The following is a 102,470-nucleotide window of genomic DNA, read 5'->3' on the forward strand; positions in this document are numbered from 1 at the left end:
CTTTTCTTTTCTATTGTCCCTTGATCTGTCCCCCAGAACGTAAGCTTCCTGAAGGCAGACGAAGTATGTGTCGCTGTGTGTGTCCTTAGAGCCTGGGGCAGCCGCTGGCAATGAATCTGCACTTTGTAATTTACTTGTTATATAAACGAATGAGCACAGTGACCCCTGAAAATGACCTGAAGGCTGAGGAGTTACCGGGAAAAGGGGACCACGCTGTGATTCGCAGCTTCCCTTTCGGGAAAACAGGAGGCATCTTAGCCAGCACCTCCTGGGCACTTAGCCGACACTAGGCCCTGCGGTAAGCACTTTCCTTGGGCCACGTTGCCCGCACATTGTGAGGGAATGAAGTCCGAGTAGGACTCACCAAGGGGAGAAACTTTCAGCCGCCTAAGGAGTTAAGGTGACGCTATCTTTATGTCTCTCGGGAAGTTTCTGTGATAGAAAGATCAGTGTCCAAGGCAGCACAGTCCGTGGGGGGGGGGGGGGGGGGATGTGACAGGCCAGGGTGGCCTGCCCTCTTGAAAGGAAAGGCCGTGTCCTGGGGGCCGATTTGCATCACAGGAACCTGGGGGACGGGTCACTTAGCAGTCTTAGGGAAGAAGGGTGGACTCATGGGAGGGAGCATGGGAGGGATTCGAGCGGGGAGGAAGGAGAGAACATTCTAGGTGAGCAAGCAAGACTGCCACCGAGCGCAGGGGGGAAGCGCCCCGAGGGCAGGTGGACTGGCCAGATTCCCTGGCGCAGAGAGGGTGAGGGGAGGGTGGAAGGTAAACCCAGGGAGGTGGGTCGCACCCGGATTAGAGGGGTTTTGGTGGATCTTTCAAGGAAGAGGGGGAGATGAAAAGTTTCATGGCTTGTTTTCTACAACAAGTCGCGTGTTCCCTTTGTAAGAGAAAAGAAAACAGAAGTGTCACAAAGAAGAGAAAAAAATCATCTGTGAGCGTTACCGTTATTCATATTTTGGCAAACACCCTTTCAGAGGTTTTTCTTTGTGTGGGAATGGGACCCTTCTAGACACGAGAACATACTACCTCTTCTGTTCTGCGATGTGTCTTTTTCACGCCACACAGCCTGTCACATGCAGGACCAGCGGTTACTAGCCTGTCCCTAGCCACGCCCAGCACAGAATAGTCACGGCCGTGACTCGTGGGACTTGCCCAGCCCCCGGGAGCAGGCGCCGTTCCCGTTCCCATTTTACAGATGAGGACTGTGAGGCGCAGAGAGGTGGAAGCGGGTTGCCCAAGGTCCCACGTCCCCAAAGTGGCGAAGTCCCCATCGGGACCCTGGCAGGGTGCCTTCGAGTCTAGAACGCTGCAGTGCTCAGTGCGGTGGCCCCGGCCACGTAAGGCGATTTTCATGTAACGACGGTGAAAGAAAATGTAAAAATCACTTCCTCAGTCCTGCCAGCCACCTTCCAGGTGCCCCACAGCCACGTGGGGCTCGTCGCTACTGTACGAGGCGGGGCAGAAATAGACGGCTGCCGTCACCGCACAGAGTTCCTCTGGGCCGTGCTGTCCGAGAGCCTTTGCTCTCAGCCGGTCACCGGATGCTCGGCCAGCAGCGTTGGCTTGAGTGTGGTTCCGTAGAATTCCGCGATACGAACGCACCGCAACTTAGTTCCTGCTTCTAACCACGGAGGATATTTGTAAATCTGCTGCGTTAGGAACAGTCAAGGAGCTGAATCTTTATAAACCCCTGTAATTATTCCTGCCAGTGATATCGCTGGACTCCAAGGATTTCTGAGCAGGGAAGGGGCTGTGACAGAGCCGTGTGTTGAAGCAGTGACGTTGGCAGCCACCGGGGAGGGCAGCGTGGACACGGGGGACCCCGGGGTCGGGACCCGGGCGGGCCTGGCGACAGCCACCCACGACAAGCCTGCCGTCCGTTAATCCTCACACGACCCGAGGAGCAGACGGCACGATCCCCTTTTCCCGGAGGTGGAGAATGTGAAGAGCGGACGGAACAGAGCAGCGGGGGGAAGGGGCACGTGATCGTTCGTCCCAAGTGCCTGGGGAATTAGGGGTCCTCCGGCCCCAGCCCCACGCCAGAGGTCACGTGTGGACAGCCCGTCAGCCAAGAATTGTTTTTACATGTTTAAGTGGTGGGGCTACAAAAATCAAAAAAACACTATTTCAGGGCGCCTGGGCGGCTCAGTTGGTTAAGTGTCTGACTCTTGCTTTCAGGTCAGGCCAGGTCATGATCTCAAGGCTGGGGAGTTCGAGCCGCGAGCCGGGCTCCGCACTGAGTGTGGGGCCTGCTTGGGATGCTCTCTCCTTCTCTCTGTCTCTGCCCCTCCCTCCTACTCTCTCTCTCTCTCTGTCTCTCTCAATAATTAAAGAAAACCGTTAAGAAAAAATAGTATTACTTCGTGACGTGTGAAATTCTGTGAAGTTAATTCAGATTTCCGTGGCGCCCATAAATCAAGTCTTTTGGGGACACGGCGACATCCGTTTGTTTACGTGTTGTCCCTGCTGCTTTCAGGCTACACAGCAGAGCCTAGTGGTTGCAACAGGAGACCGCACCCCAGCAGAGCCCAAAATAGTTCCTCTCCGGCCCTTTTCGGAGGAAAGTTTGCCGAGCCCTCGCCTAGGAGGGCAGCGCCGTGGGACAGGAGCTGGGAAGGGAGGGACTCCGGACAAGAGGCTCTTTTCGTGAACGTTAGTGTCCAGAGAGTATCAGAGGCCCAGAAGGCTGGCCAGTATTTCGGGGAGGGATGGGAGCTGACGGAGTAGCTCTCTGTGTTTTTCCACAGAGGAGAAGTTGGCTGAACTTTTTTCATTCCTTAAAAGCGGAAAACCAAAACAACATGTTCTTTTCGCTTTGCGGCATCATCTCTTCTGATAATTTATGCTCCTGTCTGTCTGGGACACTGGGGGGCGGGGGGAGAGGGTGAAGGGGGGGAAGAGGGTGGGGAGGGTGAGGGCGGGGGGAGCTGGGCCGTTGGGATGTTTGGTCTCGAGCACGCAAGTGGCAGTTCACGCGCACACACGGCTTTGCCTTTGGGGTGGTGGCCCCAGCGTGGACGTCTGTGGCCCCCATTGGCCCGGCCCCCCCCCCCCCCGCCCCGCCCCCGAAAGCACAGAGGCCAAGGTAAGTGTCCCGGGGCTAACGGAAAGGAAAGTGCGCGCTGTCCTGCGTCTAATTTCGAATCAAGGTGAGGTGACGAGCGTGTGACATGCAGAGCACCCGGGAGGCGAGGTGTTTACCGAGTTGCAGAACCGTGAGTCACGGCCAGTTCCTCCCTGACCGCTGCGGCCGAGCCTGGCCGACTGACACGGCAGCTCACTTACTCCCACTTACTCCTTCTTGTTTGTTCTGTTGAGGAGCCGCCGTCGTGCTAATGGCTGCCTCGCTTCCAGTTAATGAGAGTGTATTAAGAGAAGAAAACTCTGGGTAACGAATCAAGCTGATCTTTTTTTTTTCTTTCTTTTTTATATATCTTGTATCTTATTGATCAAGCAAGTGCCAGCCTCACTGGGCACCCATGCTCAGCCGTGGCGAGCGGCCCGTTGAGACCGTGAAGCCGGGGTCCTGGCCGGACCCCACCTATCTCCTCTGGGTTTGCGCATTTGGGTCGCAGTCTGTTCTTTGAGTCGACTTGTTGCAAGTCAGGAGGAAGTAGTGACCCATCTGTGTACCCCGTGTGATGTAATTTCTTGTATCGATCTGGCATTTTTGTTTTTTTTAACATTTTAGTTTTGAGAGAGAGCACCAGCGGGGGCAGGGCAGAGAGCGAGGGAGACACAGAATCCGAAGCAGGCTCCAGGCTCTGAGCCATCAGCACAGAACCCGATGCGGGGCTCGAGCCCATAAACCGTGAGATCATGACCTGAGCCAAAGTCAGACGCTTATCTGACAGAACCGCCCAGGCGCCCCTCTGTCTGACATTTTTGAAAAGTTTGTTTTCATTGAAGAATCTGACCACGTGAGTTTTTTTTTCTTTTGAAGTTTACTGTGGAAGACTTTTTTTTTTTGTTTATTTATTTTTGAGACAGAGCGACAGAGCATGAACGGGGGAGGGTCAGAGAGAGGGAGACAGAATCTGAAACAGGCTCCAAGCTCCGAGCTGTCGGCACAGAGCCCGACACGGGGCTCGAACTCACGGACCGCGAGATCATGACCTGAGCCGAAGTCGGCCGCTTAACCGACTGAGCCACCCAGGCGCCCCAGTGTGGAAGACTTTTTAAAAAAAATTCGAATTACAGTACAGCTGACATACAGTGATCTGTTAGTTGCAGGGGCACAGTGCGGCGAGGCAACGCTTGCACCCACGACTCAGGGCTTCCTGCGTAAGAATTTCTGCCAATACGAAGTGAGAGAAGGTTTGGACACCTGATTCCAACACAGCCTTTTCATGAATTTGCTGACGCAGGACGGGCCCTTTCTGGTTGTCTGCGTCGGTCACGGCTCCATCATAGCACATTTACGGAATCGGGACAAGGCAAGAGCAAATGCTAACGCACTCAGTCTGCCCTGTCTGACCGTGGCCGTGGCCGTGCGGGTGAATCTCCTCGTGCTTCCTCCCACGTGGCAACACTTGAGCCTTGTGGTCATCACCGCAGAGTTATAACTTTTAAGTTTTTGTGACGTTTATTCATTTTTGAGAGACAGAGCATGAGCGGGGGAGGGGCAGAGAGGGAGACGCAAAATCCAAAGCAGGCTCCAGATTCCGAGCTGTCAGCACAGAGCCCGACACGGGGCTTGAACTCACGGACCGCGAGATCATGGCCTGTAGTCAAAGTTGGACGCTTACCTGACTCAGCCACCCAGGCGCCCTTACTTAGAACTTTCAAAGATTTTTTTTTTTATACTTTTTGTCAGTTTGCATTTCAAAACCATTTTTCCTAGTCTTCATTTTTCCTGACTGTGCGATAGCGTGAGTCTCTTCGGCATAACTCACCTCTGTCGTTCCGAGCCACCCGGGAGCGTGCGTTGGTGGGGGAGGGAGGTTCCCCGGTCCAGATTCCCAGCGTGGGGACGACCAGCTCGGGGGCAGAGACGGTGTCTGCCTCTCTTGCACAAGGGCCGTGCTTTCCAAGCCGGCCGGGCCCTGGGGCCGACGGTCGGCTTCCCTTCCCGGGTACAGAGCCCTGGAGGTTCTCTTGCGCTTGAGGAGAAAGGCCTGCACTCTGGTCCCGCAGGTGGAACGAAGCCCGGGAGCTCACTTTGCCCCCCGACCCGTAGTGGCCGCCGCCCTGTTCCCTTGGCCTTTCCGCCTGGTGGCACCCCGCAGAGCGTGCGTCTCCCGCCCAGGGGCAGTCGGGCCTCGCCACCCCTCTAGGTACCCACTCATCACTAATTTCCGTCCCTCTTTTATCTTGTTTTAATCGAACAGGAAAGAGCCAGACTTCTCAGAGGTCAGTCTGTTCAGCAAGTGGGACCCCAGGGCCTTCTGTATGTTCAGCAAAGAGAGCTTGCAGCGGCCTCCCCGCAGGATGGTAGGTTAGGAAGCCGTGAATCGGGCATCACCCCCTGGGGCTACTGGATGTTTCATTTTCTCTCTTTTCCAACCAGGCTCCATCTCCATCCTGGGTTCTGACGATGCCACCACCTGTCACATTGTGGTCCTGAGGCACACAGGTACGGCGAGCGAGAGGAAGGGCAGCGTCGCGTCTCTGCACGTGACATTCCTGGTGTCCCGCCCGCAGCCGGGCCCTGCCCCGCCCACCCCCCCAGTCTGCATGGCGTCTCCCTGGTACCCGGGTCAGAAGGGTGGGCGGGGCAGCACAGATCCTTCTGGGTCTCCTTCCAGGGCATTGACAGAGGCGGCGTCTGAAGGGACGGGAGTAGATCTGGCTCGAGCACGGAGCCCTGACCCGGAGTAATGGGAGTCATTCCCCCCCTTTGCCTCAGGTAACGGGGCCACCTGCCTGACCCACTGTGACGGAAGTGACACCAAAGCAGAGGTCCCCCTGATCATGAGCTCCATCAAATCCTTCTCCGACCACGCTCCGTGTGGAAGGTGAGCGCCCCGTTCCCGTGTCCCGTGGTGTTGGGCCCCGCGCTCTGTCACATAGAGGGGATGGCCGTGGCCGCCGCATGGAAGGTCACCGCCACAGCGACCGGCTCGTTCGTTTGGGGCCGAGCCGGCACAGTGTCGGCCCCTCGCCGGTGGCCGTGGAGCGAGCAGACCAGGTGGCGGGTGCAGGCTGGCCTGTGGATGAAGCTTTGACTTGGAACCTCCGCTTGTGTTTCCGCTCCCGTACCGTGGGATGCTCGCTCACGCGTCAGCGAATCCCAGATGCCTTCCCTTCATTCGTTCGTTCCGGCAGCTGCTTGTCGGGTGTTTTCTCCCAGGGGGAGCTTGTTACAGGTGTCGGGGCCATAGCCGTGGCCAGTGGACAGACACCTGCCCCCGAAGTGCCCTGAAGCAAGGAGTCCGGCAGGAAGCAAAACAGGGTGTTCAAGGGTGGGAAGGACCGTGGAGCCCGAGGCAGGGAGGAACCCACCGTGGTGGGGGGAGGGGGGTGCGGGGGAGGGTGCATTTTCCCACGGTGGCCTGTCAGGTGGCCGCCCCCTCCCAACAGCTGTCACCCTGTGCCCCCTCCTGCCCCTCGCTGGGGAGAAAGTCTGGGGTGGCCATAGAACGGACTAGCCCGGTCATCTACACGTTCTCAGAATCCTAGAGATTTAACAAAAATAATAACAAAGCCCTTCTTCCTGGTGTCACTAGTGTCACATAGGCTGGGCCAGCAGTGTCATTTTGCGCTGGGCCCCCTGGTGCGGTGCTGAGACGTGGCAGGAGGGATCTTTGGTCTGTCCATGGAACGCACGTGGTCGTTCCCGAAGGTCTGCACCAAGACCGGGAAGGCAAACCCGTGGCCCCGTGTCGAGCGAAGCCGTGGTGACCGCGGCTCGTCTGGCCCATTCGTGTTTGTGTGGGGCCACGTGATGCTTGTCCTCATGCGAGTTCTGGCCGGTTCGGGTTCCTCCCTCAGTAGAAGGAAGGGTCCCGGGTTGTCCCAGGCTGTGGACGAGGGGGCTCGCAGACAAGGCGGGGGGCGGAATACAGGCTCAAGCACAGGAGTTTTGAGAGCTGTGCTGTGCTAGTGTGTGCGGTGACAGTCCCCAGAAGGGCCACCCCGGGGGAGTAGCCGGGTTCCCCAAACCTGGAAAAGCTGGTGTGGGGGGGGGTAAGCATGGCCTGTAGAAACCGACCTGGTTCCCTTCTTGAAATTGGGAGGCGACAGTCCCTGGCTCCGGGTTTGCTGGACAAGAGTGAGGTGAGCGGTCCGCCGGCCCCCCTTCCCGGCCCCGCACCCCGGTTCCCCTTAGGCTGAGATGCCGAAGAGGTTTCTCGAAGTACCCCACGCCGGGTGGTAAACAGTGCGCCACAGCCCTATTCTAACCGAGGGGAGCGTCTTAAGCTCCGCATCGGGGCCGCTCGTGTGCAGGAGCAGCTCCCGTCCGCCATCAGCGCCCCTGGCCGCGTCCCCAGCGGCTCGGGCGGCCCTGGCAGCCTCCCCCGTTTCTCCCCGTGCCGCCCAGACGCGTCCTCCCCGCCGCGAGGCACGGAAGAGGCCCCGGGAGGAAGCGCCGCTGCGGAGCGCGGCTTCGTGGAGGCGGAGAACCGAGGTCCCGAGCAAAGCCAGGGCGCCCCGCGGCCGATTGCTGGCCTCTGACCACCGTCCCGTCTCTTTGCCAGGCTGGAAGTGCACCTCGTGGGAGGCTTCAGTGATGACAGGCAGTTGTCACAAAAACTTACTCATCAGCTTCTTAGTAAGTTCACGGTTTCCCCAACTTTGATAAAAACTTGCACCCGCTTTTGTTTGGATCAGAACGCTACTTAGTGCACAGCCTCTCGGGGCAGCTGCTGGGAGCAGCCTGACTGGCTCGGCTTGGACTCGGACGGAGGGACGGAGCTATGTTTCACGGGCCGATGGGAGGGGGACGAGATTTTCCTGGAAACGGTAGTCGACACGGTCCAAGACGGTAAACACTAGCGGTGAATAAGATGGTGACCAGCCCTCTGGGCAGTGATGTCCGTTTTAACCTGCAGGAAGGTAAAACGCCGACGATGCCACCTTTTCCTGTTAAATTAGCGAGGATTCAAAAAAAGACCTCGTTCTGTGTTAACCGCGACACGGCGAGGCGGGCCTACGCACACGGCACTGGAACATATGTTGCTGTAACCTGTCGGCAAAGCAATTTGGCCCCGTGGCCTAAGTCTTAACAAGGTTCCTCTCCTTTGCCCTGGTAATTCCCCTTCTGGGAATCTGTTCTAAGAAAATAATCTGCAGTGTGCACGGAGATTCATGCCCAAATGCGGGCGAACATTCTTTACGTTAGCAAACAGTCTAATGTCCGTCAGCAAAGAAATTGTTACGTAGCCATTAAAAAGTGCTTGGGAAGAGGTGAATCGCACGGGAAAGCACACGTGGCCACACAGTCAGGCCATAAGGTTGTCTACGAGGCACGGACGAGGCACGGGCTCGGCGGTACACGGACGGTAGGAAAGAAACACAGACTGTTAACTGCTGGGGTTGTGGGCATCAGAAGCCCGTGTCCTTGTACTGTGAAAGACCCATGTACTTACACTTGCCTGTGTTTTCCACTTTTTTTTTTTTTTTTTTTTACATTTGACAGTGATGAAGTTTTTAGAATGGCTGGTAGAAAGAAAAAAAAGTTATTTAAGTAAGGGGTAAACATTTTCGGAGTCCGCTGTCCCCACAAACTCCTGAGAAGGAAGAGACGAAGGGACAGCTTTGGTCGCAGTTTCCTTTGGGCTCTAGGCTAGGGACGTGCCCGTCACCCAGGTTCCCTGGCGTCAGTTCACAGGAATCTGGCTTCTGAGCGCGGGCCGGGTTGTGGCAGAAACGGGAGCGGGACGGAGAGGGCCCAGCCCCATCTTGACTTGCTCAGCGGGTTTCTGACGTCCACTTTGAAACTTCTCATTGTAGGTGAATTTGACAGACAAGAAGATGACATTCACTTAGTGACGTTGTGTGTGACAGGTAAGTTCTGCCGTCCTTCCCCCAACAGCCGGCGCCCTCACCCTTAAAGCAAGACCTCGCGCACGAGCCCCTCAACCACAGGAGAGCCCCCTCCGCCCTCTGCAGCCAGTGGCCCGCCTGCCCCCCAGGCCCAAATCCCGCTCGGCCTCCGATGACATCCCGACCCCCCACCCCCTTCAGCGCGGCCCCTCTTCCCTTCCTCGGGATTTTCAGACGCTTCCTCTGCTCCTGGGAAGGAGTCACCCGCCACCACGCGTGGCAGGTGGCAGGTGGCTGAGCGTGTAGGGAGCCAGGAGGCGCTGACTCGGGATGCAGCACTCGTTTTGGTGGAAACCTGACGGCTCCTGTGGGACCTGGCAGGGAAACAGGAACACGGTCCCTTGCGTGTCCTTTTTCTTCCTGTTGCAGTGTGGGCTCCCTGTTGGCCTCAGTTATAGAAAACGAAAGCAACTGTTCAGTTTTTCTTAAAAATCACTTCTTAAAAAGAATTTTTCTTTGTTTCGTTAGAACTAAATGACCGGGAAGAAAACGAAAAGCACTTTCCAATCATCTATGGCATCGGTAAGTAGTGTGTTTCTTGGGAGGCCCGGAGGCCCGGAGGCCGGGCCGTGCTCCCAGGGCCAGCTTGACCCTGGCTCCCTGTGCCCCACCAGGGGCCCTCGGCAAGCAGCTTGCCTTCTCGGACCACTGCCCACAAAACAGAGATGTCCGCTCCCTACGGCCACCAGGGGCGGACGAGGTGGCGGCCGGGAAGCGGGGCCGTCTGCTCGCCCTTCTCCAGCCAGTCTCCGGGGCGGGGGCTGGGCAGGGGGTCCCCTCACACAGCGGGGAGCCTGGTGGGGTCCGGCGGGGAATAAGGGTCCTGCTAAGGAGAGAGCAGGCCGAGGAAAGGCCGGAGCGCTCTCCCGCCGCAGCCCCGGATCCCTGGATCCCTGGATCCCTGGAGGGGGAGAGCCGGTGAAACTTCCACCCGACGTGCGATGGCCGAGCGGGGCGCACAGGGGGTCACTGTACTACTGCCTGTAGCCTGGCAGAGGTGCGCGGCGGGAACGTGCCACCACCACCGCCAGACCCGGACAGCACCCCAGGCCCCGCTTCTGTCCCCGGCGCGGCCACGGCGCTGGCCGGGGAGGGTTGCCCCGCGCCGGCCCGAAGAGCTGGTGCTTCCCGGGGGAGGTGGTCGCCCCTTGGTCGGGCCCGGGGCGCCAGCGGACACAGGCTTGGCCGTAAGGTGGCGCTTTCCGTCTGCACAAAGGGGAAGCCGCAGCCGCTCAGTGACGGCGGTCCAGCCACACCCCTCTTCCCCTTCTTGGGGCGACCGGCCACGTTCGGTCACCTGTGGCCGTAGACGTGGTGCGGCTGTGCCAACTTTCCACTTGTGCCTTCAGTCCACGCGGAGGACCTCTTTGTCCCCACAGCGGTCAACATTAAAACTGCAGAGATTTACAGAGCCTCCTTCCCAGACCGAGGCCCGGAGGAGGAGCTGCGTGCCGCCCGAGCTCTGACAGGAGGCCCAGTGAGTGAGACCCTCTGTGCTAAGGGGAAAAAAGGGGCGTCCCGCTCCAGAGCCTCACATTTTATAGGCGTCAGGAGCGAAACGTTTGTGTTTGTTGCAAGCTAGACCCCACTTCTCCGCTTTGAAGGCAGAGAAGGCGCGTTCAGGTTCCTCACTGACGGAACGTTGACATTTTCGTTGGAGAGTGTTTGCGTTCACGGTGATGTTTTGCCAAACCTTTAACCTTTGTCAGATGCCTCTGCGGTTTCTCGAGCAGGGTAATAGCCTTGATTCAGCTAATATGCAGAACTTGTTTTAGTCTCAGGAACCAAAAGCCAGGGTTGCCGGTTAAGCTGAAAACTACCATTGACAAATTGGGGAATTCAGGGAACTGATTGGCAAATAAGCACTTTCCTTGCTCCTGATGGGGCAGCCGGCACTGCGGGCTTTTAAGTTGCAAGGTGATTAGTTGCTGGGGCATAAGTAATGAGGAGGTGTTTTATGTGGCATTGAGGACCGTGGACTTGAGCCACACACACCTAGGTCTCTGTCCCAGCTCTCATGCTTACCAGCAGTGTCGCTGTGGGCAAAGTGCCTGTCCTTTCTGAGCATCAGGTTTCCGACCAAAGTGAGAAAAATGCCGTCTTCCCAGAGGACTTTTGTCAGGACTAAACAAAAGCGCGTACGTTACTCCCAAAGTGCAATAGCAGACACACTGGAAGGACTCCGTAAGTAGTGGCTTTGGTTATTAGACCATTTGAAGCAGCTCATCCCTCCACGTAAATGTGGGACTGCGCTGGAGCTTGCACTGTTGGTGGGGTTCGAGAAGCAGAGAACGTTCCTCGAATTGTCCTCGAAATGTTCTTTTTCAGATGATTAGTATTTACGACGCAAAGACAGAACAACTCCGTATAGGACCGTACTCCTGGATGCCATTTCCACATGTGGATTTCTGGCTGCAGCAAGATGATAAGCAAATACTAGAGGTGAGAACTTACAGGCTGGGGCGGTCTTAAATCTCCGCACCCTGGTTTCTTCATCTAGAAGAAGAAGACGGGTTTAGGCGAGAGCACAGCAGCCTTTCCTTCGGTGGGTGGGATTTACTTTTAGGATGCCTTCGGCAGACCCCATTTAACCTCTAGATCAGCCGAGAATAAGTAAGGTCCTGGCCGGGCATTTGCATGGGTCGAAGGAGGACACAGCCGACTGCTTTTTCCTCGTTAACGCCGTACACCTCCCGTCTTCCGTAACTTTACGACTTCTGTGTACTTGGTGACCTGAGACCATCCGGACTGTTTAAGAGCCCGGAGACACTTCGACAGCTTTGTCAAGAGGGTAACAGAGCCAGCTTATTCGTCTCTCAGACCCAGAATCTTGTTTTTCCAGAACCTCTCCACTTCACCTCTGGCTGAGCCACCCCACTTTGTCGAACATATTAGATCTACCTTGATGTTCTTAAAAAAACACCCATCTCCAACCAACGCACTGTTTCCCGGAAACAAGGCTCTCCTCTACAAAAAAAATGAAGATGGCTTATGGGAAAAGATCCCTTCTCCAGGAAGCTAAACACGGGCATCACCAAAGAGCAACTTTTGGCCTGAGAGGCACCACCATGGGGACCGTGGGGCCTGGAAAGAATACGAACCAGAATCCGCATCCGCTGAATCTTACGTCTCCTTCCTTACTGTCCTTCAGATGACTTTAAAAATAAAATCTTATTTTCGCGAAGGCATCTGTCGAGGTGTGCTTTCTGCTTTGCCGAAGGGGACGCCCGGCCTTGCCTTTCGGCACCGAGGGCCCAGGAGGAGCCGCCTGCCGCGTGATCCTGCAGGCCGCTGTTTCAGACTCGGGGTAAGTAGTTCTCTTCCTGCTAAATTAGGGGATCAAGGGAACATTATACATAAGCTTGTTTGAAAAATGGTATGTCAAATGCAGCAGAACTCTGTGAGAACATACCCATCCCACAGAGGGGTTTTCTGGCCCCCAAGTATTTCAGCAGCATGAATATTCCAGCTGCTACTCCACTTCCAGGTGAAGGAGATGAAAAGCCCAGAAGGAAAACCAGAATCTCATCAGACTGTTCTGCAACAGAAAATAATCTGAGACTCAACTTAACGTGAGAGTTACACGAAGCCACTGCAAAGTCTGTTCTAGGTGTGAGGTCATTAAAATGGCCACGCCGCGATGTCTGCAGGTCAGACTTTCCGAGGCCTTTATTTCTCTTAAGTTGCTATCCTTGGGGGAATCGCTCTGCCTAATGACCATTCAGGAACTGAACCCACAGGGTAACAATTTCAAGAACCTTTATTGAAACCAACATTCAAACAGTATCTTAAGGGTGAAATTCTGTTTCAGCAAAACCAATTTAGCAATTCCAAATATATATAAAAACATTGAAAAATTAATCTTGTTAAAGGTGATAATGTCCCCTTTCCCCATTTTATCTGCTATACTTCATTGCACCAAATAAACAGGGAAGACTTTTAATCATCTGCACCGAAAAAAAAGTTGCATTTTGACAAGTGCCAAAAGTCAGAAATCACATCAAATCGGTGTCTAATTATAGGCTTAATGTGGTGTACCTAAGGCTTCCGACACGACAGTCCCCAGCCCAGTGTGAACCCCCACCGTCTTGAGGCGTCCCAAAGCTTGACTTTGCTGGACTAAAGGCTCAGGGACCTTCACCTATGAAAACGAAGAGGTGTAGGACTTCTGGAAAAGTAGAAAGAGGCAGTAATTAAGCGCTCAGTTCCAGTATCTCAGCAGTGGTCTGGCTTCACCAGACCGAGGGCCCAGGTTGTCTCCGAGTTGGGCCCAAAGGGGTGAGCTGCTCGTGGGGAGAAGCCACACACACTCCCATGTAAAACAGGTCAAAGGTATACTTGTTTTAGGGTTGAAACGTAACTGGGTGCTCCACAGCAGAGTTAGTATCAGGTCAAGACTCGCGTCTGTCGGCTTTTCAGATATTAAACGTAGAAACGAGCACAGTGTGTACCTGTGTGCCAATTTAAAAGCTTTACCAGTATTTAAAAATATACATATATATGGCCAAGAGTTTTATAGTTACCCTTAATAGATAATCCTTTAATTTGTCTACAAATAGTATATAAAGGGAGGAATGGACTCGGGGCAGAAGGAAGTCACTTGCCCACGGCCCTGCCCCAGCCAGAGCGCACGCTCCTTTCTACACCTCGGAAGCGGCGGCGGGGGCGGCGGGGGCGGCGGGGGCGGCTCGGGCTCAGGTCGGCATCGCGCCGAACCCGAGCCCGCCGTACCCCCGCAGCCTGCCCACACTGAACGCTGACCCAAACAGATGGCGGAGACTGCGCTGCCTCTCCGGTGCAGCAGCACAACAGAGGACCCGGAAGGTTCTAGAGCTGACTTAACGAAAAGTTGTATGTAACCTCGTCACGGCTTACGCTTAGGTTTTAGAAAAATAAGCACGAGCGTTTCAAGTGGCGGGCACTTGAAATTCTAAGTGTTCTTCGTGAACAATGAGTGTTTATGGGAACGTGGGGGAGAAATGGTATCACCTACAAGGACGTGGGCAGGAACCCCAGCTGTCATGCTACAGACCCATCAAATGAGACCAATCAACTGCCCGTCTAAAAAGCCTGGCTTTCAGGCACAGATTTGTGCAAAAATCCCAGCGAAGGACAAACAACAGTCATTTCTCTTGCATTAGCTGTGGCACGGCTCACATTTTCAGTACAGCTTCATCTTCCCTGAAACAATACCCGGCACAGTCTCAAAGCAAACACTGGATTTTATCTTAAGCTCTCCGGTTCTTCTACCTGTGGACGGTCATCTTCCGGGCGCTGGGCCCCGTTCTGGAAGGCCCCCGTCCGCTCGGCCTCCTGCGGAGGGGGAGCCCCGGGGTGCGGCTCGGGGCCGCCAGGCTCCAGGCCATCTGGCTCCGGCACCCCGGACAGATGCTCCAGCTTTTCTAAGTCTTCAACGTGACTGACTGAGCTGGTCTCGCTCAGAGCATCGGAACCTCTCAGAGACCTCTTAAAAGGCTTCTGGCCTAGAGAAAGATCCACGGACAGTGCTGAAAGCCCTCCGTCCAACAAGTGGTTGCTTTATTTAATCGCAACTGCTTCCGGAGACACCCCGCGCCCCCCAGCTCTGAGGCTCCAAAGTGATGAGGTGAGAAATGAGAACCGACAGGACACCGACAAGGCTCCCAAGGTCACGGTCAGGAGAAGTTCAGGCGAGTAAACACCAGGTTAAACACGATGCCAGTTCTCAAGACCCGAACTTCCCCCTTGGGCTGCCACGGAGAAAGTTCTCCCAGGCTGAAGCCCCAGGCTACTGAAATGGTTACAGGGACGGCTGGTCCTCAGTGAGGAGGAACAGGACATGGGGTCAAAGCACCAAGAAAACGCAGGAACACAGGTAACACCCAACAGGACAAGCCTCCCAAGACGAAAGTGTTCCCAAGAGAACCAACGGTTCTCTTCAGCCTTAATCAACTCAGAAGACGCGCTGTACCTGGAAGTCTCTGCTTGGCGCGAGTGCCCGAGGGCGTCTGCGGCGGCGTGACCCCCGCGCCTTGCGCCTTGTAGACGTACGTGTGTTCCGTGGACTCCAGGGAGCCTGCGAGGAAGGGGAGAGAGCGGTGTGCAGAGGCCCCCGGCTCCGGCCGCCCCGAGAGCCGAACCCCCGCAGCCTCGTTCCCCGAGAAAGTTGCTCTGGCCGTTGGGCCTCGCAGGCGGGCAGGGCAGGGCCCCCGGCCGACGGAAGCGCGCCGCGAAGCGGAGAAAGCCAACCTCGTGGCCGCGCTCGCGAGGCCTAGCCCTGCCGGCGCATTTCACCCTCACGTCCCCAGGTGTCCTGGGCACACTCAGCTCCGGCGTGGCCCACGAGTGCCTGGGGACCACGCCCCGGTGGGAACGTACTGTAGCAGCAGGGACCAGACGGCCCTTTGCTGACGGCAGGCGCTCGGAGCGACACGGATCCTCTGTCACACTCGTGTGCTCACGGTTTCCTGGGGGGGGAGGGGGCACGTGCAGGGAACTGTCCCCCCAACACAGGGAAGAAGGGGACCTGGAGGTGCACGTCACCGTCCCCAAACCCCAGCAACCAGTCCTCCTTGTGGGGTGCCTGGTTCGAAATGAGCTGGTCCAGGGCTACAGACTGGACTACAATCTTGTCACCTCCCGTTTCCACAGCAGCCCCTTCCTGGGGCAAAGCACTCACGGGGACGGCAGGGAGGACTGACACCCAGCACTGAACACGACGCCGGGGGCACTGAAGAGTCCCGACAGCTGAGTGGCCACGTTCCGACCGGCCCGCAGGAAGGGGGGTCTGCCGCGGACGGGGGGCAGGGCGGGAGGTGGGGGGACCTGCTTCTGTGCTGCCGCGGCGGGACCCACCAGGCCTCCTGAGACAGACGCAGCCCCGGAGGAGCAGGGGCCGCGCGCGTACCAGGCTTCCCGGTTCGAGTGGGGGATCCCGGGAACCCGGTCACGACTCACAAGGTCCACGGGACCCGGGGCGGCGGTGGTCCTACCTGCCGTTAAGTTGAAGGTTCTTCCCTTCTGTGAAGCTTGTACCGGAGAAAACCAATTGAGTACGGATCCCACGACAGGGATCTGCCGCAGCACCCCCTGCAGAGCAGAACCACCGCTCGTGAGCGTCCCGCCGGCCCGCTCCCGGCCTGACGCCCCCGATGCCCCCTGCGAGTCTGCTGCCGAGCCTCACCTCCTCCAGGAGCCGCTCCTCGTTCGCCTTCTGCAGCTGAACCTGAGCTTCCTGAATCCCTTTCCGAACCACCTCCGTCATGTTTTCCAGAAGCTGTGGTAGGACCGAGAAAGGGATTACTTGTCTAAGCTTCCTGCCCGGGACCTAGAAGAACTATTAACACAGCACCAGGGACGCTTTTCAAAACTGTTAGTAAACAGAATTCTACACTTCTGGATGCCAGGGTATGAAGTAAAACTGGTGAGCCAACACAAGAGGACAAAATGCCCCGCTAAGGAGGAGACACCTTGGTGACCAGCCCCATCTGCCAGGAAAAGGAGGAGAAACCACCTGCCCGACGATCTCAATGTCACATCCACAGAAAAGAGACACACGCGTCACAGTCATGGAAATGGGATCAGAAGTGACACAGCGGGTTGGGAGAAACTTCAGGAAGCCCACCCAACGATAAAGCCAGCTCCTCGGCCTCATGGCAGACTTCCCGCTCTCCCCCTCCCTAGCAGCCACGGGCCACCACACATGCCTGTCTCCTCAGACCCATCCCGCTGTCGTCCCTCCTCTGCTCCTGAGTGATTCCTAGTGACTCACGTGTCTGGTCTGCAGAACGTCCACCAGCTAGGTCTCCATGCCTGCTGGCCAGCAGAAGCAGGTCCATCCCTGGCGGGAAGTCCTGTCATCCGAAACACGTGCCTCACGCAGCCCCGGGTCCAGCTGCGACTGCAGTCTTCCCTCACCTCGTCAGGCAGATGCCACTGCGTCTTCCCCAAATGCTCAGCTACGCCTAACTTCAACAAGGCATTCGCCGCCCTACGTGGCTACATGGACCTCTTCCCCCGAGCCGCGAGCCCACTGAGGGCAGGGACTGCATCAAATGCTCGGGGGGTTCTAGATTCCTGGTACAATGCTTGGCTCATTGGAACCATTTCTGCACTCTTTGGGAACGAACACGTATTTCTGAGGGTAGCTTCCTCCTTCGTGACCCCAGCTGGCTGCCCAGAGAAGACCCAGGAGAGGAACGAGGTACAGATTAGTCTTACAGACCCTTGAGTTTTCCTCGATTTCTCGAGCTGTGACTGCAATGGTCTCCACCAGTTCAGAAATGTCCACGTCGTCGCTTGCCATCCCAACGTAAATACAGCTCTTCATGCTTTTGTACTCTGGGCCTGTGGGAAGAGACCACCGCCTGCCTTGGCTCCCAAGTCCTCGGTCAGAAGGCTGCCTGGGGCCACTCTCCTGTACAACGGCATGACCGCGCGCAAAGGCACCTCCCTTATGGGGTGAGGACAAGGATACTAATGAGGACGTGGGTGCCCCAAGAGGCCGCAGAAGGGGAAGGGAGCTAGCTCACTCTAGAAAGAACTCAACTATCATTTCTTCCGAGGAGACAGAGCCCAACGGCCTTTAAGCCAGTTAGGAAACAGCCTTTGGAAGTTCATAGTGGACTTATAAAAGCAGTAGTTACCCATTTTAAATGTAAGGTCGGATTCCAGTTCATGTAACTTTTTCAGGAGTCCAGCATGGATTTTTTCCCCTTCCGGATCTAACTTTAAACTGTTCTTATCATCATTAGCATGTTCATACCTACAAACAATATCAAATAACAGTATTTCAGTCTAAAAGATCAAATGCCTCTTCAGACACAGGATTGCAGGTAGAGTATAAGCTACTGAAGTTTTCCAAAGTGAGTGAGACAAATGGGCACAGGAGCCATTTGGAGCGTCTCAAGGCAAGGAAGGTACAAGTCTCCAGTCCACGAAGCTCAGGCCAGATCTGGAAGCCTCATCGTTTGTAATTGAATCACGGGGTCTTACGGCACCTGGGTGGCTGTCGGTTGAGCACCTGACTCTTTTGATTTTGGCTCCGGTCACGATGCCAGGGTCAGGGGACTGAGCCCTACGTCGGGCTCTGCACTGAGCGTGGAGCCTGCTTAAGATTCATTCTCTCTCTCTCTCTCTCTCTGCCCTTCTCCCCTACTTGTGCTAGCTTGCTAGCTCTCTTAAAAAAAAAAAAAAAAAAGGCCAAGCAATTAGGGGCCTTCCCTCCTGGAAGGAGAGGAAAGCAGGCACAGGGCTAAGGGTACACGCAGCACTCCAGGGGACCGAGCGGCGTGCCCCACCGGCGAGCTGGTTCTCGGTCTTAGGGAGCCGTGCTGCTCCGTACCCCACAGTAGTAACCGTTCGTCAGCTGTGCACTCGTACGGTCTCCCCCAGTAACCTGCGAGCCGGCACAGAAAGTACAGCGGCAACTATTGCATGAGCGCGAGGGTGTCCACACCGCCACCGTGCTGGGCTTTTCTACGTGTCCAAAACATCTCGCTGCATTTCCAGGGGACACCGACACCGTGACCTCACACATTCACCTCCGATTTCCAAGCTGGTCCACAAAATGACCCGCCAACAGCCTTGACACGGCTAAGAAGAGTCAACCGCCGCCAGGAGGCCGAACCCGTACCTGACAACCCCTATTCCGGGCCAGTTGGGGTCGTCGACGTATAAGAGGCCCGCGGTCCCTGTCACCTCCTGCTTGAACTCCTCCCGCAGCTGCAGCGTGCAGGTCAGGACCGGCAGCTTGCTCTGGATGCAGGCTACCAGCTGATCCACGTCCTCTCCCCGAGTTCCTAAAACTGAGAACGACCCCGGGCGTTAGCGAAGAGCGGGAGGAAGGGCTCCCACTTCCGCCGTCAGAAAGGTCAGCAGCCGCGGGGCCTCCCGTGAGCTGGAGCAGAGGTGTAACCTAAAAGCCGCTAAGCCCATAGGGAACATCGGTGTTAACGACTGAGGCACGTGGCATCCGGGCGCAGACGCCATTCTGTCTCGCACCGAAGATAAGACCAGCCCCTCCGTGTGACGCAAACTCAGTCTCGGCCCAGGACTCTGCCGGAGTCTACGTACAAGGCTCCTCGCGCAGGCTACGAAGAGGCACGCACGGTAGCATCCCGGGGAGAGAGGGATTCTGGCAGGTGTGTGTGTGGGGTAGCAGGAGGGCGGGGTGATGACAACAGCACCAAGGACAGCCCGAGAGCCCCTGGGGCTGCAGGGAGCCCACCTCGCTGCCCCTCGCTTGCGACTCGAATGTGGCAAGTGACTGCACTAAGCCTCAGTACGTGATGCCCGGCCTGGGGGCCGCCAGACCCACTGGCATGTTCTTCGGCTCAGCGCCCAGTCCCACGGGAGGGATTTCTCCGGCCGTGACTCCCTGGAACCAGGGTGCCACTCTGGCCTACAGCGCCTGGTCTCCCAGTGTTGGAAGTGGGATGACCCCAGGGGCGGCTGGCTTCTCCCCTGGTGCTGCTTCGGATGCCAGTGGCTTCAGCCCGGGCTACTCCCCGGCGTGGTCCCCCTCGCCGGGCTCCCAGGACCCCTCGAGCCCCTATGTCCCCTTTGCCAGGTGGTGCCACGTCTCCAGGCCACTCACCCACATCTCCTGCCTACGAGCCTCGCTCCCCCAGGGGCTACACACCCCAGAGCCCCTCCTACTCCCCGACCTCTCCGTCCTACTCTCCCACCAGTCCTAACTATAGCCCCACGTCACCCAGCTACTCCCCAACTTTGAGATCTGGATGCCACCGGCCATCTTCATGATGGGCTTTTCTTGGCAGGACAGTTACCCACATTTCCCTATACTGAGGTCTTTGAGTAAATATCTTTCCAAAAATGTTGAAAACATTCCATGAAAAAAACAGCAAACATTTTTTGAAAACCTTCATCTTGGAAAAAAAGACAATCAGATTTTTAATCTGATTTTTAAGACCTACTCCACTATGGCAAACACGAGTCCCCCTAAGACATTTCACACGTGTGATCTGGTTTCAATCTTCACACGGCTACAGTGAGGCCGCGGGAACAGCCCTGGAGGAGAAGCTCGCTAAAGATCCCACACACGTGAAGCGGCGACAGAAGTATATGCGCCCAAGACTTTCTGTCGCACAAGCCCACGCACCTGCCGCTATACCGCTTTCCCAAACACCTAAATGTGGAGGCCCTCAACCTTCTCTGGTCCGCCCTAATCACCAGGGGAGCTTTAAAAAATAGAGACGCGTGGGCTCCATGCCCCATGGACCAGAATCCCTGGGGTGGGGCCCGGCCGCTGGCAGCTGGCGAAGCTCCACGGGTGAGTCTCACGTGAGGTGTGGCTGGAGAACCACGGAAGGGAAGACGAAGGGCCACAGGACGCCAAAACATAGGAACTCCAGTGACTTTAGAAGTCTACTTCTGGGAAGTTCTGCTGGAAAGCTCATCTACCCAAATTTAGCCCCAAGGCAAAGAAAAAGCCTCTTCAAAGAAAAAGAGTATCACAAGGGAAAGGAAACCAGGCCACAGCGTGGACCTGAACGGACACGCCGGTGTTGCTCCCGGAACAAGGGAGGGCGACCGGTGGAGAATGGCTGGTTACCTGCTGCTGTCGTCAAGGGGCCGAACCGAATGCACACACCCTCCACTTCCAGGTCCATGACGGTGAGGCCGCTCGCAGGCACCAGCTGCTTCAGCTGCTCTCCCAGCTGCGGGGACACGGGCAGAGTGACGAGGGCCCGCACGGAGGACTCCCAGCTCCCCCCACAGGCCCTCATGCGCTCAGCCCCAGACCCAAGAGACTCCCTGGGGCGAGGTTCCCTGAATCTTCTCATTCTCTTACTCACGGAAACTTCTTTTTTAAAGAGACTAAGTTTTATGTTTTTAATTACTAAAAAATACAAGTTCACTGTAGGCAAATCTAGGAAATATGGGTAAACCCAAAGAATAAGATAAAAATGACCCACAACGCATCGGTGAGAATACCCACTGTTTACACGTTAATATACCCATCCTGTTCTATCTCTATATTTTCCGTCGCTGCGAAACGTTTCGTTCGACACGCTGTGTGGTAACCTGCATTTTTTCCTATGATCTGTGATGACCATTTCCTTTCTGCCGTATATGTCCAGCTACACGGTTTATTCCGGCTGTTTCGATATCACTGCACAAACATATCCTAACTTCCTCATGAAGCCCGAGGCGGGGCAGGAGCCCGTTATGCTAGGACCGACACAGCTGTGGTGGACGCCCTGACACAAAAACCCCGGAGGCACAATTTCAGTGTCCCGAGGCAGCCACAGCACAGTGTGTTCGGTCCACACTGTCAGGTGCCCGGTGGTCAGGGGGCTCTGGCTCTCGGGCCTCCTGACATCGCTCCAGGCGCCCACCACAGCCGCGGTCCCCGTCGTGCGGGTAGTCTGCGGCCTTACTACGTAGCAGCAAGGAGATGGTCACCGAGGCAGTGATTCTGCAAGGCCCTGCCGGAATTCGCGCGGCATGCCAAGCAGTGATGTGATCAGAAGCCCTGGAAGGAAGCCCAGTGCCTTTGCAGAAGCATCCTTCCTATGGGCCCGACTTCCCAGACACGTCCACGCATCACTCCATCTGGGATGCAGACGAGAGCACATGGCCCCCGTTCTTACCCAGCGGTTCAGGGCATCACAGGAATGTCTCTCCCGGCCGACCGTTGAAGGTGCCATGTTAGGCACCGGGACAGCTGTCGGCACTGGATCTGACACCAAAACACAGAAAAGTGGGTTCACCTTCCGGAAACACAGCTCCACACACGCTCCTCAAAGCCCCTTTCACTGAGCTCCCAACACTAACCCAGGAGAAAAGCCTCAAATACTACAGAAATCAAGTGCTGATGTCACAGGGAATGGATAGAAAAAAATGAGTACGTACATACAGTGTGTAGTGTTGTCCATCCTTAAAAAGGAAGGAAATTGTCCCGTGCTCAATATAGATGAAACGTGAGGGCGTTACATCAAGTGAAATAAGCCAGTTACACAAAGACTCACACTGTATGATTCCACTTCTATGGGGACCCTAAGGTAGCCAGACTCAGAGACACAAAGTAGATGGTGGCTGCCAGGGGCTGGAGGGGAGTGTCTAAGGGGTGTGGAGTTTCAGTTTTGCAAGACGTACAAGTTCCGGAGGGCTGCTGAACAACCACGTGAATCTGTGCAGCATTACTTAACTGTACACATTTTACCACAAGTAAAAATTTTTGCATATGTTTATCTTACAGAAGGGTTTTTTTAGCTTTATTTTTAGAGAGACAGAGTGTGAGTAGGGGAGTGGCAGAGAGAGAGGGAGACACCGAATATGAAGCAGTCTCCAGGCTCCGTGCTGTCGGTACAGAGCCGGATGTGGGGCTCGAACTCATGAACCGGGAGATCATGACCTGAGCTGAAGTCGGATGCTTAACCGACTGAGCCACCCAGACGCCCACAGGAGGGGATTTAAGCTTCCACATTTTTTTTTCTCGGAGAAGATGTAACACCTGAATACTGTCTCACAAATAGAATTCTTAGTCTCATTTGGGAAGTTTTTCTTTAAAGGAACTTCCAGAGGAAATCAAGATGTAACACTGTAAGTTACCAGCTAGTCTATCAACCCCTATGCGAGGGAAGGCAGAGCACCTGAGAGCACCCCAAGCGGGCCTCACAACAGACTTCTCCTCCTTTCAAATGGCCAGGGCGCCTACTCCTGCCAGGCGGTGTGCTGGGCACGCCAGATATAAGGAAGTGTCATCTAGCTGTTTACATTCTACTGAAGAAATACCATAAAGAAAGAACTGAAATCACCATATATTGTTGTTGGTGCCATGAAAGAAGGCGGGGACTCCGATACAGTATGATGGAGGTGCCTTAGCATGGACAGGGAAGGCCTCTCTAAGGAGGTGCACCTAATGGAGACCTGAATGGTGATAGGGAGCCAGCCAGAAGAAGAGTGAAGGGAAATGTGCTCGAGGTAAAGGGAACAGCAAGTGCAAAGGTCTTGCTCTAGGAAAGGGCACAATATTCCAGAAACTCGGAGAAGACCAGTCTAAGTCACAATGATCGAGAGGAGAGGTGGCCTAAAAGGAAGTCAGAGAAGATGGCAAGGGCTGGACTCCATAGGCCTTACAAGGCCTGGTACTGAGCCTGGACCTTATTCACTAGAAATAGTAAGAAACTGAGGGTCTGGGCAGCCAAAGGGCGCGAATGGATTCCCTCATGTACTGCCCGGTCTGACCGCATGCAGAGAATGGTCTGGAATGGGGTATGTGCAGTACACAGAAGTGACAGATCAGTCGAGCGGGGACTGCGGCTGTCCGGGTGAGAAGTAACGGTGCCCTGGACTAGGCTGGTGGCGCTGGGGGCACCCTGTAAAAATAGATTCCTGGATCCAACCTCATGAATCAAAGTATCTAGGAAGTAGAGCCCCCAAATCTCTATTTTCTTTCCTTTCTTTTTTATGCTTAACATAGTTTACGTTTTAAATAATTTAAAATACAGTGTAAACATACATTAAAAACACTATGGCAAATGAGCGTGAAAACATGAGGCTATTTGGGTGTGTGTGTGTGTGTGTGGACACCCGTGCACGCATCCTGGTCTCTCTTCACTCATTCTAGCACTAGGTCTAGGGACTGGCATTTGGAAACCACTGGTTTGATCACAGGAAACTATCACTAAAATGCTATTAAGGCACTTAGGACCAGAATTCTTGTGAAAAATCATTAACATTTTCTGAAAAAATAATGACTGCAGATTTTAGCAGTCAAAATATTTTGGACTATCTATGTAACTTGAAATAGTTTAAAATTCAAAGCCCTTAGACACAAATACAAAAATTATGCTTTTTAAAGTCACCTACCTGAGCCTGGTAATTCCTGGAAAAATCTGAACACCACTACCGGAGAGCTGAGCTCATCTTCCACCTGAAAAATACAATCTGATGTTACCAATTAACATTACATCCAACACCTGCAAAATGAAACAGTGAGTTTGAAAAGCAGGCTACAGATAGCATAGGTTCTTAGTAAACACACAAAATTCAAAGGTTAATTTCAGTTGCTACAGAAATAGAAATCAAGGGTTTAGTAAAATTCCTAGAAATAATTATAAGCCGGTTCTGAGAACACATTCCTGGATTATGACATCTGACAGAGGTATACTGAAATTAAGGCAGGAGCAAACTGTAATAATAATAAACAGAGGCCTGCCATTAAAGATCAGTGAAGAGGAAAAAGAAGAACCAGAATCAGTGCTGGGAGAATGGAAGCTTTCAACAACCTAGAAATTATGCTAACTTAAGCAGGACTGAAACTTTAAAAAAAAATTTTTTTTTAAATGCTTATTTATTTTTGAGACAGAGACAGAGTATGAGCAGGGGAGGGGCAGAGACAGAGGGAGACACAGAATCCGAAGCAGGCTCCAGGCTCTGAGCTGTCAGCACAAGAGCCCCATGCGGGGCTCAAACCCACAAACTGTGAGATCATGACCTGAACCGAAGTCGGACGCTTAACCGACGGAGCCACCCAGGTACCCCTGAAACTTTTTATACAGTCACAAACAAAAAGAGGAAAACTCCTTTCTTCTCACTTTGTAAAACTCTCAGAACAGGATGTAAGTCCTACTGGTAATGAAGATAAACAGTCTAGAGCTGAGTCTAAGTATTTCCTAAATCACTGAAGTGGTACTTATATTAAGGACAGGCGTCCTTCATTAACTTCATTAACGACTAACTTCATTAGCAGATTTCATCACAGACGAAAACGTTCACTACATGAAGCCAAGCCGGCACTAAGTTAGTTCACGGACGCCATCAAACAGTGGAGCGACTCATCAGCTCCACTAGGGGGTCAGGATACAAAGGGAACAGCAATGTTCTTGACAGAATATGGCACACAGGGACAGATGTCTAACCACTCAACAGTTCTAGTTATAAACCCTATTTTCCAAGGCTCTGCGTGTGATGTCTCCAGAGTGGGAACGCTAACTTGCAAAGCCAGGAAGTAGCTGGCCCAAGGTCTGCGCTGTTAACCTCTGAACGGAACACAGGGATGTGATTTAGGCCAAGCAAGATGTGTATCAAATTTGCCACCTTATTAAGCTGATTGCTGTGTTACCTATCTATCATCTCCTTTAACTTTCATGTAAACATAAATCTATTAATGCTTTTTTTTTTTCTCTTAGTACTTTTAACACTTGGAGAGCCTTAATATCTAAATAGAATGGAGTAAATCCAAGAAGCAAATAGAAACAAAAGCAATAAAATTCTATGCCCATTCCCCGAACCTCAGTCAGGATGAATGAAGCAGGATGATTTGAGTAACCAGACTTCTATATATAGTCTAATACAGTCTTGGTTTCTTATTTCTTTGAGCTCGGTGGACTCAAATGTCAGTGCATGAGAAATACTGTACATGGTTATAAACAGAGAATACATGGCAGACTGAAATGCGGGATTACATATACCAAAACCAAAAAAACCCCCAAAAAACCAAAAAACCCAACATAACCACTGCTAAGCTCACAAAAACAGTGAATCAAGAAAGAAAACAAAGAGTATCGTCAGCGGAGCAGGGGCTGGCGAGCGGGGAGCAGGGAGGGGAACCCGCTGTAACTAACACCCAGGGTCTTCGGGCCCGTGTGCAGATGGTGGTGAGCGCACGTCATGCCAGGACCCCAAGGAGAAGAGGGGGAGAAAAGCTCAATCTGCCGACCAGCAAGAGGGCTTCCTGTGGCCTGAGGCTCCGTCTACACAGGGAGTAAAATGCACCGAAGAGTGAAACGTCAGGTGTGCACTGCCATGGGCCGTACGTGCCATTTGGTGCAGGAGTCCCGGCTGTGGAACTGACAGACGGACCTTCGCCCGTCACACATGAGAAAAACATGCAGGTCATAATGAAAAGTGAAGTACACACCCGGCAGCAGACGCAACAAGGGACAATCTGTGCTCCAAAAGGAAACATACTCTGACGACCGTGCTTAGAGAAATGAGGACCAGGAAGCATAAAAACAAAAGCAAAAACAAAAACGGAAAGAAAAAGAAAAAAGGATGTCCAAAAAGGGAACAATGACTTAACAAGAGCTCAAGGGAACACGCTGGAAGGAGGCAGGTATCACTCAAAGTGAAAACACGGCCGACACAGATGAGAGGCTGCTCAGGTGCCAGGACAGGAGGCAGAGGCGGAAAGGAGGACAGGGGCTGAAGGAAGATGGACCCGTGACAATGTTCACTATGCTGGTGAGATCGGAGAAGGAGGTCATATATGAAAACGCAAACTGCACAGAATTAAAAAAAAAAAAAAGAAAGAAAAAGACTCCTCAGGTTACATGAGCACAAGTCCCAACCAAGCAGGATCTACACAGTCCTCACTCGGACACACCATGGCCACGGTCAAAGTAGCAGAAGCTGGAGAGCCTCAAGGACAGCAGAGACGTTAAGTGCCGCACGGGGCTAAGACTTGCAGGTGTGAGGGTGAGATACCCTATTTCCCCCTTAAGTGCGAGTGTGGGACGCAGCCCACGTGCCGCCGAGCTAGCAAAACAGCAGCCTCGGTGGCGGCTGCGGACAGGACCTACACTGACACACGGACAGAGGGGCTCCCCGCGGCCTCCCTGCGCCCCGGAGGCGGCCCCGGGCCCTGGTGAGCTGGGGAAGCGGGTCGGCGCTTCGGGCCTGAGAGGCTCCCCCAGGGCCGGCCGCCTACATGGGCAAGAAGGCCCCCGGGGAGCTTGCAGAAGGAGCCGCTGTGCACAGACGCGGCTAATCTCACACGCCCCGGGGTCAAGTCCTGGCTGTGCCACATACCACCGTGTGGCTCAGGACACGAGCACACCGCCACACAGAGACGGAAATAACACCGCTTTGCCACAGTGACGTCTCGAGAACCCGAGGACGCGGTATCTATGTAAGCACTACACAGATATTGTGGCGACAAAAGACATTTAATACTGACCTGTATTTTACGGTGCCTTACAATTTTCATGTTGCTTTCTCATACGTTATCTGATTCGCCCTTCGTCACGAGCCACTGAAGGAGGACAAGTGCTAACTTCTGTGAACTGACCGGACACAGACTGGTCCGCCGGTTAAGAACACGGGCCTCGGAGTGTGAATCACAGCTCTATCCCATCCTAGCTGTGTGGCAGGAGCAAGTCACTTAACTTCTCTGTGCCTTAGTTTCCTCGCCAGTAAAGATGCGGCAGCCGCTGCAACCAATTCCCAGATCAGACTGACTTAGGCTCCAGTATCTATGCCAAGTACCCGGCACAGTACACAAAACCGTGAAACAAAAACAAGACAAAAGTCCCTGCCTCTACAAAGCTTTGACAAAGAAAAACAGACAATGAACAAATAGACGACTTCAGGTAGTAATAACTGCCACGAACAACAAAACCGAGGGGACAGAGTGAGGGGCGGTGGTAGGCCTGCTTTAGGCGGGATGGCCAGGGAAGACCTCTCTGAAGAGGGGGTACTTGAACGAACACCTCAAGGGTAAGAAAGCAGGCATGAAAAGAATTGAAGGGAACAGTGTTTGCAGGTAGAAGGAAGAGCGAATACGAAGGCGGCTGCTGTCAGGGTTAAATGAAGGAACGTGTGCGCTGGGCGCCATTTCACGAACAGCTGCTGTGATGACAATTATTACTGGAGTCACGGTGCCTCACGGTGTTTGCCAGTTACTGTGTATCTACGGAGACGAACATCCACGGGAAGGAGGGGTGGAGCAGGGCTCATGCCCGGACCGTGTACCGCCTTCCAAAGATGCTCCAAACCCACTGGTGATTAACTAGCACCGGCACAATCTCCCCGCCTGGAGAAGGACAGGGGGGCAGAGGGGACGTGAGGAGGAGCCCAAGTGGGCTCAGTGAGGGAGGGGAACAAGGTCCACAGGCCCAGCACCACCTTGATCCCTGCCATCTTGCTCATGCTAGTCCACAGTCTGGGCTTCTCTGTTTACAACCAAAGGAGTCCAACCAACATACCTTCGCCGACAACTGAGCTCACAGGCTTAGGCAGCAAAGAAAATGACTCAATGTCATAGGGCGTCAGTGGTACGGCTGAAATTAGAACCCAAGTCTCCTGATTTACATTCATCCCTCCGCTTCTCCAATGGGCCACTCTCCTCTTCCAAGCTAGAACCTGGGTCATCTCAGGTCAACTGAAAAGGCTCCAAGCTCCTACTCAGAAGGCAACGGACAGCAGCGCCCCCCTCAGGCACTTAAAGCAAACCGTGCACTAAAATGGAATCAACTATATCAACTCGAACCCCAGAAAAACTTAAGTATTAGTTTTAAACTTAACTGCATCTTGCAGGATTGTCCAAGAAACACTCAGTGGCCTTATTTAAACTAGAATCTGACCTCTATTTCCTGAAATTCTAAAATATAACGAGGCAAAACATGAGAACATTCAAACCTGAACTAATACTTCGTTATTAGCCCTGCTAAATCCTCACATCCTGGGTCTAATAACTGCCCTTAAGCAGCAATGTCTGATAGATTCTGGTATATTTTAGGAGGATACTGGGAGAATAAAAAACAAGGCCACTTGATCTCTTCCTTATTCCCCAATCTGTGCAAATGAAAACTCTGGTGTCAGAAGGTTTCAGAAAAAGTTGCCCCAAACACTATGAGAGACAAAATGACTTTTCATTTCAGTAGTATGAATGTTCTAAAATCACTGGGCAGAGGAAGTCAACAGGGTTTGTTAGATTTTTGTGCAATTCTAAATTTTAACAGAACAAAACTACACACGATTATATGAAAAGCATCACAGGGGTTCAGCATATGGTACAAATCTCTAGATTTGTGCTCTCTGTAGAGTTAGGTCATTGGTGCGTGAATCTGTTCCGAAGAATGTGGTTTTACTGGAGCTGTCACAATTCCACTGAGATGCACCCAATCTGGAGATCATTCCAAGTCACTGACGTTAAGTTATTAACTTCAAAAAAAGGGGCGCCTGGGTGGCGCAGTCGGTTAAGCGTCCGACTTCAGCCAGGTCACGATCTCGCGGTCTGTGAGTTCGAGCCCCGCGTCGGGCTCTGGGCTGATGGCTCGGAGCCTGGAGCCTGTTTCCGATTCTGTGTCTCCCTCTCTCTCTCTGCCCCTCCCCCGTTCATGCTCTGTCTCTCTCTGTCCCAAAAATAAATAAAAAACGTTGAAAAAAAAAATTTAAAAAAAAAAAAAAAATGGATCAAATCATATATACTGTACCAAGATTTTGATGTGGTTCACTTTCTTCAAACTCTCTTGTAACCGTTGACTCTGCAAAAAAGACAAAAAATAGCTTCTAATTTTTATAATTTCATTAGATTATATGTATTTATTTAATAATTACTTAGGTTATAATTTCATTAGATTAATGATATCCATTAGATTGACACAACATATTGAAACATGGTTTCCATGATGGTTTTTGCAGGCCCGCAGACAAAGATCTCAGGCCGATAAAGCCATCTGTCACTCGATGGCTCCTGAGTTAGGGTGCCAATTCTTGCTTTTCCAGAACCGAAATATTCCCTGATGATTTCAGTTGAAAGTTACATTTGGGGCTTCCAGAAAAGCGGTTTCTAATGAGACGTATGTGAATTTGTCGTACTAGCAACATAAGCCATTCACTCATTCAAAAACTGAGTAACTGGCAACAAAAGCAAAAAGAAACCAGTGGGACCACATCAAACTGAAAAGGTTCTGCACGGCAAAGGAAGCTATCAACAAAACGAAAAGGCAGCCTACTGAATGGGAGGACAAATTTGCAGACAGTTTATCTGATAAGGGGATTAATATCCAAAATATATATAACGCAAGCAAAAAAACCCAAAATCTGATTTAAAAAATGGGCAGAAGACATGAACAGACTTTTCTCCAAAGAAGACATCCAGATGGCCAACAGGTACATGAAAAGATGCTCAACATCACTCATCATCAGGGAAACACAAATTAATCACACAATGAGATACCACCTCACACCTGTGAGAATGGCTGAAAAGAAATAACAAATGTTGGTGAGGATGTGGAGAAAAGGGAACCCTTGTACCCTGTTGGTAGGAATGCAAACTGGTACAGCCACTATGGAAAACCAGTATGGAGGCTCCCCCAAAAATAAAAAATAGAACTACCCTATGATTCAGCAATTCTACTTCTGGGTATTCATCCAAAGAAAGCAAAAACACCAATTTGAAAAGTTATCTGCACCCTCACGATCATGACAGCATTTTTTTACAAGTGCCAAGATAAACAAACAACCTAAGTGTCCATCAATGGCTGAAAAAAAGAAAATATACGGCATGTAACATACATACACAATGAAATATTATTCACCATAAAAAAGGAATAAAATCTTGCCATCTGTGACAATGGTATGATTTCACTAACATGTGGGATCTAAAACAAAACAAAACAAAACATGCAACTCATAAATACGCAGAGCAGATTGGTGGTTGCCAGAGGCAGGGGTTGGGAGCTGGGAGAAATGGGTAATAAAGGTGACTTAAATTTTTTTTTTTAATGTTGTTTATTTTTACAAGGAGAGAGAGAGAGGCAGAGAGAGAAAGAGCACAAGTGGGGAGGGGCAGAGAAAGAGGGACACACAGAATCCAAAGCAGGCTCCAGGCTCTGAGCTGTCAGCACAGAGCCTGACGTGGGACCTGAATCCACGAACCGTGAGATCATGACCTGAGCTGAAGTCCAACGCTCAACCAACTGAGCCACCCAGGCGCCCCAAGGTGGTTTAAAGATACAAATTTCCAGGGGCACCTGGCTGCCTCAGTTGGTAGAGTGGGCGACTCAATCTCAGGGTTGTGACTTCAAGTCCCACATTGGGTGTGGAGCCTACTTAAAATAAAACATTCTGTAATGATGTATAGTGATGTGGGTTAACTAGACTTGTACTTGTGGCAATCATTTCCCAATATATGCAAATATTGAATCATTATGCCGTATACCTGACACTAATATGTTAATTATAGCTCAAAAAACCCCACCCAAACTACTGAGTGCACATGTGTGCCAGGCACAGTACCTGATTCTGGGGAAGGAAAAGAAAAGGTAAGTGAGAGAACACAGCATTATTACGACTATTTGGAACACGAGGTCTGGAATAACCAAACCGGAGTTCAATACCCCACTTGTAGGACGATGAGTTAAGTTCATCTGCCACTTACTAGCTATGACCTTGGGCAAGTCATTTAGCCTCTCTGGGCTTCAGGTCCCTCAGTTATAAGACGGGGAGGGCAGCAGCTATCTGACAGGGTGGTTATGGCAAGCGCCGGGAAGGGGTCTCTGGAGGGCAGCATGCACATGAGGACTTCCGTCCTCACCGTTCTAGAAGTGTCCCAGCCCCAGACCTCTCATCACTGCCACGGGGATAAAAGAAGGTGTACTTCAGGGGTTCGGGGTTCATCCTTCCAACGCTTACTGAGTGTGGGACGCTGGACAACCCCTCATGAACAATACTTACTGGTGTGTTATCAGCGGACTTTCCACCCCGGCGGGGTTCAAATGAGGCGGTGCGTGCGCAGAGCACCGAGGTGGCTACAGAGAAAATGAGTCCTCATGGCCTCCCCGGAGGATGAAGACGACGACGATGATGATGATGATGAAGGGAGGAAGCGGAGGATGAGGAGGAGCCTGACTTCCGCCCCCAGGGAACCCGGCACCTGGTGACAGCCGCAGGGACTACATTTCCCTGCAGTTCCCACTACAGGGTCAGCGACAGGATGTCACTGAGGTCCTCGGCAGGACTGCGAACCGCTCCCGTGTGCCTGCAGGCAGACAGAGCTGCGGCGGCCTTGAGGGTTTGCCAGAGAATGTCTCATTTATCTCCCTGCCCTCTGGAGGCCAAAGCGAATTGAAGGGCTCTCCCCCAAGGGCCCGAACCTTCCCCAAAGCGACTAAGTTACCGGGGCAATAAAGGCCTCTCCTTCCGAACAACCAAACTTCAACATGGGAGCCGACGGCCCAGTGAGGAAACTTTTCAGAAATGTGCTTTGGAAACATAATGACACAGACCTCAACATTACCTCATGTGACAATGAAACTACTTCCTTCAGAATGTCCCTATTGCATCAGAAACTAGCGTCAGGAGGAACCATCCTGGCATGATGAACCAAAAGGCAGCTGCCACAGCAACACAAAAACACGGATTTTTCCTCACTATAAAAATGACACTTGAGGAAGTACCGACGATTCCACAGAACACGTTGCAGACCAAGGTTTATTCTTAAACCCATCCGCATGTGACCAGGCAACACTCCAAGAGCTTCGCATGCACAAGCTCATGAAGGCCTAACCATCTTTCACATCACCCCCGTCTCCCAGGTAAGCGAATGGACTTACAGAGAGGCGACGCCATGCTTTCAGACTCAGGTAGGACGCAGCTCGCAAACTGCATACATGTGACCTCTTTTTTGCTTTCTAAACTGTAGCATAATTATATATATACTTTCACAATTAGAACACCTCATACAGAAGGAGAGTTAGAACCATCTCTAGAGCCTTGCCATTTGGGAGCCCAAGACAGCTGGTATTAAAAATACGCAGGCAATCCATCACCACCCCTAAGGCCGCCATATTTCCTTCCCCCTTCAAGAGACAGCCGGCTGGGGGCCATGTTAACTACCCTCCTCCAGCCCCCTTTTGCTCCTTCTCCGCTCCTTGGCTCTCATCCTATCACTTCTTTCCTCATCCTACAATGACACGAGCAATCATCTAATCTGATTTCATCCGGCCACTAACGATGGGACACCCCAGCAGTCTCCCCCAGAACTTCCAACGGCAAATGTGCACTTCAGGTCTGCTTGCTTAGGAGATGCGAAATCCAGACAACACGGTATTGGATGATGAGTAAGGAACGAGGCAGTTTTCTGTCTCTGCCTTCACCATGGAGTATCTGTGACTCATTTAAATTGCAGGTTTCTACTCACCAGCTGGCAGGCGTGCTTAATCCTCTCCACAATCCCATCAAGCCCCAAGTACTGTAACGACAACCACAGTGGCAGGGCACGGAGCTTGTCTGCTGGCTTGTTTGATGTAAGACCGGCAACCAAAGTCTGAAAAAGCCAATATGGGTTTATTAACCGAAGCCGATGAAGTCACACAGTTGACGTAACTGGTTGGCATATTCCCATGCACTTTGTATGCGTCAGATGCTACGCCAGGCACCTGGCTTACACTAAACATCGTTTGTCTAACAGTCTTGTGAGGGGAGTATTCTAGGCAGCCTAGCACCGAGACCTGGCTTTCAAGGGTTCATGGCTAAGGTGTGGCAAAGCCAGGAGGAGAATCCAGATGGGCCAGAGCTCTCAGGCCCCCAAGAGGTAGCCCCTTCCACGGCTGTTCTGAGTGTCCTCAAACACCTGGCCGTTATCGACCTAGAAAGACGTTAACTGTTTTAGTAAGAATCACTGAACCGATCCACTATCAAGAACCACTTAAAAAAAATATGTATTAAAACCTTCTAGACCAGGGGGATCAAGAGCTTTAACTACTCTCAATACTAACGGCGCTTCAGGGAGTCTATTCTAAGGAAGTAATTTGAAATACAGAATGATGCTCACTATGTTAGTAACAAAGTTTGGAAACAAAGGAAGATTAAATTGTAGTATTTAAAAGGCAGAATATTACAGAGTCATAAAAGGTCATAAAGTTCTTTGTACACACGGAGGCAAAGGGAGAGAACAGAATAAATGTATTCAGTACAGTTCCACTTGTGTTAAGAACAGGGGTTTTTTGATAAAAAAAAGTCACAGAAATAGCATCAAGGATATTTCTACTTTTTCCGTATTTTGCTCCCAGACTCCATGCTGACTATTAGCCTCTCCCCACTCCCTCCCAGTGAGAGTGAGCTTACCAAGGCAGGATCGTCGTGTTTATAAAGGGTGACTGCAGGGACGGCCGGCAAACCCAGCCACGGGCCCGGAGTCAATGTCATGCTGTCACACTTGGTTGCAGCCTAACGAAGAAAACAAGGTTTGTTACAGACCATCAGAGTACACGAAACCCAGCACCCCCCTCAATTCATAAAAATCATGGGAAGTCATCAGGGATTAGGTCATTGTAATTCCTTCTTAAAAACACAGTATTTAGTAAATCATAACATACCAACACTGACGAGGAGACATAACCTAGGGCCAATGTTGCCAGATTCACACTGGAAGAAAAAAAACACAACACTAATTATTAATTGCTGCTTATTCCCTACGTACACTTAAAAAAAAAAAAAAAAAAAAAAAGGAGGTGCTGTTCCAATCTGACATTTAAGTGTCTTTCAGCTGGGTGATCAGCTTTTAAAACAACAAGAGAAAATGTGGTGTGTACAAATTTCGGCAAAACCTTGAAAATGCACTTTATGTGTCTTATGTCTCGTTTTCTATCTTTCGTAGCTATTATTTTCCTGTCATCACTCTTTGCCAGAGAGATCAAATGAAAACCCGGCCCGCATGGCCTGCTGAGTACGGACCACCGCGGCTGCCGGGTATCCTCCCCTAGGTCCTTCTGGGGAACCACCCCCATCTCCTCTATCAGACCACAGCCTCGGGTGGACGAGACGCCACCATCTGCTCCACGGGTGGGCAAATGACCCGAACCGCAGGCGAGTTACAATTCCCTGGCCACAGCAATTGGCTCAGTAGGAGGCGTTTGTCGGGACTTATGACCCTCGGAACACAAACGGGAAAGCAAACTGGAGCCACTGCAACTATTCTGTACCAAAACAGGAAAATGTTATCTATAGATGGAGGCAACGTGGAGAAAATCAGGCCAAGTGGGGGTGGGGGGAGGGGGAGGGGAAGGGGGGGGGAGATGGTGGCTCATTGTTATGGGAGCCAATACAATCTCTTCTCGCTGACACCACTTTGGGTTATTTTGTTATCTTTACTACGCAACCCAAAGAGCCCTTCGCGATAATGATAATCGTTACAACAAAGAGCCTGGACAGAGGGCCACTCTTTCACAAGCACTGGGTGCAGGCCCAACGTGGAGCCACCCTCGCCCTGCACTCACCCCTCCACGTGCAGCCATATGCCATACTGCTCGCAGAGTTCTTTCAAACGCCCAATCTTATCTGTGTGCCCTACTGCCGCGGTTCCTAGGATAAAACACACAAAAAACGATACTGAAAGGAATACTTTGAGCCCTTACGGCAGGATAAAAGCTTATAAATACGTTATCTAAGAAAGAAGTAACACTGTATCTGTTTTATTGAGATTGTGTATGTGAGCTGGCTTAAAACCAACTGTTACAAGTTGATCATTCAAGGTCTGAAGCATGCACATTCTCCATTTTATGTATCTATAAAATCAGGCTTGTTAATTTTGTTACTTAAAATCTCCATATACTTGTTTTCCATCCACTTAATGTTGTTTCTGGGGAAACATATTAAAGTCTCTCACCAAGATTGTGGGTTTGTCAATTTATACTTGTAGCCTATCTATTTTTCCTTTAGTCTTCCTTTATACATTTCAGATATGCTCATAAGCTTTCTTAATTACTGTGCCTTAGCGGATTACACGAATTTTAATTAGCGTGGAGTCTACCTTATCTCACACTAACACCACTATAGATAGTACTTTCATTCTGTCACCATTTGCCCAAGATACCCTTTTCCATGTTTGCTTTTTGTCATTTCTAGGTTATTAATGGTTTTTATTTAAAAAAATGTTTTTAACATTTTTGACAGAAAGAGAGAGAGAGAGAGAGTGAGAGTGAACGAGCACAAGCAGGGGAGGTGCAGAGAGAGGGAGAAACAGAATCTGAAGCAGGCTCCAGGCTCCGAGCTGTCAGCACAAAGACTTCCGCGGGGCTCGAACCCATGAACCATGAGATCACAACCTGAGCCGTAAGTCAGATGCTTAACCGACTGAGCCATCCAGGGGCCCCACTGGGTTGTTAATTTTTTAATTAACCACCATTAAAAAAAAAAAAAATGTTTATTTTTGAGACAGCGTGAGTCAGAGAGCTGGGGAGGGGCAGAGAGAGGGAGACAGGATCCCAAGCAGGATTCCAAGCAGGCTCCGTGCTGACAGCAGAGAGACTGGTATGGGGCCCAAACTCACAAACCGTGAGATCCTGACCTGAGCCTAAGTTGACCCTTAATTGACTGGGCCACCCAGGTACCCCTGGGTTATTTTAATTTAGGTGTGTCCATTATACACAGAGATAAATTTGTGGGTTTTTTTTAAACCTAGTGTGAAAAGTCCTTTGTTCTAAAACAGAACACGCATTTTAAAGTTGGTTTAAACATACTGAACACTTTAACCCACCCCTTGTTAAGTATGTATACACTACAGGTTGGGTAGGGAAGTCCCTCTTCACAGACCATGAGTAAAACCTGAACTCGTGCATTCTCCTGACCGTCTTAAACTTCCAGTTAGCAGAACCCCACCCAGTAAGCTTCCAAATCCCAACCAACTGCCTCAACAGACACAACCGATGCAAGTGGTCCTTTTGCAGGGTTTGGGTCTATAAACCATTTAGAGCTGATTTTTGTATAGACAGTGAGGGAAGAGTTAAGGTTCAGTTTTTTTTTTTTTTTTTCCATATGGGTATTTACTTGTTCCAAGACCACTGGTGGAAAAGACCCACCTTTTTCCCTTGAAATAACTTGGCATCTTTGTAAAAAGCCAAGTGACCATATACATGTAAGTCTATTTTTTTTTTAATTTTTATTTTTTAACGTTTATTTATTTTTGAGAGACAGAGCACAAGCAGAGCAGGGGCAAACAGAGGGGGAGACACAGAATCCGAAGCAGGATCCAGACTCTGAGCTGTCAGCATAGAGCTTGATGCAGGGCTTGAACCCACAAACTATGATGTGAGATGACGACCTGAGCTGAAGTCGGATGCTCAAGTGACTGAGCCACCCAGATGCCCCCATGTGAGTCTATTTCTAAACTCTATTCTCTTCAATTATTCCCACACTTTCCTGGTTATCTGTAGCTTTATAATAAGTCTAAAAATCAGACAGCCTATGTCTTCGAATTTTATTTTTTCAAAATTATTTTGGCTATTCTCACATCCTCTGTATTTCCACATAAATTTTAGAATCCGCTAATCAATTTCTATAAGAAATTGTAGCCTGCCGAGATTTTGATAGGGATTGATCTATAGAATCTATAGATTGGAGAAATTAGACTTTCTAATATTGAGTCTTCCAACCTAAGCATATGGCATACCATTCCATTTATTTGGGTTTTCTTGAATTTCTCTTAGCATTATTTTGTAGTTTTCAGTGTACAGATCTTGCATATACTTTGATTTTTTTTCTTTTTAATGTTTATTTATTTTTGAGAGAGAGACACACACACACAAACAGAGTGCTAGCAGGGGAGGGGCAGAGACAGAGGAGACACAAAATCCGCAGCAGGCTCCAGGCTCCGAGCTGTCAGCACAGAACCCGACGTGGGGCTCGAACTCACGAACCGCCCCAAGTGACTGAGCCCAAGTCGGACACCTAACCTACTGAGCCACCCAGGTGCCCCTCGCATATACTTTGTTAAATTTAACCATAAAGTTTTCACTTTTTTGATGCTATTATGACTGGCTTTTTTTTTTTTTTTAATTTTTTTTTTAACGTTTATTTATTTTTGAGACAGAGAGAGACAGAGCATGAACGGGAGAGGGTCTGAGAGACAGGGAGACACAGAATCTGAAACAGGCTCCAGGCTCTAAGCTGTCAGCACAGAACCCGACGCGGGGCTTGAACTCACAGACCGCGAGATCATGACCTGAGCCGAAGTCGGACGCCCAACCGACTGAGCCACCCAGGCGCCCCTGTGACTGGCATTTTTAATTCAATTTCAGTTGTACATTGCTGGTACACAGAAATCCTGCACTCCAGATCAATTTGCTTGTTAGTGCCAAAGGCCTTTCTTTAGTTTCTTTAGGACTTTCTACCTATATAATCATGCCGTCTGCAAGTAAAAACAGTTTATTCTTTCTAATAGGTGTTGTCACAATGATTTTTCTTGCCTGACGCACTGCCTCAAACTTCAAGTATAACGCTGAATTCGATAATGGGAAGCTGAGCAGAAAGCGGGAGCTGAACTGCTGCATGCGAGGTGGACCTTCAAGCGTGACATTTTAAGATGCGATTCAGAAAGGAAGCACATGCAAGAGAAGTACTGACAACCTAAATGAAAAAGCATACACACCAACAGAGTAAATCCCCAACAAACCAACAACTGAAGGGGATGCGAGGAGCCGAGTGCCGTGTTCTAATTCTCATCACGATGCTGACACAAACTACCTTAAACACGAGGCAGACAAACATTTCTCAAAACTCAGGGTTTTTTTTTTTGTTTGTTTTTTTGTTTTTTAGGCTAAGTACCCTGTCTTTCTCTTATACATCCAAATGGGAGATTCCGTTCACGATACCTACCGGCATTCGCTACAAGCAAAAGGGGCAGTTTTCCTCGTTCTACATCCTCTTTAATCAGTTTCTCCAAGAAGGCAACATCCTAGATTGAAAGGCAAGTCACAGTAACATGAAGCAACGGGCATAAAGCTGTACAATAAGAACTTATAACTTTCAACAAAGGACTCTCAAAATAACCACACAAATAAAATTCTTATTCTTGACCATTTTTCCATTTTACCTAATCAGGGAGATGAAAATCAAATAGTTTCCCTTGAAGACTAACTACAAAAAACAGTTAAATGAGATTAAAGTCAAAAACTGTATACATACAGGATGAATGTTTCTCTAGTTTTAAACACTAAGGTTTAAAGAAAATGTTCTCTCAAGTCCCCATATGTACCCAAAAATCTATCTTTGATATTACTCACTGATGTATCTGAACCAGATAATCAAGGTACCTTGGAAAAAGAAACACAGGACCCTAAAACCTATCCTTTTTGCTTCTGTCTTCAGTATGGGAAGGCCTAAAAATACGCAGAATCCAATTCCAATCCCACATTACAATAAAGAACCTCATTTTCTAAATCTGCCCATTCACAAATCCAGGCAACAGTGACAACCTTTGAAAGGATGAACTTTAGAAGAAATGTATGGCGCTCATCTGGACTCCCATGTTTCTACTTAAATCAGGTGATACAGTAATGACAAGATTCCTGAGGAGGCAGGGGCTCCTGACCTATATGCCATCCAGCCCTCGCGGACTTTCAAACCCAGAAGCATGGATTAAGCAATGGGAAGATACAAGCAATAAACGAATAAACTAATAATTATGTGGAGGCCAGCAAACAGAACCTCAGTTGAAAGGAAGACACCGTTTCAAAACACAATTCTGTATTATCTTACAAACCGAAGAGAGAACTCACCATCTGGTGCTGGGATCCAAACATAGTGTTACAGGGCACGCGGCACAGGCAGGGGAAGGGCAAGCCGAGCTGCCAGAAGAAACACACAATTCTGTAATCAAGATCCTTGTCACCATCCACTTATGTCCCCTAAAGACTGTGGCACCAAGACAAGTCACAATTACTCTTTTTAAACAATCTCGCTTGTTAGGAATTCCTAATATTATAAATATGTGTTAAAGTATATCTAGAAAGTCAACCTAAAATTTCTAGCAGCTGAGGTTCTTATAAGAAGACACAGACAATGTAAAATTCTCTGAGTCAGCTAAATGGGTAACTATCTTTGTTATATTCTAGAATATAACAAAAAATAAAATCACTTTTCCAAACTAAGGAACAACCAAGCTTTGAGCATTTTGGGAGATAATTTAGGATCCTTCCTCTGAGCATTAGTGGTAAATAACACCAGCTAAAGGCATTCAAAGAACAGGATCTTATTTATGGATCCACCCACTCTTAACAAGCAACAAATATGGATTAGCAGATGTACACTTCTTAAAAGGAGTGAAGTCAGTGTTATGAATGGAGATAGTAACTGTCAAATACATCTTATATTCTTTATTTTCAGCTTTGAGGAATTTTGAGGAATTGAGGAATTTTTGAGGAATTTTTAAACAGTTGCAGCATATCGTTCTGTAACTAAGACTTGGTAGCACCATTTAGAGACCAAACATTTAACGAACACTTTATGCACACCTTCTCCCTCCTTAAAAATTCTTCTTTTAAATTATGAGGAAAGGAAACCCGAGTAAAACACACATTAAAAAAAAAGAAATTAAAAGTGAAAATGCCCTCCCACCCCATAAGCCAACAATTAGCTACTGTTAGTATAAAACGTTCTAAACATTTTCTAAGTATTCATATATATTTTTTTAGGTATGAAAAATATACATTTTTTAAAAAAGTAAGCTTTATGGGGTGCCCGGGTGGCTCAGTCGATTAAGTGTCCAACTTTGGCTCAAGCCATGATCTCACGGTTTGTGAGTCTGAGCCCCACGTCGGGTTCTGTGCTGACAGCTCAGAGCCTGGAGCCTGTTTTGGATTCTGTGTCTCCCTCGCTCTCTGCCCCTCCCCCACTCGCACTCTGTCTCTCTCTCTCTCTCTCAAAAATAAATAAACATTAAAAAAAAGTAAAAATAACAAGTAAAGTAAGCTCAATGCCCAACATGCGGCTCGAACTCACAACCTCAAGATGAAAAGTCAGTTGCATGCCCTTCTGACTGAGTCAGCCAGGCGCACCCCTGCCCCCCTACAGCTTTTGAAGACGGGACCGCTGGGACAAGGCAGCTATGGGTCTAGAAGAACCTGGCCTGTAGTAGGTACTCAGTAAGTAATTTGTTCCAGGTTTCTGTAAGGACACTGTAAATCTCTTCATTCTGTACACACTCAAAAAGAGGACGTCATTTCCTGCTGCCAGTGACCACAGCTCAAAATCAGCTGAAGTCCCTGAGTTTCCCCCACCGATCTCCACAGGACTCCTTCATCTTACAAAAGATAAACCCTCACAGGGCCCCTGGCGGCTCAGTTGGTTAAGCGTCTGACCCTTGATTTCCGCTCAGGTCACGATCTTATGGTCCGTGGGTTTGAGCCCTGGTTGGGCTCCATGCTGACAGCGCTGAGCCTGCTTTGAATTCTCTCTCTCACCCTCTCTCTCTGTCCTTCCTCCGCTTACCCTGTCCTGTGCTCGCTCGCTCTCTCACTCTCTCAATAAAAGAACAAAACAAAAAACACCCAAAAACAAAACTAAAACATTCTCGGCCAAGAGGCTGAACGTTTTTTTTGTAGCCCCCTAATTGGGCTGCATGTCAATGAGCGTAATGACGTCCCATGAGCGTCAAAAACGGTAATGCTCTTTGATCTAGTAATTCTAGACAGACTCTGAAAATCTATCTAAGGAATATAATCTAGAAAGTACTTTCTAAATATAGAAATTTCTAAATAAAGAAAAAGCTATATGCACAAAAATGTCCCTAACACTATGCAAAGAGCACTTCCTGAAAATGGTCACAGAAAACAAAAGAATGCAAATGCTCTAACTGTCCAAAAGGGAAACAGTTGGCTAAAACACTATACAGTGACTTGAATGACTATTCTGAAGATATTAAAAATAAACTGTACTTTGAAGAACTGTTAAAACAGGATATGCACCTGTTATAACACTAAGTGAAAAAAGCCAAACATAACCTTGTAAAAACACATCTACACTCTCTGATTAAAATCTGGGGAAGAAAAATGTTAACTGTGGTTGCCTTTGGGCAACTAAACAATATATATATGTACACACCTCTGAAAATTCATTAATATCTATTTACATATTTTCTTATATTGACAAAACAAGCACATTGTTTCTTTTCATTTGAAAAGAACTACGGCTAAAGAAATGGGCCTATGCACTTCATAAAGTTCCAGAACAGAGAGGAACACAATTTCTTTCACATGTCCACCTTATCCCATATTACCTGATTACAAAGGTACTGGCCCAGGCCAGGCCTAGCAGCAGCACTAAGGTATATAACAGGCTTCTTGTTATACAGCACGTTGAAGCCGTCCACTACGAAGTCTTCGTAACAAGAGTGAAGAGCAAGCCTACAGATCTTTGCCAGTCCTTCTCTTTCCTCCTCGTGGAAATAAGCGCAGCCGTTTTCATACCTGTGAAGAGACAGCCATCTCTCGGTGTGTTCTTGTCTCTGGTAAGAGACAGTTTTACATCCTAATTTTAGTCTTGGGAGTAATTCTTTTCTTAATCTAGGACTTTTCACCTAGAGCACCCAAAGGAGATAGGGAGAGCCCTCATCCTAGATGGCTGACCACACCTCAACAGCTGGAGGTTATAAAGAATGGAAGCAATCACCCTTTGTCCATACTCCAAAAAGAGCAGAAACTATGAAAAAAAGCAGCAGAGAATAGGAGTCCCTTAGATACAAAAAGGCCAGAGATCACGGTTTCAGCTTACTCTACAAGAAGGCCAGCACTGGATAACGCAGGCAAGGTCCTTAGCAGTTTCAGTCCAAAAACATTCCAAGTAAAGAAAAAGGCGAAAGCTGCCAGTCAGCCTAACTTTTGCTTTTACTATTGTCTGCCTGGGGCAAATTATTCTTCTCAATCTTCCAGAAAAGTAAGGAGAGAGAATTTCAATTACGGGTGGCAGATTTTTATTAGAAGAAAATCTCTCCTTTGCAATTCAGTTAGGCAAACTTAAACTCTTGCTTGGCCAAGCTGTTTTCCAACATCTGAAAGGGAGTCTGTCAAGTTAAATTTTCCAGTGTTAGGCAAACATTCCTTTTCCTTAAAAGCAACAGCATAGTGGCACCTGGGTGGCTCAGTCGGTTAAGCACCCGACTTCGGCTCAGGTCGTGATCTCACGGTTTGTGAGGTTCAAGCCCCACTTTGGATCCTGTGTCTCCCTCTTTCTGCCCGTTCCCCCTCTCCCTTCTCCCCTCCAAAAATAAACAAACATTAAAAAAAAAAAAGCAACAGCATAAACCCCGAAATACCACTGGTCCTGTGTCTTCTACTGAATCCTTATGTGCTATAACTCCTTAATAATGCCAACATTATCACAGCATAAAGCGTGATATTTCGCACAGCATAAAGCGTTCAATTTCATAGCACATACTCAACTTCCTCATGGCAGCATTTTCCTTCTACTAAAGGAGAAGCTAATCCTTTGATTAAAAATACCTGCGACCACTTTCCTGCTCTTCCTTCTATAGACAAGTGTCAAGTAGGAATCCTAAAAATAAGAAACTGCTGACATTATCCAAAATGTAAGTGCTTATGTTCTCGGCTTTTGACATAAGCTAGTTCACTCATTTATTCCTCCTAACCATGCCATGAAACAGATACTGACGTTACCCCCATTTAACAGCTGGGGAAACTGAGGCACATGGATTTTTTTTTTTTTTTTTTTTTTTTTTTTTAAATGCAAGCCTTCCAAGAGGGAGGGGAAAAGGCCTACATGAACTCAGGCAGCAGAGCTCCAGGAAACAGTCTGTACCCAACTCATATATGTCCTTACCTGAAAATCCTGCACAGCCATAAAGTAGTGTCTGATAGTATCCTAGTTGTGAGTTTTCTAAGCTTCTCTTTGTCCAGAGTTGAAATATAAGCTCCCAGACTATGCCCCAACAAAGCTATATGACCTTGTTCTCCAATATTCTGGATTCTGTTAATCAAAATCATATTAAAAAGTGTTAGTCAAAATACGAATAAAGGAGTAAGACAAAACCTAGAGATATGGCATTTCTACAGAAATCTGTCAGACTTGAAATCCACCTAATGGCCTAGAAGGCAGAAATCCAGATAAGTTTAGAAAATTCAATGCGTAAAAAGTAATGATGATCTAAGGAAGATTTTATTGAATATCTACTACATATACAAACTGTGAATAGTTTTATCCCCCATTTTTTAAAAAAACAAGTGCCTGCTATAAGAACGCGTGTAGAGCTGAGACAAAATGTGCAGAAATTAATTTTTTTAAAGAATCATTAGACGAAGTCAATTCCCTGCATTCAACAGCTACTTAAAACAGTACAGCAAATTCAAGGGAACCAGGTATGTTTTATGTATCATTAAAATGGATGGAATACCGTCCCTTATAAAAAGTAACTATAAATCAGTAAGAAAAAGACCAAAAAAATTAGACAGGATACTGGGCAAAGGAGATAGTTCATAGCAAAGGAAATATAAATGGTTTTTAAAACATATAAAAAAAGCCACTTAACCTGATTCATGAGAAAAATGCAAACTCAAATTATGCTGAAATACCATTTCTCACCTTGCAGACTGGCAATGGTCCTTAAGTCTACAAACAGCCTTGCAGGCAAAGGTGTGGGGAAAGAGCTATTCTCACGTACTGCTGGTGGGACTGTAACCTGGCCTAATTCCATGGAGGGACACTCGGCAGGAGCTATCCAAATTACAGACACACAGCCTACCTGGCCCAGAAATCCCACTTTCAGGACTTTCATCTCCAGAAACACTTGCTGGTATGATAAATGACACACGTACAAAGTCACCGGCTGCAGCAATGTTTGCAACAGGGAACATGAACAGGCGACTAGTTACATAAAACACCGTTCACTCATCCAAAGTAAAACGAAGCAGCTCTTCCAGGAGAGTGCTCCTCGTGCACTGATATACAGTGAACCCCGAGACACAGATGACGAAAGCAAGGTGCACAACACCAAACAGCGTTTACGTACTGGAGGGAGGGCAGACACTTGGCTTGTGTATACGTACACACAGAGTATCTCTGAAGAGTACACAAGAAGCTGGCAACGCCGCTGTCTCTAAGGAGAACAAGAAGCTGGGGAGGAAGAGTACAAAGGAAATACCCCCTTTTCATTCAAGGTCACTGTCATTTTAGAATTTACATCAACTCTGGATTCGGCTAATACGTGCCGTCACATCGCTGACTGAAAACTGCCTTTCTGTACTCTTTGTAGCTTCTGATATTTGAAAACGGAGAATGACTTACTCCAAAAAAATTAAATTTAAAACAATTAAACATGAAACTAAATAGGGAGCTAAGCTAGATGAAAAAAAATAAACGGAGGTTTCACAGACAACAGGGCCCTGCCACCAACAGATTGAGCTGTGGCACCTGTTAGCGGTCAGAGGCCGCAGAAGCAACCGGAAGCAGAAACGCACACAGCAGTTATTCTCTGGTCCCTCCGCCAGTCCCTCTCTGAGAATCGATGCCATATAAGCTACAGGATTTCGTTTTCGTAAATGCCTTCCTTTTACGAAATATATTACCCAACGTATATTAAATGTCTCGCCGAGAAGAGAAAAAACGGACACTGTTTTAATATCATGTGTGACTGTGAATGAAGCACAGCTATTTCAGCAACTGGTCAGAATGCAGTCACTATCAAAGTCAAGGTCACATATACTTTCAGAGAGAAGCTGCCAACTGGGGTCCATTACCGGGGGCTCTGGGACTCCTCCTCTTCCTCTCCGTGCATCAGATTCTGAACTAGCTGGAGGATGCTCACCATATCTTGTCCACTGCAGAATCAAAAGAGAGTTGACAGACAGGTGGAAATAGCTCACATCCCCACCACTCTATTTCCTTCATTTAAACAAGCTGTGGTAAGTTGTGTTTTCTGTTTTGTTTTTTAATTGAGTAGCTAGAGGAGAAAGAACGTGTTTGAGATACAGGATACAGCTTTTAAAAACAAACCTCATATTAACTGAATTCTCAATATAACCAGCTATTTAAATCTACTATCCAAATAGGAGACTGAGTTCTGAAAATTTCACCAGGATTACATTAGCAATATTTGTCTACCTGTTCATTCGAATCCAAGAAGAGTATTTAAAAAGCATGTTATAGGGGGGCGCCTGGGGGGCGCAGTCGGTTAAGCGTCCGACTTCAGCCAGGTCACGATCTCGCGGTATGTGAGTTCGAGCCCCGCGTCGGGCTCTGGGCTGATGGCTCAGAGCCTGGAGCCTGTTTCCGATTCTGTGTCTCCCTCTCTCTCTGCCCCTCCCCCGTTCATGCTCTGTCTCTCTCTGTCCCAAAAATAAATAAAAAACGTTAAAAAAAAAATTTAAAAAAAAAAAAAAAAAAAGCATGTTATAGGAACCAAAATAGTCCTTTTGAGATGCTGGAAGGTCACAAAAGCAGCAACCATACTCCAATGCCACTGGTATGGCTAGTTTTCCTCCACGCAGGGGTCCTGTCTGTTCTAACCGACCGAAACATGTAACGCAAACATCATTTATTACCTCTTCCTCAAGCAGGGAAACTAGAGATCTGAGATCTGCTTACAGTATAAACAGGTTTACTTCCCAGATATGACATTAAGTGCTTATTACGTGACTGTCTAAAAGCTAATGCGAAGAACGTCAGTGGCTAAAGTAGTAAAGCAATGGCAAGGCGACTTGCAGTAACTCTAATGAAAAGACATTATCATTCCATTAATGGGACTGGACCAAGCAGTGAGAACTAATACCAAGCTCTCTTGTTCAAAAGCACCGCCAAAACAAGGCCAAAACCAATCCTCCCCAAGGTGCTGACCCTCATGTGACAGGGGCTCTGGTCCTTGGACACTGTGTGGGGAGTGGGGGCCCACCAAGTGACCTTGAGCAAGCCGTTGAACTCCCTCAGACCCTACATTACGGAACTGTGAGGATGCAATCAGTGCATGAAAAACGTTTAATGCTGTGCCTAGCCAAGCGCTATGTCAGACGTTGGCATTATTATATTAAGTGTGAAAGCTCCTGACCTGTGGCTTTAATGCCCTCCCATTTGGAGCATTACAGATGTTCCTGGTAGTATCTCTTCTAGGGAAACTTCTGTGGGCTTAATAGAACACTTTCATTCCCATCCACAGCTCTGGGTGGAGAGGACTGACAGGATTTGGCTCCCACTCTCAGCTGCAGAACCTACCTTACAGCTAGGGGGCTTCAAATCGGCACCATTCAGGCAACCAACAGGAGCACCTGTCTCAAAATATTAGTATCTGGGTGTGTCAGATAGGACACCTAATGACACATTGTGTCTTTCCTCCATACTTTCCTTTTGCAACCTCGTATATATTCATACTCAGGTCAAAGGACAATTTAAGGGAGTTGTACTGTTTACCTATGTGCAGTTTCCTGGTTATAAAACAACAGAAGAAACAAGCTTGTTTGAGGGAAGCGGGGCTGGGACTTTAAGCCCACACTGAGTGCTAACATCCTGTGAAAATTCTAGTTACACGGCTACTTATTTTTCCTGTTATTTTCCCTGGTAGCTTAAACCACACACGCTTGACAGATTGGTTTTAGCTGCCAAAAAAAGAAATCACTCTGCCAACAAATGATCAAAGTTGACATTTTCATTTTACTTTATTATACAAATAATAAATCTTATCAAATTAAAGTATCTCTCACCACAAAGCTCAGTCTACTGAATAGATAATGGGTTTCAAGGAGGAACGAAGTATGATAGTCGAGTTATAGTTACAAACTTGTGCATTCACTTTTGAGTCATGAGGTTGTTAATTCTGAATGGGAAATTAAATTAAATTAGATTCTGAATGGGAAAGGGGAAGAAGCAGGTAGATTTCTCACCAACCAACCAATGGCAGTCTGTTTTCCTGGTGTTACACTGCACAGGACTCTCAATTTGCTCTGTGCTTATCACAACTAAAATTATAAATCAACAATGGTTTGTAAAATCTTGGTTTAAAGAAAACACATACCCTAACTAAAAGTAGGCACCTTCACTGCCACCTACCTGCCTTGGAGTGGCCCCGGAATATCTCCTGATACCAGCTTCTTTCCATTTTCCTCCTCTGTTCTTCTAATTTAAAGGAAATAAAAAACTATGTCACCAAATTGCTAACATCTGAACAGGCCAACAGGTGACAATGCTGCCTGTAACCTCTTGGTAACTGATACAGGATTTGAAACACACTTATCACATCTCTTCTCCTACCCCTATCACCCTAGCCCCCAGTTGGGGGTACAGGCTGAATCTCAGGAAAAGAACATGAAAAAAATGACACTTTTTAACCCATTTCTTGGTTAGCCGATGCCCTCTAGGATATAAATATACAGTAAAAAGTATTTATAGATTCAAATCAATATATTAAGTAAATGAAACTCTTAAGAGGCAGAACTGAAAATGCTAAGTCCTGCCCCTCAATTTCAAAATCCTTTCATTACAAAGTACCTTCTACCCAAGACAAACACCGTCTTTCCAGTCAGGTGAAGCTCAACTACGCGTGACATTCTGAAACCGAGAGGAGTTTTTACCGGCAGGAAACCAGTGCCACCAGCTTCACAACAGGCTGAGCACGTTTCCTAGGGTCACTGACGCCCCACGCTCACCTCTGACTGTGCTCCAACATCTTCATGGCCTCCTTCAAGTTCTTCCCCATCTCAGCCAGTGTAGGGTCTGCTATCTGGCGAAGTCAAAAAAAGGTTAAAACCGGGATAATCCTGTATTATTTCTGCAACATAATCCATGCAGAAAAATTAAATTCAAGTCCATTTTCTTCTGGATTTAATATAAAACACACAGATTTACTGTAAAGTACATGTGATTAAAAAATTCCAAAGTACGGGCCGCCTGGGTGGCTCAGTCGGTGAAGCATCCGACTCTTGATTTTGGCTCAGGTCATGATCTCACAGTTCATGGGTTCTAGCCCTGCTTGGGATCCTCTCGCTCTGCCCCCCCCCCCCAAATAAATAAAACAAACCTAAAAAAAATAAATTCCAAAGTACAAACATAACATTAAAAAGTCCACTCCCTAAGGGATGCCACTCAAGTTTGACATGTATCTTTCCAAGTTCTCACCTAACTCATATGTACTCCTGCAACTTGCTTTTACTTTACAGTGAATATGGTTCCATATCAGTAGTATATCCACCTCATTCCTAGTAATAACACCATATTCCACTCTATGGATTACAATCACTTAACTGGTAGTGAATTAACGTTAGGTTATTCCAGTTTTACACTTAGAAGCGAGGTCCAGAAAAGTCTGTACAGTATGCTACTTGTTTTACTGTTGTAGTAGGCTGAAAAATGCCCCCCCCCCCGAAGATATTCACATTGTAATCCCTGGGACTTGTGAATGTTACCTTATGTGGCAGAGTCTTTACAGAAGTGATTAAGTTGAGGATCTTGAGATAGTAAGATTACCCAGTATTTGTCCAGGTGAGCTCTAAATGCAGTCACATATATGCAGATGAGAGAAGTAGAGGGAGACTACATAACACACACACACACACACACACACACACACACACACACACACAAGCACGCAGGCTGTGTGAAGACAGAGCAGAGGGAGATTTGAGGTGCTGGCCTCAAAAATTGGAGTGATGGGGCCACAAACCAAGGAATCAGGGCTGGCTGGCTGGCAACATACTGGCTCAAGAAGGGGAAGGACTGTCCCCAAGAACCTCTGGAGGGAGTGCAGCCCTTGCCAACACCTTGATTTCAGCCCAGTGATACAGCTTTCAAACTTCTGGCCTCCAGGACTGTGGGAAAATACATTTCTGTTGTCCTAAGCCACCCGGTTTGTGCTAATTTGTCAGAGTAGTCACAGGAAATAAATACTCTCAGAAATCTGGGAGTGATTCCATACACTCTGGAAGCTTACCCAGCTGGTCATAGTGACTGCCTCCAGAGAAGGGAGCTTCTGGAAGGACAGCCATCATCGTATCAGGAGTCTTTTCAGCTCATTTCCTTTTGATTTTTTGAAATAACATTTTTTAAATGTTCATTTATTTTGAGAGAGAGAGAGAGAGAGAGAGAGAGAGAGAGAGAGAGGGGGAGAGGCGCGCAGAGAGAGAATCCCAAGCAGGCTCCACACTGTCAGTGTAGAGCTCAATGGGGGGCTTGATCCCACGAACCCGTGAGATCATCTCATGGGTTCATGGGATCATGACCTGAGCCAAAATCAACAGTAGGGTGCCCCTTTATGTTCTTTTTGGATTTATTACCAAGTGTCCTACTATCTCACATTCAAAAAATAAATTTAAAAATATTTTTCAATTCTTCTTTTTAAGGTTTAGTTTTGAGAGAGACAGAGACAGAACATGAGCAGGTCAGGGGCAGAGAGAGAGAGAGAGGAAAACACAGAATCTGAAGCAGGCTCCAGGCTCCGAGCTGTCAGCACAGAGTCCAATGTGGGGCTTGAACCCACGAGCCGTGAGATCATGCCCTGAGCCGAAGCTGGACGCTCAACCGAGCGACCTAGGCACCTCTAAATAAAAAATTTCTTAAATCTTACAAAATTAAACACGCAAACTCATTTTCTTTTCTTTTTTCTTAATCTCCCTAGCAATCTTAAAGCAGACAAATTCGTTGTCTTGAATGTCTATATGAGTTGGGTTATTAACAGTTACAGAGGCTCTCTTCTGTTCCCCTCTTACTTAAGTGTATGCCAAGTGTATTTATGCTCCGTTCTCTTCATATTTCCTACTGCACCTAATATTATATGGAGTAAATGTACAATAGGCTGTATTACAGTTAGTACTGCAGTATCTCCTCAAAATTGTTTTTAAGAAATTCTACTCAGGGGCACCTGGGTGGCTCAGTTGGTTGAGCGTCTGACTTCAGCTCAGGTCATGACCTCGCAGTCTGTGGGTTCGAGCCCCACATCGGGCTCTGTGCTGACAGCTCAGAGCCTGGAGCCTGCCTCGGATTCTGTGTCTCCTCTCTCTGCCCCTCCCCCACTCATGCTCTGTCTCTCAAAATAAACATTAAAAAATATATTTAAAAAAAGAGATTATACTCAGTCTATCAATGTTAAGTATAGAAAATGTTCATTCTAGAAGAGACCTTAGGGATGTGGTCCAGGGATTCTCCACTTGTGTTCTTCTGAGTCTTAGGACTCTTGGGAAGAACTCTGGAAAAGTGCGGATGGGTAGGCAGGTGGGGCTTTCAGCTCCCAACCCTCCATTAAGGAGATCAGATCCGTTTCATAACAATAAGAAGAAAATTAATGAAAAGAAAGCAAAGAAAGTATAACATGTAAAGGTCCAGTCTGCCATTTTATAAGTGAGGACTAAGACTCAGAGAGGTGAAGCGAGTGGCCTAAGGTCACAGAGCTGACAGATGGTGGAGTGGTGCCAGACCCTGGGTTTCCTGGCTCCTTTTCTATTACATCACAGTGACTCCCAAAAGGGATTACAAAAATAAGCATGTAGCCATGTCCAATATGATTTTTACACAAGACCGAAAAATCATTCTAAAAATGGTGTTTACAATCAACTCCACAATTTAAATGTAACCATGAGATGGGTTAGAATGCCATCTAAAATGGTCTCAGTGTTCTCAGTCAATGATCATGAGTGGGATACGAGGAACAGATAATGGTCTAGAGAATTTATCTTAACTCCTCAGTCTACGGCCACGTTCCTTATTATTCTCACCTCCTGTGACACTCCAGTGTGTCCCCAATCATTTGGCCAAAGGAAAAGACAAACAGTTTTGCTTGATCAACCACACCTCGATGTTTCATGCTTTTAACACTTGCCATGTCTGAAATGCCTTTCTGCCTTTTCTCTCTCCAGCTATTAAATCACAATTCAGTACTTCCAAGAAACTGTTATGGATAAAGCCATTTCACTCTCTCATATTCTCTTTAGAGGTATCAATACGGGGCACCTGGGTGGCTCAGTCAATTGAGTGTCTGACTCTTGATTTCTGCTCAGGTCAATCCCAGGGTTATGGGACTGAGCCCCACATCAGGGTCCATGCTGAGCATGGAGGCTGCTTGGGATTCTCTCTCTTCCTCCCTTTGCCTCCTCCCCTGCTTGTGCATGCTTTCTTAAAAAAAAAAAAAAAAAAAAAGATATCAATCCCATTTTTTCTAGGCCAAATAAGCTGAACCTGTTGCTTGACAAACACAATTGTATTTATTTATGGGGACAATGGAACACAACCCTTGAAACTGGGGCCATTCTAACATGCAATTGCTGCTTATGATTCCTTACATCCTCTACTGCGACTTGTTTTAGAGATGATCCTTCCAGTACAGGTATTTTCTCCAATTAGATGATAAGCTTCCTGAAGGCAGTGATTCAGACTCTTACTAATTTTGATTGCTTTTGTAGGACAAAAGGTCTCCAGTCAGCTTCATTCTCGGACTGTCATGTTACCTCTGAAACCCCTTAGGAAGCCACAGCATAAAGGGCATCAACATACAGGCTCTAAGAGCAACACAGCTAATGTTCCTATAGGATTGGAACACATTTTTCAGTTAAGAGTAGACAAAATAGTTGACTTAGTTTAGAATTCACTACTTATGAACAATATTTATTTTAAACACAGAAGTCACATGTGATAGTGAGATGTTTCCACGGTGAAAGGTGGGGGGGAAATGCAGCTTCACGTTCTCCCGTGTGAGTCTTTCTCTGCACAGAGCACATGCTCATTGAGAGGAATGGCCTGCATTTATTTATTTATTTTAATATAATTTCTTGTCATTGGTTTCCATACAACGCCCAGGGCTCAGCCCAACAGGTGCCCTCCCCGATGCGCATCACCCACTTTCCCCTCTCCCCAACCTCCATCATCCCTCAGTTCTCAGTATTTAAGAGTCTCTTATGGTTTGTTTCGTACCCTCTCTGTAACTTTTTTTTCCCCTTCCCCTCCCCCTTGGTCTTCTGTTAAGTTTCTCCAGATCCACATATGAGTGAAAACATATGGTATCTGTCTTTCTCTACCTGGCTTATTTCACTCAGCATAATACCCTCCAGTTCCATCCATGTTGCTGCAAATGGCAGGATTGCATTCTTTCTCATTGCCAAGTAGTATTCCATTGAATATATAAACCACATCTTCTGTATCCATTCGTCAGTTGATGGGACACTTAGGCTCTTTCCATAATTTGGCTATTGTTGAAAGTGCTGCTATAAACATTGGGGCGCATGTGCCCCTATGCATCAGCACTCCTGTACCCCTTGGAAAATTCCTAGTAGTGCCATTGCTGGGTCGTAGGGTAGTTCTATTTTTAATTTTTTGAGGAATCTCCATGCTGTTTTCCAGAGCGGCTGTACCAGTTTGCATTGCCACCAACAGTGCAAGAGGGTTCCTGTTTCTCCACACCCTCGCCAGCATCTATAGTCCCCTGATTTGTTCATTTTAGCCACTCTGACAGGCGTGAGGTGGTTATCTCAGTGTGGTTTTGATTTGTAGCTCCCTGATGCGGAGCGATGTTGAGCATCTTTTCATGTGTCTGTTGGCCATCTAGATGTCTTCTTTGGCAAAGTGTCTATTCATGTTTTCTGCCCATTTCTTCACTGGGTTATTTGTTTTTCGGGTGTGGAGTTTGGTGAGCTCTTTATAGATTTTGGATACTAGCCCTTTATCCAATATGTAACGTACAAATATCTTTTCCCATTCTGTCGGTTGCCTTTTAGTTTTGTTCATTGTTTCCTTTGCAGTGCAGAAGCTTTCTACCTTGATGAGGTCCCAATAGTTCATTTTTGCTCTTAATTCCCTTGAGGCATGGCTTACATTTAAATTGTTCTGGCTTCTCCTCTCTTTTAGGAAGTGAAGTTGGGGGTGGAGCAGGTGGCGAGAAGTGGGTGGGTCAAAAACACAGTAATGCTCCAGTAAATTAAATGTGAATATGTGACCCCAATTCCACAAACCCTCATGTGCTTGTTGTGTTAACTAGGGTTAATATTATGCTCTGTCAGGCAAGGAATGCTCTGAGAAAAACATGTATTTGTTAACTGGTTCCTTAAAACTAAAAACCATGCCTCCATACGCTTCTAGTGAGAGCAGCCATGATTATCTTACTAACATTTCACACCCTCAAGACCTATTACAGTGCCAGACGCGGCAGTTGGGTGGTAAATGTTAATAAACAACAGCAAGGCATCAGACAGACACAAACCTACATGAGAGAAACACTGAGTTGTATAAAAATATTTATTATTTGGCATCTGGATGGAGATTGTTTCAGGATCTGGAGAGAAGGAAAAGATAGCATTCTGTGTAAAGTTCCTAGGAAGAATGTCCTTTTTTTTTTTTTAATTCCTTAGCCCCAAGCACAGGGTCTAGCACAGAAAAAGGGCTCAATAAGATCTGTGATCCTTAATAATTACTAACAGTTAACAGACTGCTTACTATATTCCAGGCATTACGCTAACTTACCACTCTAAATGCATCACTTCTTGACTAACCCAAAGGCACAGATCATATGCTTTAGGGCCTGTACTATCCCAGAACCAGTGCTCTTAACCACTAGGCAATACTACCTCTCAATTTTATCAAATAAGTAAACAAACCAACTCACACTTGGAGAAAGCCTTGAACTCAAAAGTCATAATTAGAGCTAAGGCCTCTTAAGGCATCTTAAAGATGATCCTTGTGTGATTAATGTTTTCACCTAGATAAAAAGTGTTATCAGAAGACTCTCCCTATTGGTAAGATTTCACAGTCTCAACGACATGACCCAAAACTCAGCATCCAAACCAGGGCATTTTCAAGAGTGAAAGGAAGCACTATTAGCAATTAAGCCATGACAACAGGTATGATGAGCTGAGACAGTCCGGGCAAACCAGGCCTTCACTAAAACGTTCACCAAAACGCTCACACCATCGCTCCACATAGTGGAGCCCACGCAAATGTTTGTGGCCATGGCTGTTTGAGTTATAAGGTAAAATCAAAGACAACATATAATTTGCAAGTAGTGCCCCTGAAGTGCAGGTATTGGGACAACAGGTTTCTTTGCCTGCCTCTAAACACACCTGAATACATTCTCCCTCATTTAGATCTTGGGTCAAGTGACCTGACTAAAAATCTTTTCCCAGAAGTTGTTTCCAGAAACAACTGGAAAAAGGTACCTCTGTTAATAAAATCACCAAGAGATTCCAATCATCCCCCCTTTTGAGGCCAGGGGTCTTTAGTCTGCTTCCTTTCCATTGTCTTTCCTTCTGACCTTAAGAGACAGTCCAGGTAACAGCACATATGAATGTAGTGTTTTAAGATGCTTTTCCAGGGACGCCTGGGTGGCTCAGTCAGTTGAGTGTCCAACTTCGGCTCAGGTCATAATCTCACGGTCTGTGGGTTCGAGCCCTGTGTCGGGCTCTGTACTGACGGCTCAGAGCCTGGAGCCTGCTTCGGATGCTGTGTCTCCCTCTCTCTCACTTTGTCTCACTGTCTCTCAAATATAAATGTAAAAAAAAAAAAAAAAATGCTTTTCTAGGAAAGGGAGTGGTGGCCAACTCAGACATCTGAGCTTGGACTCGTACAGTCTCCTCTCACCCTGGGTCGCTCAGCCTTAGACGCTCGCAGCAGTCCTACTATTAAAAAAAACAAACCAAAACAGAGCAACGAAGCATTTACAGAGCGTGCATACCTAATCAGGAAACCTAAATACTCATTACTGAGGATTCAGAGACAGCTATTAGACTGCTAGTCAGTAGCCTGTACATTTACGAATTACATTTCTGCTACGGCTGATTCTGCTGTGTAATGAAGTGGGTTCATTATTTTTGCTTCAATTATATCGAACATAGATGCGTGGTAGGGCTTAATGCAATTTCAAGGCTCCTAAGAAGAACCACTCAATTGTTTGTATGGTGATTGTCACGGAACTGAAACAGCTCATTGTGTAAAACGGGACCCACCGTTCATCATTTTAGAAGCATTTTTGAGAGCCATTTTTATACTAGGTGATTTTCATCACTTTCAGTCAGTGTGAAGTATTAAAATATCCTGTCACTATCAGAAGAAGAAATAACACACTTGTAATGTTCACAAATATCGCCAATTGAAGTTCTCACAACTTAAACGTTAAAGGAAAAATGTCAAGAGTCAAATGCAAGAGAAAATAGTAAAGGAAGTCGGGGAGTAATTCTTGAGTTTTCAAAAGCTAGTAGGAAATTCTAAATTCATCTGGAATAGGGCTGCACAGATTAATGAAAAAAATCACTTATTTTTGCTTTTGGCTAGAATTCTATCAACTCAGTATGAAATAGCACTGTATGAAGTAGCATCCTACCCTTATGTGGAATACATTCTATTTATCATTTTGTTCGATTTCATTTTTCAACAACTTCTGGTCATGACCTGAGACACTGATTTGACACCCCACCTGCAGGATGCAACGTGCTGTATGGATGTTGGCAATTAGAAACAATCAGATAAACAATCGTTTGTTAATAAAGATTACTTACTATAAAGTTGTTTATAACAACCTTTCAAAAGTAGAAACTGCAGTAGAAAAATAATAATCTTAGGGCATAAAATTTGGGAACTATTGCTCTACAGTCACTTTTAAAACGTTCTCAGCTTTCAGGGTTCTTGGGTGGCTCAGTTGGTTAAGCTTCCGACTCTTGGTTTTGGTTCAGGTCATGATCTCACAGTTTAGTGAGTTTGAGCCCCGCACTGGGCTCTGAGCTGGCAGTGCAGAGCCGGCTTGGGATTCTCTCTGTCTCCCTCTCTCTCTGCCCCATCCCCTACTCATGTCTCTCTCAAAATAAATAAAGAGTTAAAAAAAATTTTTTTAATGTTCTCGGCTTTCAAGCATGCTTAAACAAGCTCTTGTATACACTTTCTTTAGTTGAACCAAGTGTGACACCAAAATTATATCTTTATTTTCATGTGAATTAGGGGAAAAAATAAGACCTCAAACTGAATTCACAGACCCCACTGCTTAGCAAAATCTAAGTTAAAAATAAAGTGGGGGCAGATTATGCGAACAAAAAACAGATCTGGGATCCACTGTAAAGAGGCACAAGGGAACTTCTCAGGGAGATGAAAATGTCCTGTATCTTGATGATGCTGACGGTTATATCTCGGTATACAACTGCCAAAACTCAAACTGTAGCATTAAAGTGGGTAATTTTACTGCATATAAACTGTCCTTCAATTTAAAAAAGGTAGGTGAGTGGATTTAAACTCAACTTAAAAGAAATAGTAAGCAAATAATAGTGCGAGTGGTATAGTGCAGTGGCAAAATTCAAAAATGGTATACAAATAACTGCTATTTGGGAAACACAGAGAAGCCCCCATAAAGAGGGAAAAAGGCAGTCTAACATAATTTTAAAACGTATACATCACAACATTCATCAATACAAGTAAACGATACTGTAGTTTCATTAATTTTTTCAGGGGAGGAACATTCATAACCAGAGTTATTAACAAAGAAAAACTGAGGCACACGAGAGCACCAGCTGCTCATATTGGACAGAAGACTGTGGCGTCATCAAATGCCGATTTACAACACACGCGTTAGACATAAAAATCACCACCTTTCTCCAACAGATCACAGCGATCAGAGAAACCTTCAAAATGCTGTGTTTCTTACATACCAACGACTGTGGCCTTCCACATCTTCCTAAACAATGTTAATCCCAGAGAGTGATAATCGTGCAACTGTCAACTCTCTCAAAATCATTGATTTTCCTCCCCAGTGAAAACAGAAACAGTGCCTGCCACCCAGCACCAGTTCCTCAAGTACCCCAAATGCAACACATTTCTGAGAAGCACCCAGAACACAGCAGCACCTGCTCCTCTCACGTCAATGTCAAGAGAAAATGACAGGGATCTTCTGGGAAGTTGAGAGAGTGCCCCGCAAACCTGGCTTACCTTTTTGTAATCTCAATTTCTACATCTGTAAATGCTTGTGCCTGATTTTTAAAGAAAAGCTTTTCATTAAGAACTAGGCACTACCGTCTGTCTTCTAAGAACTGGATACCCCTCGAAAATCTCATTTTTAACTATCACGGACTCTCTGCTTGAGTGTGTGTGGGAGAACATGAAGATACACTGCAATTACTGGCTCATGAAGTAGCATAATATTCCCGGTTGAAGAAGGACATGCAAATATTGCATAGGGCATTAATACTTAATCTTACTAATTCATCAAGAAGAGAAGCAGAAAAGAACATACGGGAAGAAGAAGGGGCAAAAATACACGACCGAGAGGTAAAAACCTGGTGGAGACAAGGAGGCAGCCTTAGTAACTTCAGATCAAACCTGTCACAGAAGTATGCAATATGAGGGTCAAAACACAAAAACAAAAACAGAGCATTCAGATCACTCGCCTGAAGATCTATGCTGGGAATGCTAGGGGTCCAAGTCTAAGTTTCAAAAACTGTATTCCCAGAGACCGCTACTCTGAAGAATCGATTCACTCAGACTTTGTATCATGAATAAATACTTCCTAACAACTACACAGATGGAAGAACACCGCATACCAGCCAAGCTCTATTTCTGTAACGTTTACTAGTTTATCTGGAATCACACACTTATTCTAGAACACAAGAAAACTGCTTAAAGGAAAGCATGCTATAGTCACTGGAAAATGTAAATCTTTCACTGAGATATGCTTCTTATTGGGAGTCTTTCCTAGAACTTGGTGGGGATGGAATCAGAAAAATAAAGGTACCCATTATCCTCATCAATGTCACTCTGTCCTACACTGAATTGGAAGTTTGTAGAATTAATGTTGCTGGCCTTATCTTCTTAAGGAACCCATCGATTCTGAAGCCTTTGTATCTATGTGTCTTTGGACTTTCCAGGTTGAACTGTGTGAAACTGCCAACATTCAACTGTTTTTTAAATATGTTAATTAATTTAATTTATTTGAGAGAGGGCGCAAGTGACCAAGGATTGGGGGGAGAGAGAGAGAATCCCATGAGGGCAGAGATAAAGAGGGAGGGAAAGAGGGAGAAGGAGGGACGGAGAGAAGAGGAGAGAGAGAGAAGGAGGGAGGGAGGGGGAGGGAGGGAGAGAGAGGGGGGAGGGGAGGAGAGGGGGGAGAGGGGGGAGAGGGGGGGGGGGGGGGGGAGAGGGGGAGAGAGAGAAGAGGGGGCTCACCCAAAGTGGGGCTCACCCTAAGCAGGGCATGAGCTCACCTGACGCAGGACTCAAACTCACCAACTGTGAGATCATGACCTGAGCTCAAGTCAGATGCTTAACTAAATGAGCCACCCAGGTGCCCCCGTCTTTTTTTTTTTTTTTTTTTTAATGTTTATTTATTTAGTTTGAGTGAGAGAGAGCACAAGCAGGGGAGGGGTAGGGAGAGGGGGAAAGAAAGAATCCTAACTCTGCCAGTGCAGATCCGAACTTGGGGCTTGATCTCATGAACCATGAGGTCATGACCTGACTGAGCCACCCAGTCACTCCTCAACTGTTTTTAATGTACAAAATTACATTTCATAGGACTGCACCTAATATAATGTCGGGTCTCACCAGGATCCTGAGAAGCTCACTGTAGCTAAATGTTCAGGTGTCATGGAGTTGCATTTTAAAGTGAAGGCTTTATTTTGCTGTTTCTGCTTTTCTGCATATAGGAAGAAGATTATGTTGGAAAAGCTCCTCCCTCAGTCATTTGAAACTCAGAATGCATTTTCCACAGAAATAAAATGTGGATGGGATCCCAGGCTAGACCTCAAGGACCATCCAACTTTAAGGCAACTAAATACTTAACATTTAAGAAGGCAAAAACGACTGCAAGAACAAAAACTAAACAATAAATTAAAAATAATATTTTAATTTTGAATATTGCTTAGAAAAGAGCGATTTCAGATTGTGGACATTTTCAAAGTGATTGGAAGCATATTTGTGATGTCTAACTTCAAAATATGAAGATTTCCTTTCCCTTAATTTATGTTCTACCAGGAGTAATATGAGGCACAATCATATAATAAAGTAAGCATCCACATTTTATTTACATTTTTAAAACACTCTAGAAAAGCCAGGATTCTGAACTAAATATTCTACCTAAAGAATCTCTTCCACAGAAATCTTTCCTGGTCACTCAAGTTCATGCATTCCCCATTTTTTCCTTGATACTTTTTAACCCCTCCCTGTTATACAAGGACTTGTATAAACATGTATGCCCCTACCAGAACATAACCTCCTGCGAGGATCGTGTCTTATTTACCTTGTGTTTCTCTCAGCACTGGGCTCTGACCATAGTTGGCCTTCAATAAAAATTATAAATCAAACCAGGTTACTGCTTTAGTAAAAACAGCTGACATTAAACTCAAGCAACTCCTATCTATAATTATAACTCATCATCCTAGATATGGTGGAGCCCACACTGGAATGGGGACCCTCTACAGCTCTGCACTGACTACCTCCACGATCCTGAATAATCAAAAATCACCGGGACCGTAAATTTTTAGGATCAGGAACTCTGTACCATGTTTTCCCTGACACCCAACATTTGATAATCATTTACCACTTTAGCCATCATGCACCTGTATGCAAAACCCTCACATGATGATGATACAGGGATCAGCTTTAAATGAGTACTAAAATTACAGGCTATCCTCCTCTCCTGTCGCCTTTTCTATGTAAGATCTACAAAATCAGACCACAGAAAATAGTTATTTCAAACGTGGCTAACAGGGATTCCTTAGTGAGATTTTAAAACAAAAAACAGAATAGAGATTCTGGTAGTATTTATCACTAATAACCAGGAATGTTCCAGTCATGCTCCTACTGCTCCTTGTAAACTTACAAACAGTACGATGAAAGAATTTTCCAAAATCAGGTCCAAGGGGGAGGGGGAGACTTTTGCTCAGAACGAGTACAAGAAAAAATAATGGGCTGGGTTTTTAATTATTTAGATCAGACCCAGGGTCAAAGTTGCCTCTTTTAGAGACAAGCATCAGACCTACGACAAGTAAACGAGCCCCTGTCTAGAGCGCTGTCCAACACAAAGGTCTGTGGTCATGGAACTGTTCTACAGCGACAGTCAGGTAGTGTAGCCACAAGCCACACTGTGACTGAGCACGTCAAATGTGCCGACTGAGGAACTGAATTTTAGCTTTCATTTTATTTTAAGTAATCTAAATTTAAGTTTAAGGAGGCCAACGTGACTAGCGGCTACCGTGCTGGACATACAGCTCCAGACTCTCCAAGTCAGTGGTTCTCAACCAGAGGCAGTTCCCCCAGCCCCCAGGGAACAACTGCTTCATCTGGAGACTTTGGCTGCCACACTGTGGGACGTGCTACTGGTAGAGGCCAGGGATGCTGTCAAAATAAACATTCCACAGGACAGCCTCTCCCAACAGAGAATGAGCCCACAATGCTAGCAGTGCTGAGTCTGAGACACCCTGCTTTCAGTTTACTCAAGGCGGGGGGAATTAAAGTAAACGCAAATAAAACGCGGCACGCTTTGTCTAAACAGAATACCCAGGAAGAATGAGCTTTTCCAAGCAACAGAAAAAGGTCCGGGCTGTGGGACAAGTTAAAAGTAGCAAGTTTTTGCTAAAAAAATGTATGCAGGTGTGTTAACTTAATAAGACCTACAGCATCAGAATAATTCCTTCCTGTCGCATTTTTTTTTTTAAACTTGACTATTAACCGAAGTAAACTCTGTGCGACTATGCAAAGGGCCTTGTTCCTTATGAGCTGGACATACGGTATTGGGGGGCTGAGGCTCCCCTACCTACTCTTCCAGTTTAAACTCCTTGCCCCTTCAACTGACCTATCTGGTTTCTTGAGACCTCACTAATTTCAGAGACAACAGACAGTACTGAGAGAGAAAAGCAAGCAAGAACACAGCCCTGTTGTCGCAGGTCTCCCACCTACATATTATCTAAAGAAAAAGCAAGCCTACAGAATCATACCTGGACCAAAGGGAATGCAGGGTCTGATTCTCCTAAATGATGATAGCACACTACATTTTAGAGACAGCGATTACTTGAAATGAGAGAATGGGAATCAAACAACGTTGTGGTTTCTGTAGCCAGTATAAATTATGCAAGGATCGGTTTAAATGGGATCATTCAGAACTGCTCAAAGAGCAACGTAGAATTTCACCCAAAATAGTCTATTCCTCAAAGAAACAGGAATAATGGATGCAATTCAATGTTTCTACTTTGATTCAAACTGTTTTTCTCAACATAAAATCCTCAACATTCATACTATAGGAATTCTTTTTCTTTTCTGCTCTCTTAGCACGAACAGAAATTGTTCATTACGTATGAGGCCCTCCACTGCTTCAGGGAATATAAAAATAAGACATGGTCCTAGTTCTGAAACACTTACATTCAGAATTTCCATACGGGCCTAAGGCAGGCAGAAACTTCCGGCCCACACATTCTGAATTCCTCAAAGATCACTGCCATTTTTGCGAATGCTCCAGCCTTAAGCACTCTGGAGTTGCAGTACCTTTTCCGATCTTCAGTTGGAGAGGTTAAGGTCTTTTATCAGCCATTAATGTTTACAGGGAGAAACCAGTGTAATCTGCTAATCAAATGCCAGAAAAGTAGTATTTCAAGCAGGATTCCGACCCAGTCTTTTTTGCAGATTTGCCCATAAAAAACTATTCTTGGAGGAAGGATCACTCCAGTTTCTAGGTTTCTAACTGAAAAGACACAGAGCCATCCTGTCTTATGAAACTGGACAGGAAACAACACTGAAGAGATAATCTTAGCATCATTTTATATTCAGCTATGGGTGTCACACATATGATCTAGAGCAGGAATTCTCAGGCTCAGCACTACTAACATTTAAAGCAGAGAATTCTCTGCCGTGGAGGCTGTCCTGTGCACTCCAGGATGTTTAGCAGCGTCCCTGGCCTCTACCCAGTAGGCACCAGTCGCACCTGCCTACCCACTAGTTGTGACAATCAGAAACATCTCCAGACAAGCTGCCAAATGTCCCCTGGGGAGCAAAACTGCACCGTGCTTGAAAATCACTGATCTGGCCTGGAACTCGCAGTACCACAAGGTAGACACTGTACTAATCAAAAGCCTGGAAAGACTTCATTCCTCCCAAATAAACATGTAACGCTCAACACATACAATCTTTTTCTTTTCTTGACTGCCTTCCGCCCAATTTATGAGAAATGACCCGGGGTGTCGTTACTGTGTGTCCATGAAGACACCATCATCCCTTCAACTTTCCAGTGACAAGGGAACAAATCTACAGGGACTGCCGCACTGAAAAATGACCAAGTGTTATTGCTACCGGTTCAAAATTAAAATAAAGCAGTCTTAAAACCCTAGCATTGCTCCAGAATTCTACATGTGCAAAAAAAAAAAAATTGGGTCTGCACAGGCAGACTCCCAAGCTTGAAGAGGGAGAAGGACTTTGAGGGCGGGCAAAATGTCAGGTTCTGCAGATAGGTATCCAAAGAGGGATCCAAGCACTGGTTCTCATTTACAAGCCCTAAATCCGGGACAATTAGAATCCATTTCCCTTGCCAGAGCAATCGGCCAGGCGCATCATCACGCTGCTGCTTCCCCAAGACAAACTAGAGGAAAGGGCTGCTACCAGTGGATTTCAGATCGACGCGAGCGTCTCCCCCGGGCACGAAAAGGGGGGAGTCACAAGTTGCGGAAGAGCAGCAATCCCCAAAAGCAATTCACGATCCGCAGAAGGCCCACCCCTTCCTGACCTCAGGGGTCTTCACAAACTACAGCACCAGAATCACGTGGGGGAACTTGTTAAACAAGCAGATCCCCGTCCCGCCCCCACGAGGTTCCCCACCCGAGGGCGGAAAATGTGGGTGTTTACCAAGGGCCCCAGGTGATTCCTAGTCACGCTGAAGTTGGAAAACCCACTGCTTCAACAATCCCCCCCCGCCCTAACTTGGAGACCACAGGAAACCCACAGGCTTGCAGTCGGCTCTGAAACAACCGGGGCTGCTGTCCAGGCTCTTCTGGGGCCGCAAGTCGTTAGCTCCGTCAGCCGAAAGGGTGAGCCGAGCTCGGGCAGGCCCCAAGGTCGGCCCCGCGGCCCCCGCAATGGGCTCCCGGCAGAACCGGCCCAGTCCCTCTCGGCCCACGGGCACCCGAAGGATTCCCGGCCCCGTGACGTGACCAGGCCTCAGCGGCGAGCGCCCGGCCGGACGCCCTCGCGGCCAGGCCCCCTCGGCCAGGGCCAGTTAGCCCCCAGGCCCCTCCCCGGTCACAATGGCAGCTCGCGACCGGGAAACAGTCGCCTCGGAGGCGGAGGCCTCGGGCCGCAGGGCCGCCCCCCAGCCCGAGTACAGACCTTCTCCAGGGACGCGTCCATGGCTGAGGCGGCCGGCGGAGCCCGATAAAGGCCCCGCAGTCCGGGCGCTACTTCCGCCTCCCGCGCCGCGCCGCGGTTTCCACGCTGGCAGCGCTGACGTCCCCCGCGGCCGCGGCCGGCGGGGCGGAGACGGGGAGGAGCAGCCAGGCGTCGCCGCGGGGTGGGAAATCTGCGGGTCTCAGGGAGGCGGGGCGGCGCCCCTCGGGGTGGGCGGGGCCCTCTAGGCTTCCGTACCTGGCCGTCCCGCCGGCCAGCCCTAACGTGCCCAGGTGAGGGGGGGGGGAGGCACGGCGCAGCCGCTGCAAACTTTCACAAGCCCGTCGCAGGCGTCGGGGTAAACATATAATAACCGCAAGTGACCACTCTTGCCCTGAGAGGCTGGAAATACTACTCACGCACCTGTACTTCCCTGTCCTAGGCTTCCAAGTTTTCCGCACCGTCAACATCCCTCAGGAATGGAACAGGCCATGCACCACAGAGGGGCGGGGCTAGCGAGCACCCCCGCACATGCGCAGGATGGCCAGTTTACTAGGTGCCGAGGGGTTTGCGGGGGTTCAGGTATGAGGTTCCCAAGTGATCGCGGGTGTTTAAAAGCGGTGCTGATGCGAGCTGGGGTATTTGTTTCACCGCGGAATTCCAGATGGAAAAGACTTTGAAACAACCGGTCCGGCTTCTTTCATTATGTCAAGCCATAATTATGATATGGCAGGTGATAATAGTAAGTCAGCTGCTGCTGTTCCACTTTATGGCACAACAGCTCTATGATGGAGAGATGGTTATCCATATCCCGGTGCCAGTCTAGGTAGGATCCAGACCCAAGCACCGTGACCGCAGCGTCTGTCCACCACACACACTGCCTCCGTAACCGCTTCCAGCCCTGCTGTAGAATCATGTGTTTCTAAGGAATGGGAGAGGGCATACATTTGCTTATTATATTCTTCTACTGAGGAATGCTGAAATAGACTAGTGTACCACGTTTGCAGTCAGAAAACACTTCAGCAAAGACCAAAATGACGTTACAACCACAAAACCATTCCTTTTATCTCCTGTGCGCATCTCTTCTGAAATCTGCGTAAATGACTGGGTCAATTTTCAGCGCAGTAATTACATGTTTTGCGCTCTCTAACTTGTATTTGGTAAATTGCCCAGGTATGTTAATAAAATTGTTTTCTACCAAAAGAACCTTTCGTGCCAGTTCAGAGTGTACCCCGGGAACTATTCAGATTCCCCAGAGTTCTGCAAACAGAAGAAAGACTTATGTCCATGTATGCCTTACAAGATCCAACATTGAATGTACCTCTGTTTAAGCAAATCACTTTTTCCGACTTATGAAAAATTTCAAACATTTAGAAAAAGTTGAAAGAGTTGTACAATGAACACCCACATGCCCACTTTCTAGATTTTACAATGAACAATTCCCTATATTTGCTCTATTACATAAGCATCTGTCTGTTCACCAATATGTCTTGTGTTTTGATACATTTCAAAGTTGCAGACATCGATATATTTCACCCCTGAACATATCAGCAAGGATATCATTAAATGTTCATATTTTTTGAAAGATATTTTATTTGTAAGTAATCTCTATACCAAAGTGTGATTCGATCTCAGGACCCCTAGATCAAGAGTCACACGCTCCACTAACTGAGCCAGCCAGGCTCCCCGCAAAATCTTAATTTTTAAAACCACCTCCAAGTATCTTTGGATTATGTCACAAAGCAGATTCTACAAAACAGAAACTAGGCAGATGAAATTAACCTCTTCTATTTTATTTATTTTTAAGATTTTATTTTCAAGTAATTTCCAAACCCAATGTGGGGCTGGAACTTACAACCCCGAGATCAAGAGGCACATGCCCTACCAACTGAGCCAGCCAGGTGCCCCTAACCTCTTCTACTTTAAAAGTAAACTTAAAACATGAAAATTATTCCCCCATGAAAAACTGGGAATAATTGGTTCATTGAATATTTACCCAAATATATGTATTGGCTGCCATCTTGGACAGTCAGATGCTAGAAATACAAAAATAAGACCAGATCCCTGCCTTTAAGGATACACTGTTTAGAACAGAGGTTTTTACTTTGTGACCCAGGGGGAGGCCCGTAAAACTCCTGAAACTGTATCCAAAATTTTGTATTATGAGTACATTTGGGGAAAATGTCCATAGCTTTCATTTTATACTCGTCTGTCACACACACACACACACACAGCAAAATAAGTTAAAACCATTTCGCTTGTGGATGGACAGCTATGTAAATGTAGCATTCTATGAACTAGTACAGACATATGAGAAAAATATTGTAGGAAAACAAAACATGAAACCACTCATTGTGAGAACATTTGGCTTATATGTGCCAATACAGACCTTTTCTTGAAATAGGCAAGAAGCAAACCAAATAAAAGAAGTTTGTGGTTATTTTTCCCCTTTGAGTCTATTCACATGATTTTTGTTGTGTCCCGATTGATATTTACATAAACGTATTGTAAATGTTGCTTTTAACCTTTAGCTTTTTTTTTTCCCCCAAGCCAAACTGTATCCAGCTTTATTAAAGATACCCTTCATAAACAATCATGCTATTTCAGGCAGGACATGGGCAGACAATCGTTATCAGTATACAACAACTTTCAAACTCCCTTCTTCAATGGACTACCAAAATCAGAAAGCTGCTATAAAACCCAATGAATTCTTCATTTGATGCTCTGAACAGGGAAAGTTTAGAGTGAGGATTGACATTTCACATTTAGCATGTTGTTTAACAACTTTTCACAAGCCGACCCTGAATTTCAGGAAATGAAATGAAAATGGCAGAATTATCAATCTGAAACACCACAAGCTAAAAAAGGAACTCTTTTGAGGGATGCCATTTCCATGGTGACACTGTAAAGTAACCATTAACTTTTGGAATCAACCAAGTGATATATATGGAAGATGTATTTATCATTCACCAGGGTGATGGAAAATTAGTAAATTACCAAAAAGTGGGAGGGAAGAGGCAAGGTGAGTAGGAATGTAAGTGGAATCACCAATGTCCTCAACTTCATTTCACACTAAGTAAAGACTCTCTGAAATGGCAAAGTCAAGATTCAAAGTTTTAAGTGTAATATTTTAAGGCATAAAGGGTGTTCGCTTTTATTTCTAGACGAAATAAAATTAAGTAACAAAAATCAGGAAGTGGAGAGGATAGGAGAGCTGGTGCAAATGGCAATAAATTTATCATTTTTTAGAGTAAGGAAACAATAGTTTCTTTCTAAATTAAGGAACAGACACAACGATATTTTTTACAAAGTAGAAGGTAAAAGCTACAGAATGGGAGTAGGGGGGGTTACAGACGAGGGAAAAGAAATTGGCAATATCCCATTTTATATTCTTCTACACTCTCTGGATATTTGCCATGTGCATGCATTTCTCTCATGAATTGAAGTTAAGTCAATTACCTGGAAAAAAAAATTGATTTCAATCATTTTTTAAATCTCACCCGGCAGTTTCAGAGAGAAGTCTGCGGTTCCTCAAGGAGACTTAAGGTGGCAACACTGAGACGATTTGTAACCTACCTTGTTTCATTAGTTTCACTAAGTTCACCAACGCAGTTCAAAACAAAATGAAACAAAAGCAGCAAAGACAAATTTTGTTGTGAAAATATAGGAAACAGCTTAAAAGAAATGAATTGTCCCCAACTAACACCCTATCATCACCATCCCCTCCATGAGAGGAACCTTCTCAGACATCCCATAAGCCCTGCCCCAAACAATCCCAGCTCCCTCACCCCAAGAAAAAATAACCACTTTCTGATCTTTACAGTAATCATGTCCTAATCATTCCTTTGCGGTTTTATCACCCAAACATGCATCCATAAACACTATAAAAATATATCTAGGGGCTCCTGGGTGGCTCAGTTGGTTAAGCATCTGACCTCGGCTTAGGTCATGATCTCCTGGTTCGTGAGTTCGAGCCCCGTGTCCAGCACAGAGCTCTCCTTGGATCCTCTGTCTCCCTCTCTCTGCCCCTCCCCCTCTCAAAAATAAATAAACATTAATATATATATAGTCTCTTAATATACAGTCTCTCTCTCTCAATACACACACACACACACACACACACACACGTATTCTCTTTTAATCTATAGGTATTCCTATATCTTTTTTTCCTTTACAATTGATCTGTTGAAGACATCATGTTACTGTTGTAGAATTTTCCTTAGTCTGAATTTCCCTCTGTTTTCTATATTTCCTGCAAATTGGTGGCTGGATCTAGGCTTAATCAGGTTTAGGTCTGAAGTTCTGGGGACTTATTCAGAGATGATTGTTGTTCTCTTCGTCAAAAGGCACATGGTACCTGGTTTTCTTTTTTTGTGTTGTTAGCAGACACTACCATTCTTGACTTTACATTAATTCTGACCTAAATGAGAAAAGCTGTGAATTTTCCTATGCCACATATATTTTTATATCCAAGGAAGTTTGCCAAGATACGATTTCTTACCACCCTCTCGTTTTTCTTTTTGTTTTGACATAATTTCAGACTTGTAGGAAAGTTGCAAGAAAAGGAAAAAGAATTCTCTCAAACTCTTCCCGATTCCCTGTATGTTAACATTTCACCACATTTGCTATATTGTTCTCTCTAAATGAATAAATAAATATGAACACACATAGTTTGCCCCTGAATCATTTTGCAATTTGTTGCAGATGATGTCCTTTCATCTCTAAATAACTTGATGATATTACTTTCTAATCAATAGACTCTATTCATATTTTGACACTTTTCCCCAGATAAGTCCTTGATAGAAAGTCTAGAATAGTGTGCTCTTGAATAGTTCTTCCAACAGAAGGACTATTTGTGTGTCTCACAACAGATATGAGTACAGGACAGATACTTTATAGAATGTCCATCAATGTGGGTTTTTTATTTATTTTTAGAAGATCCTAATGTTGATATTTTTTAGGTTAGTGATTTTCCTCCATAAACATGTTGTATGGACCAGAGCCCCACCTGATTTAAAAGTAGACAGATTTCTTGCTGTTCACAAATCTCAGATCGTGAATAATCACGTTTTCCTCCCAAGAAGCCTACCAAAGACTTTATTTTTTTAATATGAAATTTATTGTCAAATTGGTTTCCATACAACACCCAGTGCTCATCCCAAAAGGTGCCCTCCTCAATACCCATCACCCACCCTCCCCTCCCTCCCACCCCCCATCAACCCTCAGTTTGTTCTCAGTTTTTTTTTAATTTTTATTTATTTTTAATTTTTTTAACGTTTATTTATTTTTGAGACAGAGAGAGAGAGAGCATGAACAGGGGAGGGTCAGAGAAAGAGGGAGACACAGAATCTAAAACAGGCTCCAGGCTCCGAGGTGTCAGCACAGAGCCCGATGCAGGGCTTGAACTCACGGACTGCGAGACCATGTCCTGAGCCAAAGTCGGACGCTTAACCGACTGAGCCACCCAGGCACCCCTGTTCTCAGTTTTTAAGAGTCTCTTACGCTTTGGCTCTCTCCCTCTCTAACCTCTTTTTTTTTTTCCCTTCCCCTCCCCCATGAGTTTCTGTTAAGTTTCTCAGGATCCACATAAGAGTGAAAACATATGGTATCTGTCGTTCTCTGTATGACTTAGTTCACTTAACATAACACTCTCCAGTTCCATCCACGTTGCTACAAAGGGCCATATTTCATTCTTTCTCATTACCACGTAGTATTCCATTGTATATATAAACCACAATTTCTTTATCCATTCGTTAGTGGATGGACATTTAGGCTCTTTCCATAATTTGGCTATTGTTGAGAGTGCTGCTATAAACATTGGGGTACAAGTGCCCCTATGCATCAGCACTCCTGTATCCCTTGGGTAAATTCCTAGCAGTGCTACTGCTGGGTCATAGGGTAGGTCTATTTTTAATTTTTTGAGGAACATCCACGCTGTTTTCCAGAGCAGCTGCACCAGTTTGCATTCCCACCAACAGTGCAAGAGGGTTCCTGTTTCTCCACATCCTCTCCAGCATCTATAGTCTCCTGATTTGTTCATTTTAGGCACTCTGACCAGCGTGAGGTGATCTCTGAGTGTGGTTTTGATCCACAAAAGTATGGCCAACTAATCTTTGACAAAGCAGGAAAGAATATCCAATGGAAAAAAGACAGTCTCTTTAACAAATGGTGCTGGGAGAACTGGACAACAACAAGCAGAAGGATGAAACTAGACCACTTTCTTACACCATTCACAAAAACAAACTCAAAATGGATAAAGGACCTGAATGTGAGACAGGAAACCGTCAAAACCCTAGAGGAGAAAGCAGGGAAAAACCTCTCTGACCTCAGCTGCAGCAATTTCTTACTTGACACATCCCCAAGGGCAATGGAATTAAAAGCAAAAATGAACTATTGGGACCTCATGAAGATAAAAAGCTTCTGCACAGCAAAGGAAACAATCAACAAAACTAAAAGGCAGCCAACGGAATGGGAAAAGATATTTGCAACTGACATATTGGACAAAGGGCTAGTATCGAAAATCTATAAAGAGCTCACCAAACTCCACACCTGAAAAAACAAATAATCCAGTGAAGAAATGGGCAGGAAACATGAATAGACACTTTTCTAAAGAAGACATCCAGATGGCCAACAGGCACATGAAAAGATGCCCAACGCCTAACAAAGACTTTAAAAGTATTCCTTCAACTGCAGACTTGTAAATCACAGGCACAACTGTTGGATTACCCACGGGCTAGCTTTTTCTTGGTTTTTAGAATAGCACACTGTCAGAGCTCAGATTGTAGATCCAAGTAAATCTGAGCTCTTCAAACTGAAAATCTACTTGGGCCAGTTGCTTGACTTTGCGCTGTTTTAGTTTACTCATCTGTAAAACTCAGGTTATACTTGCTTTTTAGTGTTCTTTAAACATTCTTGTGGTTTTCACATAAAAAAAAAAAAAAAAAAAAAAAAAGTATGAATAAAAGCACACCAAAACCAAGCAGACAAAGACTCCTCAGTGGAGCCCATCCATAGCTCCCTCCAGTTACCCTTATGGTCTCAATTTTCATCACGCACATACCACCAACTCATTTCAATGTGGTTTCAATGCCTTCATTCCACCCAAACAAACCTCACTAAAATCATCCCCATCCAGCTTACATGATGTCTCAGCTGCATTAGATCCAGATAATCACTTCTTTTTTGAAATCGACACTTCCCTTGCTTCCCGAGATCAAACTCTCTTTGCTGTGTTCTCTGTCTGACTGTCTCTTCTTCATCCTTCTTCCTCTATCCTATGTTTAATTGCTGAATTTCCACAGCACTCAGCCCTAATGCTCTTTTCTCCCACCTTGTATCCTCCATTTTTTTCTTTAACATCTATACCAGTGTGGTTGTTAAACTGACAGTCAAAACCACTGATGAGTTGTGAAATCAGCCTAGCAGGTGGTGGCTAGCAATTTTGAAAAACTGAACTGGATAGAAAAGATCAGAGCAGCTCTTTCTGCCCATGGGTTCTGTCCTTGTGCTTTAATAAAATCACCTTTTTTGCACTAAAAGAGAGAGAGAGAGAGAGAGAGAAATAAAGAAAAGAAAAACACCAGAGCACATTATATGGAATAAAGGTAACTAAGAAACAATCCAAATGTCCATCAACAGGCAAAAAGAAAAATATTTGTTGCCTATCTATACTACACAGGCATAAAAAAGAACGAACGACTTACACGTGGAACACCCTAAAAGTCAGCATTTTCTATAAAGGTCCAAGTGGTAGATATTTTAGGTTTTGGGGGCCATTCAATCTGTGTCACAACTACTTAATTCTGTATAGCATGAGTCATTGTCAATATGTAAACAAATGAGTCAATGCTATGTTCCAATAAAACTTTATTCATGGACACTGAATTTTGAATTTAATACAATTGCCACATCATAAAATGTTCTTTTCCAGTGTTTTCCCAACCATTTGAAAATAGAAAGCCATTCTTAGCTCTTGGACCTTTCTATAAGTAGGTAGTGGGGGCGCCTGGGTGGCTCAGTGGGCTGAACATCCAACTCTTGATTTCAGCTCAGGTCATGGTTCGTGAGTTTGAGACCAGTGTCGGGTTCTTTGCTGACAGCATGGATCCTGCTTGGGATTTTCTCTCCCTCTGTCTCTCTCTGCTCTTTTCCCACTCTCATGAATGCTCTCTCTCAAAAGAAATAAAGAAATAAATATTAAAAAAAATTTTTAAAAATAGGCCATAGTGTGGACTGCTGTCATAGATGAATCTCAGAAACATTATGCTGAGTGAAAGAAGTCACATATAAATGAATGTGTATACTGTGTAATTCCAATTATGTGAAATTGTGGACAGTGCAGACTCATCCAAAAACCTGTGGCCAGGGATGAAGAGTAATTAACCGCACATAGATGATGGGAAATTTTTGGAGGTGATGGAAATTTTAATTTGAATTGCAGTGGTATGCAGAGGTATATACATTCATCACAACTCATTAAACTAAACATGTAAAATGGATATACTTTACTATATGTAAAATACCCTTCCATCATGTTGATTTAAAAAATATCAGGTTGCATCACACGCAGTAAAGGGTAACCGTGTTTCTGAAACTTGTGTTCCAGTCATGTACATTCATAGATGGGCATTGAACTCATCCTCCAAAATGAGGGTCTCCCTGACATTCCTCATCCCAGTAAAGGTACCATCACCCACCCTGTGGTTCAAGCCAGGAACCCTGGTATGTGTCTCACACACTTCTCCTTCCCCAGGCCCTTCCAATCAGTGTTGTCAGTGTTCCAGGTAAACCTCCTCAGTATCTCTCGAAGCTGTCCTCCCTTCCAGTTCCACACAGGGACCCGGCCATACCTCCGTAGTCTGTTAAGCAGAGAAGTCCGATCCTCTGCTTGGAAGCCTTGGCTTATCCACGGAGCCAAGCAGGCATCCTTCACGTGGTCCGCACAACGGTGTGGCCCCCTTCTACCTCCTTGGGTCTGAGCTGTCATTTCTTCCTTGTTCTTATAATACAGCAGACTCCTTCCTGAGAAGTGGTTTTCTTTAACTGCACTGTTTTTGCCTTCCTTCCCCCTGTTAAACTTCTAACCTCTTTGGTAGAAGTTTAAGTCTCATTTTCTCAGGGAAACATCATAAGTGCACCTGCACTTCTCTCCTGCACTTGGCACGGTTGTAATTATTATTTAATGTCTGTCTCTCTGGATAGACTAGAAATGCCATTTCTACAGAGACAGAGTCTGTCTTTGATATTTTGTCCCCAGTAACAAGCAGGTAGACTCTGAAAACGGTTGTGAAATGAATGGATGGATGGATAATGAATTTACACACTGGCACAACATGCAGATTTTATTTCCAAACATCCCCATTGTTTTCCATCTGGTTTTAATGAGTATCACATGTTGGGGCGTCTGGGTGGCTCAGTCAGTGAAGCATCCGATTTTGGCTTAGGTCATGATCTCAGAGCCCCGTGTCAGGCTCTGTGCTGACAGCTCATTGCTTGGAGCCTGCTTCAGATTCTGGATCTCCTTCTCTCTCTGCCCCTCCCCTGCTTGTGCTCTGTCTTTCTTTCTCTCAAAAATAAATAAACATTAAAAAAAAATGAGTATCACACGTTAAAGACACTCTGCGAGCCGAGCAAGCAATTTTACATCCCAAGTCTTGATAGCCCAGTGTCTGGGATGCAGTGAGGGTTTAGTGAATGATTACTGAATGCATGCATCCAACAAATACTTTCTGAGAGTCCACTATATGCTAGGAATCAGGGATACAGTTATTAAAAGAGTTTCTGCATTTGTGGATCTTACATTCCATTGGAGTGGAGAGATAACAAATAGCTATATAATATTAATTAGTTGTGAGTACCAACAGGAAAATAGAGCAGGATAAGAGAATAGAGAGTAAATTATGAATGAATCCATCCCTCAGGCTGTAAATTTGAAATCTCTGTTCCAAAACATTGAAAATATTTGTTCACTGATAATCAGCTGGAAACAGAAGAAAATTAAGCAAGACCAACTACTACCATGGACAATTTATCATTGATTTTCAAAACCTTGAGGATGACATCCCCATTGATTTTGCTATTACTCAAAGGACCTTTCTTTGCTGTTGGAGTAGTTCTGGCAATTCACAGACCTATCATCATCCAAATATCATGGAATCAGGGTTGGGCATGAAGTCTTGGAAAATCTGAAGCAGGTATGTTAAGATTGAGGCAGCCATATGAAAAAGAATTTTGTTACTCTCATTAAAAACAATTTTTTTAATGTTTATTTACTTTTGAGAGAGAGAGAGAGAGAGAGAGCTGGGGAAGGGGCAGAGAGAGGGAGACACAGAATCGAAGCAGGCTCCAGGCTCTGAGCTGTCAGCACAAAGCCCGACGTGGGGCTTGAACTCACGGAGTGTGAGATCATGACCTGAGCCGAAGTCAGATGCTTAACCAACTGAGTCACCCAGGCACCCCTTTTATCTTGCATTTTAAGCTAATTTTTACTTATGTTTCAGAGTCTTCTTTCCCTAAAGTAAAATTTTAGATGATAGTGATTATTTTAGGTGACATTGCAAAAAGATAAATAGTATAAAGAGGTAAATTCTACTTCTCATTCATTTCAGGTTTATTTGTATTTTATGAAATAATTCAGCCTTCTCTAAAACTTTGTGCTCGAAAGAATAATGAACAAGAACATTAACATACAATATTTAAAAAGGAAAAGATGTGCAAATGGTCAATAAACACACACACACACAAACATTGTTAGTGACCAAACGTGTAAAAATCAAAGGAGATACCATTCTTGTTTATCAAATCAACATGGTTTTTTTTTTTTGTTTTTAATAATATCTACTGTTAAAGTAGAAGAAAACACTCTTTTGCATTACTGATAGAATTTCAAACTATTACTAAATCTTCTATAAGTTTCAGTTATACTGAACTGAATGTAATTTGGCATTCAGTAACAACAAAAAACTTAGAATATACGTATCTTTTCTCCCCCAAATTCTACTACCAGACGTGTAAGATAATGAAGTTAAAGATTTAACTGTGAGAATGTCAACAGCAACATTGTATATAATGGTAAAAATGTTAAAACAACCTATATATTCAACAATATAAGAATTGATTAAATTATAGTAAAATTGGTAAATACACACCTTTAAAAATAGTGATGTGGAAACCTACCTACTGACACGGGATGATGATATCCTGTTAATTCAAAAAGGAAAGTAAGAAAATGGCATGTGTAATATAAGCTTTACTTTTTTTTTTTTTAAGTTTATTTATTTTGAACAGAAGGTGGAGGGGAGAGGCAGAGAGAGAGAATGCTGGAATTGTCTCTCTCTCCCTCTCTTTCTGCCCCTCCCCTGCTTGTACTCTCTCTCTCTCTTTTTCAAAATAATCAAATAAACTCTTAAAAAAAAAAAAAGGATATAAGGCAAAATGGAAGAGAAGCATAGGGCGAGGTAGGGGGAAAGGATGTGGAGCTTCAGGGCTCTCTGAGGGCCCCACTCTCTACAAATCTCCACGTGTTCACCACCCCAGAAGCTCTCTGAACTCATCTTTTTTTTTTTTTTTTTTTTTCTTTTTTTTAATGGAGGCTTCATTACACAGAAATGATTCATTGTATCACTGGTCACTGGTGATTGAACTCAGGCTCCACCCCCTGTCCCTTCCCTGGATGTAGGCGGCTGGGGGTGGAGCTGAAACATCCCACCCTCTAATCACCTGATTGGTTCTGCTGGAAATAGCCCCCGCCCCTCCCGCCACGCCTCCTTAAAGGCTTTCAAGAGTCCCTTCATTCACACAAACGCAAACTCGGGTGTGGTTGAAAGGGGCTTGGGACGAATACTAAGACACTCATTTCAGCTTTAAGGCTCTGGAGCTATTTCAGGAGCTGAGTACAAAAAAAAATCAAATTCTATAACAAAAAATGCTCTCTGATTGCTCAGGAAATTCCAGGGGTTTTAGGAGCTCTCAGCCAGAAACAGATGAAGATCAAATATATATCTCTTATTATAAATCATGATATCCTCTGTTGGCACCCTGTCTCTAGTGGTTTTGTAACAGAGGACCTCTAATGAGACACTGCCCCATAACAGCTTACCCCAGAGGGCAGATTTCCAGCAAATGCCACCAGCTAGCAGGCCTTTCTAGCCACTGACTTTGCCATTCAGTAAGCCGCGGCTGTGTCCTCCCAACAAGATCAGGATCTCAGCCCTGGGAGTGAGGAGAGTTCTTCCTTGGGTGTTTCATCTCAGTCCCAGGAGGAGGGACAGCAGCTGTCCCTTTGTATACTCTTCAGAGTTCTCCTGTTTTCCAACCCCTCATTATTCCAATTCCCCATCAGCAATTCCGTATGGAGTCAATCCTCATTATTGGTGGGTTCCATATTTGCAAACTCAACTGCTTGCTAAAGTTTGTTTGGAACCCCCACATCTACACTCCTGATGCTTTTGCTGTCATTTGAAGTGTCATGTGCACACACAGAGCAGCAACACATTTGAGTCAACCAGCTTGTGTGTTCCCAGCTGCCGTTGAACCAGGTGACACTCTGTCTTCATATCACAGCTCTCAGACTGTAAACAAGTGTCCCTTTCTCAATCTATTTAGTGCCAGGTTTTCTTCATTTTTTGTGCTCTGAGTGAATTCGCTATTTAAAATGGCCCTTAAACGTAGCGCTTAAAGCAGTGGCTAGCATTCCTGAGCGCAAGAAGGCTGTCGTGAGCCTTCAACAGAAAACGCCTATAGATAAGCTTTGTTCAGACATGAGTTATATAATGTTGTTGGCTGAGATCAACGCTAATGAATCAACAGTACATATTAAATAGGGTGCCCTTCAACAGAAACACAAAACGAGTTTATGGATTCATCAGTTGATGAAAATGCTGTGACCAGAGGCTCAAGGGAACCTAATCCTGGAAAAGTAATGGTTCAACATTTGCTAATTTAAGGTGCATAGCAACTTTATGCAATATATCTACTTTGAAGAGTAAGAATCAACTGTATTATACGTTCCCTTTTCTTATTACAACGTGATTTCTCTCTCTGATTGGATCAGATGAATAGAGTACTAAACCCATCCCTAGATCTGTATTCTACTAATTAGTTATTTCTTCCACATATTAGTAGAGTCATACATTTCCTACAGTAATTGGAGTTTCAGAGTTCAAAAAAAGCATAATCGGAAAAGAAAAGTCTCTATAATTAATTCACCTTTTATGTGGAAATGCTTAATTCATTTGCATGTTGAATATGTACTATCTTTAAAACTCCCTCTGATGTTGGGTTTTCCATAGTTTCAGACTTTTAAATTTCATCTCTTTTTAATGTATTTTAGGAGGACTTGCAAAAGTATTTCTTTTCCCCCAAAATTAACAATGGAAAATTAATAAAATAAATTTAATTGCTCTATTATCCCACACCAATTGTGAGAAATAGTTGCTTAAAATAAAGCTGATGAAAACAGACTTCCTTAGCCAGAGAAACACTCTACTTCAAATATTTCTTTCAAATAGAACCATCTTAAAATACCAAGTTGTGGGTTGCCTGGGTGGCTCAGTTGGTTAAGTTTCTGACACTTCATTTTGGCTCAGGTCATGATCTCCTGGTTCATGAGACTGAGCCTCTCATCAAGCCCCCCCCCCCCCCCCCCGTGAGCTGTTAGCACAGAGCCTGCTTGGGATTCTCTCTCTCCCTCTCTCTCTGCCCCTCCCCTGTTCATGCTTTCTCTTTCTCTCTCTCAAAATAAACATAAAAAAAATATTTCAAAATACCAAGTTGCAGGTGGGATCTATAAAGCCCACCATCCCTGTTAAGAAATCTATTGCCATGTTTCAGTATTCTACTGGAGGCAGGATAGAAGGATGAGGAAGTATTCCAAATTTCTAAACAAGAGCAAAGAACAGATAGAGTTTTAGCCTCCGTGTTTTGTTTCACCTCTGGCCAACATGAAAATGACCTAAGCCCATGATATTGATCCAAGCATCTTTCACATAATTTGTGTCAATGTCAAGGGTATGAGAATTGTCTAGGTCATGGATACACAATTTTTAAAAAATATTTACTTATTTTTGAGAGAGCAAAAGCAGGGGAGGGGTAGGGAGACGGGGACAGAGGATTCGGAGCGGGCTCTGTGCTGACAGCCCGATGTGGGGTTAGAACTCACGAACTGCGAGATCATGACCTGAGCTGAAGTCAGATCCTCAACCAACTAAGACACGTAGGTGCCGTGAGACAGAATTTTTAGACATGGTTTTTCCACATCGCAGCTGAAATGCTATGATTTCATGACAGAATTGCTTAATATCATTTCTGTTAACAGGAGAAACTGAGACTCTGGCAGGAAGCGGGCTTCTATCTATCTTCCTCCTTCTAACCTTCCTTCTGACCTTTTCCATCTGGAGTGCCTGTTCTTTACCTCCTGGTGCACATTCAGATAGGGATCGAGCAGTGGGTGGTGCCTCTTACTCCCTCCCCTATAATTTCAATCCCATTCATCATTCAAAGAAAATCCATCCAAATAAAAATAACCTTTAAAAAAAAGTCATACAACAGGTCCCCCCTTATCGTCAGGGGATAAATTCCAAGATCCCTCCAGTGGATGCCTGAACCCTCGGACAGTACTGAACATATATACTGTATAAGCTAGGGTTTTTTTCCCCATACATACCTACCTATGATAAAGTGTAATCTATAAATCAGGCACAGCGAGAGATTCAAAACAGTAACTCGTGATAAAATAGAACAATTGTAACTATAATCTGTAACAAAAGTTATGTGAATGTGGTCTCTCAAAATATCTTATTGTCCTGTACTCACCCTTCTTGTGGTGACGGGAGGTGATAAAATGTCCACACAATGACATGAAGTGCTGTGAGTGACTTAGGCGCTGTGACCTCAGGTTAGGCTACGATTGACCCTCTGAGGATTCGTCACAAGGTGGATCATTTGCTTCCTGGTAGGGGTTGACCTCTGGTCCCACAAAGCGCAGATAAGGGGTAGGGCCGGGTTGGGGGGGTGGGAGGATGGGACTACTGTAGTAAAATTTGCATAAAGCATGGCTCTTTTTTATCCACCTGCAGCCACACTAAACGAAAACCTTGTGCTCGCTGGGCACACATAGCTCCCTTCCTTCTGCTGGAGAAATTCCTGGAGACAAGTCATTTCTTATAGGTGATTTTGAAAAGGTTTGAAGAGCTTCAGTGACTTTTTTTTTTTTTTTTTTTTTTTTTTTTAGGGGTAGCCTTAACTGATTGCTTTCTCTGCGCTTTGGAAAACAGACCTGTCAGTCTTGCGGCCTTTTTTAAGCTTGGAAACCTTTAGTTTGTCAGTAGAAATTTCAGAGAAGTCTTCAAGAGGAGCCAGGAGGTTTTAGACACCGTGGCGCACTCAATGGTTGGTAAGAAGCCCTGATTCATTTAAATAACGTGAAACAATAACTTACGAGAAGCCTCATTGTAATCATGTTAATGTAGTTTTAATATGATCCTTAGTTGTAAACTGAAACTCAGCTCCCACATCAGTGCTTTATTCCCAAAGCTTCCTCACGAAACTCCTCTGTTAAATTTTAACACAGCACTCTGTTCTCCAGCTACCCTGCCCCGCTCTGCTCAGGGATATTAATGTCACATGGAAAGCCTTGCCTTGTTATTGCCGGAGGGCTCTGAATCACAGCCTGCACAGATGAGGAAGCATCAGTGTAACGACTTAATTCATCTTAGAACATCGCTTCTTGTTTGAAGGCCATGCGGGTCCTTCAGCGTTTGCTTGAGTAATAGATTGTCCTTACTAACTGGATTTTTTATTGTTTTTAGGAAGACACAAGTATATAGCAACTCATGTAAAAGCATGTCAGCCTTCTTAGTATTTATTTCTCTTTCTTTCAACTCCCATTAAGCAAATCTGTTGAGCTGCTTGATAAAGATCGCCGTAGATTTTGGAGGATACGTGGCCCCCTGAGGATTGTCAGCAATCTGCCTCACTGGGCTTCTGTGAGGAGTAAATGAGTTAATGCATCGGGTGCCTCGTAGATAACGGACACGCGTAGTGGTCCCTCAATGACTGTCAGCACCATCCTTTGGGGGTGCCAGATTTAGCAGAATAAATTAAAAAAAAATAGAGCGTGCCCCATTAACTTTGCATTTCAGAGGAGCAGTGAAATTTTTTTTAGTGTGTGTCCTGAATATTGCACGGGGCATACCAACACTAAAACGTTATGCAGGGTTCTTCTGAAGATTTCAAGTTAACTGGGCATCCTGTGTTTGATCTGGCAACTCGAACCCCTCTCCACCCCACTTCCCTGTTTCCAGTCTCCAATTTTGCTCTGTTTTTCTCCCTAACAAATCTGGTCAAGGCAGTTGTGTAGGAATAATGAGGGCGATTTTCTTTTTTTCATAACGAAGGCCACACTACCCCCCCCCAATGTAGGCAGGAATTAGTTTTGTTTTTAATGTTTATTTATTTTGAGAGAGAGGGAAAGAGCGAGTGGGGGAAGGGCAGAAAGAGAGGGAGAGAGAGAATCGCAAGCAGGCTCCGCACTGTCAGTGCAGAGTCCGACATGGGGCTCCATCCCAAGAACTGTGAGATCCTGACATGAGCCAAAATCAAGACTCAGATGCGTAACCGACTGAACCAGCCAAGTGCCCCAGGGATTAGATTTTTTTAAAAAGGCCCTGCAAATACAAATCTTTGCCACAAGTACATAGTTTAGTGCCTGGCACATAATAGTGCTCAAGAATAATGGCCAACTGGGGCACCTGGGTGACTCAGTCGGTCAAGCATCCAACTTTGGCTTAGGTCACGATCTCACAGCTTGGGAGTTCAAGCCCCGCATCAGACTCTGTGCTGACAGCTCAGAGCCTGGAGCCTGCTTCGGATTCTCTGTCACCTTCTCTCTGCCCACTTGTGCTCACTCTCCTGCTCTCTCTCTCAGAAATAAAAAATGAATAAACTTAAAAAAAAAAAAAAGAATACCGATCAATTAAGTGAATGAATGAAAAAGTGTGGACAAACGGGCCTAATCTCTACACATGGAGAAATGGACAGCTGGATTTCAGCTAACATGATCAGTTGCTGTCAGAAGAGATCAGAAGGGTTACAGAGAAGGAGGACACGATAAAGGGGAGTTACAGTAGGTTGAATACTGGTCCTCCAAAGATGTCCACATCTGAATCCCCAGAACCTGTGAATACATTATTTTACATGGCAAAAGGGACTTTGTAGATGACCCTTGAGGAACAGATCTTGATATATGGGGATTATTCTGGATTATCCAGATGGGCTGACTGTAATCACAAGGGTCCTTCTAAGAGGAAGGCAGGTGGGTCAGAGTCAGAAAAGATTATGTGACAACAGAATGAGGGGGTGGGGTGGGCTGGGGAAGAATGCCCCAGCATAGATGCTGACTTATGCAAATAGAAAGGGTCAAAGAACACAGAAACTGGTAGATTCCCAAGAATTGAAGAGAATGGGTGTGTTAGTCAGCTAGAGTTGCCAGAACAAAATACCACAGATGAGGTGGGTTAAAAAATAACTGTATTTTTCTCATAGTTCAGGAGACTAAAGTCTGAGGCCAAGGTATTAGCCGGGCTGGTTTCTCTGGAGGCCTCTCTCCTTGGCTTGCAGATAGCCTCCTTCTCACTGTGTCCCCACACAGTGTTTCCTCTGTGTGTGCATTACCCTGGTGCCCATTTGCGTGTCCAGATTTTCTCTTCTTATCAGGACACTAGGCAGATTGGACTAGGGTCCCATCTAAAGACCCTATATCCCAAACAGTCCCATTCTGAGATATTGGGGCTTAGGGCTCCAACATATGAATTTTGGGAGGGACACAACTCATCCCTTAACAATGGGATTGACACGTGGAGGAAGTCTGCAAAATAACAGGTTAGTGCCCCCGAGTGGAGACCAAGGTGATAGATATCTAACGATTCAGTGCCATGCAAAGTGATGAGGGGTTGGATGCCAGACTGGAAAAAGGACTTCAGGGGGACAATTGGCAATAATTTGAATAAGGTCTGTAGATTAGGTAATAGTATGACATCAGCGACTGTTCTCTTGCTTTGATCATTGTACTATGGTTATGCAAGACGTCAGTATTTGGGGAAGCTTGGGTGATGCCTATATGGGAACTCTTGTACTATTTTTGCAATTTTTTTTGAAGTCTGGAATCCTTTCAAAATGAAAAGCTAAGAGTTAAAAAAAAAACCCTAAAATGAAATAAAATAGGGTAAAAAAATAGAAGGGAGGGGTGGTGCTTGGGTGGCTCAGTCAGTTAAGCATCTGACTCTTGATTTTGGCTCAGGTCATGATCTCATGGTGGGGAGATTTAACTCCTCGAGGGTCTCTGCGCTGACAGTGTGGAGCCTGCTTGGGATTCTCTCTCTCTCCCTCTCTCTCTGCCCCTCCCCTGCTGGCGTGCTGGATGGCTCTCTCTCTCAAAATAAATAAAAATTAAAAAAGAGAAGAAGAAGAGGGAGAATGAGAATGGGTTTGAATGTGACAGAGAAGGAAGAAAAAAGGGAGGAAAAAAAGCAGACAACTGAGTTCCATTAGATCAGAGATGACATCTGTTGCTGGGGTCCCCCCTGAGCCGTGCTTCAGGGACTCTGCCTGGGAGCTCCGCACGTTTTCCAAGGCAATATTCAGGGAGTCCACACACTGAAGTGAAGGCAATAGGTCCCCCCAGCCTCACTTCCCCATCCACGAAAGGCCTCACATTTTAACTTGTGGCTTTGCCTCTAAGCGACACAAGTGTATTGTGTGCGTTGGAAGGGTGAATTCCGTGCCTGTAAACATTTAACATACACCATCCTCTTGGTAACTGAATTTTGGTATCCCTTCCCCCCCGCCCCCATTTTTTTGAGCTGTAATTCACATACCATAGAATTCACCGTTTGAAATAGCATGCAGTGGTTTTCCGTACAACCATCACCCCTTACAGAGAACGCTTTCGTCGCCCCCCAAGGAACCGCACACCCAGTCGCTTCGCATTCTCTCCATCGCCCAGCCTCTGGCAACCGCTTTCCGTCTGACTTTCCGTCGCTGCGCATTAGCCCATTCTGGACGTTTCATGGAAATGGACCACGCGTTCTGTGGACCGGCCACGTTTCAAAGGCTCAGCCCCGCAACGGTTAGTGGCCACGGGATTGGACGGCGCGGATTGGGTGTGCGCGGGCCGCCCAATGACTCGGGAGCATCTGGGAAGACAGGTGCAGGTGGCGGAGGCGGCGCCGAGGGCAGGGCCGGCGGGCGGGCGTGGCCCAGGGGGCCTGCGCGGCGGTCGCTGGCGGTCGCCCCCAGCGCGGGCATGGCGGGTGGGTGGCGGGCGCTGCTGCGCGCTGCCCGGCGCTACCCGTGGCCCACGAACGTGCTGCTCTACGCGGCGCTCTTCTCCGCCGGCGACGCGCTGCAGCAGCGGCTACGGGGCGGTCCGGCCGACTGGCAGCAGACGCGGCGCGTGGCCACCGTGGCCGTGACCTTCCACGCCAACTTCAACTACGTATGGCTGCGCGTGCTGGAGCGCGCGCTGCCCGGCCGTGCTCCGCGCGCCGTGCTGGCCAAGGTGCTGTGCGATCAGGCGATCGGCGGGCCCGTGGCCGTCTCGGCCTTCTATGCCGGTGAGCGGCCCGGGCGGGGACCGGGTCCAGGGCGAGATCCGACGAGGGGGCCTGGAGCCAAGGTTGGGGGACTGGAGGCCGGGGCTGGGGGCTCCTGGGGGCTGGGATGGAGCCAGGGGCTCTGGGGCCGGACCCGGGCTGCAAGCCAAGGGGTGGGGGTGAGGGCAGGATTTCAGACGGCTGAGAGAGCCAGGGCAGGAGCAGGAGGTCGAGGTGCAAGAGTTGACAAGTCTGGGGACAGGAGATTAAGGGGAGAAGCTCAGAGGTGGTGGTTGGAGAAGCGGAGTTGGGACGCTGGGGTTGTGCATAGTTGAGTGGCTGGAGGTTTCAGGGAGCCTGGGAAGTCGGCTAGACCTGGAGGAAGGCAGGACTGGGGGGCCGCCTTTTCCCCTTGGAAAAGGTCCGGATAAACGTCGAGGAGATCGTAGCTCCTGTCCATGGCGGCTGCAACCCCAGTGACCTAGTTATGGGACAGGGCAGTCCTGCTCCTGGGAAAATCCACGCTCAGGGCTATGGGCCTCCTTTCTACTGGCAGACACATCAATGAAATGGGAGGGGACTGGGGACCATGGGCGCAGAGCAGGTGGAACGGAGTCCCCCAGAAAATTCATGCTCAAGGCCTCAGTCCTGCTTTGGTAACAAGAATTTCCTTTGGGGGTACATTCCCTGTATAGAAAAGCCACAGAAAACGTGAGGGGACCTCGGATCTTGCCATAGAGAACTCTACGCCTAGGAAAAGACCTAGGAGGCCCTTCCTCAGAAAATCACCCTGGGTCCTAAAGGCCTGACTTTGGGAATCTTCCACAGGACCTTACATGCCAAAACCAGTGCCAGGGGCTCTGTAGCCTCTGTCCTCCTAGCAGTTTCTATAGCGGGTGAGGGCGAGGGCAGGGGAGTGGCACCAATTCTGTAAGAAAATCCAAGGGTCCTGGGCCTGGCCTTTGCATTGGGGATAACAGATTCCCCCAAGAAGGTCGTCTTTTCAGTGGCTGTTGGTGCCTTCTAAACTGGGTTGTGGGGCTCCAATCATTTCCTTGAAGAAACCACAATGCCTTATGGGTCTTATTTTGGGGAGCCAGATTCCGTTCCTTTTCTCACAGACCCCACAGGAAGCATGAAGGGCCTCGTTGCCTGCTGTAGGCTCAGCTATCCCATGGCTGATGGGGTCAGTGGGGTCAGGGAAATAGAGGACCCAAGGCTGGGGCTGCCGGGTGCCTGGTACCAAGGTGTGACTTCCATGCCACATTGGCAAGGAGGTTCCTCGTGGCCATTACTGCAGTGGTCTTGAACGCTGGTGAGGATTTGGGACCTAGGGGCTGGGCCTCTGGGAACCGTATTCCCATTTGATCTTCAAACAACCAAGGGAGGCAGATCTACTTTATTATTGCTGTGTTACAGAGCAGAAAACTGAGATTCGAAGGGGGTTAAGTGATTTGCCCAAAGACAACATAATCCACACAATCCATTCCATACCATGTTCTTTTAAAAAAAAAAAAAATTTTTTTTTAACATTTATTTATTTTTGAGAGATAGAGACAGACAGAGCACGAGCTAGGGAGGGGCAAAGAGAGGGAGATACAGATTCCAAAGTAGGCTCCAGGCTCAGAGCTGTCAGCACAGAGCCTGAAACAGGGCCCAAACCCACGAGCTGTGAGATCATGACCCGAGCCAAAGTCGGACGCTTAACCGACTGAGCCACCCAGGCACACCCATACTGTGTTCTTAATCTTGGGTGTTGTCACTGTGTGTGAAAGCAGAAAGAAGCCTCGGTAACCAGGCTCCAGGAGGCCTGCGGTTCAAGTCTGAGGCTCTTGGAGCTTGACATGGATCCCTACCCAGATGGCTGCTTTGTTTTGCTTTTTAGATTTCTGGCCCGATTTCCCTCTCCTCGTGTGAAAATGAAGGTGGGAGGAGTGGGTTGGATGTTTGTTCCAGGCATTTCCAACTGGGAAATTGCCTGTATCAGATGATCCTTTGTGCTGGGGCCACCTGGGGGAGCTTGGATTATGACGGAGAGGTCCAGCTGGGAATCTGCACCCGGGATGGACGTGGTATAACATTAACCTCCCCAAGCTCATTTTTCTGCTTCTGTAACTACCAACATCCGCAGATTGTTGGAGAGGGGAGTCAAATGGAATAAGGCACATAAAGTGCCTAACGCTTAATTAGTGCTGGGTAAGTGGAACCCAACCTTACCAATACTTGCATGCAAGGGTATTCTCCTAAATTCTGTTCTAAAAATCCCTTGCAATAGGCTGAAAAAAACACCTCTCATTTCCCCTTCCTCCTAATCAGATTTGAAGGAGAATTTTTAAAGCACTTTTATTTTTATTCCTTCCTAAAATAGGAGGATTTTGTCTTTGCTCCCTGAATTTCTTTTCAGGGTTGTTGAACATGCAAAGTTTTCAGAATGTTTTTAGGAAGGCTCAAGCGACGTTCTTGCTTTCAGATTCTGATTGGAATAATGATACTGGAATAATTCTGATTGGAATATTGAGGGGGAACTTTGTAGTTGCCAGAGCACCCAGGGTCCGTCAGCCACTTTTTTTTAAAAGAAGGAAATTAAATATTTGTTCATTCATTTGTTATTTTTTAAAGTTTTTATTTTGAGAGAGAGAGAGAGAGAGAGAGAGAGAGAGAGCTCATGTGTGTGCGCCTGTGAGCAGGAGAGGGACAGAGAGAGAGGGAAAGAGAGAATCCCAAGCAGGCTCCCCCCTGTCAGCCTGGAGCCCAACGCGGTGCTTGATCTCAAGCATCAGGAGATCATGACCTGAGCCAAAATCAAGAGTTGGACACTTAACCGACTGAGCCACCCAGGCACCTCTATATTTCTCAAATTTTAAACATCTTACAAAAAGTTTGGAAGGCAGAGAAGTCACCAATCATCTTGCTATCTGAATGCTGTGAATTCTCTTAAAATTAAAAAAAAAATGTGTATTTTTTCCTATCACTTTTATACTCTGCTATTTCTACTTCATATTTATCACTCCTTTAAGATTTATCTAGTTTTTGTTTATTTAAGGATTTTTCAAATTTTATTTTTTGTTTTTAAAAACTGTTTATTTTGAGATGAGAGAAAGACAGAGAAGATGCACAGGGGAGGGGCAGAGAGAGAGGGAGAGAAAATCCTAAGTAGGTCCTTGCTGTCAGCCTGGAACCCGACTTGGGGCTCCATCCTATGAACCGTGAAATCATGACCTGAGCCAAAATCAAGAGTTGGATGCCCAACCAACTGAGCCACCCAGGTGCCCAAAGGTTTATCTGGTTTTAGAATGGAGGTTATGTCGTTTTCACTGTTGGGTCAGAAGAGACATGATGAATGAGAAGATACCACTGGCTACTTTGCATTTTGAAATAGGAAATTTTAACTGTTAGGCAGTATTCTTCCCACTGAATCTTTGAAAAATTCTTTTGGTGTGTGTTTTTACAAACAGGCATGAGTATTCTCCAGGAAAAGGATGACATATTTTTGGACCTGAAACAGAAATTCTGGAATACGTACAAGGTAAGAACAGACTTTTGAAAAGGTAACCCAGATCTTTTCGTATATTTGTAAAATTAAGTACATTTTAAGGAAACTCTTCTTAAGTTAGGGCTCCAGTTGGTTGGCACCAGGGGACGGTATATTGATGGAGAGATCTTAAGATTGTTTTGCTAGTGAATGAGTAAGACGCTTTAAGGGTGTCTCTACATTGGGAGTGTCTATACATGTGTGTCTGAATTTTAGTCAATGTTCATGATGAGTCCTGTTTTGAAAATTTACTCTCATTATGGTTATAGTTTTTTTAGTGAAGTTTGGACCCAAAGAGGTTAGTGCACAAGAGGAATAGTAACACATGAGTGATTAATGGAATCATGCCCATTCAGAGCCAATGTCCCCAGGTGTACATTCTGCTGAGTCCCTGTGAAGGATGTTCCCCAAGATCACTTCTAGACTCAAAGCAAGTCACATGTCGCACCGTTTGCTCAATACAAATATACACAACCCAGTCCAACAAGTATTTATTAACTTATTCCCTGAAGATTTATTGAGCAGCACCCTGAAGGCCTGGCAAAATCAGGGGTGCTTTCTGTCCCTGGCCTAGAGCATGTTTTATTCTATTAATCCCAATTAAGTGAGTTTTCAGGAGGGCCGAATATGCACAGACTGGGCCTTGGGCTTCACGTGTGTTTAATTCCCTATCAGAGGCGGTGCCAAGCCACACCGGGCTATTGCCTGTACTGCTTCTGGCATCTTCTATGGAGCAATACTGAGCCCCAGAATCAGCATTGCCTGCTTGATGGTTGGAGGCAGATGGTAGGGAGGGCGGAAGCTGCATGCTCCCCTCCCCACCCTCCCTGCCGTTATGCTCAGGGACAGTTTCTTCTCCTTTTTTTTTTTAATGTTTATTTATTTTTGAGACAGAGAGAGACAGAGCATGAACAGGGGAGGGTCAGAGAGAGAGGGAGACACAGAATCTGAAGCAGGCTCCAGGTTCTGAGCCGTCAGCACAGAGCCCGAAGAGGGGCTCGAACTCACGGACCGTGAGATCATGACCTGAGCTGAAGTCGGACACTCAACCGACTGAGCCACCCAGGTGCCCCAGTTTCTTCTCCTTTAAGGGGAAAGAGTATTCAGAGCTCTTGTTATTTCCCTTGGGGCAGAAATCAGGAGCCCATCGGGACTCACAAATCCAAATGTGATTTTCCTCTGCTTTATTTTGGAAAAAGAAACAAGTGTGCCCATTATGTCAGAGATCGTATGGAGGCATCTACATGTAACGTTTAAAAAAAAAAAGAGCAAGCAAGCAGAATTGGGAAAGAAAGGGGCTTTATGCAGGGACTTGCAGGTCTTTCAGATTCTCCTCCCTTAACGAAGACACACAGGCCACCTTTGTTGGGTGTTGGATATCCTGCCAAGGATCCTATACGTCAGGAATAGTGGCAGGAGAAACCAGCTAGAGGGTTAGTGTAACCGAGGTCACATTAGAAACAGAGAACGGCGGGGGAGTGCCTGGGTGGCTCAGTCGGTTAAGCGTAGGGCTCTTGATCTCGGCTCAGGTCATGATCTCACAGTTCATGAGATCGAGCCCCAAGCTGTCAGTGCGAAGCCTGCTTGGGATTTTCTCTCTCCCTCTCTCTCTGCCCTTCCCCCACTCATGCTCGCAAAATACATAAATAAAGCTTAAAAAAATAGGACTGATTGGAGAGCTATTTAGGAGGTAGAATTTGTCGCTCTGGGTGAATGATTGGTGGTCGGGGTAATGGGGCAAGGACGCATCTAGGATGGTTGGGGTAATGGGGCAAGGACCTGTGGGATGGCCCACAGGTCTCTGCCTTGAGTAACTGAATGAGTGGTAGCTCATCACTTGGGATAGTGCAAAGAGGATAGCGAGCCGATTGGGGAAAAAAGATAGATGAGTTCAGTTTGAGAACTATTGAATTCTAGATGCCATTAGAATATCCAGAGGGAGACTTCCAGATGCACAGAGGAGAGCCCAGAGAGAAGGATATTAGATATGGGAGAAACTGGTTAAAACCGGCTTTTGAGCCAAGCTTGATCAATGAAACCAAGAGCACAAACACGAGGAGTTGGAAGACAAGAAGCGTCCAAAAAGAACCTGTCACAAAGGCTTTCTTGTAGCCCAAGGGACATGTGAGTGAAAGCAGAATTGCTTTTTGGTTGCTGAGGAATCAACCCCGTGCCCAATCCAAGTTCTTTGGATGAAGGCGGAAAGAACATGTCTCATTTATTTGTTGTTTACACGTAGGTAGTACTTGAGTTTTTACTTTGTTTGTTTTGTACAGATAGCATGCGATTTATGTCTCCTTTCACTGCCTGCAATATGGTGGCTCAGGTATATTCCCTCTTAGAAATGTATCTTGTATTACATTCTTCTCTTTCATAGGTTTTTATTTTTTTTTTAATTTTTATGTTTATTTTTGAGAGACAGAGGGCAAGCCAGCAGGGCAGGGGCAGAAAGAGGGAGACACAGAATCTGAAGCAGGCTCCAGGCCCTGAGCTGTCAGCACAGAGACAGATGAGGGGCTCGAACTCATGAACCATGAGATCATTACCTGAGCCGAAGTCGGATGCTTAACTGACTGAGCCACCCAGATGCCCCATCTTTTATAGGTTTTTAAAACTTTAACTTGGAAATGATTTCAAGCTGACAGAAAAATAACAGAATAGTTCAAAGAATACCCTTTACCCATATTCGCCTATAGTTAACATTTTGCCTATTTGTTTTATTATTTCCTGGCTCTATCCATCTATCCATCGATCTATCTGTTTCTCTGGATGACTTGAGGGTAAATTACACACAGAATTACCCTTTACCCCTAGATACTTAGGTATCTATTTTCTAAGAATAAATATGTTCTTTTATATAACCACAGCAGAGTTAGCAACTTCAATACATTTAACAACGGTAATAATCCTTTTATCTCACCCACCAACTTTATGCCATGTTTGTAAATTCACTATCTAATGGTCTTTACAGCATTTCTTTTCCTTTCAAAAGGTATAGGATGCAGTCTAGGGTCAGGTAGTGCATTTAGTTGTCCTGTCTCTTTAGTCTCCATTAATTGGGAAAATTTCCTTAGCCTTCTTTTGTCTATTACAACACTGATATATTTTTCTTAATTTTTTTATTTTTATTTTTGATAGACAGAGAGAGAGAAGCAGACTGCGAGTGGGGGAGGAGCAGAGAAGGAGAGAGAGACGGAGACACAGCATCTGAAGCAGGCTCCAGGCTCTGAGCTGTCAGCACAGAGCTCCGTGGGCGGGGGCTTGAACTCACAAGCCATGAGATCGTGACCTGGGCCAAAGTCGGACACTTAACTGACTGAGCCACCCAGGTGCCCCTCAACACTTTAGTTTTTGAAGAATACAGTTTTGCTTCTCCCCTTAAAAAACAGCAACAAAAAAACCCCACAACAAAACCCCCAAAACAAAATACTCCCTTTTGGGGGGTATTTTGTAATATACAAGAATGTCAGCTAAACTTATTCTATAGCAAGAAATAGTAGAATATATTATTTGCCTTCAATCTTTTTACATAAAAAATCAAATGTTTTAGATAAAATTTGAGTCCCCTCTGGCTCTCATTGTGTGACATAGTAGACTATGTTATTAACAAATCATTCCATGAAGAATGAAAAATTTAAAACTTTACTGATGATCCTTTTATAAATGTATTCCTGGGGCATCTGGGTGGCTCAGTCGGCTCAGCATCCAACTCTTGATTTTGGCTCAGGTCATGATTTCAGGGTGGTGGGTTGGAGACCCACATCAGCTCCGCTCTGGGCATTGAGCCTGTGTATGATTCTCTCTACCTCTCTCTGCCCCTCTCCCCCACTAGTGCTCTCTATCTCTTTTAACACACACACACACACACACACACACACACACACACACACTCCTATAGCATTTGCTTGGCCTAACAGTAAAACCACAATGTATAAATATATGTTGTTATTTTGAAAGCGGCTAAGAGAAATGGTACTGATTCTGAGAGTCTTCTCATTCTGGGTCTGTGGATATGACTAATATAAATATCTCGTACCTGAAATCTCTTTGCACAGCTCTTACCCTCTTATGCTTGAGAGACTTTAAGTAGTCTGATTTAATCGGCTTAGTCTGAAACATAATACCACCTCCACATTTTATCTGCCTGGTATTTCTTAATCTTTCATAGCATGAGCTGTGGGATTGTGTGTGTGTGTGTGTGTGTGTGTGTGTGTGTGTGTATGTGTGTGATTAAAACGCATTCTAATAAAGTTTTTCTTTATTCCAGAGTGGTCTGATGTACTGGCCCTTTGTGCAGGTGAGTGTCGAACGACTCAGAATGCTAATTCATGGCTGTGGTTTGTCTGGAGCCTAGCATACTCTTTCTTTCTGTTACAGCTGACCAACTTCAGCTTGGTTCCCATGCACTGGAGGACAGCTTACACTGGACTTTGTGGTTTTCTGTGGGCTACCTTCCTCTGCTTTTCACAACAGAGCGGTGATGGCACGTTCAAGTCTGCTTTCACCTTCCTTCATGTGAAAGAGGCCGGTGCCGTTGAAAGGCCTCCCGAGAAATGAGAAGCCAAGGACTCCTTGACAATGATGGATTTATTTTATTTTATTTTTTAATGCAGTGAATTGCTTGCAGATAAGAGTCTACTCATCAGTTATGTGCTCCATTTTGGAGAATTACTATTGCATAGACCCACTGATTAAGTATCAATGAATACTTTAAATTTTATTCAAACCTTTTTTCCCCATGCTAGTCTGAAAGTATCACTTCTCTACTGTGTTCACGTCTCTAATACTTTGGTGACCACCGTGCCATCATGGCATTTTGCAATTATTACTATTTCTATTCTAATATTTTAATGCCAGTTGATTTAAAGAACCCATTTTGCTTCTAAAATCTCAGGTTGTCTCCTAAACACTTTGGATCTGTTGAACTTTTATACCAAAAATATTCCTTATATAAGTAAATTGGTGTTTACATAGAGCTCAATCAAGGAGAAGATTAAATAACTTGATTTTTTTTTTCTGGAAATACTTTATAGAATAATTTCTTGTTCTCCTGATGCTAAGTTCTGTAAGAACATTTTATGCCATCAAAAAATAATAATAATAGTATGTGATTGGTGTGTCCTGTATAGAAATGTATTTCATGGATGTCTTCTGCTATTGTAATTTTGAAAATTTTTTTTAACGTTTGTTTATTTTTGAGAGAGAGCAGGAGCAGGGGAGGGGCAGAGAGATAGGGAGACACAGAATCTGAAGCAGGCTCCAGGCTCCGAGCTGTCAGCACAGGGCCTGATGCAGGGCCCAAACCCACGAACCGTGAGATCGTGACCTAAGCTGAGGTGGGAAACTTAGCCGACTGACCCACCGAGGCGCCCCATACGACTATTGTAATTTTGAAGTTAAGTACTTTTTAGTTCATGTGTTCTAGTTTTGAGCAAATTCAGTTGACCGAAGTATCCCATATCTGTATTCTAGACTCAGGAAATATACACAACATCTGGCTTCTTAAAGAAATATATTGAGGGGCGCCTTGGTGGCTCAGTTGGTTAAGTGATGACTTCGGCTCAGGTCATGGTCTCGTGGTTTATGGGTTCGGGCCCCACGTCGGGGTCTGTGCTGACAGCTCAGAGCCTGGAGCCTGCTTTGGATTCTGTGTCTCCCTCTCTCTTTGCCTCTCCCCCTCATGCTCTGTCTCTCTCAAAAATAAAACAAACATTTTTTAAAAATTTGAAAAAATATATTGAGTGAAGTTTCTTTTCTAAGAAAATGAACAAATTTTCTTCCTCTGGAAGAAAAACTCTATTTCATAGGTTTCCAAGGAAAACAGTTACCCCAAATTTCACACCGATGTTATATTTTTAAAAATTAGTGTTTTCAAATAAATCTTTATGGGCAGTCTTTAAGGCAGGTGTGAGAAACCTGATCCAGACTTTCTGATTTACTGTTTGTCTAACCTCAAAACCAGTGGGTCTAAAAATGCTGTGGATATCTCAGGAAGGTTCAGCAAACTTCACCTAAAAACTGCACCCCAATGCTGTTTTTCACGAGTTTTTCATGAGCATTTCACAAGTTTTAACATGGGAAGAGCTGAAGTGTTCATGCATTTATCTTGAGAATTTGTATTTAAGATTAATTAAGGAATGTGCACTTAAGAATTTTAAGCATATAATTCATATAATTTGTAATATAAATGTGTTTAAGTCCTAACTATATCATGTCTATGATTTATTTGAATTTACTGGGTATTAATATATTTTACATTATTGGGAGAATGGTGAGAACATTTCTAGACAGCTTAATTCTAAAATTTGTTACAGTACTCGCATTATTTTGAAAGTAGTTAATACAACAGCTATTTCATAATATATAAGACAGATTTTGTCATTGAAAAAGTGTATCTAGAGTAACTATGATAAAGTACTGCCTGGCAATCTTTTAGACGAGCTTCAGCATTACTTTTTTGATGGAATAGTTGCATTTTGTATAGAAGTAATTGGGAACACAGGGGCGCCTGGGTGGCTCAATCGGTTAAGCGTCTGACTTCGGCTCAGGTCATCATCTCGCAGCTCATGGGTTCGAGCCCTGCATTGGGCTCTGTGCTGATGGCTTGAAGCCCAAAGCCTGCTTCAGATACTGTGTCTCCCTCTCTCTCTGCCCCTCTCCCACTTGTGCTCTGTCTCTCGCTCTCCCAAAAATAAATAAATATTTAAAAAGATTTTTAAAAAGAAGTAATTGGAACACAGACCTTGTTTATACTGTCAAGGGGGAAAAGCTTATTATTCATAAATGAGTGTGATCATCTTTACTCAGTCACGTGCTGCCTTGTGCTGTAGAGAACATATAGCATGCATTCTCTGAATTTTTGCAAGTGATACACTTCTGATTTTTATGCAATAGTACTTTCATGTTTTAGTGTGAGAAATGAAAGTTACTCCAAGTAATGCAATGTTTGTCTGTTTTAAAATGCTGCTGGGGCACCCTGGTGGCTCAGTCCGTTAAGTGTCCGACTCTTGATTTTGGCTCAGGTCAGGATCTCTCGGTTCCTTAGTTCGAGCCCCGCATCGGGCTCTGCGCTGACAGCATGGAGCTTGGTTGGGATTCTCTTGCTCCCTCTCTCTCTGCTCCTCACCTATCCCTCCCTCTCTCAAAAATAGATAAATAAACATTTAAAAAAATAAATAAAATGCTGCCACTCTTGGTAAACCCTAAACCTCCCCAGGTTTGGAATTGAACAGGTGGCCCCCACTGTTCCTCCTGATTTTCCCATTCTGTAAGGTTTCTTTAACGCCCACCGTGTTCTTCTGGCCCCGTGCTTGCTCAGGCAAAGGCAAAGCCTTTAATTCGTTTCCATGAACAGACATGAGACAGACCAGATTTTCAAAGACAACTTTACTTAATGCGTGTGGAAGACAAAAGGGAAATTTGAAAGGGGAATTTGAAAAATGTCAAAAGCATTTTTTTTTAAAAGAAAGATGCAGAGGGGTATATGACATGGCACTATTATCATTTTTTTAATGTTTGTTTTATTTTGTTTTTGAGAGAGAGAGAGAGCGCACAAGTGAGGTAGGGGCAGCAAGAGAGGCAGACATAGAATCTGAAGCAGGCTCCAGGCTCTGAGCTGTCAGAGCAGAGCCCAACGTGGGGAGGGAACTCATGAACCCTGAGATCGTGACCTGAGCTGAAGTCGGATGTTTAACTGACTGACCACCCAGGTGCCCCTGTCAAAACCATTTTTTTATAAAAATTTTACAGGATACTGAATTCTTTATTTTTTTCATGTTTATTTATTTTTGAGAGAGACAGAGAAAGAATGCAAGCAGAGGAGGGGCAGAGAGAGGCAATCCCAAGCAGGCTGTGCACTGTGAGTGCAGAGCCCAATGCGGGGCTCAAACTCATGACCCATGAGATCATAACCTGAGCCAAAATCAAGAGTTGGACACTTAACTGACTGAGCCTTTGAGGTGCCCCCAGAATACCGAATTCTGGTCGTCTCATGAGTTAGTTTGAACTCAGAGATCACAAATCCTGTCCTTGGTCCAGGCATTTGGGGTAGTTACCCTGTACCTCGACTAGTACCTTCCAGCATTCCTTTTTTCTGACTCTGTGATTGTCACTGTTTGATAATACCATTGACCACCACCACCAGGGAGTTGTCATTAATATCAAGAGTGCTCGAGTCCTGTCTTATTGGATGACTGGTTCCCATTTCCGGTCTCGGAGATAGACCTCTTACCCAAATAACTGAGAGAAATTATTTCCCAATCCAGGGGCGATCTTTACTTCCATACAAATGGATGTGACCATTCTTATTATCCATCAGATAAAATAACAGATAAAATAACCATAATCCTAGCCTTCATGTAAACATCCAACAAATGTTATTGAATGGTCAGTGTGGGGGTGTAAAGAGGATAAACAACATGACGAGAAGTGTGTGGAAAGAATCATGGTCTATTTGGGAGTAAAAGTAAAAAAAAAAATTGATAATCAATTTCTCAGGACATCTAGTCCAACTCATCATTGAGTGCTTGAGCAGCATCTATGACAAGTGGTCAATGGAAAGCTTGGATTTTACACAAATAAAACCACCCAGTCATAGGTTAGTGGTATAAGCAGCAGGTACTTTGAAATCATGGTGCTCTGAGTAATCTAGGAAGGCTTCCTGGAGGAGATGCCTAAGTTGGGTCCCAAAGGATGGACAGTCACAAGACTAGAGGTCTGCAAAGTGGAATGATGACTGTAGGATGGGATCAGATGAGATGAGATCTTAAAAGACAAAGCAAGAAAAATATCTTATCTTATATCTTATCAGAGAGAGAATGGGAGAGAGGAAGAGAGAGAGAGAGAGAGAGAGAATCTTAATCTTAAGAGTGAAAATCTCCACATTGAGTATGGATGCAGGGCTTGATCCTGCATCCCTGGGATCATGACTTGAGCCAAAATCAAGAGTTGGATGTTCAATCGACTGAGCCACCCAGGTGCCCCAAGAAAAGGTCTTTAAGTTCTAACCTAGAGGGAAATGTCCACTGACACTTCCTCAACTTTGGGTAATGTAAATGCTTCTAGCTAGCTTACTTGTATTTAAAAAATCATGCATGATTTGCAATTTATTGGTATTTTTCATTTGTAGGAAAATTAATAAAAGTGATTCCCTCTCATCTATATCATGGTATGGGAAGAGAGAATTAGGCAATGTATAAGTTTGCATATGTTTAAATTTTCTAATACCAAGTTTGAGAGAAGCACGTGAAAATATTTTCCTCAAAATCTGTGCAGTAAGGCGATTGGGTAGATAAAGTAATCGATCATTTGTCCACTCTATAGCTAGTGAATTTGGCATTTAGGGGTTCATACAAATGAAGGATGCTTTGGGAAAACTTTTCCTGATTTGTATGGATACTTTTGGGGCCAGAATAAAAACTGTTTCATGAATGTAAGGAATTAAAGCCACTAAGAGATACAGTTCAAAGAGGAAAACATTTCAACATTGTAGGACTTTATTAATAATTATAAGTCTGTTTTTTTAAATTCTTTGACGAAAAATTTATTTCTTTTACAATAAAATTGTAGATAAGAGATTTAACTTTGATATTTGAGGTTGTATCAAAATAGGTCGCCAGATCACTATATTAACCACAACCAACCAAATTAAACGTAGGTAGGTTCTTTAGTTGAGGTATGTTACCTAAAATTACAATTTCTAACTCACGTATCATTGTTATATACTTTATTTGTTTACTGTTTTTCTTCCAAAGATTGTCACCCTTTAGAATCTGTTTGAAGCTTTCAAAAAATCTTTTTTGCTATGTGGGCAATTTACTTTTAGTTCAGTGGAATTTTATGTGGATTTTTACAGAATATGTAGCAAAACAAATTCTATCCAGAACATACTTAACAATATATTCTGGAGGCAGCTTGCATTCAGAAATTAGGTTCATCTTCTGAAAGTATTAGAAAGTATTAGAAAGCAAATCCTGTTGCTGAGGATTTAGACTTTACAATTGGCTACATTCAATCTAGTTTTACCCATAATGTTTGGAATCTAAAGGAACCAAATCACAAAAAATGCAATTTAAAAACTACTGAAAAATTTCCTCTTAATACTGCCAAAGGCCAATGAGTGAAAGGGGAAATCAGAGTTTAAGGATCAAGTATGTACTTGGAGTTTAAAGATAACAGATAAGGATGCCTGGGTGGCTCAATCGGTTAAGCATCCAACTCTGGATCCTGGTTCAAGTCATGATCTCATGGTTCATGAGATCGAGCCCCGAGTTGGACTCTGCAGTGACAGCAGGGATCCTGCTTGGGATTCTCTCTCTCTTTGTCTCTGTCTCTCTCCCCACTCTGTCTCTCTCTGCCCCTCCCCCTGCTTGTAAAGATAACCCATAAAGAGCTGAGAGCAGTAGCCAACCAAGTGAACAGAAGTGAGTAATTAATAATTGAGTAACATTTTGGATATATATCAATTAAAAGCTTTGCTTTTAGTTCTCATCCCTTTTGTAAGTCTGTCTTTCCTTAAATCTTTATTCACCAATATATTCTTCTTTCTCTGTCGAATGGCCATACCTAACCCCCTTCTGTCCTTCACCCCCTCCCCCCATCCATGACCACCCAAACACTCCAGGACAGAGTAATTGTGATGAGGTCAGGGGCTGGAGCAGTTCAATGGCACGGCAGCCATGCTTTAGAGAGATGGTAGCAGAGACCCCCTCATTTTGATCAGCAATAAAGGAGAATTTTGCAGTGAGTAAACATTCTGGAGGCAGCTTCCATTTGAACTTAGGTTCATGTTCTAAAAGTATTAGAAAATTAATGGATTCTTGTGCCTGAAGATTGAGACCTTGCCTTGCCCGTTTTCTTTTCAGAGATGCCCTCTTCCATCTAGGTGCCCTTTCCCTGCATGCTCTCTGGCTATAATACTGTATCTTCCAAATTAGTTCTTGTTTCTTTTCCTTGCCTCTCAAAACTCCCATTCTCTTCCTGTGGCTGATTTCAGGTAGATGTAGAAAAGGAGTTTATTAAACTAATTTACTGAGATGTGGAAGAGAGCCTTTCTAGCTGAGGTTTTTTTTTTTGTTTTTTTTTTTAATTGCTAACACAAATCTCTGGATGGAGTTTCAGGAACGATCGCTGTGGTTCGAAGAGGTGGAGAGAAGATGATGTATTTTTGGCAGAAGTCTTCTGATATGCCGTCCACTTCCCATTGGTTTGAAACCAGCCGAACCAAGGTCATCACAATGTACCGTGAACTTTCCAGAATGAGTGGTCATTATCTATTTGCATATTTGTACTCCCTACCAGATGGTGAGATTCTGGAGCGAGGAACATGCTTCTTTTTTTTAAAGTTTATTCATACATTTTGAGAGAGAGAGGGAGAGAGAGGGAGAGAGAGAGAGAGAGAGAGAGAGAGAGAGAGAATGAGTGGGGGAGGGGCAGAGAAATAGGGAGAATCTCAAGCAGGCTCCATGCTATTCAGCGCCGGGCCCCTGTGGGGCTCCAACTCAAAACCATGGGATTGTGACCTTAGCTGAAATCAAGAGTCAGATGCTTAACTGACTGAAAGCGCCCCGGGAAGAATATATTTCTTATTTATATTTGTATCTGAAGTGTCCAGCACACAGCAGAAACTCTGTTGACACTGCTGAATGAATTCATGTAGTTTATGGATTTCTTGTCTGTTGCTTTTTGCCCCTTGATTGGTGCTGAGAAATCTGGACTGATCTTGCTATCATTTTCATCCCCATATGCAGGCAGCCGTCCTGTCTTAAGGTCAGCACAGCCCAGACCTTCACCTATTCCAGCTCCAGGCTCAGTTTCTTAGGGATGCTTGTGACTTGTGGCTTTGATTCCCCGTGCCCAACTTGCACATATTCCTTAGAAAGCCATTTAATCACACCTTTAGAAGGCAGGATTATTTGTCCTTGAGAATTAGGCGGAATTATTGTAGTTGGACTTTTTCCAAATCACTAGAAAAGCTTTTGTAATGGCTAATTTTATGTGTCAACTTGGCTGAACCTTGGGAGGTCTAGATATTTGGCCAAACATTACTCTGGGCATTTCTCTGAGGGTGTTTTTAGATAAAATTAGTACTTAAATAGCTAGAATGGTTCGAGCAGATTACTCTCCCTAATCTGGGTGGGCCTCATCTAATCCGTTGAAAGCCCAATTAAAAGAAAATGGCTGATGTCTTCCAAGTAAGAAAAAATTCTTCCTACCTGCCTGCCTTCAAACTGAGATACTGTTTTTTTTTCTCCTGCCTTTGGACTCAAACGGAAACATCAGCCCTTTCTGGGTTTTGAGGCAGTTGACCTTCAGATGACAGCCACACCATTAGCTCTCCTGGTTCCCAGGCTTTCAAATTCACATTGGAACTAAATGATTGGCTCTCCTGTATCTCCAGCTTTCAACTCACCTGGCAGAGGGAACTGCTTCCATAATCATGTGAGCCAATTCCTTATAATCAATCTCTTTCTCTCTATATATTCATGTACATCCCATTGGTTCTGTTTCTCTGGAGAACACTGACCTGTTTACATACCCCTGTTTACGTATGTTAATATTTCATAGTCTGTTTTTCCTGCATTGTGGCTGTCTGCCGGCAATGACCGCCCCGCTCACGACGGTTGCAGAATTACACCAAACATTACTTTCCGGGACCCCTGAAACCATATCGTGAGGGTGGTCTTCCACCCCTAATCCCACAGCCTCTCTATTAGGACCACAAATCTCTATGACCTAAAAACACAAGTTCAGCCAGAGAGCCAGCTAATCGCCAAATAGCAGAACTGACTGTATGTTCGTTTTTAGCTTGACAGTGGGTGGAGTAGGTCTGTTGTGAATTCTGTGAATGTTGGGGGTTGAGAATGGATTCCGGTTAAACGGCAACCCCTTTTGGAGCTGAGCCCCTTCCAGTGCTTGGCGGTGTTTCTTAGTGAAGGACTCAGTCAATGAGACTGATATTCTGCCTCTATGCTGAGGTCAAGTAGTTGGTCAGACACCTGCCATGCTGAATATTGCCCTTTGGGTATTTGTTCATTTTCTAGTCCTTGTGTGAGTGTCTTATTCCCCTGAACCACGGAGCCAGGATGTTCTTTTCACATTTGGGGTGGGAAGTATTGTAAGGACAACACGAGTTGCTTCGTTTTTAAGTTTAAATTTTATGTATAAAATACATATATTAAATTTTTGGTATAATGTGATGTCATGTATATGAAAAAGCAAACGAATTTTAGTTAAGCACAGCAAATGACTCTGACTCTTGTGTGTTATCGGTGGTACGAACATTCTGGGAAATATGTAAAGGAAATGAGACTTACATCCTGTAATCTTCCCTAATCATCTTTATTGCAAATACTAAATTTATGCCTTTATTTTGGATTGAGATACAAGTTGTCCTTGTCTGTTTATATGTGTTCCTTGTCAGTTACTGAATTCTTGACAAATGTTTGGCTTACTTCCTATGTATGTACATACGTACTCTCAAAGAGCCGAAAATTTAGAATTGAAATTTTCCCCAACTGGCTTCTCAAGTCACTCTTTTTGAGCCTAAGTAGGAAAAAAAAATGCAGTATGAAGTTTCCTCTTACAAATACCAAGGATGCAAACTTGAGCTTCAACTTCAAGTTACTGAGGCTACTTTTTCCATCTAGTGATCACATGGCTCCTTTGTTCTGGAGTCTGCTAATTTCTTTTGTGATTTAAATTCTTTCCTACTGTCTTGGCTGAAATAGATTTCCCTGAACACATTCAATGAGAATTCAATTCTCATTGAATGTGTTCATTCTTAACTGAGAATACATATTTGAAAAACGTGTTGCATTGCTCTGGAGTTGAGTTCAGGAAACATTTATACATCTGTCCTGTTTATGAATGCACATACTCATGTACCTCAAGGTCAAACTCGATCTTTCTGTGGTTACTCTTGCTGTATTTACCACATTTTCATTTTAGGCTCCTTTCTGTTGTTTCAGTATTAGAATCACGCTGTTGTGGGTGAGAGAGAGAGAGAGAGAGAGAGAGAGAGAGAGAGACCAAGAAACAGACTCTTAACTATAAGAACACGCTGATGGTTACCAGAGGGGAGGTGGGTGGGGATGGGTGAACTAAGTCACAGGGATTAAGGAGTACCCTTGTTGTCATGAGCACTGAGTAGGGTAGGGAAGTGTTGAATGGCTATATTGTACACCTGAAACGAATATTACACTGTATGTTAACTATACTGGAATTAAAATTTTAAAAACCCTGTTCTGGGTATAATGGGAATAGCAAGTAGCCATCAGGAAGTTAACTTGGCAGGATGGGGGACAGGATTCCTTTCCTTGTACACAACGCTTGCCTTTTAGTTCTCGAATTTGAATGGGGATTGATCAAACGGAATGAAATTATGCGTAGAGTTCAGGTTTGTGGAATTTTCATGTATCATTTTATCTGAATGTCTTCTGTGTAAGAATTATAAACTGGAAAAATGAAACAAAAACTACTAACCCAAAGTGAAAATATTTCCCGTTCACTGGATTGCTTTCATAGCAGGCTTCCAAAGTGAAGATCAGGAGAATGTTCTTACGGGAAACACACACACACACACACACACACAACCTGTGTCAGTACAGATTCTTGTATGTTTTGGCCAGTTTTATTTATTTATTTATTTATTTATTTATTTATTTGCTACTAAAGGAAGGTAGGAGGAAAAAAAATCAGTTTATGCTTGGGTTGAATGCCAGAGAAAACGCGTGAATAATATTTAGAGGTCTTAATAAAGAAACAAGAAGTATTAAATTAATATACTGAATAGTAAGATATAAACCCACCAGGGAGAAATTATAATCTGTCACATTTTTGCAGACTGTTTTTATTCCATAATGATAAATAATATGAAAATGAACCACGATTTCCAGGCTTTGGGCCAATAATGAATTTGTGAGAATAGCGTTAGAGGATTTCCCGCAGGTGATGTGTGAAATTTTGAATCGAGTTAATGATCGCAAGCAGTTTGTTTTACCCTCTGGGAGAAATTATAAAAAGCAATATATACATCTTGAGTCATTTCTCAACCGTTTGGAGCAATTATGCTTTTACCTGAAGCAATGAAAAACTTTTCATGAGGGTGAAAAAAATTGTATAAAATGGTCGCTTTTGAAGGGTGCCTGGGTGGCTCAGTTGGTTGAGCATCTGATTTTTGATTTCGACTAAGGCCATGATTTCACAGTTCGTGGGTTTGAGCCCCACGTTGGACTCTTTGCTGACAGAGCAGAGCCTGCTGGTGTTTTCTGACTCCCTCTCTCTCTGCCCATCTTCCTCTTGTTCTCTCTCTTTCAAAGAATAAATAAACATTTTTTAAAAAATGGTCACTTGTAAGGTGAAGGCTCGAGGAGGCGATTTTTAACTGTGAATGTGTAGAAAGAATGATGAACAATTCTCACAAATGTTAAAGGGGAAAACCGACCTTTCTTTATTCCTCTCCACTATTGCTACCCATTGCTGTTGACTGGTTTCTTTATGGTCCTGTCAGAGCATCTGACATTTGCTGGGGTGTCCCCTCTTAGGATATCGTGTCTTTGCCTTTTTTTATTCAAATTCTACACATAAGTCTTCTTTCTTTCTTTTTCTTTCTTTCTTTCTTTCTTTCTTTCTTTCTTTCTTTCTTTCTTTCTTTCTTTCTTT

General features: G+C 45.7%; 3 protein-coding genes and 1 non-coding gene across 7 annotated transcripts; 2 read left to right on the forward strand and 2 right to left on the reverse strand.

Annotated features, from left to right (window-relative positions):
* Positions 1-5,299: 5,299 nt before the first annotated feature.
* NTAN1 (N-terminal asparagine amidase) lies at positions 5,300-12,177 on the forward strand (the record flags this gene model as incomplete). The annotated part of the gene is made up of 9 exons (XM_049638295.1): positions 5,300-5,438; positions 5,515-5,580; positions 5,854-5,962; positions 7,646-7,719; positions 8,901-8,954; positions 9,462-9,515; positions 10,373-10,470; positions 11,322-11,435; positions 11,836-12,177. Coding segments are annotated over 9 exons (888 nt in total), but the record flags the coding sequence as incomplete, so codon positions are not given.
* Positions 12,178-12,735: 558 nt separating this feature from the next.
* On the reverse strand, positions 12,736-64,198 carry PDXDC1 (pyridoxal dependent decarboxylase domain containing 1). 4 transcript variants are annotated; one of them, XM_049638288.1, is made up of 23 exons: positions 64,113-64,198; positions 48,089-48,162; positions 47,493-47,558; positions 45,194-45,274; positions 43,281-43,427; positions 41,722-41,911; positions 39,224-39,292; positions 38,322-38,400; positions 34,946-35,030; positions 34,046-34,094; positions 33,795-33,896; positions 32,869-32,994; positions 29,159-29,209; positions 23,811-23,874; positions 21,590-21,678; positions 20,548-20,653; positions 18,607-18,778; positions 17,618-17,736; positions 17,197-17,318; positions 16,156-16,248; positions 15,965-16,061; positions 14,944-15,048; positions 12,736-14,476 (listed from the first exon to the last, which is right to left on the reverse strand). In XM_049638288.1, the coding sequence occupies exons 2-23, from the start codon at positions 48,136-48,138 to the stop codon at positions 14,217-14,219; spliced, it is 2,322 nt and encodes a 773-aa protein (XP_049494245.1). In that variant the 5' UTR covers positions 48,139-48,162; positions 64,113-64,198; the 3' UTR covers positions 12,736-14,216. The 4 variants fall into 4 exon arrangements, with proteins under 4 accessions (XP_049494245.1, XP_049494243.1, XP_049494246.1 ...); XM_049638286.1 differs by lacking the exon at positions 64,113-64,198 and adding an exon at positions 63,693-63,923; XM_049638289.1 differs by lacking the exon at positions 64,113-64,198 and adding an exon at positions 63,310-63,573.
* On the reverse strand, positions 44,612-44,681 carry LOC125928688 (small nucleolar RNA SNORD45). The gene has a single exon (XR_007459742.1). It is a non-coding gene; the product is annotated as a small nucleolar RNA SNORD45 (small nucleolar RNA).
* An 18,777-nt stretch (positions 64,199-82,975) lies between the features above and the next one.
* Positions 82,976-93,852, forward strand: MPV17L (MPV17 mitochondrial inner membrane protein like). The gene is made up of 4 exons (XM_049638293.1): positions 82,976-83,299; positions 86,734-86,804; positions 91,078-91,107; positions 91,188-93,852. Exons 1-4 carry the CDS (start codon positions 82,990-82,992, stop codon positions 91,365-91,367), a joined length of 591 nt encoding a protein of 196 aa, XP_049494250.1. The 5' UTR covers positions 82,976-82,989; the 3' UTR covers positions 91,368-93,852.
* Positions 93,853-102,470: the final 8,618 nt, after the last annotated feature.

This window comes from Panthera uncia, chromosome E3, assembly GCF_023721935.1.
Source record: "Panthera uncia isolate 11264 chromosome E3, Puncia_PCG_1.0, whole genome shotgun sequence".
Classification (NCBI taxonomy): Eukaryota; Metazoa; Chordata; class Mammalia; order Carnivora; family Felidae; genus Panthera; species Panthera uncia.

What these genes read in the sequence shown, in the direction of transcription:
- PDXDC1 (XM_049638286.1), bottom strand. Translation starts at nt 63,713, where the DNA reads ATGGACGCGTCCCTGGAGAAG. An exon ending in TTGGATCCCAGCACCAGATG is followed by an intron (nt 38,401 to 39,223) that starts GTGAGTTCTCTC and finishes CTTTCAATCTAG; the next exon opens with GATGTTGCCTTCTTGGAGAA. An exon ending in CGCCAAGCAGAGACTTCCAG is followed by an intron (nt 14,477 to 14,943) that starts GTACAGCGCGTC and finishes ATCTTTCTCTAG; the next exon opens with GCCAGAAGCCTTTTAAGAGG.
- MPV17L (XM_049638293.1), top strand. Translation starts at nt 82,990, where the DNA reads ATGGCGGGTGGGTGGCGGGCGCTGCTGCGCGCTGCCCGGCGCTACCCG. An exon ending in CGTCTCGGCCTTCTATGCCG is followed by an intron (nt 83,300 to 86,733) that starts GTGAGCGGCCCG and finishes TTTTACAAACAG; the next exon opens with GCATGAGTATTCTCCAGGAA. An exon ending in AATTCTGGAATACGTACAAG is followed by an intron (nt 86,805 to 91,077) that starts GTAAGAACAGAC and finishes TCTTTATTCCAG; the next exon opens with AGTGGTCTGATGTACTGGCC.